Here is a 112,093-nt window from a genome sequence, read left to right as displayed (position 1 = left end):
GTGCTGAGAAGGTTGGTTTCATCTCCAGGGTATGAAGAGTAAGTATTCGTATTGGAACATTACATAATCAGAGTGAATATAAATTAAGAGTTAGAATCTTAATTTCTCCATGAACCATAAGGAAAAGGGGATAATAAAACTATGACAGGCATGTATTTCATAGTAAGTAGGAGCTGATTGAGACGCACAGGTAATAAAATAGAAATTTTATTTCACAAATGCAGAAATTAAATGAATTGCAGCAATAAGTAAAGTTCATTTACAGTAATTATAATGTACATAGTAATAAAGACTTGCTCTTGAATCTGAAAAGGAATTTCAAGTTTATTAGTAGGCACTCGTTCTCGAGGAACGTTAGTCTTTGATTAAAACACATCATGCTCAGGGCATGCGGCACTTATGTGACAACTATGACATTTCACCTGGGATAAGAACAGTTATAAAAGCACTAAGTGTTTTCGACATCACTATGTATCACTCGAGGGTCAACATAGGCACCCGAAGAGTTAGAGTCCCAAGTAACTCACTGTTCTATGCAGAGTTAGGTGCAGGTTTCATAACACTACCTGCGGCTACCACAAAATGTTTGACTTCGTGCACTTGTTTCGCATAATGTTTAAAGAAAACGCGCGAGGACTTCCAGCCTGTGAAGCTTTTAAGGCTTTCAAAGTCCATACTCTGAAAGAAATTCAGAGATGATGCAACTTTCCTAGGATCATGACCGGCGGGTGTACTGTCAGGATCCGCTCTGCGAATGAAGTAGGTGATTTTCGCTCTTAATTGTTTCAGTGACAGGTCGCTGCCCGATGTTTCTCCTTTGAAGAGTTGGCCTCCAACAAAGTTCGAAGTTCTGCGAAGATAGACCTTGAGGCTCTCTACTGGGCATAAAGAGACATCTTCCTTCAGGGGGCATATTCTCCAGGGGCCCCATCTTTTGGTGGGTAATTCGTTTTTGGCGAGAAACGTCGGATCAGGGGAGAGGGTAATGTCTCCTGTATCAGTAAACAGGATGTGACCCTCTTCTCTTGATAATGCCACTATTTCGCTGACTCGGGCTCCCGAAGCAAGAGCAAAGAGAAATATAACTTTCTGAGTCAGATCCTTGAGAGGGCATGAATCATTATCCAAGTTGGAGGCGAAATGGAGCACCTTGTCTAGTGACCAGGAGATCGGTTTCGGTGGGGGTGCTGGGCGTAGACGAGCACATGCTTTCGGTAGTTTATTGAAGATGTCGCTGGACAGATCAATTTGGAAGGCATACAGAATTGGTCTGGTCAAGGCCGATTTGCAGGTTGAAATCGTATTGGCTGCTAATCCTTGTCCATGAAGGTGAATGAAGAAGGACATGCAGAAATCAATTGTGATTTCTTTAGGATTTTTTGTCTTGACGAAAGAGACCCATTTCCTCCAGGATGATTCGTATTGCCGTCTTGTGGATTCGGTCTTGTATTCCTCGAGGAAGTCTAGACTTTTCTTCGAGATCCCAAACCTCTTCTTTGCGGCTAGGGAGAGAAAATCATGAGATGAAGGGCCTTGATTTTCGATGATGAAGCGAAGACAGTCGACTTCTGTACTTGTTGGGAGAGAACTGGGCCCGGGAGAGGGATCAGCTTGGGCTGCAGCTCCAGGACCAGGGGGGTACCAGTTGCTCCGGGGCCACTTGGGAGCCACTAGGGCCGCTGTCCCTTTGAAGGTTCTCAGTTTGGAGAGGACTTTCAGCAGAAGGTTGGTGGGAGGGAACAGGTAGATCTTGGACCATCTGTTCCAGTCCAGTGACATGGCATCCACTGCTTCTGCCTTGGGGTCCTCGTACGGGGCCACATACCGAGGAAGTTGATTGTTGTCGCTCGTTGCGAAGAGATCTATCTGAAGTTCTGGGACTTGGTGAGATATGAAGGAGAATGATCTTGCGTCTAGAGACCATTCCGACTCTATCGGGTTTGTTCGAGATAGAGCATCCGCTGTCACGTTGCGGAATCCTTGTAGGTGAACTGCAGACAGGTGCCACTTCTTCTTCTCTGCCAGACGGAAGATTGGGAGAAGCACCTGATTTATCTGGGGCGATCTTGAGCCTTGGCGATTGAGACATCGAACTACCACCGAGTTGTCTAGGGTTAGACGAATGTGGATCGAGGGAGGCGGGGATAGTTTCTTCAGAGTTAGAAGGACCGCCATGGCCTCCAAGATGTTGATGTGGAACGTCTTGAACAGGGGAGACCAGGTGCCTTAAGCCTGTTTTTGGTGGGAGTGACCTCCCCAACCCTCCAGCGAAGCGTCCGTGTGGATGTTGAGTGATGGAGGTGGGTGTTGAAGAGGAATGGACCTTTTCAGGGCCTTTGCTTCCGACCATGGCTTGAGGAGAAGTCGAAGTCTGTTTGGGAGCCGTCTCTTGAGGTCTCTTCGAGCGATGGATGCAGAACGTCTCCAGACTCCCGCGGCATCCTTTAGCTGTGCACGAAGCACTGGGTTTGTTACTGAGGCGAACTGTAGAGAGCCTAGAACTCGTTCCTGCTGGCGTCTTGAAATCCGTTTGGATTTTAGTAGTCGCTAGACAGACCCTGCTATTTCCTTCCTTTTCTTCTGGGGGATGGAAAGGCGATGTGACTGAAGGTTCCATTGGATTCCTAACCACTGGAACTTCTGAGCTGGAGAGAGGCGAGATTTCTTCTCGTTTATCTTGAATCCCAGGTGTTCTAGGTACTGGGTGACTTTGTTGCAGGATTTTACACAATCCTCGGGCGATGGAGCCCAAACTAGCCAGTCGTCGAGGTAAGCCATCACCTGGATGTTTCGGAGGCGGAGCTGTTGTACTATGGCGTCCGCCAGCTTTGTGAAGATCCGAGGGGCCACATTGAGGCCGAAGGGCATGGCCCTGAAGGCGTAGCTTTTCCTTTGGAGTCGAAATCCTAGGTAGGAGGAAGCGTGATGGTTCATTGGAACGTGCCAGTAGGCATCCGCCAGGTCTATGGAGACCGTGTAGGAACCTCGAGGCAGAAGGGTCCTTATTTGTTGAAGAGTCAGCATCTTGAATTTGTCGTTCGCTATGAACTTGTTGAGGGGGGATAAGTCCAGAATGACTCTGAGTTTGTCGGAGTCTTTCTTGGGGACACAAAACAGTCTTCCTTGGAACCTGGTGGACTTTACCTTCCTTATCACCTTCTTGTTCAAGAGATCTAGGACATATTCTTCCAGAAGGGGGGTTGATTGTTGGAAGAACTGCTGGAATGTTGGGGGTGGTTGAGTCCAACTCCAGCCTAGACCCTTCTTGACGATGCTGTGTGCCCAGGGATCGAAGGTCCAACGATCCTGGAATTGGCGGAGTCTTCCTCCCACCGGAAGCACTTCATTGCTTCTGGTGTCCCGAGGGCTTGCTGCCTCGGCCGCTAGCTCCCTTTCCTCCTCTGCCTCTGGAGGGACGGCGAGACGCGTCTCTGCCTGCACCTCTGTTTGAGCCTCTACCTTTGGGACGAAAGGTAGTCGTCTGTTGCTCGAAAGCAGGGGTGAAGACCGGTGACTGGGACAACACCGGTTGGGTGACCAGTTGAAAGGTCTGTTGTGGCTGAGCTGCCACTTGGGAGGTAGCGGGTCCCGGAAACTGACGTCTTGGTTGACGTTGCTGGGGTTTCTGTTTTGAGGCTTTCCTCTTAGGTTGAGGTCCGTCGTCCTGAGAGGGTTTTCTCTTCTTTGACATGCCCCATTTGTGGAGAAGGTTCCTATTCTCCGTGGCGGCTTTGTCAGTGATCTCCTTCACAAGGTCAGAAGGAAAGAGGTGTTTGCCCCAGATGTTGGAGGAAATCAGCCTCCGGGGTTCGTGTTTCACAGTGGCACCTGCGAACACGAATTCACGACAGGCTCTCCGAGCCTTCATGAAGTGGTACAAGTCCTTCATCAGGGTTGCCATATGGGATTTGGCAAGTACCATGTAGTGGTCTGGTACTCTGGTGTCACAGGCCATAATTTCAAGTTGGACTTGGTGGGACATGGATGCTGCGAGCCTCTCCTTCGTATCTTGTTCCCGACGAAGGAGGTGATCGTTGAGCTTCGGGAGGTCTTCATTAAACTGACGTCCGGCGACGTCAGGATCTAGCTTACCCACGACGAAAGTATGCTGGATGTCCTTCCAGTGTCGAGCGTCAGGGGCAGTAACTATGGAGAAGGGTCTGCACTCCTCCAGTGCAGGGCAGGCTTTCCCTTCTTCCACAGCTTTAAGGCACGCAGCGAAGGCCTTTTCCATGAATGGAAGTACCGCATCTTCAGGTGCGACGTAGGTAGGGTGCTTCTTGCTCAGGGCCGGAAGCTTAGAGCAGGTAAAACCCCTACTCTTGAACGTGTTGGCTAGCATAGCCTGGGCCTTCGCGAGATCGAACACTATCTCTTCTTTCGGTTCGGTCTCTTCTTTAGAGGCAGGTTCAGAGCGAAGTCGGACGTAACATTCCGGGTAGGCCTCAAAATTGGGGAAGAATTCCACATCTTCCAGGGGGACCGAGCCGATCTTGTCGCTGACAAAGATTCTGCCGGTAGCTATCACCATATGCTCAGCATACCTCCATGGGTTGGCATGAGAGCAAGCGGGGAGATCCTTAACCGAGATCTTCTTCGGTTCTTTGGATCCTATCATGGACCTGATGAACTCCTGATTCTCCTTTAACTTGTCGTCCATGACGGCTTTAATCAACCGAAGCATTTCCTGAGTGGATGATGAGGGTTCCGGGGTCGTGGAGGTAGACGGGAGAGACACTTCCGTCGGTGTAGGAGTAGGGGCGGAGATGGAAGGAGGAGCGACCTCTTGCTCCGACTCGGCGTATTCCACCTGGTCTTCTTCTTTTTCAGCTCCTTGAGCCATGAGGGTCTTCTCTGTACCCTCCGAGACATCCGACATGTGTTCGTCATCATCGGAATCTAGGCGGCAATCGTGCATGGACTGGGCCATGACTACATCAGGTTCCACCGTAATTTGGACAGTGGGGATCAAATCCTTGGGCACCACAGAATCAGGGGAGGCCTTTGGGAACAGCAGTGACCTCAATTCTTCAGTGGCCAGGTACGGTCCGGTGGCATTCTTCTGGAAGCCACGCACCCATTTGCGTAGCTTCTCTCGAGCAATGTCCCTGATCTCCGCTGAGGGAGAGTTATGGAAGCCATCAGCTATGTGAGCCTGGCAGACCGTACAGTTCAGCGGGTCCCAGAATTTCAAATCCCCTTTCTTGTTAGCACAAGGGGCGTGAGTCCTGCAAGCCGTATGCCCGTAGAAGTGCGGGCGTTTCACAGCGCAGAAGTCGAAGTCACACTTCATCTGCTCCTCCTGTGGAAGAAAGAGAAAATGAGTATGGGGGGAGTCATAAGAATGGCTCTTAATCTAAGTTAATATTAATCATTAATTTTTAACTTAATGAAGGGTGTGATGCATAGAGATTGAAGTAGTAAAGAACGGATTTTGAGCGAAGCGAAAAATCTATTTTTGGGTGAGATAGCCATGACGTCCTGATGGAAGGTTCCTTTTTGGTAGCTTCCTTGGGTAAATAACTACTAAGATATTCCCAGAGAATTTAACCACAGGTTATCACAGAATTCTAACTTCTGGAGCGAGTATCCTAAAGATTTCCCTTTCAAGACATCGTATATCAACAGGGGACGCATGTATTAACGCGCCACATAGCTATCTACACCCCGAACAGAGTTAATGCTTCGGTGTGTAAGGGCTGAGAATAGCTGGGAGCCGTTCCATAGCTAATCTCATCCGTGGCTACTTCTGGTACTCGAGACGTAAACAAACGGGCGCCATTGCTTAAATGACGTCACGACCGTCTTCATCCTGAAGCCAGTTGCTTGCCTATCACCATGATACAGCAGAGCAGGGTGGGACCTAAAAACTGGACGAAGTAGCAGGGAGGGTCCATCAGGACGCCATGGCTATCTCACCCAAAAATAGATTTTTCGCTTCGCTCAAAATCCGTTTTTTGGGCTCAAGCCATGGCGTCCTGATGGAAGAATACCAGAGAATCAATGTATCGTGGTAGATTTTCCCCTATTAGTAAGTGCCAAGGGCATTGACAAAATAGCATAGTAATCTTAGTAAAGAACCGTAGGGAAGAATCTTCCTGCTCCCCTTGGCAGTGAAGTTCCCACGGGCCATGCCGACGTCAAAGTGGTATTGAAGGGCTATTCACCCTGATAGAAGAACTTGAAGAACTTGGAGACGAAGCTGAATGTTTGGCATTCGTATAGGAACATTCTGAAAGCAGACCAGTGGTGGTTGGACACTGTGTGCTGAGAAGGTTGGTTTCATCTCCAGGGTATGAAGAGTAAGTATTCGTATTGGAACATTACATAATCAGAGTGAATATAAATTAAGAGTTAGTATCTTAATTTCTCCATGAACCATAAGGAAAGGGGATAATAAAACTATGACAGGCATGTATTTCATAGTAAGTAGGAGCTGATTGAGACGCACAGGTAATAAAATAGAAATTTTATTTCACAAATGCAGAAATTAAATGAATTGCAGCAATAAGTAAAGTTCATTTACAGTAATTATAATGTACATAGTAATAAAGACTTGCTCTTGAATCTGAAAAGGAATTTCAAATTAATTAGTAGGCACTCGTTCTCGAGGAACGTTAGTCTTTGATTAAAACACATCATGCTCAGGGCATGCGGCACTTGTGTGACAACTATGACATTTCACCTGGGATAAGAACAGTTATAAAAGCACTAAGTGTTTTCGACATCACTATGTATCGCTCGAGGGTCAACATAGGCACCCGAAGAGTTAGAGTCCCAAGTAACTCACTGTTCTATGCAGAGTTAGGTGCAGGTTTCATAACACTACCTGCGGCTACCACAAAATGTTTGACTTCGTGCACTTGTTTCGCATAATGTTTAAAGAAAACGCGCGAGGACTTCCAGCCTGTGAAGCTTTTAAGGCTTTCAAAGTCCATACTCTGAAAGAAATTCAGAGATGATGCAACTTTCCTAGGATCATGACCGGCGGGTGTACTGTCAGGATCCGCTCTGCGAATGAAGTAGGTGATTTTCGCTCTTAATTGTTTCAGTGACAGGTCGCTGCCCGATGTTTCTCCTTTGAAGAGTTGGCCTCCACCAAAGTTCGAAGTTCTGCGAAGATAGACCTTGAGGCTCTCTACTGGGCATAAAGAGACATCTTCCTTCAGGGGGCATATTCTCCAGGGGCCCCATCTTTTGGTGGGTAATTCGTTTTTGGCGAGAAACGTCGGATCAGGGGAGAGGGTAATGTCTCCTGTATCAGTAAACAGGATGTGACCCTCTTCTCTTGATAATGCCCCTATTTCGCTGACTCGGGCTCCCGAAGCAAGAGCAAAGAGAAATATAACTTTCTGAGTCAGATCCTTGAGAGGGCATGAATCATTATCCAAGTTGGAGACGAAATGGAGCACCTTGTCTAATGACCAGGAGATCGGTTTCGGTGGGGGTGCTGGGCGTAGACGAGCACATGCTTTCGGTAGTTTATTGAAGATGTCGCTGGACAGATCAATTTGGAAGGCATACAGAATTGGTCTGGTCAAGGCCGATTTGCAGGTTGAAATCGTATTGGCTGCTAATCCTTGTCCATGAAGGTGAATGAAGAAGGACATGCAGAAATCAATTGTGATTTCTTTAGGATTTTTTGTCTTGACGAAAGAGACCCATTTCCTCCAGGATGATTCGTATTGCCGTCTTGTGGATTCGGTCTTGTATTCCTCGAGGAAGTCTAGACTTTTCTTCGAGATCCCAAACCTCTTCTTTGCGGCTAGGGAGAGAAAATCATGAGATGAAGGACCTTGATTTTCGATGATGAAGCGAAGACAGTCGACTTCTGTACTTGTTGGGAGAGAACTGGGCCCGGGAGAGGGATCAGCTTGGGCTGCAGCTCCAGGACCAGGGGGGTACCAGTTGCTCCGGGGCCACTTGGGAGCCACTAGGGCCGCTGTCCCTTTGAAGGTTCTCAGTTTGGAGAGGACTTTCAGCAGAAGGTTGGTGGGAGGGAACAGGTAGATCTTGGACCATCTGTTCCAGTCCAGTGACATGGCATCCACTGCTTCTGCCTTGGGGTCCTCGTACGGGGCCACATACCGAGGAAGTTGATTGTTGTCGCTCGTTGCGAAGAGATCTATCTGAAGTTCTGGGACTTGGTGAGAGATGAAGGAGAATGATCTTGCGTCTAGAGACCATTCCGACTCTATCGGGTTTGTTCGAGATAGAGCATCCGCTGTCACGTTGCGGAATCCTTGTAGGTGAACTGCAGACAGGTGCCACTTCTTCTTCTCTGCCAGACGGAAGATTGGGAGAAGCACCTGATTTATCTGGGGCGATCTTGAGCCTTGGCGATTGAGACATCGGACTACCACCGAGTTGTCTAGGGTTAGACGAATGTGGATCGAGGGAGGCGGGGATAGTTTCTTCAGAGTTAGAAGGACTGCCATGGCCTCCAAGATGTTGATGTGGAACGTCTTGAACAGGGGAGACCAGGTGCCTTGAGCCTGTTTTTGGTGGGAGTGACCTCCCCAACCCTCCAGCGAAGCGTCCGTGTGGATGTTGAGTGATGGAGGTGGGTGTTGAAGAGGAATGGACCTTTTCAGGGCCTTTGCTTCCGACCACGGCTTGAGGAGAAGTCGAAGTCTGTTTGGGAGCCGTCTCTTGAGGTCTCTTCGAGCGATGGATGCAGAACGTCTCCAGACTCCCGCGGCATCTTTTAGCTGTGCACGAAGCACTGGGTTTGTTACTGAGGCGAACTGTAGAGAGCCTAGAACTCGTTCCTGCTGGCGTCTTGAAATCCGTTTGGATTTTAGTAGTCGCTTGACAGACCCTGCTATTTCCTTCCTTTTCTTCTGGGGGATGGAAAGGCGGTGTGACTGAAGGTTCCATTGGATTCCTAACCACTGGAACTTCTGAGCTGGAGAGAGGCGAGATTTCTTCTTGTTTATCTTGAATCCCAGGTGTTCTAGGTACTTGGTGACTTTGTTGCAGGATTTTACACAATCCTCGGGCGATGGAGCCCAAACTAGCCAGTCGTCGAGGTAGGCCATCACCTGGACGTTTCGGAGGCGGAGCTGTTGTACTATGGCGTCCGCCAGCTTTGTGAAGATCTGAGGGGCCACATTGAGGCCGAAGGGCATGGCCCTGAAGGCGTAGCTTTTCCTTTGGAGTCGAAATCCTAGGTAGGAGGAAGCGTGATGGTTCATTGGAACGTGCCAGTAGGCATCCGCCAGGTCTATGGAGACCGTGTAGGAACCTCGAGGCAGAAGGGTCCTTATTAGTTGAAGAGTCAGCATCTTGAACTTGTCGTTCGCTATGAACTTGTTGAGGGGGGATAAGTCCAGAATGACTCTGAGTTTGTCGGAGTCTTTCTTGGGGACACAAAACAGTCTTCCTTGGAACCTGGTGGACTTTACCTTCCTTATCACCTTCTTGTTCAAGAGATCTAGGACATATTCTTCCAGAAGGGGGGTTGATTGTTGGAAGAACTGCTGGAATGTTGGGGGTGGTTGAGTCCAACTCCAGCCTAGACCCTTCTTGACGATGCTGTGTGCCCAGGGATCGAAGGTCCAACGATCCTGGAATTGGCGGAGTCTTCCTCCCACCGGAAGCACTTCATTGCTTCTGGTGTCCCGAGGGCTTGCTGCCTCGGCCGCTAGCTCCCTTTCCTCCTCTGCCTCTGGAGGGACGGCGAGACGCGTCTCTGCCTGCACCTCTGTTTGAGCCTCTACCTTTGGGACGAAAGGTAGTCGTCTGTTGCTCGAAAGCAGGGGTGAAGACCGGTGACTGTGACAACACCGGTTGGGTGACCAGTTGAAAGGTCTGTTGTGGCTGAGCTGCCACTTGGGAGGTAGCGGGTCCCGGAAACTGACGTCTTGGTTGACGTTGCTGAGGTTTCTGCTTCGAAGATTTCCTCTTAGGTTGAGGTCCGTCATCCTGAGAGGATTTCCTCTTCTTTGACATGCCCCACTTGTGGAGAAGGTTCCTATTCTCCGTGGCGGCTTTGTCGGTGATCTCCTTCACAAGGTCAGAAGGAAAGAGGTGTTTGCCCCAGATGTTGGAGGAAATCAGCCTCCGGGGTTCGTGTTTCACAATGGCACCTGCGAACACGAATTCACGACAGGCTCTCCGAGCCTTCATGAAGTGGTACATGTCCTTCACCAGGGTTGCCATGTGGGATTTGGCAAGTACCATGTAGTGGTCTGGTACTCTGGTGTCACAGGCCATAATGTCAAGTTGGACCTGGTGGGACATAGATGCTGCGAGCCTCTCCTTCGTATCTTGTTCCCGACGAAGGAGGTGATCGTTAAGTTTCGGGAGGTCTTCATTAAACTGACGTCCGGCGACGTCAGGATCTAGCTTTCCCACGACGAAAGTATGCTGGATGTCCTTCCAGTGTCGAGCATCAGGGGGAGTGACTATGGAGAAGGGTCTGCACTCCTCCAGTGCAGGGCAGGCTTTCCCCTCTTCCACAGCTTTAAGGCACGCAGCGAAGGCCTTTTCCATGAATGGAAGTACCGCATTTTCAGGTGCGACGTAGGTAGGGTGCTTCTTGCTCAGGGCCGGAAGCTTAGAGCAGGTAAAACCCCTACTCTTGAACGTGTTGGCTAGCATAGCCTGGGCCTTCGCGAGATCGAACACTATCTCTTCTTTCGGTTCGGTCTCTTCTTTAGAGGCAGGTTCAGAGCGAAGTCGGACGTAACAGTCCGGGTAGGCCTCAAAATTTGGGAAGAATTCCACATCTTCCAGGGGGACCGAGCCGATCTTGTCGCTGACAAAGATTCTGCCGGTCGCTATCACCATATGCTCAGCATACCTCCATGGGTTGGCATGAGAGCAAGCGGGGAGATCCTTAACCGAGATCTTCTTCGGTTCTTTGGGTCCCATCATGGACCTGATGAACTCCTGATTCTCCTTTAACTTGTCGTCCATGACGGCTCTAATCAACCGGATCATTTCCTGAGTGGATGATGAGGGTTCCGGGGTCGTGGAGGTAGACGGGAGAGACACTTCCGTCGGTGTAGGAGTAGGGGCGGAGATGGAAGGAGGAGCGACCTCTTGCTCCGACTCGGCGTATTCCACCTGGTCTTCGTCATCTTCAGCTCCTTGAGCCATGAGGGTCTTCTCCGTACCCTCCGAGACATCCGACATGTGTTCGTCATCATCGGAATCTAGGCGGCAATCGTGCATGGACTGGGCCATGACTACATCAGGTTCCACCGTAATTTGGACAGTGGGGATCAAATCCTTGGGCACCACAGAATCAGGGGAGGCCTTTGGGAACAGAAGTGACCTCAATTCTTCAGTGGCCAGGTACGGTCCGGTGGCATTCTTCTGGAAGCCACGCACCCATTTGCGTAGCTTCTCTCGAGCAATGTCCCTGATCTCCGCTGAGGGAGAGTTATGGAAGCCATCAGCTATGTGAGCCTGGCAGACCGTACAGTTCAGCGGGTCCCAGAATTTCAAATCCCCTTTCTTGTTAGCACAAGGGGCGTGAGTCCTGCAAGCCGTATGCCCGTAGAAGTGCGGGCGTTTCACAGCGCAGAAGTCGAAGTCACACTTCATCTGCTCCTCCTGTGGAAGAAAGAGAAAATGAGTATGGGGGGAGTCATAAGAATGGCTCTTAATCTAAGTTAATATTAATCAATAATTTTAACTTAATGAAGGGTGTGATGCATAGAGATTGAAGTAGTAAAGAAAACATACTCCATGCATCCCGCCCGGCTGGCTACCGCAAGCTTTATCCTTGGATAATCCGAGATGGCCGAAGGCACAGGATAGTATTTCTTAGAAGTCCATAGGGCAATGGAAGTCCATGGAAAATGCCAAGGATAAGTTTGGGACCGAGGCCACTCATTCCCAAATTAGGGGGCTAACAGGTCCCTTAGGGTAACTGCTTCCGGCAACCAGCCGCGCTAAGATACACGCAGCATGCTGGAATTTTGAAGAATGCAAAGAGACAGCATGATTACTAATAGAACAGTACCAAGGCACTGATCTAATAGCGTAAACAGGCCATCTGTTTGCAGTGTAGGGCTATCAGTATTCATATGATAGCTAGTAGAAGGGGGTGCAAGTAGTCTTGACGCTTCCGGGGGGTTCCAGCAGACCTCCGGCCTGCCGGAGGCCGCTCCAGCAGAGTTTCTGGCATTAGAACAGACAATATATAAGTCAAGAGTAATACCAGGGTGGCGGCCGCCGGCACAACGGCAGAGGAGCGGCGGCTCCGGCAGTCGGAGGATGCCGGATTGGTGACTGGGACAAGGATGGTTATAGCGGAACCAGGTTGCCGGCAATGGATGCCGGCACTCCGGTGGCCGACCGGCAGACGGACGGCGAAGCTAGGAGGAAGGAGGAGAGCCATCGGCAGGAAGCCGGCGGCGGTCGGCAGTCCCCCGGCACGCGGGGGGCTGGCAGCATGAGGGTAAGGGGAGAGTCACCAAGGTAGGAGGCGGGTATCGCCGACAGTGGAGGCGGCAAGGGACCGGCACCCGGATAGTGAGAGAGACAGGGGGAGGGATGTAAGAAGTCCAGTCATGGACTCCCAGACATCCCCCCCTGAGAGGGTGTACCCATGATAGAGGCTGGCTCTATCCCCCAGAAGCAGGGGTCTCAGAGGACCGGGAGCTAGGGTAGCCCAAGGGAGGGCTAGGTGACACCCAAAGAGGGGGAGACCTCTACATACAGAACACATCCAGTGGCTAACCCCATAGGACACTATGCAGGGTATATGTACCAGAGCGGACTGCACATAGAAGCTCAAGGTAGCCCTATCACTCCACCCTATGGAGGAGTTGTAGGACAGGGGCCAGATGGGTATAGACTAACCTAAGTGTAGGCTAGGCTATACAAGAGATAGGTGGGGAGGGGAGAAGAGAAGAGTCTTCCATGGAAGGGGTTCTGTACCAGAGCGGCCACTAGGGAAAGGGAGGACACTCCCTAACCTAAGATAAGGCAGCCTGGCTGAAACGGTGCATGGGTACAGTTTCAGCAGGGGACAGAATAACCTTTCCAAAACCTAACCTAGAGCAGGGCTAAAAGCCCTGAACTAGGAAAGATAGAAAACATATCGCTATCGCAGGACAGTCATAGACTAGTCCTAGCCATAGAGGAAGGGCTAGCCGTTCCTCACTCTCGGACGCAACCCTAAGGGGGGTTCATTCCCTTAGGGAGGACTGAGAGGCGATAATATACTCCGTTAGGCGCTTGATCCCTTTACTTAGTAAGGGAATCAAGGCTAAACAGAGGGAATGCCAAGGGCAGGGGGATGAAGGAAGCATATAGGGGTCCTACAAGTAGGTTAGGTTAGGAAGGGACACTAACTAACCTATCCCCTATATGGTCCCTGAAGGCGAAAAACACTTGCATCACAGTCGAAAGTATTGTAAAATAATGCCACTATCTTCATAACTTAGCCTAGGATCACTAATAAAATCATGCATGAACACTGATATATAGGCGCTCTGGCCTGGGGGCTATAGTAGCCTACTGGTATGAGGTCAATCGATGACCGATAAAAAGCGTCAAAACACGATATAAAAGTTCCTAGCTATGAAGACTAAATAAACTAATGTTATCGATTAGTAAATAAGGCCGGAAGCGTTGTTGTGGCTAACTAAATAAGGCATGCATAACAACAACGACGCCATAAAATGGCGGGTCCGGTAGAGGCACAGCTCTGCCACAAAACACCAAATATTTCGGAAAGTAATATTTACTTTACGGTCAGAGCTTAACTAAACCATACTGGAACCTTGTACTCAACTTTCCAGAAGAAGGCGAGGCCGAAGGTAGCGACATAATGTAGATGCAAAGCGATAAGTAAGGCACAGGGAAAATCCGTCTAAGTAGGGCGAGCTACTGAACAAAGGATGAAGACGGTCTTGACGTCATTTAAGCAATGGCGCCCGTTTGTTTACGTCTCGAGTACCAGAAGTAGCCACGGATGAGATTAGCTATGGAACGGCTCCCAGCTATTCTCAGCCCTTACACACCGAAGCATTAACTCTGTTCGGGGTGTAGATAGCTATGTGGCGCGTTAATACATGCGTCCCCTGTTGATATACGATGTCTTAAAGGGAAACCTTTAGGATACTCGCTCCAGAAGTTAGAATTCTGTGATAACCTGTGGTTAAATTCTCTGGGAATATCTTAGTATTGTAGTTATTTACCCAAGGAAGCTACCAAAAAGGAACCTTCCATCAGGACGCCATGGCTTGAGCCCAAAAAAAACATACTCCATGCATCCCGCCCGGCTGGCTACCGCAAGCTTTATCCTTGGATAATCCGAGATGGCCGAAGGCACCGGATAGTATTCCTTAGAAGTCCATAGGGCAATGGAATTCCATGGAAAATGCCAAGGATAAGTTTGGGACCGAGGCCACTCAGTCCCAAATTAGGGGGCTAACAGGTCCCTTAGGGTAACTGCTTCCGGCAACCAGCCGCGCTAAGATACACGCAGCATGCTGGATTTTGAAGAATGCAAAGAGACAGCATGATTACTAATAGAACAGTACCAAGGCACTGATCTAAGAGCGTAAACAGGCCATCTGTTTGCAGTGTAGGGCTATCAGTATTCATATGATAGCTAGTAGAAGGGGGTGCAAGTAGTCTTGACGCCTCCGGGGGGTTCTGGCAGACCTCCGGCACGCCGGAGGCCGCTCCAGCAGAGTTTCTGGCATTAGAACAGACAATATGTAAGTCAAGAGTAATACCAGGGTGGCGGCCGCCGGCACAACGGCGGCACGCCGACACAACGGCGGCACGCCGGCAGAGGAGCGGCGGGTCCAGCAGTCGGAGGATGCCGGATTGGTGACTGGGACAAGGATAGTTATAGCGGAACCAGGTTGCCGGCAATGGATGCCGGCACTCCGGTGTCCGACCGGCAGGCGGACGGCGAAGCTAGGAGGAAGGAGGAGAGCCATCGGCAGGAGCCGGCGGCGGTCGGCAGTCCCCCGGCACGCGGGGGGCTGGCGGCATGAGGGTAAGGGGAGAGTCACCAAGGTAGGAGGCGGGAATCGCCGACAGTGGAGGCGGCAAGGGACCGGCACCCGGATAGTGAGAGAGACAGGGGGAGGGATGTAAGAAGTCCAGTCATGGACTCCCAGACATCCCCCCCTGAGAGGGTGTACCCATGATAGAGGCAGGCTCTATCACCCAGAAGCAGGGGTCTCAGAGGACCGGGAGCTAGGGTAGCCCAAGGGAGGGCTAGGGGACACCCAAAGAGGGGGAGACCTCTACATGCAGAACACATCCAGTGGCTAACCCCATAGGACACTATGAAGGGTATATGTACCAGAGCGGACTGCACATAGAAGCTCAAGGTAGCCCTATCACTCCACCCTAAGGAGGAGTTGTAGGACAGGGGACAGATGGGTATAGACTAACCTAAGTGTAGGCTAGGCTATACAAGAGATAGGTGGGGAGGGGAGAAGAGAAGAGTCTTCCATGGAAGGGGTTCTGTACCAGAGCGGCCACTAGGGAAAGGGAGGACACTCCCTAACCTAAGATAAGGCAGCCTGGCTGAAACGGTGCATGGGTACAGTTTCAGCAGGGGACAGAATAACCTTTCCAAACCCTAACCTAGAGCAGGGCTAAAAGCCCTGAACTAGGAAAGGTAGAAGACATATCGCTATCGCAGGACAGTCATAGACTAGTCCTAGCCATAGAGGAAGGGCTAGCCGTTCCTCACTCTCGGACGCAACCCTAAGGGGGGTTCATTCCCTTAGGGAGGACTGAGAGGCGATAATATACTCCGTTAGGCGCTTGATCCCTTTACTTAGTAAGGGAATCAAGGCTAAACAGAGGGAATGCCAAGGGCAGGGGAATGAAGGAAGCATATAGGGGTCCTACAAGTAGGTTAGGTTAGGAAGGGACACTAACTAACCTATCCCCTATATGGTCCCTGAAGGCGAAAAACACTTGCATCACAGTCGAAAGTATTGTAAAATAATGCCACTATCTTCATAACTTAGCCTAGGATCACTAATAAAATCATGCATGAACACTGATATATAGGCGCTCTGGCCTGGGGGCTATAGTAGCCGACTGGTATGAGGTCAATCGATGACCGATAAAAAGCGTCAAAACACGATATAAAAGTTCCTAGCTATGAAGACTAAATAAACTAATATTATCGATTAGTAAATGAGGCCGGAAGCGTTGTTGTGGCTAGCTAAATAAGGCATGCATAACAACAACGACGCCATAAAATGGCGGGTCCGGTAGAGGCACAGCTCTGCCACAAAACAACAATTATCTCGGAAAGTAATATTTACTTTACGGTCAGAGCTTTACTAAACAATACTGGAACCTTGTACTCAACTTTCCAGAGGAAGGCGAGGCCGAAGGTAGCGACATAACGTAGATGCAAAGCGATAAGTAAGGCACAGGGAAAATCCGTCTAAGTAGGGCGAGCTACTGAACAAAGGATGAAGATGGTCGTGACGTCATTTAAGCAATGGCGCCCGTTTGTTTACGTCTCGAGTACCAGAAGTAGCCACGGATGAGATTAGCTATGGAACGGCTCCCAGCTATTCTCAGCCCTTACACACCGAAGCATTAACTCTGTTCGGGGTGTAGATAGCTATGTGGCGCGTTAATACATGCGTCCCCTGTTGATATACGATGTCTTAAAAGGGAAACCTTTAGGATACTCGCTCCAGAAGTTAGAATTCTGTGATAACCTGTGGTTAAATTCTCTGGGAATATCTTAGTAGTTATTTACCCAAGGAAGCTACCAAAAAGGAACCTTCCATCAGGACGCCATGGCTTGAGCCCAAAAAAGAAACTAATCTTCACCGTTAGTTGCTGCATGCGCCTATGCAGAATGCCCATCAACTTCTTGTTGAACTCCCTATGCATACAGTACCAAACACCTTCCTCTCCTCCTGCCTTTCACCCATTCTGCTAACATGTCCAAACCACCATACCATACTCTGGCTTATACTTTACCCTGTGCTGATCTTTTTACTGACAAGTATCTCAAATTTCTTATCAGTTTTTACATGTTTATTAATCAACAGGTACATCTAAAGGAGATCCATGCGTTATTTGCTAACCTACTTCCATAAATGAGATTTTGTTAACCCACCCTACTAAATACTTCAAAGCCAATTCAAATACCTTTCCTGGTTTTGGTATACAACTTACTACAATTCTTGCTTCACATGTTTTGCAACTGTCCACTTCCTCAATCTTTCAACATATGTCATATTTACTACCAAACACTCATTAAGTCATTTACAGTACTCCATTCTTCTACCATAATTGTTAACATTCATTATTCCATCTTCCTAGCCTCTAATTACTCTACTCTTAGTTTATATTTACTTTTAAGTATCTAGTATACATTTTCACTCTTACCATCATCGTTGGTCATCCTTTGAACTTTTTTTCTAACATTCCACACACTACATAAAGAGCCCCCACCATCTTTACTCTTTTCACCCCTTTCACATTCAATGTCACTAATCCCATTCATACATTCCCCTAGGCAATTTCAAATCTCCCTAATCCTACACACAGCCACTGCTACTTTATTTGCTCCAATTTATCTGAAATTATTTTCGTCTGGTATTCTGCTGAAGCGTGCTACCCAATTACAAACTTTTACAAATCTATACCTTCCAACCTACCAACATTCGTTGTTCCATGCTCCCTATTTTTGCTTAAAATCAACCTGTATACATACTTTCCCATCATTATGCCCCCTGTGGCCGCGGGGGCATAAAAACAATTTGAATAACGCCAACGTATCCCTGCGTGTCGTAAGAGGCGACTAAAAGGGACGGGACGAGGGGGCTGGGAACCCCCTCTCCTGTATTTACAATCCTGTGAGACATCATCAAAGAAATGGAGCTAGGGGAAGAGTGACTGCTCCCCGCACTTTTGTTTCTTTTGTTTGATGTCGGCTAACCCCCAGAACTGGGGCAAATACCTTGGTATATGATGATGATGATGCTCAATCAGTACTGTACCCTCTTTGTTCGTTGGTCTTAGATTGCCCCGTATCAAGTCGGACCTAAGGCACTTGCATTGGCAGCGAGAAGCTGGTTCATTATCTGTTCAGTTACTGGGCTTGATCGGCACTGGATGATGATTATGATGAGATGAAGCACACTGCGATCGGGAGAGAGTCCGAAGCTGGAGTCGAGGTGGCTGCAAATCAACTTGCTTTCTTTCTAAACCCATTCCTTCCTCGGTCCTGGATAAATTCATTTTTTCGTACTTTAGGTCTATATTGGACGGCGTCCAATTAAGGAGGTACTCTTTTCAAACAGCAATTCCAAATACTTTTACAACTTTCAATATTGCACCTACATCAAAGTTTATCTCTACAGCCTTTTGCATCTCTTCATCAGTCAATTTTAAACAACCTTAGCTATAAGACAAGCATGTCTCAGACCTAAACTAGTCACCTTCCGGAATATAAAAATTGCGCTTTTATTCAATCACTTACTTTAAAATAGTTTTCAACAAATTATCTCCTGTATGGCGCATCAACACCCTTCAGATTCTCTCAATAGGAAAATCCCATGATTACATCATGAAGTATCAGATAGGTACCGTTAACTCACTGAAAGCACCAACCCCATACAGGAATTACATAAACGAACATACTCACGCTTACATCATAAGCTGTATACTTTCTTTCATTATCTGGCATTTCCTTTCTGGGGTAGAGGTGCCACAAGTGAGGTTAACCTGTATGGTTTCAGCATTTAGCTCCACAGCACTTTATAAGACTCCATGAAATAGTATCCGCACTCATTTACAGTTAGGTACCATATTGGGCAATACTTTCTTATTAAATGAAAGACTGTATCTGCAAAATTTTGAATGAATTTGATGAAAAAATTAGAAAGCAATCCCTCCGTAGGGCAAACTTCACAGGATGGAATTTTTGGATTCTCTGGGAATTTATTGATACTTTGTAAAAGTTAACCACTTGGAGGATGTTTTACGTTGAACAGCGTCAACATTCTAATATACAGATAAAGAGCCCAAAACAACCTTACAAGCAGACTTTTTACTGTTAATCATTCAACATTCATTTCTGAAATTTACCTCAATAAATCAAGTTTAATCTATAATAATTATCTACAAAGATTTGGGACCAAAACTATTTCTGAAAACATAATACCTTAACAACAACCAAGGAATAAAGAATTTATCAATTCACCAACATTACCAGTATTATACTTACATGTAAATAAAGGGATTTTCTGGGGAGAGACCTGTGACGCCCGGTGAAAAGTCCTTCTTTCTACTTTTTCTGATAAAAATCTTCCAAATATACCAGAGAAAATTAAAAGCATGGAATGCAGAGGTTACAACCCTCGCCCGAGCACTTCGTGAGTGTCGTGTATACATCAGGGGCGTGTGAAAACCACTATTCACAGGCTGTCTTCCATTTAGATAACTCCTCCATCAAAGGGAAGGGCCGTAACAAAGACCCCAGAAACCACACTTGGGCCACGCCACGTCACCCACACGAACGCCTTCTAGGTCATCCTTCTGTTTTGGACTTGCCCGCATAGTTGATAAGTAAATAATCAGGATATTGCATACTGTACTACTTACAAGGATACTTCAGCAAGAAATGAAACGCCCACTGTAGAGTGGTAATTCATCCAACAAGGAAATTTTATTTCATGAAAATAAGTACATCACTTCCGCATGACCTGAAATACACGTCGGCAACCAATTATGCACTATCTCTTTGAAAAGACTTTGACAACTTTCAGTGGGATACTGTAGTAATTTTGTCTTCTTTGGCAGAAGAACAGTTTAGGGCCAGTCCAACCAAGTCGTATTGATTTTTAAACATTCGCTATACAAGGTCAGAGACAAAATTTACAGATCATAGGCTACAACACCATCACAGGGGTACGCATGGGTCTTCATATAAGAAGCTATTATAGAAAACTTTACAAGGTTAGGGCAACAAAACAACAAGGCCTCTTTTCATACAAAAACAGAGGCCTTTAAAATAAAAATAAAACATTGATATTTTACATCTGTAACAGTTTAATAGAAAGCATTCTCACTAGAAAACTTTTTGCAAAAAACAAGTCTGAGTAATAAAACATTTCTTAAAACTATATCTGTTCTATGGAAATCATGAAAAACGAATCGACTACGTTACTGACATTAAAAGTTTGCTGACATTTCCAAGGAGTGAAAGTACAGATACCCCACAAAATATTCTCTACTTTAAAAGTCTAACATTGGTTCTTAAATCTGTCTTATTTGAACTATCTAGTCAGGCTTTTTGAGCAATCTTTACTAAGTTTTATTCCATGGTTTCCAAATGCAAGTATTGCAACCTGTGAACAAGGAACCAACTGTTGCTTATCAAATAGCTCAGACAAATGGTTACTCTATGCACCACCATTTCATTAATGAGCACACACAAGCCCTCTAGGAATAAGCTGTAGATAAGGTACCGCTAAAAATTTTGATCTCTGACAAAGTCTGCAAAGAAACCCACCTGCAGTGCACCATAAGTTGAGTAACAACAAACGACAAGTTCTTAGGAATGAAAGGAAGTTCTTGCATCTTCAATGGATAAATGATGAAAGAAATAGGACTTAGGACAAACACCCTTTACAAACACTGCATTTTCAGGGCATCCCTGGTCATTTGCTTAAGATTGGGATATATCAGCACAAGTAAATTATCATTACCTAACTCGCTAACAAATGGAATGATGGATTAAAAAGACTGTAAAACAGTAATGGAATCTTACTGATGTTGTCAAGTGAATATATATATATACATATATGTTACTTAATTACAACTTTTATTGTAATTTGACCACTAGGTTTCCGTATTTTGATACTGGCGTCCGCAAGTACACTTTGGGATGTAGTTTTTGAAACCAAGATGAAGGTTATGCAAAGTGTTTCTGACACAACCTATTAAGTACTGAATTCCTCACCTCATTTGCATTAGTTTTAGTCACTAAATATTTTCAAAATTATGATTAAAAATCACACCAGCCCCTCGAGTTTAACACTAAACTCTTCCAAGGCCAGCCAAAATATAAGGACTAGATTAATATAATCTAAATATCATGACATATTGCACAGTTTCCTAAAAATCTAATTACAGTACTAGAAATACAATGAATACTGATTATAAAAAGCGGGAAGTGACCAACTAAAAAAAAAAAGTGGAAACCTTAAGGAAACAGCAAGATTTTCTCCAAATTTCACAATAGACCAACAACAGCAGTGTAAATATCACTCTTTGATCTAACTCTTCCATCAAGTGCCAACCACATCAGTTTGAAAATTCTCATGCAAGAATTATAAGTATAGTTGTCAAACCTTTACATACAAGAAGGAAACTTTTTTAAAGGCTACTAAAGAACATAGCAACTCTTGACTTATGAGAATGGAGTCTTTTACCGGGACCAATCATAATAAGCATCTATGACCATTCCATCAAATCCTACTAAATACTACAAATTAAAAAATAGATTCGAAAGGTTTCTGAAACTAGCGCAAGTAACATGAACTCGCAAAGCTTTTTTTTCGTGTGAAGAAGGCTTCTAAAAAAGTAAAAATTAGCCAATGTTATACAGTATTCTCTGAATGCAAAAAGAGACGCACCTCAAGTTGCAAAGATAGAAGTACAGAATAGATTAGATGAAAGTGGGAAAAAATTCTATTTTCAAACCACTGCTAAGAACAGTTGCATACTCTGTAAATATTATACTAGGTACAGTGCTGCTATTTCGACATGAAAATTATTGTTTCTCATCATAGATTTACATCAAACTAAGTTGACCAATAAATGGAAATTCAAGTGTAAGTCTTTTCCTATCAATAGAGAAGGCCCTTAACTTTACATTTACCCCAAACTAAATTGATCAATAGCTGGAAATTTAAGTACAAGTCTTTTCCTATTGGAATATCAATGAAGATGGTAAACTTTCAAACTTAATAGGTTATAAGAAACTGTTTGTAAGTTAAATTTTCTTAAATTTTGGCCTACATAGGCCTAATCTAACTCTCATGCCTAGATTTTCAGCTGCAAAAGTCCAGTTCATATGAAATAAACATCAGGTTAATGCGAATGATTTTCCTACTGCATTAAATTTTAAAATATTGTTTTAATATCACAAATTTTAAAGTAATTATGTTATTTTTATAATAAAATAAATTTTTGAATATACTTACCCGGTGATTATATAAGCTGCAGCTCTGCTGCTCGACAGAAAACTCTACGTTCAAAATCCGCCAGCGATCGCTATGCAGGTAGGGGGTGTACTTCAACAGCGCCATCTGTCGTGCAGGTACTCAGTACTCAATGTAAACACAGAACTCAATTTTCTCCTCGGTCCACTGGGTCTCTATTGGGGAGGAAGGGAGGGTCCTTTAATATATAATCAGCGGGTAAGTATATTCAAAAATTTATTTTATTATAAAAATAACATTTTTCAATATTAAACTTAGCCGGTGATTATATAAGCTGATTCACACCCAGGGGGGTGGGTAGAGACCAGCATTAATTGTTTACATTACTATGAGCTAAGGATTTTGTATTTCATTTTAGCAGTTATTCAAAATAACAAACATAAAATAAATAAGTACCTGGTAAGGAAGTCGACTTGAACAATTACTCTGCCTTTTTAAGTACGTCTTCCTTACTGAGCCTCGCGATCCTCTTAGGATGCTGAGCGACTCCTAGGAGCTGAAGTATCAAGGGTTGCAACCCATACTACAGGACCTCATCAAAACCTCTAATCTAGGCGCTTCTCAAGAAAAGAATTTGACCACCCGCCAAATCAACCAGGATGCGAAAGGCTTCTTAGCCTTCCGGACAACCCAAAACAACAATAAAAAACATTTCAAGAGAAAGATTAAAAAAGGTTATGGAATTAGGGGAATGTAGTGGTTGAGCCCTCACCCACTACTGCACTCGCTGCTACGAATGGTCCAAGGGTGTAGCAGTTCTCGTAAAGAGACTGGACATCTTTAAGGTAAAAAGACGCGAACACTGACTTGCTTCTCCAATAGGTTGCGTCCATTATACTCTGCAGAGATCTGTTTTGTTTAAAGGCCACTGAAGTTGCTACAGCTCTAACTTCATGCGTCCTTACCTTCAGCAAAGCTTGGTCTTCCTCACTCAGATGGGAATGAGCTTCTCGTATCAACAGTCTGATATAATAGGATACTGCATTCTTTGACATAGGCAAAGCAGGTTTCTTAATAGAACACCATAAAGCTTCTGACTGTCCTCGTAAAGGTTTAGTTCGTCTTAAATAGAACTTAAGAGCTCTAACAGGGCATAAGACTCTTTCTAGTTCATTTCCAACCATATTAGAAAGGCTTGGAATATCGAACGATTTCGGCCAAGGACGAGAAGGTAGCTCGTTTTTGGCTAGAAAACCAAGCTGTAAAGAACATGTAGCCGTTTCAGATGAAAATCCGATGTTCCTGCTGAAGGCGTGAATCTCACTGACTCTTTTAGCTGTGGCTAAGCAAACCAGGGAAAGAGTCTTTAAAGTAAGATCTTTAAAGGAGGCTGATTGTAGTGGCTCGAACCTTTCTAACATAAGGAATCTTAGTACCACGTCTAAATTCCAACCAGGTGTAGCCAAACGACGCTCCTTCGTGGTCTCAAAAGACTTAAGGAGGTCCTGTAGATCTTTGTTGTTGGAAAGATCTAAGCCTCTGTGACGGAAGACTGATGCCAACATGCTTCTGTAACCTTTTATAGTGGGAGCTGAAAGAGATCTTTCTTTCCTCAGGTATAGTAGGAAGTCAGCTATTTGGGTTACAGAGGTACTGGTCGAGGATACTGATACTGACTTGCACCAGTTTCGGAAGACTTCCCACTTCGACTGGTAGACTCTAAGAGTGGATGTCCTCCTTGCTCTAGCAATCGCCCTGGCTGCCTCCTTCGAAAAGCCTCTAGCTCTAGAGAGTCTTTCGATAGTCTGAAGGCAGTCAGACGAAGAGCGTGGAGGCCTGGGTGTACCTTCTTTACGTGAGGCTGACGTAGAAGGTCCACTCTTAGAGGAAGAGTTCTGGGAACGTCCACCAGCCATTGAAGTACCTCGGTGAACCATTCTCTCGCGGGCCAGAGGGGAGCAACTAACGTCAACCTTGTCCCTTCGTGAGAGGCGAACTTCTGCAGTACCTTGTTGACAATCTTGAACGGGGGTTGATACTGTCCTTCCACCAAGTCAGGCAAGACTTCATCTTCTCGGAAATGGGGATCGAGACCGCTTCTAGCGTCTTGTCCTTTTTCCAGTAAACAGCTAGGTGAAATTGAAGGGGACGGAGGTGTAGTCTCCCTAACGGAACGAACTGTTCCAGGGATGAAAGCGTCCCTATCAGACTCATCCACTGTCTGACTGAACATCGTTCCTTCTTTAGCATGTTCTGGATGCATATCTGGGCTTGACTTGTTCTGGGGGCCGACGGAAAAGCCCGAAAAGCTTGACTGTGAATCTCCATCCCTAAATACACAATAGTTTGGGATGGGACCAGTTGGGACTTTTCCATATTGACCAGGAGACCCAATTCCTTGATCAGATCTAGAGTCCACTTTAGATTCTCCAGACAGCGACGACTGGAAGAAGCTCTTAGAAGCCAGTCGTCCAAATAGAGGGAGGCTCTGATATCCGCTAAATGCAGGAATTTGGCAATATTCCTCATCAGCCTCGTAAACACAAGAGGAGCCGTGCTTAGGCCAAAGCACAGGGCTTGAAATTGGTAGACAACCTTTTCGTAAACGAATCTCAGAAAAGGTTGGGATTCTGGGTGGATGGGGACGTGAAAGTATGCGTCCCTTAGGTCTAAAGAGACCATCCAGTCTTCCTTCCTGACCGCTGCTAGAACGGACTTTGTGGTCTCCATGGCGAACGTCTGCTTTGTGACAAAGACATTCAGCGCACTGACGTCTAGCACCGGCCTCCACCCTCCTGTCTTCTTTACTACTAAGAAGAGACGGTTGTAGAAGCCCGGGGATTGATGGTCCCGGACTTTGACTACCGCTCCCTTTTCTAGTAAGAGAGACACCTCCTGCTTCAAAGCTCGTCTCTTGTCTTCCTCTCTGTACCTGGGAGAGAGATCGATGGGAGACGTTGCTAGAGGGGGTTTGCGTACAAACGGGATCTTGTACCCTTCTCTGAGCAACTTCACAGATTGTGCATCTGCGCCTCGTCTCTCCCAGGTCTGCCAGAAGTTCTTGAGTCTGGCTCCCACTGCTGTCTGAAGAAGGTGGCAGTCAGACCCTGCCTTTAAAGGACTTGGTACCTTTCTTCTTCCCACGTCTCCCTTCGGCACGAGCACCTCCTCTGCTGGAGGCTCTGCCACGAAAGGGCGGAATGAATCTGGACGCTGGAGTGTCCATCCTGGGTCTTGACAAGGTAGGCAAAGGGGTGGCTTTGCGGGCAGAGGACGCAACCAGGTCATGAGTGTCCTTTTGAATCAAGGAGGCAGCAATCTCCTTTATCAAGTCCTCAGGGAAAAGGCACTTTGAGAGAGGAGCAAAAAAAAGTTCCGATCTCTGACACGGTGTAACCCCAGCTGACAGGAAAGAGCAAAGGTTCTCCCGTTTCTTGAGGACCCCGGAAACGAACGAAGCCGCAAGCTCACTGGATCCGTCACGTATGGCCTTGTCCATGCAGGACATTATGAGCAAGGAAGATTCCTTGTCAGACGGGGAACTCTTCCTGCTCAAAGCTCCCAGACACCAGTCCAAAAAGTTAAAGACCTCGAAGGCTCTAAACACTCCTTTCAACAGATGGTCTAGGTCTGAAGGAGACCAACAGATCTTAAAGCGTCTCATGGCTAGCCTGCGGGGAGAGTCTACTAGACTTGAGAAGTCGCCCTGGGCAGAGGCAGGAACTCCCAAGCCGAGAACTTCTCCCGTGGCATACCAGACGCTCGATCTGGACGAGAGTCTCGCAGGGGGAAACGTAAATGCTGTCTTCCCTAGGATCTTTTTGGACTGCATCCAATCTCCTAAAACTCGTAAAGCTCTCTTGGACGAGCGGGCGAGGACGAGTTTCGTAAAGGCAGGCGCGGATGACTGCGTGCCTAAAGCAAACTCTGACGGAGGAGAGCGTGGAGCCGCAGACACAAACTGATCAGGATACAACTCTCTGAACAGAGCAAGAACTTTTCTGAAGTCCAAAGAGGGTTGTGCGGTCTTGGGTTCGTCAATGTCCGTATGCGGGTCGTCAATGTGTGCAGCGTCGTCATCATCATAGAGTCCATCATCTGAGAATTGAGGCGGAAGCGGCAAAGGAGTAGGAATCGGTTGGTCAGCTGAGTCCGGCAGCACGGGTGCACGCGTGACTGAACCGGGCGCAACGTCATGGAACTGTTGCCCAGTCTGAGAACTGGCAACAACCATAGCAGCGCGGGGACGCAAAGCGTCTACTCCAGACTGTCTAGTCTGATGTGGGCGAGTAGAGGTAACCACACCGGGTTGCGGAGGTTGACGCACCGCGTCAAAACAAAACAACTTAGGCTGTTGTTGTACCTCGCGAACGTCAACGGAAGGTTCCGTGCGTCGCTGAACGTCAACATGCGGCTGGCAGGGTACACTGGAACGCACTGGTGGCGGGACTCTCTCAGCTGGAGTGCGGCAGAAGGTAGCCTCAGCGTCCACTGGACGCACAACCGTGGGTGGTTGTAGGCTAGAGGTTGGTGCAGTGTCAACCTTCTCCGCACGAAAGTCCTGCATCAATGACGTTAACTGAGACTGCATGGTCTGCAGCAAAGACCTCTTAGGGTCTACAGGAGCAGGTGCGGCAACAGACGGTGTTACTGCCTGATGCGGTACTGCTTTGCCTCTCTTAGGAGGTGAGCAGTCGTCGGAAGACTGCAGCGAGTCCGAACTGACCCAGTGGCTACAACTGGGCCGTTGGACTTGCGCGGAAGGGACCGACTTGCGCTTAAGAGGCCGCGAGACCTTGGTCCATGGTTTCTTACGAGAAACCTCTTCCGCAGACGAGGAATAAATGGGCTCTCTCGTCTTTGTGTGGGTGGGGCGATCTTGGGTAGATACGCCCGAAACCACGGTGGGAGCGTCTGTTCGCTGATTAAAGCCTCTCGAACCCTTTGGTCGTACGACATTGCTTCTCCCCTGGGCTTGGGAGCTTGCAAGAGGTCCCGGACTGGGAGGACGACAGGCACGAACAGACGAACCCTCAAGCGCAACACTATCCACAACACTTTCCACAACACTACCACTCACTTTGTCACTACCCACTGCACTCTTACACTTCAACTCCTTGACGTCTGCCATGAGTTGGTTACGGTCACTAGCCAATGACTCGACCCTCTCACCCAGAGCCTGGATGGCACGCATCATATCTGCCATCGAAGGTTGTTGAGTGCTAGAAGGGGGATCAGGAGCAACCACTACAGGGGAAAGAGGAAACTTCAACGGAGCGAGATGAACTTCTCCTGACTCTATCTCTCTCTAGCCTACGTGTATATTTCTGGAATTCGATAAAATCGAATTCCGAAAGCCCAACGCATTCCTCACATCGATCTTCCAATTGACAGGTTTTATCCCGACAATTGGAACAAACGGTGTGAGGATCGATAGAGGCCTTCGGAAGACGCCTAGAACAGTCCCTAGCATTACACTTCCTGAATTTAGGGACTTGAGAAGGGTCAGCCATTTTGAATTAGTCAAGGGGAAATTCAAAAACTATCCAAAGTCGTCAACAAATAATCCGATATCAACAAAAGAATGCAAGGATGTATTGAAGATAACGCCTGCAAAGCGAAAGCTCAAAACTAGAAATGTGTACTTCACCAAAAAGATGTGAAAACCAATCCAGTTATCAACAGCGAATTTAGTAGGTCTTGCCGGTGGCACGACAGAGAGAAAATTGAGTTCTGTGTTTACATTGAGTACTGAGTACCTGCACGACAGATGGCGCTGTTGAAGTACACCCCCTACCTGCATAGCGATCGCTGGCGGATTTTGAACGTAGAGTTTTCTGTCGAGCAGCAGAGCTGCAGCTTATATAATCACCGGCTAAGTTTAATATTGAAAATGTATTTTTCCTAACATACTTACCTAGAACTACCTTCTTAGGAGTTACTGGTAACTCTACCTAACCGACCAGCTTTTTGTATAGTTTACCCTCTTTCCGTTTTCTAAGGGGTCAACCTCAGGCGGAGTGATATGTGCCCTGAGGCGACCCGGGGTCGGGAAGCGTGCTAACTCAGGTCGGCGGCTCCTCAGTAAGTTTCTGGTCGCGACGTGATCATCATCTCGCCGCGCTCTCTCTTACCCTGTGCGACCCTTTGTAAAATATTGTTTTGATACAGTATTTCATTATCCTATTACAGTATAAAAACCTGCGATACAATATCTGAGATTTACGATTTCAATTCGATTTATGTTTCTATCTCTGAATGTTTGTAAGTTAAGGACCTTCTGTTTATGATATTTGAACATACAGCATTTTCTTTTAAAGGTCAGATGTGACTAAAAAAACCCACGCAACCTCACTCCCTAGCTTTCCAAGCCTTTCAATACTGCATATCTCTAGGCCCTGGCCCTGGAAGACTTGCCCCTGAACTACACTTTTACCAAGACAGCTTAGGGTGAGAAATAGGAGATTCAACAATGTTCACTTTGATTTCAATGTTAAGTAGCTGTTAAAAAATAACATGGGCAATCTGTTTACAATTTATATCGCTATATACATCACCTACTCACTTAGCACAAGGCACAGATTTGACAGGATAAATCGACATGAAGTGAAGTACAACGATCAATTTACAAAAATATGCTATAGCACCATCCTCAGACAAGGGTGATTAATTGTTTTCGTCAAATAATTTACTACACTCAAGGCAGCGAGAAACGGCCGATGTGGGAAGGCACCTGGTTCTAAACGGATTTCCCGACTGGCGTAAATCTCCACGATCACCGGCTTGCCTTCTTTCTCCAAACGCACTCCAGCTCCTTACACTCTGTCTCTTCTTTCTTTCGGTCTCACTGTTTTTATATAAATTGGTGTATTTCTAAAATTGTATAAAAAAATTATTCTAACTTTTGCTTCGCACCACCATTGCGGTAAAATTCAAGGGGTGTTCTCTACATAAAGGTTTCCTGTCACTATAAGAATGTCATATGAGCTGGGAGTGGTGGGTGGGGTGGTGGTGTGGGGGGTCCATTGCGCATGTGACATATATTGCCGCTACAGATGCATACTGTGACAGCACTTTTTTATAATGGATTAAAGAAAGGGAATGCTTCCAGCCAAGCTAGTATAGTCTGATGGTCGGGTGTGTGTGTGTGTGTGTGTGTGTGTGTGTGTGTGTGTGTGTGTGTGTGTGTGTGTGTGTGTGTGTGTGTTTGCTTTGGCCAGCAAGGTCGATGATCAATGAACAGCATAAGTTTAAGAGATTGAGTGGTAAAGGAGGCAAAAGCCTATGCTGATGTGAAGGGACATCTGATAATGCCTTGATTTCATTAGTAGTGAAGACTCAGCAGCCTGTCCCTGATGTATCATACGCTTGTAAGATTTATATGAAATCTCAAGCAGACTGGAATGGGATTTTGCATGATCTTTTCGGCTTGAATTGGTCACAATTGTATACTAATGTTGATCCTGTAGTCCCTTTGGATGAGAATCTAGTCAACATAATTGATAGTCGTATTCCTTCTCGTGTACTAAGGTACCGAGTGAAGGACAAACCATGGTTCAATGATGATTGTAGACGTGCTTATTTGGAGAAGCAGGAGGTCTATCATCTTTGGAAGGGTAACAGATCAGATTTGACCTGGAATAACTATACTCAGCTTAGAGCTTTTGCTCAAAGAGTTTATGCTTCAACTTAAAAAAAATACAATTTAACCATAAAAGAAACTCTTTCTGGTACAACCCAGGAGCATAAGTTGTGGACTACCCTTAAATCTGCACTCTTTGGTGTAGATGCAACAGTTCCTCCTTTATTTAAACCAGATGGCTCTGTCACTCACTGTCCAAAGGAAAAGGCAACCTTTTTGGCAGACAATCTCATGAAATTAAAGCTCTGCTGATGGACCTTGATGCTTATGGAGGTGTAGACCCAAATGTTTTTCTTTTCTTTGTTTTTTATAAAGCCTGCCGATTTCTTAGCTCCAAAGTTATCTGTTATTATACGCAAGTTAGGAAGAAGCGGAGCTTTTAGCACTTGTTGGAGAATTGGTTATGATACCCAAATAAGTACTGTAAATGTGTTTGTGGTTGCTCAAATCCATCTGATTACCGTCCAATTCCATAACTCCCATATTATCTAAGTTTTTGAACGTCTTTTGGCAAAACTTCTTAATGGGTTTGTTGGAAGTAATCATCTGTTCCCTGGGTTGCAATTTTGGTTTTCGTAAAGGCCTTGGAGCATGTGATGCTCTTCTTACCATTTCGAATGCTGTACAGAAATCCCTTGATTATGGTCAGGAAGTTTGTATGATTGGCCTTGATCTTAGTGCTGCCTTTGACCATGTTAATCATGAGGCCCTTGTTTTCAAACTCAAATAGTTGGGAGTGGGTGAGTCGTTTCTTAGCATCATTATTGAATTTTTAAGTAATAGATTGCAAAGAGGAGTTGTTGATGGACACCATAGTGAGTATAGGAATGTCATATCAGGTGTTCCTTGGGTAATGTTCTTGGCCCATTACTTTTCATACTAAATGCACATGACACGTGGTTTGGTCTAGAAAACAAGCATGTTAGATATACAGATGATGCTACTCTCTTTGCATCAATTCCATCTCCTGAATAAGTGTTTTAATTCTTTCATTTTATCTTCTTTAGAATATTATGCTCCTGTCTGGTCTTCAGCTGTTGATTCTCATCTTGATTTGTTGGACAGGAACCTACGGTCTATTAAATTTCTTATTTCTGATCTAGATATTAATCTCTGGCTCCGTCGTCAATTAGTTCATTATGGATGTTGCATAAGATTTTTTATAATTCTGGCCATCCTTTACATTCAGATCTTCCTGACAGTTCCATCCTGTTCGTATTACTATGTATGCAGTTAATTCTAATAGTCGGGCCTTCTCCATCATGAGGCTCAATACTACAAAGTACTCTAGAAGTTTTATTCCAGCCGTGACCAAATTGTGGAATGATCTTCCTAATCAGGTAGTTGAATCAGAAGTTCAAAAGTTGAAACTCGCAGCAAATGTTTTTATGTTGAACAGGCTTACATAAGTCCTTTTATAGTTTATATATCAAAAATCTGTTTTAATGTTGTTAATGTTTTTAAGATATCTTATTTCAATTTTTCATTACTTCTTATATCATTTATTTATTTCCTTGTTTCCTTTTCTCACTGGGCTATTTTTCCCTGTTGGAGCCCTTGGGCTTATAGCATCTTGCTTTTTCAACTAAGGTTGTACCTTAGCTAGTAATAATAATAATAATAATGATAAAAATAATAATAAAAAAAGATACCATGATAACAGGAAAAAGTGAGCTACCGATTGGAGTCACACAAAGGAAAGTGGATAACAGGTAAGAGAGAGGAGCAACCAGGACAGCAATATGAATAAAAAGTGAATAAAAATGGAATTTGGATCATATTACTTATAGAACAGCATTGTAAAATGAATACGGTATATGAATGTGAGTGTTAAAAGGAATAAGCAGCGAGAATCGGTGATGAATTGGAAAAGGAGAATAAAAGAAGAGCGATCGCTTGTCTGTGGATACGTGGCACCAGTGGGGGAACCTTTTCAAACCAAGCGCCCTCCCCTCTTGATCATTTTTCCCTGCATTGAGTATAATACACAAATACAGAGTGAGGCAAAAGTGTTGTGTCTGCCACTGGCACTGAGCACATGATAAAAACAACCATTTTGGAGTGTTTTGTAGAGTCTTCTTCATTGGAGCTCTATAAACGCGATTCACTGACGGGGGGTAAACAATTACGATGATGAGGCATGCATTGTAACCCTCTTCAGCCCTTGGGCTTATAAAGCTCCTTCTTTTGCACTAAAACTAAGTACCGTTACTCAATGCCATGGGCAAAAATCATGACTAATCCTGGATCGAGGAGCATGTCGTCGTTCATGTGCCGGTTATCACACGCCATGACCACGACAGCCTGCTTTCCAGGGACTCTCTTGCATACGTAGCTCTCGTAGTGCCGGCGGTTCATCTGCAAAGGGAAAATCTCACTGAGAAATTGTTTGTTTTATAAATTCTGACACACAATTATCAGAAATAAAAATGAAGCATAATTTAGTAAATGAATGTTCTTTATCAAATACAATATATGCAGGTGTGGATTCCTCAAGTACCTAAAAAAGTTTAATATCATGCTGACAAAAGATTCTTTATAGAGTTTATATATGAAAGATCTGTTTCAATGTTGTTACTATTGTTAAAATATTCTATTTCAATTGTTCACTGCTTTTCATGTAGTTTATTTATTTTCTTGTTTACTTTCCTTATTGGACTATTTTCCCCTGTTGGAGCCCTTGGACTTATAGCATCCTGCTTTTCCAACTAGGGTTGAAGCTTGGGTAGTAATAATAATAATAATAATAATAATAATAATAATGGGCTCAGTTTGCTTGGAGGTAGGAATTCAAGGGGTATAGGGTTACCGGGTAACTCTGTATAAATAGCTAAAGGTTTATATCGTTAGTAAAAATAAAAATCACCTCCAAATTTGTCATTTGTTCCGTAAGTGGAATACAAACCTACGTTATCTATTAGGAGTACCTCACCAATTAGGAGGGTGGACGTCCCTGCCAATCTAGCTTTCGGCTTTACCTGAGGGCTCCTTATCTTGAGTATGTTTGTACCAAATATAAGGAGTCCCTAACACCTTGATAAACCTTGCTACGCAAGCTGTGTGTTAAGATAAGCAGTGTGACTGTCAAGGTAAAGGTTATTCAGAGTCTTTGTAGGAAAAATTGTTGTAACTAATACTTTCCCAATACCACCTCGCCAGGGTATGGGGACGCAACAGTAGGTACACAAGGGAGCACGGTTTACCTGCAGTGGTTTGAGGTCAGCTTGTGCAGAGAACCCAGGCTGCTGCTTTCCCCAAGAGAGAGGTGGATGAAGAAAAGAATAAGAGCCAGTCATACCTTTTCATTCAAGCAGACTAAAACCGGGTAAGGGTGCCCTCAACCTTCTGCTACTTGTCCAATACGGAGCTTGAGGTATTAGACCAGCTGTTGTGCAGCCACCACAGGGCCAATAGAAAACGTATCGAGCCTCCTGTGGGTCACGTCTTGCAGTTAATGGGCTGTGAAAGTTATTTGGCGTTTCCACACCCCAGCCCGTAGAACCTGCGTCACAAAATAGTTTCTTTTGAAGGCCAGGGACGTAGCTACGCCCCTGATAACGTGGGCTCTGAGACAACGTGACGAAGGAGGAACTAGATTCAGAGCATGGTCTATGACCCTGCGAATCCAAGCCGAAATAGTGTCCTTGGTGATCCTCCTCGTTCCTCCCTGTGCTGACGAACAGTGCACGCACTGGGGGCGGGCTGCTGCTGTTCTCTTAAGGTAAAGTCTCAAACTCCTCACTGGACAGAGTATGAGATGGTCTGGGTCATCTATTACAAAGCGGAGACTCGTTATCCAGGAGTTGAATCTAGGATCCGCCACCCCTGGATTTTGAGTCTTGGCAACAAAACAGGGACGAAGCTGAACGTTACCTTTCCCCATCACCTTGAATGGGCAACGTCATAAGAGAGACCATGTAGTTCGCTGACTCGTTTGGCCGAAGCTAGAGCGAGCAGGAACACAGTCTTCCAAGTCAGGTGGCGATATGTTGCCTGGCGTAATGGTTTGTAGGGGTGTCTCTTTAGAGACTGTGGAGAACACAAACCACTTTCCCTGGGGGAGGTTTCACTTCCGACTGTGGACAGGTAAGTTCGTATCTCCGTATTAGTAAGGAAAGTTCTAGCGATGAGGAAATATCCATTCCATTCAGTCTGAGGGCGAGGCTTAAGGCAGAGTGATAGCCTTTTACAGCTGCAACTGAAAGGCGAATTTCTTCCCGCAAATACGAGAAGAACTCCGCTATTGCTGGAATAGTGGCATCAAGTGGAGAGATGCCCCTTCCACAATATCAACCACAGAAGACATTCCAATTTGGCTGGTAGACTGTCGTGGAGGGAGTTCTCTCAGAAGCTCCGTCAGGAGTTGCAGAAGGTTCAAAAACCATTCCACATCATGCCATAGCAAAGCTATAAGGGTTATTGAGTGAATGATTGATATTCTGGTCTTGTTGAGTACCCTCCTCATCAGACAGAATGGGGGAAAGGCGTAAATGTCGATGTTGCTCCACCGTAGTTGAAATGCATCTTGCCAGAGAGCCTTGGGGTCTGGGACTGGGGAGCAGTACAGCAGGAGCCTTAAGTTCGTGGTCAGTGCAAAGAGATCCACCGTTGGAGAACTCCACAAAGTCAGGACTTAGTTGACAACTAGATGATCAAAAGACCATGCGGTAATCAACATCTGAATGATCTGATCATATTGTCAGCGAGCACATTCTTTTTGCCTTGCTTGTTGATGTAAGCCACTACAGTGGTGTTGTCGCTCATCACCACCACTGAGTGGCCTGACAGGAACTGATGGAACTGTTGAAGGGCCAGAAAAACAGCCTTCATTATCTCTAAGAGATTTATGTGGAGGTATTTTTTCTGACTGACCAAAGGCCTGAGATCGTGTGGTGCAGCAAGTGGCCCTCCCATTCTTCTTATGAAGCGTCTGAAAACATCATCAAGTCCGGGGGGAGGACGAGAAGATCTACGCCCTTTCGCAGAGTCTCGTCTCCCACCACCACTTGAGATCCATCCATTCCACTGGTCCTATGGGGATCAGAGTGTTCAGGGGATCAAAGGCTTGATTCCACCTGGACTTGAGCTGCCACAGGAGGGATCGAATCCTGAGGCGGCTGTTGGTAACTAGACGGGCCAAGGATGATAGGTGTCCAAGGAGACGTAGCCACTTCTGGGCCGGGAGTTCTTCTCATCTGAGAAAAAGTTTTGCGACCTTTCTCACCCTCATTATCCTGTCGTCTGAAGGGAAAGCTTTATGGAGATTGGTGTATAGGACCATACCTAGGTATACCAGTTTTTGAGTGGGAAGCAGGGAGGACTTCTCGAGGTTTCCCATGATCCCCAGATCTTGGCAAGCCTCAGAAGTTTGTCTCGGTTTTGAAGAAGGGTTGCCACCGAGTCTGCTAGATTAGCCAGTCGTCCAAATAACGGAGGAGACGGATGTCGGTGACACAAGGGTGAACACAAGTGAAGACTTGGGGTGCTGTGGAAAGACCAAAGCACAGTACCCTGAATTGGTATTTCCTGTTGTCTAGACTGAATCTTAGGTACTTCCTAGAAGACGGATGGATTGGGATCTGGAATGACACGTCCTTTAGGTCCAGTGCGCATATGAAGTCCCGTGGTCTTACTGCTTATCTGACCATCTCCATGCTGAACTGAGTTTGCTTGACAAACTTGTTCAGAGCTGAGAGGTCGATGACTGGTCCCCAGCCTCCAGACACCTTTTCACAAGAAAGAGTCGACTGAAGACGCCTGGGGAGTCATCAAGGACCTCTTGGAGGGTGCCCTTCTCCAACATGGTCTGGACTTCTGCCCGAAGGGCTAGCCCCTTTGCTGATCCCATCGCAAAGGAGTCTATCGACACTGGATCCTTGATCAGGGGCGGGAGAAATGACATGAACGGGATGCGATACCCTGAACGAATCATGGAGACTGTCCAGGGATCAGCCCCGAGTTCCTTCCACCTCTTCCAGCAACTTTGTAGGCATCCCCCACTGGTGAACAAGCAGGGGGAGTGCCTACCCTAGCATTTGCGGCCACTCTCTCTAGGATATTTTCCTACCCTGGAGGACTTTGAGCCTTTCTTGTCTTTGGTAGGAAAGGGCTTTCTAGACACCACTTTCTTCGCTGCCGTCTTACTCATCGAAGTTTTGGGCAGGTTAGGATGCGGAGGAGCTGGAGGTCTGTTGGGCCAGGATATCAAGGCCATGTGCAGGAGAGAGTCCTGGTGGGACTTCCTTCACTCTCTGCAGCCTGTTCAATGTCCCTTGGCTCGATCAATGAAGAACCCTCGAGAGAGGAGTTCCTGAGCCTAGTGATCTTGGTGTTAGGGACCTGCTGACAGAACATCTCAGATAACGAATCCCTACATTTAAGGATGGTATTAGCCCACAAGTTCGAAACTTGACGGGCTAGGAACTCGATGGTGCGGGTACCTGAGAGGAGGAAGGTTTCCATAGCCTCCCCGGTACTTTCCTTTGGGAAATCCTCGGTCCGTACCAGGATTCCCAAGGATCCCAATCATAGATCTAGCTACGAAGTAGCCTGCATGGCATACAGTACTTGGCAACTTTTTCTTGATTGAGGATCTCTGTTGCCAAGAACGCGACCTGACGGCTGGAGAGTCTCTCGAGAAAGATCCCCTTTGTCAGCTCTTCCAGAGAGTGGTGGAGTGGAAAAGCTGGTAGAGGCTTGTCTAAGACCTCATAATATGGGAAGAGGTTGGCAGAGGAGCCCGAACGAAGGGAGGAGGAGAATTCGGAGAGCTGTAGGGTGATCTTAGCCCGGGTACTCTTCATCCCCAGAGACCAGGGCAAAGCTGCACTGGACTTTGTGGACTTTTTGAGTGCCAAATGCACAGACTAAGACTGTGTCTTTGGCCTCCTGGGGGGTATCTCTGGGTTGGCAAACCATTGAGAACCCTCATCAGTCTGTACCTCCCAAAATTCATGTTCTGACTCTTTCTGTTCTCCCTCTGAAGTGGGATTGGCAGAGGTCTCCTTCGTCAACCCCTGAGAACTCGTCTTGGGGTGGGTTGCGGTCATCTCTAGAGGGACTGACAATTCCTGTGGGTCTGGTAGCCTCGAGGAATACTTTGGCAACGTCTTGGAATCCTTCGACTCCTTGCGAGGTAGAAGGTACGTTTCCAGCATGGAAGGCCTGGATGGTCTGTTTTTTTGGGTTTCTTCCGGAAGTGGAGTGCTCTCGTCATAAGGGGAGTCTTCTTCCGAAGGTGGAAGGGAGGAGAATGAGACATGTTCCTTGTGAGTTTCCCTTGACTGGGGTGGCAGTGAGCCAGGAAGGAGAACTGGGGAGGCTTGGTTTTGTTATTGGTATCACAGGGGACAGTTTCACCCTAGAGGACGAGATGGTTTATGGGACTCCTATTTTCATCTTCAGGGGAGAGGCAGCCGAGGTTTTTTGCCAGACATCCACTAGTGCAGACGGGTGTTGAAGGCTAGCAAAGTTTTCCGCAAAGCGAGCTGAGAGGCAGGGCCAAAAGCTTGCGGTACTACACTGACGATAGCGCCGAACCAGGAGTACTTGCTGACACTGGTGCTGTCAGAAAGGTCATCTGAAGGGAAGAGAACCAAAGGTTCCTTTTGAGGAGTCTTCTCTGGACTGTTGGATAACGAGCGTCTACCTTAGGCGCCGGAATCTTCGGAATTCTGAATTCCCCAGAACATGGGCCCCTATATCCACAGCGGTCGCGCTGTAATGCGTTTGCGGGGAGGGGAATGGGGCGATGGAAACCCTTTAGGAAAAGACTCTGCCCTTCCTAGGTGAGAGGACTGATGGTCTGCAGCGTGAACACCTACTTTTCCATTCCTGTTCCTTATCCTTGTGGACACCTAACTGTTCCTCCATCTGATGACGAGTATTGACCTCTGTCTGTGCATGCCGAGGTTGTGGTGCATTCCTACGCATTGGCGAGCGCCCACACGTCGGCGAACATAGGTATGGGTCGTTAACCCTCGCTAAATCTTAATGGCTTTGCCGAAAGTAATACCCCTCATAAATAGCGTAGGTTTGTATTGCAGTTACGGAACAAAGATAAATTTAATAGCAGGAGAAGCAACTTTAATGGGATAAATGATAGTTAAATGAACAATGAATTGTCATGTATAGGTAAAGTTTTGTTGCTTACTTCAGTGCAATTGAACCATAGAGGAAAAGGTTGAAATTTTGCTCATTCTCCCTTCATAAAACTCAACTGGTTTGTTCCTGCGATTAAGAATTGACTTTTCTGCAGCTGGATATGGTTGGTATAATACAATAATAAATGACAGTCACAACCAACATAAAATACTTGATGCATAAATAAAACAATCCCGATTCCAGTTACAGATTCGAAATTCAAATTCCTTCCCCAAATGTCCTTCAATTTTACTTTTGTTCAAGTCTGCTCCATTCCCAAATGACCACTCGGCACTATATGATCTTCGATAGATGAATTTATGGAATCTAGTTCATATGGCTCACCCCTAGGACAGGGGAGGTCATTTAATACTGAAGTGCAACTGGGGTTTTGTCTGCATCATTATAAGGTTCAGTACTACACATTATTCAAGAAGTTTTATTCAAGCTGTGACCATGTTATGGAATGACCTTCCTAATCTGGTGGTTAAATTGGTGGAACCTCAAAAGTTCAAACTTGTTGCAAGCTCTTTTCTGTTGAATATTCTGACATGTCTACTGTAATTTCATAGTTTATTTATGACTGATCTATTTGAATGTTGATACCGATTTTAAAATAAATTCAAATGTTTTACCATCATTTCTCACATACAATCTATATGTCATCTTTCTTTCATTTCTGCACTGACCTACTTTCCCTTGGGCTTGTAGCATCCCGCTTTTCCAACTAGGGTTGTAGCTTGGCTAGTAATAATCATAATGGGAGGGAAATTCCAAAAGTTGAAAGAGGGTAGACATCAAGAAGGATGAAATTTAGATGGAACAGAATTTAATCAGAAGTTTAAAAGTTGGATGGTACTATATGACAATATGACTCTACAAAGACATTTCAGTAAAGCATACTTTGCACTGCTTGAGGTTCGTAATCAGAGGGCTAAAAGGTGGGTGGTGCTAGATGCTAATAGGACTCTGCAAAGACCTTTCAATAATGTGTACAGTGCACTGATTGAGGTTCACCGAAGGCACTACTCAACTACCGGGTATACCACCTTTGGCCCCAAATAAATTTCATAAATAACATCTCCTCCTGACCTTTTATGGCTTGCAATGTTTCACTCCCCCAGGCTTTATGGCTCAGGAAAGGGGATATAGTATATGAGCTGAAAAAAAATACATACGTGCTGCTAACATACTATTGTACACTGAAATATACACAGGATTCTGAGAGACCAAATTCAACTTGCCTGTCGAGTTTCTAAAGTGGAAAGACCTGGAGGCCACCTTCTCTCGTGGGCATTCTCCATCAGCTGATCGATAATATGGGGAGGACAACCAGATTCACTTAAAGCGCGTCGAATCACAGCCTGAAAATATCAACAACCATTGGAAAGGTCCAACGACATTGAGTAGATTCTCCAAGTAATAACCCTGAAAATTCTGCAAAATAGAATACACTATACTGTATAGCATGAATCCTCCCTTTTAACCTGTATAGAACATTACCATGGATGGGTATTCATCTTGTGTACCTATTGTCCTATAATGATTTATTAATTAACTGCCTGTATAATTCTAAACAACTTTTTCTCACAAATTTTCTGTGATTTAACAGTCCTAAATCTTGTTAAGTCCTTCATGTGTTTTCCTATCAAATACATAAAATCATGTATTTGTGCCATTTTATTCAATATCTTATATTCATAAACTTGTCCTGTCAAGATAAATTTCGTACTGTATAAGGCTCTAGGTCATAAAACCAAGCAGGATGACAGAAGGTACTGTATATAGTATCTGTATATGTTCCATCTTGTATCCTATAAGTGTCCTTGCTTTTAATCTATTCTCCCACTTTCCCCACCTATTTATGTATTGGATGGAACTAGTGTTAGGATTCTGTTGGAAGGGGGAGGTGAAGTGAGAGAAGCCCTCAAGATGCTACTCGGTCATAAGCAAAGGTCTTCATAATTACATAGCATTTTTGTCAATGGCTCTTTCACCTTGGGCTATTATAATCTTTATACACTGGATATCATTCTTTTTATTATCATACCAACTCTGTGAACATAAGTCTTCCTCATTTTTACCTACATTATACCCTACAGTATTTAAAATTTATTAAGACATGTAGCATCAGAATAAAGTTCTAGAAACTTTTGCAACTGAACACTATACATCTCACGTGAGGCTTTTAAAAATCTACTTGCATGGTCAAACACCTGGAAAATAATACACAAAAAAAAAGGTTATATAAAAAGTTTAAAACACTGCCACAAAAGGAACTATTTTCCTCTCACAGTCCTGAACAGGATTCTTTGTGAGGTGGATTCATTAGTATAACTCCCATAAAATTGTTTAAACCAATGAGTCACATATTTAGCTTATTGCTTTGTATATCAGAAGGACTTTCTCTCGAGTTTAGTAAGAGATAAAGACCAGAAAAATGCAAAGTTATAGATGCATGGCAATAAAGCTTATGCAAACAGATAGAATTTACTTGGGAATTAGTTTGCCCTTGCAAAAAAAAACCTAATTTTGAAAATAAAATTTATTTCAATACTTGCCTTAAGTTCATAAGCCATTCACCCTTCGTGAGAATAACTCTGCTATTGTAAAAAAAAAAAAAAAAAAAAATGAATAAAAATGAAACTTTGTAAAGATAATTGTACAACCATTTGTTTTTGCCGGAAAGATTCAGTGAGATGGGTATCTATTAAGTAAACAATGGGATCACGATTTACCAACGCCATTTGGGTTTCTCATTCACCAGAATTCTAGGTACAGTATTGTTCAGAGAAGTTAGAACAACTGTGGCTTTATTTCAATGAAACTTCCTTGAAGTTCATTTTCTGAATACCCCATTCCCTTGATTCGAGGAACAGTGGTAATCCTTTTAGCATTAGTAGGGCAATCATGTCAAAGTTCTAACCGGAACACCTTAGCCTTAAATCTAATATGAAATACAAACATCTTTGTTCTCTTATTGTAATTCGTATACCATAGTCTTAATTTGCAAATAAGAGTACTAGTAACCTTAAAATATTCCTATACAGTAGTGCTATCAAATGTACAGTACTTTTGTATTTTATTTATGGCTGCAAGTTTGATCTGTTCACTCTAAATTTACTTACAACTGAAACTGTATTTACAATTACCCAACCGCCAATGTATTTATTTTAATAATTACCATTCTGCCATTAGTGAACCCAAACCCAAATACTTACTGAAAATAACTTTAATTCTTTTAAGTAATGTTTACCAAATACCGAAGCTCAAAGCTACAAGATAAATTTCAGGTAGGTGAGTTCTCGTATGTTTAGCTGTATAATGAATCCACCCACTTTTAACCTGTATGAAACATTACCATGGATGGGTATTCATCTCATGAACCTATTATATTTGTGCTATGAATTATTGACTAATTGCCCGAGGAAAGTTCTGCCTATGCTTTGAGCCTTCTTGAAGCATTGTAAACATTGTAGATGCTGCGGCGTGAGTGCAGTATTGTAGAGAGTGTTTTGACCCTTCAAATTTTCTGTAATTTAACACTGTCCTAACTGTTTTTATGCTAATCGTTTGTACCTTTTGTTTAATTCATCAAGTTTCTTCCTACACATTGCAGATAGATCGAATCTCTGGTACTTTTCACTAAAATCCTATTATGCTTTCAATTTGCTTCACATGAAATTCACTACACTTCTTACTACTCCCAGGTCAGTAATTATATTTCTAAGGGAGGATACGAACTTAAGACCGATTCTGTTGACCACTATGCTACGAAGAACCCTCTTCTGATTTTGTGAATGAGTGATAAAAAAGTAGATGGCCAAAGAAACTGACCTTATTTGTCTAACTCTTGAGTAAGTAAATCCCTGTGTTCTAGAATTTTCCTTGATTATCCTTTTTAGAAAAGCTAAAAGTATCTACAATACTTTCTTAATTGACCAAGAAACAAATGTTGTCTTTCAAGACCACAACTAATATGCAACAAAAACTTAAACCTTAACAATACTCCAGAATGTCACCTAATCCTTTGTAACATCTGAATTTATGTTAGATTTCAAGTCTACCAAAGAATCATCTGTAACCTTTATAGTAGAATCGTTTTCCCTTTTTGCAGGCCCGATCTGTAAAAAGAAAAAACATTAAAACTGATACCTTAAAATGTATAAATGTTTCATCTTCAATCAAAATAATCAGGAAACATCTCCATTCATATATTCATATAAAAGGAGATCCTGAACATATAGAACACACTGTTCAACTGATTAACTGTTCACTGCCATTATGAACATTAGCCAATTTTCTTCTTTAGGTTAGGGTCATTAAAATTAAATTTCTTTCTTTAGGCTAGGCAGTTAAAAAGAACATATTCCCCTCTTAAAAGGTTGGGCAGACTAAAATAAATTCCCTTCTTTGGGTTATGTAGACCTTTTAAATTTTTATTCATTACCTTTTGCTTCATAACTAAATTTAGATAGAATATAAAATCTTCAGATAAAGCAACATTTTCTACACCGAACCAATAAAGAATATGTGAATCCTCGATAATCAGCATATAATGAATAAGGATTAATTTCGCCAATACAGTATTAGCTTACAATATTTACTTTACAATCTGCGCAAACTCTTGTTAAAGAAGCCGTAATTCTTATTTAGTTGTACTGTATATACTCGATTATAAAGTAAGAAAGCACAGAAAAAGGACCTAGCTTGCAGCCACCGTGAATCTGTTTGAATGTGACAGGCCTTGGAGCGGCCACTTACACAAATGTGAAACCAAGATGGAAATGGTGTTTTGAGGACTAGATTCTTAACTAGAGCTATCTCCCAGTGTATCTTTCTCTCAGGAAAATGGTAGTATTGTATATACATCTTTACAAAGTTTCATTCTTATTACTATTTTTTCTAGGCTATTCATAAGAAGGATGAATAGCAAATGAACTTCAGGGAAGTTTTATTGAATTTAAAAGAAAAAAATTAAACTATATTCAACACACATGATTCCCCAGCGTTTTTTTACAACAGGAACATCTATTAATTAACCCTTTTACCCCCAAAGGACGTACTGGTACATTTCACAAAACTCATCCCTTTACCCCCATGGACATAACGGTACGTTCTTGCAAAAAACTGCTGTTTAAATTTTTTTTTTTTTGCATATTTTTGATAATTTTTTGAGAAACTTCAGACATTTTCCAAGAGAATGAGACCAACTTGACCTCTCTCTGACAAAAAATGATATTTTAATTATAAAATAAATTTTTGAATATACTTACCCGGTGAATATATAATAGCTGCTGCTCAGCGGCTCGACAGAAAACACACTCAAAAACTCGCGAGCGATCGCTATGAAGGTTGCGGGTGTGCCCACCAGCGCCAACTATCGGCCAGATACCACTCCTGCATGTAAACAAACCTATCAATTCTTCTCATCCCGCTGCGTCTCTATTGGGGAGGAAGGGAGGGCCTTTAATTTATATATTCACCGGGTAAGTATATTCAAAAATTTATTTTATAATTAAAATATCATTTTTAAATATTTAACTTAGCCGGTGAATATATAATAGCTGATTCACACCCAAGGCGGTGGGTAGAGACCAGAGTTAATTAAGTTTACAGTGTATAAGCTAAGAGTTTTTGACAGTTATCAATATAACAAAACCAAAATATATAGGTACCTGGTAAGGAAGTTGACTTAGACGATTACTCTGCCTTGTAAGTCTGTCTTCCTCACGAAGCCCAGCGATCCTCTTAGGATGCTGAAAGACTCCCAGGAGCTGAAGTATGAAGGGTTGCAACCCATACTAACAGGACCTCATCAAACCCCTAATCTGGGCGCTCTCAAGAAATGACTTTGACCACCCGCCAAATCAACCAGGATGCGAAAGGCTTCTTAGCCTTCCGTACAACCCATAAAAAACAATATTAAAAACATTTCAAGAGACAGATTAAAAAGGATATTGGAATTAGGAAAGTGTAGTGGTAGAACCCTCACCCACTACTGCACTCGCTGCAACGAATGGACCTAGTGTGTAGCAGTCCTCGTAAAGAGTCTGGACATCTTTTAAGTAAAATGACGCGAACACTGACTTGCTTCTCCAAAAAGTCGCGTCCATGATACTTTGCAGAGATCTATTTTGCTTGAAGGCCACGGAGGTTGCTATAGCTCTAATTTCGTGCGTCTTAACCTTAAGCAAAGATTGGTCTTCCTCATTCAAGTGGGAATGAGCTTCTCGTATTAAAAATCTGATAAAATATGACAAAGCATTCTTTGACATAGGTAAGGATGGTTTCTTAACCGAACACCATAACGCTTCAGATTTACCTCGTAATGGCTTAGTACGAGCTAAATAGAACTTAAGAGCTCTAACGGGACATAACACTCTTTCCAGTTCGTTGCCTACGATCTCTGATAAGCAAGGAATATCAAAAGATTTAGGCCAAGGACGAGAAGGCAATTCATTTTTGGCCAGGAAACCAAGTTGAAGTGAACAAGTGGCTTTTTCTGTAGAAAAGCCGATGTTCTTACTGAAGGCATGAAGTTCACTGACTCTTTTAGCCGAGGCCAAGCACACCAGGAAAAGAGTCTTAAGAGTGAGATCCTTCAGGGAGGCTGAATGTAATGGCTCAAACCTGTCTGACATCAGGAACCTTAGGACCACGTCTAAGTTCCATCCAGGAGTAGCCAAACGACGTTCCTTAGAGGTTTCAAAAGACTTAAGGAGATCTTGTAGATCTTTATTGTTGGAAAGATCTAAGCCTCTATGCCGAAAGACCGAAGCCAACATGCTCCTGTAGCCCTTGATCGTGGTAGCTGAAAGGGAGCGAACTTTTCTCAGGTGTAAGAGAAAATCAGCGATTTGGGCTACAGAGGTACTGGACGAGGATACAGATGCTGACTTGCACCAGTCTCGGAAGACTTCCCACTTCGACTGGTAAACTCTAATGGTAGAAGCTCTCCTTGCTCTTGCAATCGCACTGGCTGCCTCCTTCGAAAAGCCTCGAGCTCTAGAGAGTCTTTCGATAGTCTGAAGGCAGTCAGACGAAGAGCGGGGAGGCTTTGGTGTACATTCTTTACGTGGGGCTGACGTAACAGATCTACTCTTAGAGGAAGACTCCTTGGAAAGTCTACCAGCCATCGAAGTACCTCGGTGAACCATTCTCTCGCGGGCCAGAGGGGAGCAACTAACGTCAACCTTGTCCCTTCGTGAGAGGCGAACTTCTGCAGTACCTTGTTGACAATCTTGAATGGTGGGAATGCATATAGGTCCAGATGAGACCAATCTAGAAGAAATGCGTCTATGTGTATTGCTGCTGGGTCTGGGACTGGAGAGCAATAGATTGGAAGTCTCTTGGTCATCGAGGTTGCAAAGAGGTCTATGGTGGGTTGACCCCAAGTCGCCCAAAGACTCTTGCACACGTCCTTGTGGAGGGTCCATTCCGTAGGAATTACCTGACCCCTCCGACTGAGGCAGTCTGCTAAGACGTTCAAGTCGCCCTGGATAAACCTCGTTAACAGGGAGATGCCTCGATCTCTTGACCAAATGAGCAGGTCCCTTGCGATCTCGTACAGCGTCAGGGAGTGGGTGCCTCCTTGCTTGGAAATGTATGCCAAGGCTGTGGTATTGTCGGAGTTGATCTCTACCACTTTGTTTTGAAGGAGACTCTCGAAGTTCATCAAGGCCAGGTGGACTGCCAAAAGCTCCTTGCCGTTGATGTGCATGCTCCTCTGACTTGAGGTCCACAGACCTGAGCATTCCCGACCGTCCAGGGTCGCACCCCAACCCAAATCCGACGCGTCTGAGAATAGTACGTGGTTTGGGTTCTGAACTGCTAGGGAAAGTCCCTCTCTCAGACTGATATTGTCGTTCCACCAATTCAGGCATGCCTTTACTGGTTCGGAGATCAGGATTGAGACCGTCTCTAACGTCTTGTCCTTTTTCCAGTGAAAAGCTAGATGGAACTGGAGAGGTCGAAGGTGTAGCCTTCCTAGCGAGACAAACTGCTCCAGGGATGATAAAGTTCCTACTAGACTCATCCAATTCCTGACTGAGCATCGTTCTCTCTTCAACATCAGTTGGACTTTGAGCAGGGCTTGCTCTATTCGGGGGGCAGACGGAAAAGCCCGAAAAACTGGACTGCGAATCTCCATCCCTAAATACAGTATAGTTTGGGATGGAATCAGCTGGGACTTTTCTAGGTTGACCAAAAGTCCCAATTCCTTGGTCAGATCCAATGTCCAATGAAGATCCTGCAGACAGCGATGACTGGACGAGGCTCTGAGAAGCCAGTCGTCCAAGTACAGGGAGGCTCGGATTCCCGATAAATGGAGGAATTTTGCTACATTCCTCATAAGCCTCGTAAACACGAGAGGAGCAGGACTTAGGCCAAAGCACAGGGCCCGAAACTGGTATACCAAATTGTTGAAAACAAACCTCAGAAAAGGTTGGGAATCTGGGTGTATGGGGATGTGGAAGTATGCGTCTCTTAGGTCGAGAGAGACCATCCAGTCTCCCTTTCTGACCGCTGCTAAGACTGATTTCGTGGTCTCCATGGTGAACTTTGTCTTCGTAACAAAGACGTTGAGTGCACTGACGTCTAGCACCGGTCTCCAACCTCCTGTCTTCTTCGGTACTAGGAAGAGACGGTTGTAAAACCCCGGTGATTGAAGGTCCGAGACTTTCACCACCGCTCCCTTCTCTAGCAAAAGACACACTTCTAGGTTCAGGGCTTGTCTCCTTGACTCCTCTCGGTACCTGGGAGAGAGGTCGATGGGGGAAGTCGCTAGAGGAGGTTTGCGTACAAATGGAATTTTGTACCCCTCTCTGAGCAACCTCACAGATTGTTGGTCTGCGCCCCTCTTCTCCCAGGCTTGCCAGAAGTTCTTCAGTCTGGCTCCTACTGCTGTCTGAGGCTGCGGGCAGTCAGACTCTGCCACGTGAGGACTTGGCTCCTCTCTTCTTTCCTCTCTTTCCCTCGGCACGAGTACTTCCCCTGCTGGGAGCTCTGCCACGAAAGGGCGGAATAAATCTGGACGCCGGAGTGTCTATCCTAGGTCTTGCAGAAAAGGATGTCGAAGGAGTCCCTTTGCGAGCAGAGGACGCAACCAAGTCATGGGTGTCCTTCTGCACGAGTGAAGAAGCTATGTCCTTAACCAATTGTTGCGGGAACAAAAACTTTGATAAGGGAGCAAAGAGCAGTTCAGATCTCTGACAGGGAGTAACTCCTGCTGACAGAAAAGAGCAAAGGGACTCTCGCTTCTTTAAGACTCCCGACGTAAAAGAGGAGGAGAGCTCATTGGAACCATCGCGGATGGCTTTATCCATACAGGACATAATCAGTAAGGAGACATCTCTATCAGCCGATGAGATTTTCCTACTTAAGGCTCCCAAACACCAGTCAAGGAAGTTGAAAACTTCAAAGGCTCTGTAAATGCCTTCCAGCAGATGGTCAAGGTCCGAGGAGGACCAACTAATCTTCGAGCGTCTCATGGCTAGGCGGCGGGGAGAGTCTACAAGGCTTGAGAAGTCGCCCTGGGCAGAGGCAGGGACTCCCAAGCCGAGAACTTCTCCCGTGGCATACCAGACGCTCGATCTAGATGAGAGTTTAGACGGAGGGAAGGCAAAGGCTGTCTTCCCCAAACTCCTCTTGGTTTCCAACCAGTCGCCTAAAAGCCGTAAAGCTCTCTTGGAAGAGCGAGAGAGCACAAGTTTTGTAAAGGCTGGCATGTTAGCAGGTACGCCTAGAACAAACTCAGACGGCGGCGAACGAGGAGCAACAGCGACGAAGTGATCGGGAAACAACTCCTTAAAAATTAACATGACTTTCTTAAAGTCCATTGATGGAAGAACTGTTCTGGGTTCGTCTACATCCGAAGGATGATCATCATGCTGAGGGTCAGCAACGTCCTCATCTGAAGGATCCTCATCTGACAACTGCTGAGAAACAAGCAAAGGGGTTGGCAATGCTTGACACGCAGCATCCACACGCACTGGTGCATTAGTAGCGGACCAGGACGCAACGTCGTGTAACTGCTTAACAGTCTGTGAACTGTCAACAACAACAGGTGCGTGAGGACGCTCGGCGTCCACTCGAGACTGTTTTGACTGCCTAGTCTGAGCAGTCAAAACAACTCTAGACTGCGGTGGTTGACGCTCAGCGTCAAAACAAGTCAACTCCGAAGGTTGGCGAACGTCCTGAACGTCAACAGGAGCATTAGTAAGTGGCCTAACGTCCAAATAAATGCGGCTGAAAACCAACACGAGACCGCATCGAGTGAGGCTCTACATATCGTGACTGACGTGACTTAGCTACGCCAACGTCAACAGGACGCACAAAGGTTCGTTTGGGCGGCTGAAGGCCAGGATCTCGATGAGATAAACGGCTAGGCTCAACGTGAACCTTATCGGCAGAATAGTCTTCCATAAGGGAGGCGAGCTTAGTCTGCATGTCCTGCAGTATAACCCATTTAGGGTCCACGGGAATGGGTGCGGTAAACGACGGGGTTAACGTCTGAGACGGCACAACCTTGCCTACACCAAGACTTTCTGAGCCTGTGTAACGTTGCTGCTTAGGCGGCGAGCAGTCATCCGATGACTGCAACGGGTCAGAACTGTCCCAATGACTACATCCAGGACGCTGGACCTGTCCTGAAGGGACCGACTTTCGCTTAAGGGGCCTAGAAACCTTGCTCCACGGTTTCTTATGCGAAAAGCCTTCGGAAGACGAGGAGAAAATGGGCTCTCTCGTCTTATGGTAGGGGCGATCTTGGTGAGATACGCCTGATACCATAGAGGGAACGTCTGTTCGCTGATCAAGGCCTCTCGAACCCATAAGTCGTACGACATTACTTCTCCCCTGGGCTTGGGAGCTTGCAAGAGGTCTCGGACTAGGTGAACGACAGGCACGAACAGACGAACCCTCGGTCGCAACACTGTTCACAACACTTTGCGCACTAATCACTTTCCCACTATTTTCCGCTGTGGCACTCTGACACTTAAGCTCTTCAACGTCAGCCATGAGTTGATTACGATCAGTTGCTAACGCTTCAACTCTTTCCCCCAAGGCATGAATAGCACGTAACATGTCTTGCATAGATGGTTCCTGAGTGCCAGAAGGGGGGTTAGGTACAACCACTACAGGGGAAGGATTAGGTTCAGGGGCATGTGGAGAGGAAAAATCTACTGACCTAGAGGAACTCCTCCTTACCCTATCTCTCTCTAGCCTACGTGCATACTTATCGTATTCGAGCCAATTGAATTCCGAAAGGCCCACGCATTCCTCACACCGATCTCCCAATTGACAGGTTTTACCCCGACAATTGGAACACACAGTATGTGGGTCGAGAGATGCCTTTGGAAGACGCCTATTACAGTCCCTAGCATTACACTTACGAAATCTAGGTACTTGTGAAGGGTCAGCCATTTTGAATTAGTCAAAGGGGAATTCAAAAACTATCCAAGTCATCAACAATTAAATCTGAGAAAACTCCAGGTTATACAGCGAGTATTGATACGTCTTGTCGTCAAGGTCGACAGAGAAGAATTGAAGGGTTTGTTTACATGCAGGAGTGGTATCTGGCCGATAGTTGGCGCTGGTGGGCACACCCGCAACCTTCATAGCGATCGCTCACGAGTTTTTGAGTGTGTTTTCTGTCGAGCCGCTGAGCAGCAGCTATTATATATTCACCGGCTAAGTTAAATATTTAAAATTAAGGCTGTTAGAGCAATTTAAAAAATATATAAATACTGCAAAATGTGCTTTAAAAAAAATAACCCCTGGGGGTTATGGGTTGGAAATTTCCAAATAGCCTGGGGGTAAAAGGGTTAAGAAATACATTTTAATTTAACTGCAAAATAAGACTCCTTGATAACAATATTGATTAAAAGTTTATACAGTCCATAAAATATGATGACCAGCATCCTTTCTTAAATTACATTATTGTACACTTATACATTAATCTTACACTAGCATGAAAAATACCAAGACACAACTTCCAAAAAATTATTAACAAGTCATGTGTGGCTCGTTTGTTTCTGTTTCGTGTCAAAATTTACACAAGTTCGATAAGATATTAAATGAAAACAACCTGCACGCTCACCTGTAGCATGGCATCAGGAGTTGAGATCATACCACCCCAGCGCGTTACTCTAGCTCTTGCCAGGGAACTTGCCCATCGCACCACCTCATCTTGCTCCATTTGATCCGCAATGGCTCGCATCTGAGGATTACTGATTCTCATGGCTCTCATAAAATCCTGAGACAAAAAATAACCATTTGGAAATTACTTGAATAATTGTGATTCAAAAACCAAATATCCTACCCGGCAAGCCCGTGTCTTTCATTGCAAAAATGAGTGGGTTTATTGGAAATACAGTACACCTTAAACTCTTGGATCAAATCTACTATCCATATAACATATAAATCTTTAACTATAGTCCATTTCTTTTAGCGATGCATATTTGCACCGACTCGCGGCGGTGCCCTTTTAGCTCGGAAAAGTTTCCTGATCGCTGATTGGTTAGAATTATCTTGTCCAACCAATCAGCGATCCGGAAACTTTTCCGAGCTAAAAGGGCACCGCTGAGAGTCGGTGCAAATATGCATCGCTAAAAGAAATGGACTATAGTTGTGGAAGAATACTACAAACTAAAAAACAATAAAAAGATAAAATATTTCATTCTTGATAGTGATGAAAGCTAAATCCAGAAAACCAGAAATGTGTAGCGATGACATTTCTTAAAATAAACTAAAATTCTCAATGGTTCTTCCTAACCTTGAGGAGCTGTATTTCCCGTTTTTGTTCATTCAACTGATACTTGTTCTCTGCCAGCTCTTGCTGCAACTCAGCAATCTTGCCAGACTGATTCTGAATTAGACTCCTCATTTCTCGAAGACAATTGTGGTCCTGCAAATTAAGTTTCAATATTTAGCCTATATAGGAAAAAATATTATTCCTAAATACGAACAGTAGAATGAAATAATTATGTATTATCCAAAGACTTCGCTTACACAACATAACTGCTCTCTGAATGTCTTGTCTAAATTAAATAACTTCCCTTAATCTAATATATTTTTGATAACAGAAGCATATGAGACTTGCATAATATTGTAAAAAGCACAAAGCCAGAACTTATCACCTATAACTGTTTCTAATCCATCTATTCACAACAGATAATTTTCCAGATGCTTCAAATTATAAAACTATAAAATCATAATCAATTTGAATGTAATTTTTGCAACAATGGTGCAAACTATAAAGACAAAATCATTTAAGGTCTTGACTATGAAATATAAGCACCAAATCCTATTATTCATCATAGAAATGAAGGAAGTTACAAAGGACTGCAAATAAGTAGGCCACAAGGGATTGTTGCAAGCAGAAGGCAGAATTGGTTAAAGAGGCCTTACAATTTAAAAGGAAGGAAGATTGTAATACAGTGAGAAAGAGTAATCTTGTGATAAATAGAAAGGAACATAAGGAATAGAAGATAGCCCTGTTGATCCTCTGGAAAAGTAAAACGGGATGTTGATGACCAAAATGTATAAGACAAGAGAATAGTGAAGACAAAGCAAAAAGAAGGCCATGTAATTTTGGAACTGGAGACCTTTGCAGAGGTCTCAAGAACACAACTAACTGTGACAGTCCATATAAAGTGGGAGGAGACCGATGGACTACAGGCAAATGAGAGTCTACCAATAATAAAGAGTGCAAAAATATGTTATTTTCATTAGTAAAATAAATTTTTGAATATACTTACCCGATGATCATGTAGCTGTCAACTCTGTTGCCCGACAGAAATCTACGGTCGGGATACGCCAGCGATCGCTATACAGGTGGGGGTGTACACAACAGCGCCATCTGTGGTCAGGTACTCCAGTACTTCTTGTCAACACCACCTCAATTTTTTCCTCGGTCCACTGGTTCTCTATGGGGAGGAAGGGTGGGTCAATTAAATCATGATCATCGGGTAAGTATATTCAAAAATTTATTTTACTAATGAAAATAACATTTTTCAATATTAATCTTACCCGATGATCATGTAGCTGATTCACACCCAGGGTGGTGGGTGGAGACCAGCATACATGTTAACAAAGAAGCTAAGTATCCCGTATTTCATTTTATTAGTTATTCAAAAATAACATAAAATAAATAAGTACCTGGTAAGGAAGACGACTTGAACCATTACTCTGCCTTTATTAAGTACGTCTTCCTTACTGAGCGTAGCGGTCCTCTTAGGATGCTGAACGACTCTTAGGTGCTGAAGTATAAAGGGCTGCAACCCATACTAAAGGACCTCATCACAACCTTTAACCTCGGCGCTTCTCAAGAAAGAATTGACCACCCGCCAAATCAACAAGGATGTGGAAGGCTTCTTAGCCGACCGTACATCCCATAAAAAGTATTCAAGAGAAAGGTTAAAAAGGTTATGGGATTATGGGAATGTAGTGGCTGAGCCCCCGCCTACTACTGCATTCGTTGCTACGAATGGTCCCAGGGTGTAGCAGTTCTCGTAAAGAGACTGGACATCTTTGAGATAGAATGATGCGAACACTGACTTGCTTCTCCAATAGGTTGCATCCATAACACTCTGCAGAGAACGGTTCTGTTTGAAGGCCACTGAAGTAGCCACAGCTCTCACTTCATGTGTCCTTACCTTCAGCAAAGCAAGGTCTTCTTCCTTCAGATGAGAATGTGCTTCCCTAATCAGAAGCCTGATTTAGTAAGAAACTGAGTTCTTAGACCTTGGAAGAGAAGGCTTCTTGATAGCACACCATAAGGCTTCTGATTGTCCTCGTAAAGGTTATGACCTTTTTAGATAGAACCTAAGAGCTCTAACTGGGCAAAGTACTCTCTCCAGTTCGTTCCCTACCAAGTTGGACAGGCTTGGGATCTCGAACGACTTAGGCCAAGGACGTGAAGGAAGCTCGTTTTAGCAAAAAACCGAGCTGCAAGGAACATGTAGCCGTTTCAGATGTGAAAACTATGTTCCTGCTGAAGGCGTGGATCTCACTTACTCTTTTAGCTGTTGTCAAGCACACGAGGAAAAGAGTTTTTAATGTGAGGTCCTTAAAAGAGGCTGATTGGAGAGGTTCAAATCTTGATGACATAAGGAACCTTAGGACCACGTCTAGATTCCAGCCTGGAGTGGACAACCGACGTTCCTTTGAGGTCTCAAAAGACCTAAGGAGGTCCTGTAGATCTTTGTTGGTGGAAAGATCCAAGCCTCTGTGGCGGAAAACCGCTGCCAACATACTTCTGTAACCCTTGATCGTAGGAGCTGAAAGGGATCTTACGTTCCTTAGATGTAACAGGAAGTCAGCAATCTGGGTTACAGTGGTACTGGTTGAGGAAACTGCATTGGCCTTGTACCAGCTTCGGAAGACTTCCCCTTTAGACTGATAGACTCTGAGAGTGGATGTCCTCCTTGTTCTGGCAATCGCTCTGGCTGCCTCCTTCGAAAAGCCCCTAGCTCTTGAGAGTCTTTCGAAAGTCTGAAGGCCGTCAGACGAAGAGCGTGGAGGTTTGGGTGTACCTTCTTTACGTGAGGTTGACGTAGAAGGTCCACTCCTAGAGGAAGAGTCCTGGGAATGTCGACCAGCCATTGCAGTACCTCTATGAACCATTCTCTCGCGGGCCAGAGCGGAGCCAACCAACGTCAGCCGTGTCCCTTTGCGAGAGGCGAACTTCTGAAGTACCCTGTTGACAATCTTGAACGGCGGGAATGCATACAGGTCGAGATGGGACCAATCCAGCAGAAAAGCATCCACGTGAACTGCTGCTGGGTCTGGAATCGGAGAACAATACAACGGGAGCCTCTAGGTTATCGAGGTAGCGAACAGATCTATGGTTGGCTGACCCCACAGGGCCCAAAGTCTGCTGCAAACATTCTTGTGAAGGGTCCACTCTGTGGGGATGACCTGACCCTTCCGGCTGAGGCGATCTGCCATGACATTCATATCGCCCTGAATGAACCTCGTTACCAGCGTGAGCTTTCGATCTTTTGACCAGATGAGGAGGTCCCTTGCGATCTAGAACAACTTCCACGAATGAGTCCCTCCCTGCTTGGAGATGTAAGCCAAGGCTGTGGTGTTGTCAGAGTCCACCTCCACCACCTTGTTAAGCTGGAGGGACTCGAAGTTTATCAAGGCCAGATGAACCGCCAACAGCTCCTTGCAATTGATGTGAAGTGTCCTTTGCTCCTGATTCCATGTTCCCGAGCATTCCTGTCCGTCCAAAGTCGCACCCCAGCCCGTGTCTGATGCTTCCGAGAAGAGACGGCGGTCGGGTTTCTGAACAGCCAAAGGTAGACTTCCTTGAGAAGAAAGCTGTTCTTTCACCACGTTAGAGTAGACCTCCTCTCTTCGGAAACAGGAACTGAGATCGTCTCTAGCGTCATGTCCTTTATCCAGTGAGCAGCTAGATGATACTGAAGGGGGCGGAGGTGGAGTCTCCCTAACTCGATGAACAGGGCCAGCGATGAAAGTGTCCCTGTTAGACTCATCCACTACCTGACTGAGCATCGGTTCCTTCTCAGCATGCTCTGGATGCATTCTAGGGCTTGGTAGATCCTTGGGGACGACGGAAAAGCCCGAAAAGCTCGACTCTGAAGCTCCATACCCAGGTAGACAATGGTCTGGGATGGGACGAGCTGGGACTCCTCAAAATTGACCAGGAGGCCCAGTTCCTTGGTCAGATCCATAGTCCATCTGAGAATCTCCAGACAGCGACGACTTGTGGGAGCTCTTAAAAGCCAGTCGTCTGACGGAGCCGGACACAAGATCATGGTACTGCTGCACAGTCTGTGAACTGTCAACCATGGGGAAGCGAGGAAATACAGCGACAACCCGAAACTGTCTAGACTGTCTGGGTCGTACAGACAACTCCTTATCGGGTTGCTGAGGTTGCCGCACTGCGTCACAACAAGTCACTTCTGCTGGTTGTTGAACGTCTTCCCAGTGACACACTGACTCCGTAAACAAAAAATCCTCTAACAAGGACTAAGCTTGGACTGCATGTCTTGCAACAAAGCTCAAGGTCTATGGGAGCAGGTGTGGCAACAGACGGGGTTAGCGACTGAAGCGGAACCATTACCCTCCCTGGAAGCATGTTATGCTTAAATAAAAGTCCATAGGAGGCTAAGCAGCTTAAGGCTCCTCTCCAAATGACAGAGTCCTCAAGGGAATATCAGAAGGAGGGAGAATAGCACTTTCTCATCTACAGGAACCATATCCGAGAAAAGCTAAGTTCTCTCAGTGAGGGTTTCACTGGTGCAAAAGCAGCAGACCAGAAGGCAACGTTATGAAACTGCTTGACAGTCTTGTGAGTTGGCAACAACCAAAGATGTGTGACTGAGGAGCATGCGGTAAGGTATGCAGAGCATGCTGTAAGGTTTGCAGAGCATGCTGTATGTAGAGCATGCTGTAAGGTATGCAGAGCATGTTGCATGGCATGCGGCTTATGCTGCATGGGATGAGGCTCATGCTGCATGGGATGAGGCTCATGCTGCATGGTATGAGGCTCATGCTGCATGGGATGAGGCTCATGCTGCAAGGGATGAGGCTCATGCCGCATGGGTTGAGGAGGATGCCGCATAGTATGAGGCTCCTGCCTCATGGGTTGAGGAGGTTGCCGCATAGCATGAGGCTCCTGCCTCATGGTTTGAGGAGGATGCCGCATAGCATGAGGCTCCTCATAGCATGAGGCTCCTCATAGCATGAGGCTCCTGCCTCATGGGTTGAGGAGGATGCCGCATAGCATGAGGCTCCTGCCTCATGGGTTGAGGAGGATGCCGCATAGCATGAGGCTCCTGCCTCATGGGTAGAGGAGGTTGCCGCATAGCATGAGGCTCCTGCCTCATGGGTTGAGGAGGATGCCGCATAGCATGAGGCTCCTCATAGCATGAGGCTCCTGCCTCATGGGTTGAGGAGGATGCCGCATAGCATGAGGCTCCTGCCTCATGGGTTGAGGAGGATGCCGCATAGCATGAGGCTCCTGCCTCAAGGGTAGAGGAGGTTGCCGCATAGCATGAGGCTCCTGCCTCATGGGTTGAGGAGGATGCCGCATAGCATGAGGCTCCTCATAGCATGAGGCTCCTGCCTCATGGGTAGAGGAGGTTGCCGCATAGCATGAAGCTCCTGCCTCATGGGTTGAGGAGGTTGCCTCATAGTGCTGGAACCCGGCAACTCCCGATGCGGCAACTCACGCATGAAAGCAGGAGGCGCAGCAAGAACATGCGTCTGGCAGGGTGGACTGCGCATCGGAGGTGGAGCTCTCACAGGTGGAGGGTGGGAGCAGGCAGCCGCAGTATCTGCTGAGCGCACAACCTCGGCGGGTTGTAGGTTAACAGGCTACATTGTCAACCTTCCAGCATGATACTCCTGTATGAAGGAGCAAGCTGAGACTGTATAGTCTGCAGCATGGACCACTAGGGTCTATGAAAGACAACAACAAACGGAGCTACTGTCCGTTGAGACTGAGGGTCTAAAACAGCTGGTGCGGCAACAGACGGAGTTACTGCCTGTTGCGGTACCACCTTGCCTCTCTGGGAGGTGTGCAGTTGTCGTACTGCAGCAAGTCCGAACTGACCCAGTGCCAATGGCTACACCTAGGAGTTGGACTTGCGCGGAAGGGACCGACTTGCACTTAAAAGCTGCAAGATTTGGTCCATGGTTTCTGCGAGAAACCTCTTCCGCAGACGAGGAATAAATGGGCTCTCTCGTCTTTGTGTGGGTGGGGTGATCACGTCGGCTACGTGAGTGGGTACACCCGAAACCACGGAGGGAAACGTCTGTTCGTCGATCAAGGCCTGATGAACCCATAAGTCCTTCGACGTTACTTCTCCCCTGGGCTTGGGAGCTTGTAAGAGGTCCCAGACTAGGCGAACAACTGGCACGAACAGACGAACCCTCGAACGCAACACTGTAACACTTTGCGCTTATCACTTTATCACTTTTGAATTTCTGTTTGCACTTATTTCACTGAACTCGAAACTTTAAGTGGTTTGTACCTGAAACACGCAATTCTATCCTTCATTAAAAGTTAGTAATTGCGAAAACAGTATTACAATGTAACAGAAAAACATAATGAAAGATAAAAAATTCAGTGGCTGGAAAAGAGACTAAACACTAGATCAAATAAACTACGTTTAAAATCTCTCACCGCATAAAGCCTGGGAACAAGAATAAAACTCTAGAAACGTTTACCTTCTTCCCCTAAAGAGACTAGGGAGAAGAGCAAAAACGATAACAACGTTACCCGCTTGAACGAAACGTTTATCCTCCTCTCTCTCCCTCCGTCTCTATCTCTCTCTCTCTCTCTCTTGACTTAGAACCTGAGAGATGAGCCCAATTATATATATCGTTAAAACATATTATTGTTAAAGGAAAAAAACTGAAAGATTTCCCAAATAAAAAGTTCCTTTATTAGAATTAAAACCATTTAAGCTAAGAAAGAATGAACAAAACGCTAGAATCGGTTTACTCTTACTGCAACGTGAAACCGTGAATACTCTCTCTCTATCGTAACGATAGAGCGCAAGTTGAACGTTCTGAACGTCAACAACTGCGGAGACAAAACAAAACGTAAGTTCAACTTTGAAAACAGTACGAGACTATCAAAGAAATTCTTTCAAAAACATTAAAATAGCATAAAATGTTAACAGGTAAAAACGAAATGACGGGCTCAATGTTAATTAACTTCGGTTCCAAGAAAAGACCGCCTACTATTAGGAAAGGTCGCATATAAACAAACATAAAAATTAATTTTAATAAGTTTATAATAAAAGGAAGTTAATCGAAGAGGCCTATAAAAGGCGGAGAGATATAAAATAAATCTATAACTTTGTTAAGCAAAATTAAGAAAGAGAGTCTATACTCTCTTCGACACCAACACTTCCGTCTAAGGGAAGGGTCGGCCATTTAAAAGTGAAAGAGAGTTCATACTCTCTTCGTCACCAAAATTAAATCAAATTAATTCCAAAAACTTGCTAAGCTAATGATAAAGCTTCCTGAATAGCGAAGGCTAAACTCTAGAGCAAATACATCACCAAATCGTGAACAATAACTCCAGAATCAACAGCGTATCCAAGTAGGTCTAGCCGGTGGCACGACAGAGGAAAAATTGAGGTGGTGTTGACAAGAAGTACTGGAGTACCTGACCACAGATGGCGCTGTTGTGTACACCCCCACCTGTATAGCGATCGCTGGCGTATCCCGACCGTAGATTTCTGTCGGGCAACAGAGTTGACAGCTACATGATCATCGGGTAAGATTAATATTGAAAACTATGAGGTACTGATAGCTTTTACTTTGCTACACAGCAGACATATGGGTACTTCTATCTTCCAAAGTTTCAGAGTCCTGTTTTCTTGTTCTCTTGTACCATACACAGGCTGAAAGCCTAACTATGGAAGCTTATAAGCTGTAGAGTGTATACTAAGTGTTTTTGTCAAAACCTTCAATAAAGTTTAAAAGTAGTACCTTGTTAAATGCAGTTTTACACCTCAGGTACTCCTATGAATTACATGAACAAATAAAAGAAATTTACAGAATGAACTAAAAATGTCTACCCAATAAATACCATCTCATTAAAACAGAAGGGGACCAAATATGATCATACACATCTGTTAAATATAGATGAACATAAATTCAAATCAACTCTCTAACCTTGAGCTCATCCTTGGGGACAACCAATCCACAACCTTGCTCGCATGGCACAGGACGTTTGGGGTTGAATTCACACTCTTCCAAGTGCGAACTCAAGAGATCTAGTTTTAAGACGGCTGTGCAGCCATGGGGTTTGTTATCACACGAGATGTATAACCTGTAAATTAAATTATCAATTGTTATCACACGATGATGTATAATCTGTAAATTAAATCATCAATTGTTATCACACGAGATGTATAACCTGTATATTAAATTATCAATTGTTATCACACGAGATGTATAACCTGTAAATTAAATTATCAATTGTTATCACACGAGATGTATAACCTGTAAATTAAATTATCAATTGTTATCACACAAGATGTATATCCTGTAAACTGAATTATCAATTGTTATCACACGAGATGTATAACCTGTAAATTATCAAATCTGTTTAATGAGGAAATGTTATTCTGGAATTACTAAACAGGGACATTAAAATTATTAGTAAATCTCAAATTTCCTACAACAAAGTTGTTTAATTACTATAAAAAATAATACAAAGTATTTGAATAACATGCTATTTGCCCTTCTGTTGACATATAAAAATAATCATTGGCATTAGGAGGAAGAATTCAAAACAGAATGCATACACCAAAAGGCATAATTTTGGAGAAATTAAAATTGCCTTGAAAATTTCATATATATAAGAATCACTCTTTCAGCTCGTAAGAACCTTCAATGCCAGAATAGAAATGAATATGTACTGTGCTTACAATGAAAAGAGTGGTATAAATAGTTTGGCATACGTACTCAGTTGAGAGTCAATGTAGTGTGCTTACAATGAAAAGAGTGGTGATAGTTTGGCATACGTACTCAGTTGAGAGTCAATGTACTGTGCTTACAATGAAAAGAGTGGTGATAGTTTGGCATACGTACTCAGTTGAGAGTCAATGTACTGTGCTTACAATGAAAAGAGTGGTGATAGTTTGGCATACGTACTCAGTAGAGAGTCAATGTACTGTGCTTACAATGAAAAGAGTGGTGATAGTTTGGCATACGTACTCAGTTGAGAGTCAATGTACTGTGCTTACAATGAAAAGAGTGGTGATAGTTTGGCATACGTACTCAGTTGAGAGTCAATGTACTGTGCTTACAATGAAAAGTGGTGATAGTTTGGCATACGTACTCAGTTGAGAGTCAATGTACTGTGCTTACAATGAAAAGAGTGGTGATAGTTTGGCATACGTACTCAGTTGAGAGTCAATGTACTGTGCTTACAATGAAAAGAGTGGTGATAGTTTGGCATACGTACTCAGTTGAGAGTCAATGTACTGTGCTTACAATGAAAAGAGTGGTGATAGTTTGGCATACGTACTCAGTTGAGAGTCAAGAGTTATACGAAGTTGAGCATGTAATACACTACTTCTTCAGAGTAAAAGTAAATTGTATGTAGCTAGGACTCAAAATAATCAATCCATGCTGGAAAATTTCTACTGGTACTAAATGAAAACAGGGCAACATCCGTCAACACATGTACCGTAAATTCTACCTCAACTTTAACCTTGAGAGAAATTGCTTATTTAAAAAAAAAAAAATTGAACAAATTAAAATTAGAATCTATTTCTGTATTTCCATACTTATCTCTTTGTAGGTTGGCCAAGGCACCACCCACCTGGTGAGATACACTACTACCACTAGAGATTTATTAGAATTTTTGACAGGCCAGATAGTACTAAATTGGATCCGTTTTTGGTTACAGTTCATTTTTCCTTCGCCTACAAATAAACCGAGTAGTCTGGCTTATTCTTTACACATCTTTCTCTTTCTTCATACACTTGACAATAAGATATCTGAAAAATTTTTCTTCACTCAAGGGGTTAACTACTACACTGTAATTATTCAGTGGCTATTTTTCTTTTGGTAATGGCAGACTCTTTAGCTATGGTAAGCAGCTCTTCTAGGAGGACAGTCCAAAATCATACAGCTGTTTAAAGAACAGCCTCTGTACCATGGTCTTTCACTGTCTTGGGTTAAATATCTCTTGCTTGACGGTACACTCAGGCACACTATTTTATGTTTTTTTTTATTTCCTTTCATCACTGGGCTATTTTAACTGTTGGAGCCCTTGGGCTTATAGCACCCTATTTCTTCAACTATGAGTGTAGCTTAGCTAGTAATAGTAACAATAATAGAAAAAGCTACAGTATTAAGTAGTACCAACTTGCCAACCTCTAAAATAATATAGAGGATTTTTCAGCCCACATAATCACACCCTTCCTCCTTTAAATCACTACCTATCCGCAAAGAAGAGACCGACAACCAGAACACAGCAGGATAGACTCCGCTGGTAAAGAAGGTAAAAAACTCTTTAGATTTAAGTAGTCGTTCCCACTATGATCCCTTTAGTTTTTATTTTCTGTGTTTAGTGATTTAATTCACAGTACAAAAGTTTTGGAGGTGTAAAGATGTCTGCCAATATTAAAATTGGAGTAAAAGTTAGGGAACAGAGGGGTTTAAATCAGTCAGAAGAATCATAACAAACTCTTTACTTCATTTATTTTATGTTTATTTAGTTTCGTTTCATTAGAACCGTAGTTTTTTACGAGTTCCTGGTTTTGGTGCCTTTTTTTGGCTAAATGCTTTGTCTATGTCTATCATTTAATGCCAGTACATCACTTTGTTTTAGCATTATAAGGAAAGAGATTAAGCTAAAATAGCAATGATAAACAAAACAAAAAAGGGGACCTCTACTCTCTACGTTCCTCCAGAGTCCCTGTTTAGGCTGGAGGAACGTAGAGAGTAGAGGTCCCCTTTTTTGTTTTGTTTCATTGTTGATGTCAGCTACCCCCCAAAATCGGGGGAAGTGCCTTTGGTATATGTATGTATGTAGCAATGATATTTATTTTCTGTTGAGGACGTCACCTTGAGATGACATCACAGTCTCTGATAGCTTTTGCATTATGATGCAGTCTTTCACATTATGGACAGCCAATCATCTAGCTTTTATTATTATTTTGCTTTATGCTAGGACATGAACACTTTTTCATAGTAATCTAAATTGCCAATATTATTCATATATCCTTCAATATCATGTATAATTTGGGATTATTAATAATTGCCATTAAGAGATACAATACACATTTATCTGGCAATTTATTCTTCAGCTTACTATGTTCCTTTGGGCAGCTTTGGTCGTCGGTTCAGTTCAAGGCACCATGTTCTTTTTTCATATAGTTTACTACGTTTTGAACGGCCATTGGAATTAAATGGCCTGTTGATCGCCAGACTAGGATAAGAGTCCTGCTCAAACTCGGTAGTTCCTTTGGTCGCCGCAACCTCACCGTCCTTGTGAGCTAAGGATGGGGGTTTTTGGAGAGCCTATAGATCTATCTGGTGAGTCATCAGCAGCCATTGCCCAGTCCTTCCTGGTCCTAGCTTGGGTGGAAAGGAGGCTTGGGCACTGATCAATTGTATGTATATATGGTCAGCCTCCAGGGCATTGTCCTGCTGGCTAGGATAATGGCACTTTTCCTTGCCTCTGCCATTCATGAATGGCCTTTAAATCTTAAACTCTTATTGATCTGTTTTTGGACTCCTTCGTCCAAAAGGATGTCAATGGATTCTCTGAAGGCAACAAATATAAACAAAAAGTGTCGGGTTCCATTATAGTGCACGCGCAGCATGAAGTCTATTACAGACGTGGCAAATTCTGGAATTTTCGTGAGTGCAGTGCTACCAGTCTGACAGCAAATTATCAGACTAACGGCTTTGGAAGATCGGCCACACATTGAACTGACCTCATGCTATATTCACACTTTAGTAAGTAGATAAGTAAGGGAAAAGCTTCCAAGCTTGTGTTCATCAGTCTCTCCTAAATTATGATCATAATATTTGCAAATCTAATAAGTACCAATAAGAGTCCACAAAGGGTTTACCCAATGGAATTTCTCCCATTTGGAGAGAAATCCACAGTAATTTAAAACTCAAGACATTGGACAGCCAATGCAAGGGCAAAAAGCATCTGGAGTGATAAGGTCAATCGCGACTAGAACGCAAATGTGAAAATCGCCTGAAGCGTAACGGCGAAGTGTGGTTAGAGTGCAAGGAAGAGGATCTCCTGGAGCGCCTCGGAGAGGAATGTCTGGAGCGAATTGGAGAAGATCGCCTGGAGCGTGAAGGGGAAGACTGCCTGGAGAGCAAGAGCAATCGATGGCTAGAAGCAGATAAGGAGAGTCTGTAAGCATGCAGACGGGAAGAATTGACATCCTTCCGACAAGACGATTGCCTGGAGAGCAAGAGCAATCGACAGCTAGAAGCAGATAAGGAGTGTCTGTAAGCACGCCGACGGGAAGAATTGACATCCTTCCGACAAGACGATCTGGAATGCCCGCGTGACCTGCGAGGCAAAATGTTATTTTCATTAGTAAAATAAATTTTTGAATATACTTACCCGATAATCATGTAGCTGTCAACTCTGTTGCCGACAGAAATCTACGGTCGGGATACGCCAGCGATCGCTATACAGGTGGGGGTGAACACAACAGCGCCATCTGTGGTCAGGTACTCCCGTACTTCTTGTCAACACCACCTCAATTTTTTCCTCGGTCCACTGGTTCTCTATGGGCAGGAAGGGTGGGTCAATTAAATCATGATTATCGGGTAAGTATATTCAAAAATTTATTTTACTAATGAAAATAACATTTTTCAATATTAATCTTACCCGATAATCATGTAGCTGATTCACACCCAGGGTGGTGGGTGGAGACCAGCATACATGTTAACAAAGAAGCTAAGTATCCCGTATTTCATTTTATTAGTTATTCAAAAATAACATAAAATAAATAAGTACCTGGTAAGGAAGACGACTTGAACCATTACTCTGCCTTTATTAAGTACGTCTTCCTTACTGAGCGTAGCGGTCCTCTTAGGATGCTGAACGACTCTTAGGTGCTGAAGTATAAAGGGCTGCAACCCATACTAAAGGACCTCATCACAACCTTTAACCTCGGCGCTTCTCAAGAAAGAATTGACCACCCGCCAAATCAACAAGGATGTGGAAGGCTTCTTAGCCGACCGTACAACCCATAAAAAGTATTCAAGAGAAAGGTTAAAAGGGTTATGGGATTATGGGAATGTAGTGGCTGAGCCCCCGCCTACTACTGCATTCGTTGCTACGAATGGTCCCAGGGTGTAGCAGTTCTCGTAAAGAGACTGGACATCTTTGAGATAGAATGATGCGAACACTGACTTGCTTCTCCAATAGGTTGCATCCATAACACTCTGCAGAGAACGGTTCTGTTTGAAGGCCACTGAAGTAGCCACAGCTCTCACTTCATGTGTCCTTACCTTCAGCAAAGCAAGGTCTTCTTGCTTCAGATGAGAATGTGCTTCCCTAATCAGGAGCCTGAATAGGTAAGAAACTGAGTTCTTAGACCTTGGAAGAGAAGGCTTCTTGATATCACACCATAAGGCTTCTGATTGTCCTCGTAAAGGTTATGACCTTTTTAGATAGTACCTATGAGCTCTAACTGGGCAAAGTACTCTCTCCAGTTCGTCCCCCACCAAGTTGGACAGGCTTGGGATCTCGAACGACTTAGGCCAAGGACGTGAAGGAAGCTCGTTTAGCAAAAAACCGAGCTGCAAGGAACATGTAGCCGTTTCAGATGTGAAAACTATGTTCCTGCTGAAGGCGTGGATCTCACTTACTCTTTTAGCTGTTGTCAAGCACACGAGGAAAAGAGTTTTTAATGTGAGGTCCTTAAAAGAGGCTGATTGGAGAGGTTCAAATCTTGATGACATAAGGAACCTTAGGACCACGTCTAGATTCCAGCCTGGAGTGGACAACCGACGTTCCTTTGAGGTCTCAAAAGACCTAAGGAGGTCCTGTAGATCTTTGTTGGTGGAAAGATCCAAGCCTGTGTGGCGGAAAACCGCTGCCAACATACTTCTGTAACCCTTAATCGTAGGAGCTGAAAGGGATCTTACGTTCCTTAGATGTAACAGGAAGTCAGCAACTTGGGTTACAGAGGTATTGGTAGAGGAAACTGCATTGGCTCTGCACCAGCTTCGGAAGACTTCCCCTTTAGACTGATAGACTCTGAGAGTGGATGTCCTCCTTGCTCTGGCAATCGCTCTGGCTGCCTCCTTCGAAAAGCCCCTAGCCCTTGAGAGTCTTTCGAAAGTCTGAAGGCAGTCAGACGAAGAGCGTGGAGGTTTGGGTGTACCTTCTTTACGTGAGGTAGACGTAGAAGGTCCACTCCTAGAGGAAGAGTCCTGGGAATGTCGACCAGCCATTGCAGTACCTCTATGAACCATTCTCTCGCGGGCCAGAGCGGAGCCAACCAACGTCAGCTGTGTCCCTTTGCGAGAGGCGAACTTCTGAAGTACCCTGTTGACAATCTTGAACGGCGGGAATGCATACAGGTCGAGATGGGACCAATCCAGCAGAAAAGCATCCACGTGAACTGCTGCTGGGTCTGGAATCGGAGAACAATACAACGGGAGCCTCTAGGTTATCGAGGTAGCGAACAGATCTATGGTTGGCTGACCCCACAGGGCCCAAAGTCTGCTGCAAACATTCTTGTGAAGGGTCCACTCTGTGGGGATGACCTGACCCTTCCGGCTAAGGCGATCTGCCATGACATTCATATCGCCCTGAATGAACCTCGTTACCAGCGTGAGCTTTCGATCTTTTGACCAGATGAGGAGGTCCCTTGCGATCTAGAACAACTTCCACGAATGAGTCCCTCCCTGCTTGGAGATGTAAGCCAAGGCTGTGGTGTTGTCAGAGTCCACCTCCACCACCTTGTAAAGCTGGAGGGACTTGAAGTTTATCAAGGCCAGATGAACCGCCAACAGCTCCTTGCAATAGATGTGAAGTGTCCTTAGCTCCTGATTCCATGTTCCCGAGCATTCCTGTCCGTCCAAAGTCGCACCCCAGCCCGTGTCTGATGCGTCAGAGAAGAGACGGCGTTCGGGTTACTGAACAGCCAAAGGTAGACTTCCTTGAGAAGAAAGCTGTTCTTTCACCACGTGAGAGTAGACCTCCTCTCTTCGGAAACAGGAACTGAGACCGTCTCTAGCGTCATGTCCTTTATCCAGTGAGCCGCTAGATGATACTGAAGGGGGAGGAGGTGGAGTCTCCCTAACTCGATGAACAGGGCCAGCGATGAAAGTGTCCCTGTTAGACTCATCCACTACCTGACTGAGCATCGGTTCCTTCTCAGCATGCTCTGGATGCATTCTAGGGCTTAGTAGATCCTTGGGGCCGACGGAAAAGCCCGAAAAGCTCGACTCTGAAGATCCATACCCAGGTAGACAATGGTCTGGGATGGGACGAGCTGGGACTCCTCAAAATTGACCAGGAGGCCCAGTTCCTTGGTCAGATCCATAGTCCATCTGAGAATCTCCAGACAGCGACGACTTGTGGGAGCTCTTAAAAGCTAGTCGTCTGACGGAGCCGGACACAAGATCATGGTACTGCTGCACAGTCTGTGAACTGTCAACCATGGGGAAGCGAGGAAGTACAGCGACAACCCGAAGCTGTCTAGACTGTCTGGGTCGTACAGACAACTCCTTATCGGGTTGCTGAGGTTGCCGCACTGCGTCACAACAAGTCACTTCTGCTGGTTGTTGAACGTCTTCCCAGTGACACACTGACTCCGTAAACAAAAAAAAAATCCTCTAACAAGGACTAAGCTTGGACTGCATGTCTTGCAACAAAGCTCAAGGTCTATGGGAGCAGGTGTGGTAACAGACGGGGTTAGCGACTGAAGTGGAACCATTACCCTCCCTGGAAGCATGTTATGCTTAAATAAAAGTCCATAGGAGGCTAAGCAGCTAAAGGCTCCTCTCCAAATGACAGAGTCCTCAAGGGAATATCAGAAGGAGGGAGAATAGCACTTTCTCATCTACAGGAACCATATCCGAGAAAAGCTAAGTTCTCTCAGTGAGGGTTTCACTGGTGCAAAAGCAGCAGACTAGAAGGCAACGTTATGAAACTGCTTGACAGTCTAGTGAGTTGGCAACAACCAAAGATGTGTGACTGAGGAGCATGCGGTAAGGTATGCAGAGCATGCTGTATGCAGAGCATGCTGTATGTAGAGCATGCTGTAAGGTAAGCAGAGCATGTTGCATGGCGTGCGGCTTATGCTGCATGGGATGAGGCTCATGCTGCATGGGATGAGGCTCATGCTGCATGGTATGAGGCTCATGCTGCAAGGGATGAGGCTCATGCCGCATGCGTTGAGGAGGATGCCGCATAGTATGAGGCTCCTGCCTCATGGGTTGAGGCGGTTGCCGCATAGCATGAGGCTCCTGCCTCATGGTTTGAGGAGGATGCCGCATAGCATGAGGCTCCTCATAGCATGAGACTCCTGCCTCATGGGTTGAGGAGGATGCCGCATAGCATGAGGCTCCTGCCTCATGGGTTGAGGAGGATGCCGCATAGCATGAGGCTCCTGCCTCATGGGTAGAGGAGGTTGCCGCATAGCATGAGGCTCCTGCCTCATGGGTTGAGGAGGATGCCGCATAGCATGAGGCTCCTCATAGCATGAGGTCCCTGCCTCATGGGTTGAGGAGGATGCCGCATAGCATGAGGCTCCTGCCTCATGGTTTGAGGAGGATGCCGCATAGCATGAGGCTCCTCATAGCATGAGGCTCCTGCCTCATGGTTAGAGGAGGTTGCCGCATAGCATGAGGTTCCTGCCTCAAGAGTTGCGTCTGCCTCAAGGGTTGAGGAGGTAGCTGCGCAGAGAGAGGCTCTTGCCTCAAGAGTTGAGGCTCTTGCCTCAAGAGTTGAGGTTCTTGCCTCAAGAGTTGAGGCTCTTGCCTCAAGAGTTGAGGCTCTTGCCTCAAGAGTTGAGGTTCTTGCCTCAAGAGTTGAGGCTCTTGCCTCAAGAGTTGAGGCGGTTGCCGCATAGCCTGAGGCTGCTGCCTCAAGGATGGTGGAGGTTGCTGCAACGCATGAGGCTGCTGCCTCAAGGATGGAGGAGGTTGCCGCAACGCATGAGGCTCCTGCCTCAAGGGAAGAGGAGGTTGCTGCAAAGCATGAGGCTCCTGCCTCAAGGGTTGAGGAGGTTGCCGCATAGCAAGAGGCTCCTGCCTCAAGGAAAGTGGAGGTTGCTGCATAGCGCTGGTACCTGGCAACTCCCAATGCGGCAGCTCACGCATGGAGGCAGGAGGAGCCTCAACATCATACGTCTGGCAGGGTGGACTGTGCAGAGGTGGAGGAGCGCTCGCAGGAGGAGGTGTGCTAACCTTCTCTGCCTGAAACTCCTGCATCAACACCGCAAGCTGAGACTGCATTGTCTGCAGCATAGACCACTAGAGTCTAAGAAAGACAACAACAAACGGAGCTACTGTCCGTTGAGATTGAGGGTCTAAAACAGCTGGTGCGGCAACAGACGGAGTTACTGCCTGTTGCGGTACCACCTTGCCTCTCTGGGAGGTGTGCAGTTGTCGTACTGCAGCAAGTCCGAACTGACCCAGTGCTAATGGCTCCACCTAGGAGTTGGACTTGCGCGGAAGGGACCGACTTGCACTTAAAAGCTGCAAGATTTGGTCCATGGTTTCTGCGAGAAACCTCTTCCGCAGACGAGGAATAAATGGGCTCTCTCGTCTTTGTGTGGGTGGGGTGATCACGTCGGCTACGTGAGTTGGTTACACCCGAAACCACGGAGGGAAACGTCTGTTCGTCGATCAAGGCCTGATGAACCCATAAGTCCTTCGACGTTACTTCTCCCCTGGGCTTGGGAGCTTGTAAGAGGTCCCAGACTAGGCGAACAACTGGCACGAACAGACGAACCCTCGAACGCAACACTGTAACACTTTGCGCTTATCACTTTATCACTTTTGATTTTCTGTTTGCACTTATTTCACTGAACTCGAAACTTTAAGTGGTTTGTACCTGAAACACGCAATTCTATCCTTCATTAAAAGTTAGTAATTGCGAAAACAGTATTACAATGTAACAGAAAAACATAATGAAAGATAAATAATTCAGTGGCTGGAAAAGAGACTAAACACTAGATCAAATAAACTACGTTTAAAATCTCTCACCGCATAAAGCCTGGGAACAAGAATAAAACTCTAGAAACATTTACCTTCTTCCCCTAAAGAGACTAGGGAGAAGAGCAAAAACGATAACAACGTTACCCGCTTGAACGAAACGTTTATCCTCCTCTCTCTCCCTCCGTCTCTATCTCTCTCTCTCTCTCTCTTGACTTAGAACCTGAGAGATGAGCCCAATTAAATATATCGTTAAAACATATTATTGTTAAAGGAAAAAAAAACTGAAAGATTTCCCAAATAAAAAGTTCCTTTATTAGAATTAAAACCATTTAAGCTAAGAAAGAATGAACAAAACGCTAGAATCGGTTTACTCTTACTGCAACGTGACACCGTGAATACTCTCTCTCTATCGTAACGATAGAGCGCAAGTTGAACGTTCTGAACGTCAACAACTGCAGAGACAAAACAAAACGTTAGTTCAACTTTGAAAACAGTACGAGACTATCAAAGAAATTCTTTCAAAAACATTAAAATAGCATAATATGTAAACAGGTAAAAACGAAATGACGGGCTCAATGTTAATTAACTTCGGTTCCAAGAAAAGACCGCCTACTATTAGGAAAGGTCGAATATAAACAAATATAAAAATTAATTTTAATAAGTTTATAATAAAAGGAAGTTAATCGAAGAGGCCTATAAAAGGCGGAGAGATATAAAATAAATCTATAACTTTTGTTAAGCAAAATTAAGAAAGAGAGTCTATACTCTTTTCGACACCAACACTTCCGTCTAAGGGAAGGGTCGGCCATTAAAAGTGAAAGAGAGTTCATACTCTCTTCGTCACCAAAATTAAATCAAAAATTAAATCAAATTAATTCCAAAAACTTGCTAAGCTAATGATAAAGCTTCCTGAATAGCGAAGGCTAAACTCTAGAGCAAATACATCACCAAATCGTGAGCAATAACTCCAGAATCAACAGCGTATCCATGTAGGTCTAGCCGGAGGCACGACAGAGGAAAAATTGAGGTGGTGTTGACAAGAAGTACTGGAGTACCTGACCAGAGATGGCGCTGTTGTGTTCACCCCCACCTGTATAGCGATCGCTGGCGTATCCCGACCGTAGATTTCTGTCGGCAACAGAGTTGACAGCTACATGATTATCGGGTAAGATTAATATTGAAAAACTAATGTTGAAGGTGAAGGATGTGTGGTATACCTCAGACGAGGTGATGGCGAAGCAGGAGCGTGACGAGAGCATGACTCAGTTCCCTTAGAAGCCCTTGTAGGACTCCTAGAGAAATAGAGTGCTTTTTGTGTAAACCCCCAACAGAAGCTCTTTGTTCAGAAGGTCTCAAAGGCGACAGTCTAGAAGCAGAATGTTAACTGAGAAGGTCCAGGAAGCAGTGGTACAGCATCAGGCAAAGCAGGAGGTTAGTCTACAATCTCCCTCCACAGAGGAGAGATCACACTGAAGCCAAGGAACAGCTTGGCGGGAGGACTCCTTAGAGCCCCGAGGTTCCACAGAGGAAGACCAACAAAGGATGAAGAGCAGCTACGTCAGGGAATTTCCTATGAACAGGATCCTACAGCAGGAAAGGCCAATGGGATGCCCAAGCAAGGCTACAACAACAGCAGGGCATCATATCTCTGATAGAAAAGAGAAGAAGGGAAACCACACAGGGAAGGGGGCGCCAACGTTCTACTAGGAGGGAACGACAGGGTCTAACTGACCCTGGGGCTGTCCCGGCATTAACTGACTACCATTCTTAACTGAATGCCCTCTGGAAGTGGTCGCTAGGGAAGTCTGAAGGGAGAGTTCTGAGGGAAGAAAAGGGAGGCTGGGAATTCTTAGACTTCAAGGAAGACCTCAAAGGTGAAAATCCCTTTACGCCTTCTTAATCCTTCTGCCAAACAACACCCACTGGGGAGATGGCCACTCCCTACATTCACTACACGGCAATGTCTCAGTATGCACATGTACTTGGCACGACTAGTACAGCCCGTGAAGATTCACCTCAACACTATTTATAAAGGTGTTGCAGACCTTAAATGGCACTCCAGGGCATGTCTGAAGATAAGTAGTCACACAAACACACACTCGAGGCTGGAAAGACAAAGAAAATGTTTAAAGAAATTTTCGAAGAGAATTTTCAAAACAAACACTGCCAAAGTTTCCAGGAGAGAGGATAAGGTGTACTCTCTGATGGCTGAAATCCAACTGAGCCAGGAGAGAGAACAAGGTGTACTCTCTGATGGCTGAAATCCAACTGAGCCAGGAGAGAGGACAAGGTGTACTCTCTGATGGCTGAAATCCAACTGAGCCAGGAGAGAGGACAAGGTGTACTCTCTGATGGCTGAAATCCAACTGAGCCAGGAGAGAGGACAAGGTGTACTCTCTGGTGGCTCAGATCCAATTGAGGTTACAGTGAGCTACAGCGGAGGTGGTAGCCACCCTACTGCTGACGGGTTAATTACCTGCCAAGTGTTTACACTTTACTAAAAGCTTTAACGACCAAGTTCCAGCATTTCTGTTACTCTTCTCCTACAGCAAAGAAGAATGATTTGCATCTGAGTAGGAAAAAAAGTTCATATAAAACCTAAAGAAATTAAAAAAATAGTAATGTTGCCTAAATTAATCAGATTCTGTAGTCAAACATCTAAAAATTCTTCAAAGCATCATAAATTGAATAATTTACTCATGCCATAATTCTACCTTAAAATATAATTCTATCATCATCTTGAACAATATTTAAAGCTTGCATTTACTAATACTAATTGACATCATATAGTATCATTTCTTGGAACAATAAGGAAAAAAGAGTTTTAATTACTTTGACAGTAAACTACGCAGTATGCGAGGCACAGACTTGAGCTGCGAGGACGTGATAGTTTGACGGTCGACAGGACATGTCTGTTGCCTGGATAACCACTCGTTGATACAGCCACTGCAGAAAGCATGTTCACAAGATGGAGCCTGAAACGAATGTAAAATGTACATAACATGAAAAGCCATCATGAAAAATGTATCGTCTGCATACAAAAGGATGTTAACCCTTTTACCCCCAGGCTCTTTGGAAATTTCCAACCCTAACCCCCAAGGGGTTATTTTTTTCCCAGCACATTTTGCAGTATATTTTTTTTTAAATTGCTCTAACAGCCTTAATTTTTGTCATAGAGAGGTCAGGTTGGTCTCATTCTCTTGGAAAATGCCTGAATTTTTTCAAAAAATTATCAAAAATATGAAAAAAAAAATTTTATAGCATTTTTTTGCAAGGACGTACGGGTACGTCCATGGGGGTAAACGGATAGGTTTTGTAAAACGTACCAGTATGTCCTTTGGGGGTAAAAGGGTTAAATTCAAGAAACAAAGAAAGGTAAAGGGAAAGGTTGCTTACAGCATTTTAGATAGCACAAATTACCACAAATACTTTAGAGAACTTGAAAATGCAAAATATAAAGTACTGTAAGTACTGGAGTGAATTTCTTCTGTAGGTAAACTATAAAAACCTTTTGAAAAATCATGTTTCTAATACAGTACATAATCTCAACAATTACTTTACATACTGTACGGGGAGACACAGGATAGGAAGTAAACTGAAAAATGTTGGGCAGACAAAAGTTGGTGGGATGGTGCAGAAAACCTTTCGTACCCAACAAAGTGGCTTGTTTGTGTTTGCAAAAGTAAAGGGAAAATGTTATTTTCATTAGTAAAATAAATTTTTGAATATACTTACCCGATAATCATGTAGCTGTCAACTCCGTTGCCCGACAGAATTCTACGGAAGGGATACGCCAGCGATCGCTATACAAGAGGGGGGTGTACTCACCAGCGCCACCTGTGGCCAGGTACTGCAGTACTTCTTGTTGACACCACCTCAATTTTTCCTCGGTCCACTGGTTCTCTATGGGGAGGAAGGGTGGGTCAATTAAATCATGATTATCGGGTAAGTATATTCAAAAATTTATTTTACTAATGAAAATAACATTTTTCAATATTAATCTTACCCGATAATCATGTAGCTGATTCACACCCAGGGAGGTGGGTGAAAACCAGTGTACATGTATATCAAGAAGCTAAGTATCCCGTATTTCATATTATCAGTTATTCAAAATAACAATGAAATTATAAGTACCTGGTAAGGAAGTCGACTTGAACCATTACTCTGCCTTTAATAAGTTCGTCTTCCTTACTGAGCGCAGCGTTCCTCTTAGGAGGCTGAACAACTCTAAGGTGCTGAAGTATCAAGGGCTGCAACCCATACTAAAGGACCTCTACACAACCTCTAACCTAGGCGCTTCTCAAGAACGAATTGACCACCCGCCAAATCAACTAGGATGCGGAAGGCTTCTTAGCCTACCGTAACAACCCAAAAACAACAATAAAAGCATTCAAGAGAAAGGTTAAAAAAGGTTATGGGATTAAGGGAATGTAGTGGCTGAGCCCTCACCTACTACTGCACTCGCTGCTACGAATGGTCCCAGGGTGTAGCAGTTCTCGTAAAGAGACTGGACATCTTTGAGATAAAATGATGCAAACACTGACTTGCTCCTCCAATAGGTTGCATCCATAATACTCTGCAGAGAACGGTTCTGTTTGAAGGCCATCGAAGTAGCTACAGCTCTCACTTCGTGGGTCCTTACCTTCAGCAAAGCAAGGTCTTCATCCTTCATGTGAGAATGAGCTTCTCTAATCAGAAGCCTTATGTAATACGAAACTGCGTTTTTGGACATAGGCATCGAAGGTTTCTTGATGGCACACCATAAGGCTTCTGATTGTCCTCGTATAGGTTTTGACCTTTTAAGATAATACTTTAGAGCTCTGACAGGGCAAAGAACTCTCTCTAGCTCGTTACCCACCATGTTGGAAAGGCTAGGAATTTCGAACGATCTAGGCCAAGGACGTGAAGGAAGTTCATTTTTTGCCAAAAACCCGAGCTGTAAGGAACATGTTGCTGTTTCGGATGTGAATCCTATGTTCCTGCTGAAGGCGTGAACCTCACTAACTCTTTTGGCTGTTGCAAGGCAGACGAGGAAAAGAGTTTTGAGAGTAAGGTCTTTGAAAGAGGCTGACTGGAGAGGTTCAAATCTAGGAGACATCAGGAACCTTAAGACTACGTCTAGATTCCAGCCTGGAGTGGACAAGCGACGTTCTTTAGAGGTCTCGAAAGACTTAAGGATGTCCTGTAGATCCTTGTTGGAAGAAAGATCCAAGCCTCTGTGGCGGAAAACTGATGCCAACATACTTCTGTACCCTTTGATCGTAGGAGCCGAAAGAGATCTAACATTCCTAAGATGTAACAGGAAGTCAGCAACTTGGGTTACAGAGGTATTGGTAGAGGAAACTGCATTGGCTCTGCACCAGCTTCGGAAGACTTCCCACTTGGATTGATAGACTCTACGAGTGGAAATCCTCCTTGCTCTGGCAATCGCTCTGGCTGCCTCCTTCGAAAAGCCTCTAGCTCTAGAGAGTCTTTCGATAGTCTGAAGGCAGTCAGACGAAGAGCGTGGAGGCTTGGGTGTACCTTCTTTACGTGAGGTTGACGTAGAAGGTCCACTCTTAGAGGGAGAGTCCTGGGAACGTCGACCAGCCATTGCAGTACCTCTGTGAACCATTCTCTTGCAGGCCAAAGGGGAGCAACCAACGTCAGCCGTGTCCCTTCGTGGGAGACGAACTTCTGGATAACTCTGTTGATGATCTTGAACGGCGGGAATGCATAAAGATCGAGATGGGACCAATCCAGCAGAAAAGCATCCACGTGAACTGCTGCCGGGTCTGGAATTGGGGAACAGTACAATGGGAGCCTCTTGGTCATGGAGGTGGCGAACAGATCTATCGTTGGCTGACCCCACAAGGTCCAAAGTTTGTTGCACACGTCCTTGTGAAGGGTCCATTCTGTGGGGATGACCTGACCCTTCCTGCTGAGGCGATCTGCCGAGACATTCATATTGCCCTGAATGAATCTTGTTACCAGCTTGAGGTTTAGACTTTTTGACCAAATGAGGAGGTCCCTTGCGATCTCGTATAGCTTCTTCGAATGAGTCCCTCCCTGCTTGGAGATGTATGCCAAGGCTGTGGTGTTGTCGGAGTTCACCTCCACCACCTTGTTTAGCAGGAGGGACTTGAAGTTCATTAAGGCCAGATGTACTGCCAACAACTCCTTGCAATTGATGTGAAGCGTTTCCTGTTCCTTGTTCCATGTCCCCGAGCATTCCTGTCCGTCCAAGGTCGCGCCCCAGCCCGAGTCTGATGCGTCCGAATAGAGATGAAGATTGGGGGTCTGAACAGCTAACGAGAGACCCTCCTTGAGAAGGATGTTGCTCTTCCACCACATGAGAGTAGTCTTCATCTCTTTGGTAACAGGAATAGAGACCGCTTCGAGCGTCAAATCCTTGTCCCAGTGAGCTGCTAGATGGAATTGAAGGGGGCGGAGGTGGAGTCTCCCTAACTCGGTGAACAGGGCTAACGATGACAGGGTCCCTGTTAGACTCATCCACTGTCTCACCGAGCATCTGTTCCTCTTCAGCATGCTCAGAATGCACTCTAGGGCTTGGTTGATTCTTGGGGCCGACGGAAAAGCCCGAAAAGCTTGACTCCGAATCTCCATTCCAAGGTAAACGATGATTTGGGAAGGAATAAGCTGGGACTTTTCTAAGTTGACCAAAAGACCCAGTTCCTTGGTCAAGTCCAAAGTCCAATTGAGACTCTCCAGACAGCGACGACTTGTGGGGGCTCTTAACAGCCAGTCGTCTAAATAAAGGGAGGCTCTGATGTCCGCCAAGTGGAGGAATTTCGCAAGATTCCTCATCAGTCGCGTGAACACCATAGGTGCCGTGCTTAGGCCAAAACACAGGGCTTGGAATTGGTACACAACCTTTCCAAAAACGAATCTCAGAAAAGGTTGGGAGTCTGGATGAATGGGGACGTGAAAGTAAGCGTCTTTCAGATCCAGCGAGACCATCCAGTCCTCCTGCCTGACCGCTGCTAGGACCGACTTCGTCGTCTCCATAGTGAACGTCTGCTTGGTGACATAAGCATTGAGCGCACTGACGTCCAGCACCGGTCTCCAACCTCCTGTCTTCTTGGCCACCAGAAAGAGACGGTTGTAGAAGCCCGGGGATTGATGATCCCGGACTATCACCACTGCCTCCTTCTGTAACAGAAGCGACACCTCTTGATGTAACGCTAGCCTCTTGTCCTTTTCCTTGTAGTTGGGAGAGAGGTTGATGGGAGAAGTGGTCAGAGGGGGATTGCGGCAGAATGGTATCTTGTAACCCTCCCTTAGCCACTTGACAGACTGGGCGTCTGCACCTCTTCTTTCCCAAGCTTGCCAGAAGATCTTGAGTCTGGCTCCTACAGCTGTCTGGAGAGGAGGAGAGTCAGTGTTTGCCTTTCGAAGACTTGATACCTTTCTTGGACCTGCCCCTGTGACCGTCTGGACGGGTACCTCCTCGGCTGGGGGCTCTGCCACGAAAGGGCTGAATAAATCTAGTAGCAGGAGTATCAGCCACTGGGGTGCGGTAAGTTCTAGGAACTGAAGGAGCAATCTTAGCCTTCCGTGCTGAAGAGGCCACAAGATCATGCGTGTCCTTCTGAATGAGAGCCGCAGACAATTCCTTGATAAGATCCTCAGGAAACAGGAACTTAGAAAGAGGAGCAAAAAGTAACTGCGACCTTTGGCAAGAGGTGATACCAGTGGAAAGGAAGGAGCAAAGCTGTTCCCTTTTCTTGAGGACTCCCGATACAAACATAGAGGCAAGTTCGCCGGAACCATCGCGAATTGCTTTGTCCATACAGGACATGATCAACATGGCCGAGTCTTTGTCAGATGGGGCAGTCTTCTTGCTCAAGGCCCCCAGGCACCAATCGAGAAAATTAAAAATTTCAAAGGCGCGAAAGACTCCCTTCAAGAAGTGGTCCAGGTCAGAAAAGGTCCAGCAGACCTTAGAGCGTCTCATAGCTGACCTTCGTGGAGAGTCAACCAAACTTGAGAAGTCAGCCTGGGCAGAGGCAGGGACCCCCAAGCCTGGTTCCTCTCCTGTGGCATACCAGACGCCCGCCTTAGACGTCAGCTTAGGAGGTGGAAACATAAAAGACGTCTTTCCCAGTTGCTGCTTGGACTGCAACCAATCCCCTAACATTCTCAAAGCTCTCTTTGAAGATCTAGCGAAGACGAGCTTAGTGTAGGCAGACTTAACAGGTTGCATGCCTAGAGAGAACTCGGATGGAGGAGAGCGAGGGGTAGCAGACACAAAGTGATCCGGGTAAAGTTCTCTGAACAGAGCCAGAACCTTGCGAAAGTCGATGGAGGGTGGCAATGACTTGGGTTCCTCCACGTCAGATGAAGGATCATCCAGGTGAGCAGCTTCATCCTCAGAAACCTCATCACCTGAGGGTTGAGAAGCGAGAGGTAAAGTTAAAGCGGTCTGCTGAATGGCTGAATCCTGAAGAGCGGGTGCATGCGCACTTGCGGATTCATCCTCAAGTCTCTGTTGAAGAGGATGAGGGCTGGTAATGACAAAGTCCTGAGGCTGGGATGAAGGAGGTTCTGCGGAGGTCTGAGGAGCAAGCGTGGTGAGAGGCGACTGTAGTAAAGCATGAGGCTCATGCTGCATAGACTGCGGTTCAAGTTGAATGGGAAGAGGCTCAAGCTGAGGAGAAAGTGGCAGATGCATGCGTTGAGGTGGCTGACTCATAGCATGAGGTTCCTGCCTCAAGAGTTGCGCTTGCTTCAAGGGTTGAGGTGGCTGCGCAGAGAGAGGCTCTTGTCTCACGAGTTGAGGTTCTTGAGGTGCTTGCCTCGAGAGTTGAGGTTCTCGCCTCGAGGAAAGTGGAGGTGGCTGCTGCGAGAGTTGAGGTGGCTGCCTCAAGGATGGTAGAGGTTGTCGTACCTCAAGAGGTTGCTACCTCGAGGATGGAGGCTGCGTGGTAAGAGGCTCCTGCCTCAAAGAAAGTGGAGGTTGCTGCACAGCGCTGGTATCTGGCAACTCCCAACGCGGCAGCTCACGCATGGAGGTAGCTTGAGGAACCTCAACCTCATACGTCTGGCAGATTGTACTGCGCTGAGGAGGAGGAGCGCTCGCAGGAGGAGGTGTATTAACCTTCTCTGCCTGAAACTCCCGCATCAACACCGCAAGCTGCGACTGCATAGTCTGCAGCAAAGCCATCTTAGGATCAACAGAAGTTGAGGTCTGTTGAGGCATAGCTTTAACAGAAGTTGAGGTCTGTTGAGGCAGCACCTTGCCTCTCTTAGGAGGCGTGCAGTCACCTGATGACTGCGGCGAGTCCGAGCTAGCCCAATGGCTACACCCTGGCTGTTGGACTCGCGCGGTCTGGACTTTACGCTTAAGAGGTCTTGAGGCCTGAGTCCAGCGTTTTCTCCCCGAAAAATCTTCTGCAGACGAGGATCTTAAGGGCTCAATCGTCTGAGAGTGGAAGTGACGATCTCTATAAGATACGCCCGCAACCACTGAGGATACTACTGTGCGCCGATCAAGGCCTGCCGAACCCTTTTGCCCTTCGACATTGCTTCTCCCCTGGGCTTGGGAGCTTGCAAGAGGTCCCGGACTGGGAGGACGACTGGCACGCACAGAAGTATCCTCACGCGCAACACTGACACTGACACTAGCACTAGGCACAGCACTGGCACTACCACTTCCCACTGCACTTTTCACTTTAAGTTCCTTGACGTCTGCCAAAAGGAACTTGTGGTCACTCACTACCGACTCCACTTTATCACCTAAAGCCTGAATAGCACGTAAAACATCTGACATATCAGGCTGAGCACTAATAGTAGGTTCGGGGGTAGCCACTACAGGGTGAGGAAAAGGTTGAGGATCATGGGGGGAGGAATAAAGTAAAGAGCGAGCCGAACTCCTCCTAACTCTCTCTCTCTCTAACTTAGTGGTATACTTAAGGAATCGAATAAAATCAAGTTCCGAAAGTCCGGCACATTTCTCACATCGATCTTCCAACTGACAGGATTTTCCCCTACAGTCGGAACAAACGGTGTGAGGATCAACCGAGGCCTTCGGAAGCCGCCTAATACAAGTCCTACATCGTCTTTGGGGAGGAGCTTGAGAATGGTCGGACATCTTGAATCAGAGAACAGTCAAGGGGGATTCCAATTTAAAGCTAAAGATCGTTAAACCATAAATCAAAATTAATCCAAAAGCTATCTAAGCTAAGGGAAAAGCTTCCTGTATAGCGAAAGCTGAAATCTCAGAGCAATACTTCACCAAAACCGTGAACAAAGACTCCAAAATTATAAGCGTATCCATGTAGGTCTTGCCGGAAGCACGACAGAGGAAAAATTGAGGTGGTGTCAACAAGAAGTACTGCAGTACCTGGCCACAGGTGGCGCTGGTGAGTACACCCCCCTCTTGTATAGCGATCGCTGGCGTATCCCTTCCGTAGAATTCTGTCGGGCAACGGAGTTGACAGCTACATGATTATCGGGTAAGATTAATATTGAAAATAAAGTGTTATATAGACAAGAAAGTGAAAGTACAGATAAGGTAGTCTATGCACTCACATATGTATAATGCATGGCACTCAATCTTTAGTGTCCAGATAGTTGTAGCCTTTCCAAAAGGGAGTGATTGTTAATGGTTGTTCTACAAATTACAAAACATGAGGTATAAAGAAATAAAAGATCCTGGAAATTGAATACAACACAACGATACATTAACCCTTTTACCCCCAAAGGACGTACTGGTACGTTTCACAAAACCAATCCGTTTACCCCCATGGACGTACCCGTACGTCCTTGCAAAAAAAATGCTATAAAAAAATGTTTTCATATTTTTTATAATTTTTTGAAAAAATTCAGGCATTTTCCAAGAGAATGAGACCAACCTGACCTCTCTATGACAAAAATTAAGGCTGTTAGAGTAATTTTAAAAAAATATACTGCAAAATGTGCTGGGAAAAAAATAACCCCTTGGGGGTTAAGGGTTGGAAATTTCCAAAGAGCCTGGGGGTAAAAGGGTTAAGTACTGTATACCAAATTATAATAAGGTATGAATAATTTCTTTTATTTTAATATTTTCTGCCTTTTCCTCATTCCATACAGTACCTGAAGAGGGTCTTCTAAGACCTCCGAGCAGATGGGACAGAGCAGTTCCTCGTCCACTTCGCCCTGGAATCTTGTCACGTCGAAACCCATACCATCGATCTCTGGAATAACATGAAGTAGTTTAGTCATTTTAATTCAAGTCCAAAGAAACAGGAAAGCTATTGTAGGTGAACATGTTGAAAGGGAACTATGTGAAAGGAAAAAGCCAAAAGTAGAACATAAACTAGCTACATAAAAGGAAAAACAGAAAATATAGAGAATACAATAGAATAGTGAGCAGATGCAGTAAAGTTGATGATATGAAATTCTGAACAATGAAATAAAACCAAAAAACATTGAACCTGGTTGTTAATAACATAACGGAACTGGGAATTATCATCAAGTCTGAAAATTGATACTATACATACTATGATGAAAGTACCACAATCATTTATGACAAAATAAAAAATTCTTTCCTATCTATACGAATACAACAAATTCAGAGTTAATTTGTATTTTTCCCTAACTGATACAAACCTGGAATTATTTATTGGATTATCTTCTTGCAAAGCTGGAAGGTAGCCATTACACTTGAAGTGCGAGGTGGCAACCCTGCCTAACCGCTTGAGTGGGTTGGCTGGGGGTGGCTGAGGGGTACCCAGCTGCCTCTATGTATACTGGCTGGACTTTTGGGGGACAGGTATGGTGGGCCAGTTTATATAAATAACTCCAGGTTTGTATTAGGGAAAAACACAAATTATCTCAAAATTTGTCATTTGCTCCCATACTAATAAACCTTCAGTTATTTATTGGATAACTCACTCTTAGGTGGGTGAAAGGCCTAAGTCTGACATGCAAATTGACCTGGTTTTACATAGTACAGTATATGACTTTGCTCTAGGGAAAATTTTGACACCTTGGTAAAATATACAGTACAAAGTGAGTATAATACCGGCCTATGCAATACAGCGTAATAGAGTTTGTTGTCTTGTATGAACACCTTCTGAGTTTATATACAAAAACAAGACGTATCCCATTGCTTACCTCGCAGAAAACAATGGGGACATGGACAGTACATAAATTTATGACTTACACTAGGCTACACAAGTGAAGTGATAATTACCTGCAGAGGTTGAAGCCAGCTTGCAGAGGGACTCATGGTGCTGAACCCCAAGGGAGGGGAAGATGAAGAAAGGAAAGCCAGACATTCTCTCATTCATCCCAGTCTTAACCTGGGTAACCAATGCCCTCAACTAACTGCTACTTGTCCATCAAGGAGCCTGAGGTATCTTACACCACATGTTGAGCAGCCACAACAGGACTGATAGTGAACGCATCGAGTCTCCTGTGAGTTACGTCTTTCAAGTAATGGGCTGTGAAGGTGGTCTGTCTCTTCCACACACACGCTTTAAGTAGTGTATTTGCAACATTGAGAAGTTGCGTTTGAATGCTAGGGAAGTGCTGATTCCTTTGACATCATGGGCTCTAGGTCGGCGAGCCTGGGTTCTTTCGATCACTTGGCGGATCCAAGAGGAAACTGTGTTCTTAGTGATCCTCCTCTTCACTCTTCCTGAGCTAACGAACAGAGGTGTTAGTCGGGGTTGTGTTGGTGCAGTGCGTTTAAGATAGTATCTCAAACTCCTCACTGGGCATAGTAACAACTGATCTGGTCATTAGTAACAGAACGAAGACTCGCAATCTGAAAAAGCCCAAATCTATGGTCCAGTACCCCCGGATTTTGAGTCTTAGCAATGATCTCAGGGACGAAGATGAGTGTCACTTCCCCCATCCCTTTGAACGGGCAATCTCATACAAAAGGCCATGAAGTTCACTGACTCTTTGCCGAGGCTAAAGATAGCAAGAACACCATCTTCAAAGTGAGGTTTCGGTCAGCTGCATGGCGTAACCACGTTCCAAGGAGGAAGCCTAATCTCTGACTGTGGGCAAGTGATCTCATAACTCCGTATGAGTAAAGAAAGCTCCATTAAAGAGGAAATATCAACTAGCTCTCGTTCGAGAACGGCCAGAACGTCGCATATGCCTAGCTCACGAACATGAGTGTAGGCCTCGCGAATGTGGGCATCGTTCTTGTGATCTTGATCGCAGAGACCTAGAACGCGAGCTTCTGGACCTGGGTCTAGACTGTGCTCATGATCGTGCAGAACGCGATCGCGAGACTTCTCCTCGTGAAGAGGAATGCCTCCGAGGAGAGCGTTGAGACCGGGAGTCTCTTGAGCGTGAATGCCTTATAGAAGAAGAGCGTTCGGATCGTGAACGGGGATCAGGGGAAGAATATCCAGAAGGGCGAGGCGATGGCGATGCTCGTCCTTTAGTGCTGCTGGTGGTAGGAGTGCTGGTCCCCGGAAGATCAACACCTCCAACTGGCGGGTTCTGTGGGGAGAAAAAGGGTTGAGGGTTACAGGACGACGAGGTCCCAGGATGGCGAGGGTTCGTCGTCAGCAGGAGGCTGTTGGAGAGGCGAATGCGAGCGGTCACCTCGTTCGTAAGTGGAAGGGCCAGCAGAGGGCGAAAGATGGACTTTGCACAGTTCCAGAGCGTGAGATGTTAAACGCTCTGGAGAAGAGTCCTTCCTGGCACTGCACTGAAGGAGACGCAGCAGATCTTCTTTCAAAGGGGGTCCCGAAATCCCTAAGGTCGGCCACACCTACGAAAGATCTGAAAGGGAAAATGGGCCCCCAGCAGCTGGAGGTGAAGTTTTTCCTTTAGGGGAAGCAACAACCCCGTAAGTATTGCGGGGTTGCCAAGGAGTTAGTCGGTCTGTGCTCCTACTCGATCGGCCCTTGGAAGAGCACAAGCGAGAAGGAACTTTTGAGAGAGATTTGAGGGTGCGAGACAAAAATAACGAGCTTTCCTCACCCCAGAGAGAGAAAGATAGCGCTTGGCCTTCTTCCTGCGCCGTCCAAATTTCTCCCATTGGGAGGTAGGCCACTCCCTACACTCTGCGCAGGGCGACCCCTGCTCGCATCGATGCCCTCTGCAAGGACACAAAGAGTGTGGGTCAGTTTCCAGCAAAGACATAAAGGTACCGCACTAAGCACATTCGCGCCCTGGACAGGTTTGCATGAGGGCGATCGTACAGAAACACGCACACCTGAAAAGAAAAACCACAGTCAAAAAGTCCAATGACAGTCTAGGGAGAGAAAGGACACGTCCGATCTCTACCTAGCCAAAAGAAAAAGTGACGTATTTCACTGCTGTGAGAGTATATATATATAGGCGGCTGGTTACCCCCCAGCCTACCCGCTCAAGCGGTTAGGCAGGGTTGCCACTTCACACTTTAAATCTAATGGCTACCTTCCAGCTTTCCCGAAAGATAATCCAATAAACAACGGAAGGTTTGTTAGTATGGGAAAAAATGGGTCCTTTAATAGAAGTACTGTACAACATAGCTGCAAATTGGCTATTATATTCTATAATGAGGTGTTGATAGTTACTTGCAGGTGGCAGGGAAGCCTACCCCTTCAACAGCACACAGAGTAGCCACTTCAATCTTCAGGTGGGAGGTAAAACATAAAGGACTTAAGTTTATATAGTTTGGAAAAACACAAATTATTTTTAAATTTTTTGATCTGTTCCTACAAAATATACAAACCTTTGTCCTTCAATAGGAGACTTATTCTAGAGGGAGAACTTGAGTTCATTTCGGGTAGTGTAGGCTATAAGCGCCATCACAGGCCAAAGAAGCAAATGTTCTGGAATATTAGTTGCATACCTATGGGAGAAGATGTAAAAAGCCCAAGACCTAAGGTTGACAATGGCAGAGTTCTGAATATTCCCCATTAACTTGGGAACAAAGGTAAAAGACTTTCCTCCATGTTCAAAATTGCTAATAATGTGTTAGGCAAGGAGAAAGGCTGTCTTGAGCAGATCCTTGTCTGTTGATTGTCATAAAGGTATGTAAGGAACCCTTCTGAATGTAATTTTGTACTGCCAACCGGGTCGATTCTGATGGGCTTATGCAATTGAACATAGCTGCCGAATAGAAAAGGGAGTCCTGACTAGTCTTTCTCTACTTTTCCACTATCTTGTCAACATCACAAGATGGGAAGAGGGTTGGTTTTTGTTGGACTGTTGAGTTCCAGAGAGCTACTGCCTCCCATTGTCTGATTAACTACTGAATCCCTTTGCTTAAGCACCCAGTTGGCCAACTGGTTGCCAGACAGATGGGGAAGAAAAGTGAACATCTTCACTCTTGAGGGAACTAGGTCTGCAAATTTCTTCATATTCTTTGGATTAGCTAGATCCCAAGAAGATGCGAAGTAGGCCACAGCTCAAGGCCTGTGGTTGAATCAGGTCGATTAAGACTCGCCAAAGGGATGGCTTTCACGGAAGCAGATTTGGGCGCAGAAAAGACCGTAGTCTTAGCGAGAGTCTCCCAATCAAAGTTCCTAATGTTAAGAGTTGTTATGGCTATATCGATTGGAAGAAGAGCAGGGCTGATATCTTTCGTGATGTAAAATTTCCTCTGTTGGACGAGCGCTGGAGACAAGATAATGTTAAGAGCTGGAGATAGGATAATGTTAAGAGCTGGAGACAGGATAATGTTAAGAGCTGGAGATAGGATAATGTTAAGAGCTGGAGATAGGATAATGTTAAGAGCTGGAGACAGGATAATGTTAGAGCAACTTGTTTGTAATGAGCTTCTTAGCCCCGAGATCTGATTGTAAAAGCTGTCTATTGCATCTTTTTGAGGAAATCAGAAATGTTACTAGTATATTTACAGGTATTTTGAACAGTTTTGATGTCGTTAATTGTAGGAAATTCTGTACAGTACAGTATGTGTTTTTTTTAGTTTTATTGATGGGTTAACCTAAGAGAGACGCATGGAAAAGCCGATTTCAAAAGTGAAACAGACTTTTTCAGGCATGTCTCCTAGGTTAAACCCATGGTTTGGAAGCAAACACAGGGTTGAAACTTAGTCATAGAGTAAGCTAAAGATACACATAGCTCCTATGTTAGGTTAGGTTGGGAACCTTAGATTAGCTATAAATAACGTGGTTTGTATTCCACTTACGGAACAAGTGGTTCTTCAGTTATAACTTTTGGAATTTCAAAATGCCTAAAATGTTAAAAAATGTTATTTTTATTAGTAAAATAAATTTTTGAATATACTTACCCGATAATCATGTAGCTGTCAACTCCGTTGCCCGACAGAATTCTATGGAGGGATACGCCAGCTATCACAATACTAGAAGGGGGTGTACTTACCAGCGCCACCTGTGGCCAGGTACTATAGTACTTCTTGTTGACACCTCCTCAATTTTTCCTCGGTCCACTGGTTCTCTATGGGGAGGAAGGGAGGGTCGATTAAATCATGATTATCGGGTAAGTATATTCAAAAATTTATTTTACTAATAAAAATAACATTTTTCAATATTAAACTTACCCGATAATCATGTAGCTGATTCACACCCAGGGGGGTGGGTGAAAAACCAGTGTACAAGACTAAAGGATAGCTAAGTATCCCGTATTTCATATAATCAGTTATCTCAAAATAACAATGAAATAATAAGTACCTGGTAAGGAAGTCGACTTGAACCGTTACTCTGCCTTTAATAAGATCGTCTTCCTTACTGAGCGCAGCGTTCCTCTTGGGAGGCTGAATCAACTCAAAGGTGCTAAAGTATACAGGGCTGCAACCCATACTAAAGGACCTCATCACAACCTTTAACCTCGGCGCTTCTCAAGAAAGAATTGACCACCCGCCAAATCAACAAGGATGTGGAAGGCTTCTTAGCTGACCGTACAACCCATAAAAAGTATTCAAGAGAAAGGTTAAAAGGTTATGGGATTATGGGAATGTAGTGGCTGAGCCCTCGCCTACTACTGCATTCGTTGCTACGAATGGTCCCAGGGTGTAGCAGTACTCGTAAAGAGACTGGACATCTTTGAGATAGAATGATGCGAACACTGACTTGCTTCTCCAATAGGTTGCATCCATAACACTCTGCAGAGAATGGCTCTGTTTGAAGGCCACTGAAGTAGCCACAGCTCCCACTTCATGTGTCCTTACCTTCAGCAAAGCAAGGTCTTCTTCCTTCAGATGAGAATGTGTTTCTCTAATCAGAAGCCTGAATAGTAAGAAACTGAGTTCTTAGAACTTGGAAAAGAAGGTTTCTTGATAGCACACTATATGGCTTCTGATTGTCCTTGTAAAGGTTAAGACCTTTTTAGATAGTACCTAAGAGCTCTAACTGGGCAAAGTACTCTCTTCAGATCATTCCCCACCAAGTTGGACAGGCTTGGGATCTCGAACGACTTAGGCCAAGGACGTGAAGGAAGCTCGTTTAGCAAAAACCGAGCTGCAAGGAACATGTAGCCGTTTCAGATGTGAAAACAATGATCCTGCTGAAGGCGTGGATCTCACTTACTCTTTTAGCTGTTGTCAAGCACACGAGGAAAAGAGTTTTTAATGTGAGGTCCTAAAAAGAGGCTGATTGGAGAGGTTCAAATCTTGATGACATAAGGAACCTTAGGACCACGTCTAGATTCCAGCCTGGAGTGGACAACCGACATTCCTTTGAGGTCTCAAAAGACCTAGGGAGGTCCTGTAGATCTTTGTTGGTGGAAAGATCCAAGCCTCTGTGGCGGAAAACCGCTGCCAACATACTTCTGTAACCCTTGATCGTAGGAGCTGAAAGGGATCTTACTTTCCTTAGATATAACAGGAAGTCAGCAATCTGGGTTACAGTGGTACTGGTTGAGGAAACTGCATTGGTCTTGTACCAGCTACGGAAGACTTCCCCTTGAGACTGATAGATTCTGAGAGTGGATGTTCTCCTTGCTTTGGCAATCGCTCTGGCTGCCTCCTTCGAAAAGCCCCTAGCTCTTGAGAGTCTTTCGAAAGTCTGAAGGCAGTCAGACGAAGAGCGTGGAGGATTGGGTGTACCTTCTTTACGTGAGGTAGACTTAGAAGGTTCACTCCTAGAGGAAGAGTCCTGGGAATGTCGACCAGCCATTGCAGTACCTCTAAGAACCATTCTCTCGCGGGCCAGAGCGGAGCCAACCAACGTCAGCCGTGTCCCTTTGTGAGAGGAGAACTTCTGAAGTACCCTGTTGACAATCTTGAACGGCGGGAATGCATACAGGTCGAGATGGAACCAATCCAGCAGAAAAGCATCCACGTGAACTGCTGCTGGGTCTGGAATCGGAGAACAATACAACAGGAGTCTCTAGGTTATCGAGGTAGTGAACAGATCTATGGTTGGCTGACCCCACAGGGCCCAAAGTCTGCTGCAAACATTCTTGAGAAGGGTCCACTCTGTGGGGATGACCTGACCCTTCCGTCTGAGGTGATCTGCCATGACATTCATACCGCCCTGAATGAACCTCGTTACCAGTAGCTTTCGATCTTTAGACCAGATGAGTAGGTCCCTTGCGATCTAGAACAACTTCCACGAAAGAGTCCCTCCCTGCTTGAAGATGTAAGCCAGGGCTGTGGTGTTGTCAGAGTCCACCTCCACCACTTTGTTAAGCTGGAGGGACTTGAAGTTTATCAAGGCCAGAATAACCGCCAACAACTCCTTGCAATTGATGTGAAGTGTCCTTTGCTCCTGATTCCATGTTCCCGAGCATTCTTGTCCGTCCAAAGTCGCACCCCAGCCCGTGTCTGATGCGTCCGAGAGGAGACGGCGGTCGTGTTTCTGAACAGCCAAAGGTAGACTTCCTTGAGAAGAAAGCTGTTCTTACACCACGCGAGAGAAGACCTCCTCTCTTCGGAAACAGGAACTGAGACCGTCTCTAGCGTCATGTCCTTTATCCAGTGAGCAGCTAGATGATACTGAAGGGGGGGGAGGTGGAGTCTCCCTAACACGATGAACAGGGGCAGCGATGAAAGTGTCCCTGTTAGACTCATCCACTACCTGACTGAGCATCGTTTCCTTCTCAGCATGCTCTGGATGCATTCTAGGGCTTGGAAGATCCTTGGGGCCGACGGAAAAGTCCGAAAAGCTCGACTCTGAAGATCCATACCCAAGGAGACAATGGTCTGGGATGGAACGAGCTGAGACTCCTCAAAATTGACCAGGAGGCCCAGTTCCTTGGTCAGATCCATAGTCCATTTGAAAATCTCCAGACAGCGACGACTTGTGGGAGCTCTTAAAAGCCAGTCGTCTGACGGAGCCGGACACAAGATCATGGTACTGCTGCACAGTCTGTGAACTGTCAATCATGGGCAAGCGAGGAAGTACAGTGACAACCCGAATCTGTCTAGACTGTCTGGGTCGTACAGACAACTCCTTATCGGGTTGCTGAGGTTGCCGCACTGCGTCACAACAAGTCACTTCTGTTGGTTGTTGAACGTCTTCCCCGTGACACATTGACTCCGTAAACAAAAAATCCTCTAACAAGGACTAAGCTTGGACTGCATGTCTTGCAACACAGCTCAAGGTCTATGGGAGCAGGTGTGGTAACAGACGGGATTAGCGACTGAAGTGGAACCATTACCTTCCCTGGAAGCATGTTATGCTTAAATAAAAGTCCATAGGAGGCTATGCAGCTAAAGGCTCCCTCCAAATGACAGAGTCCTCAAGGGAATATCAGAAGGAGGGAGAAAAGAACTTTCTCATCTACAGGGACCATATCCTAGAAAAGCTAAGTTCTCTCAGTGAGGGTTCATTGGTGCAAAAGCAGCAGACTAGAAGGCAACGTTATGAAACTGCTTGACAGTCTAGTGAGTTGGCAACAACCAAAGATGTGTGACTGAGAAGCATGCGGTAAGGTATGCAGAGCATGTTGTATGCAGAGTATGCTGTATGCAGAGCATGCTGTATGTAGAGCATGTTGTATGCAGAGCATGCTGAATGCAGAGCATGCTGTATGCAGAGCATGTTGTATGCAGAGCATGCTGAATGCAGAGCATGCTGTATGCAGAGCATGTTGTATGCAGAGCATGCTGTATGCAGAGCATGCTGTATGTAGAGCATGTTGTATGCAGAGCATGCTGAATGCAGAGCATGCTGTATGCAGAGCATGTAGTATGCAGAGCATGCTGTAAGCAGAGCATGCTGTATGTAGAGCATGCTGTAAGGTAAGCAGAGCGTGTGCATGGCGTTTAACATTTCTCAGAAATTCCATGACCAGTGCTAGAGTGCTTTATGCATGCTTGCATGGGGTTTTAATATCAACATAATATTTACCTTACATTCATAACTCATGATTCAAATTTTTGCCATATTTGCGATATTGTTAAAAATATATTGCAAGGAATACAAATATATTTTTATAAGTAATACAAATAACCTCCATTATCATAAGGTTTGAAAATGGAGGTAAGGTATGCTGAACAGCAGAGTCAGAACGAGCTGGAACAACAATAGTTGTGGTTTCCTCTTCAAGACTCTGTTGAGGGAACACCTGAGGCTCAGTCTGCAAAGGCTGATCAAAGGAAGTAGCAGAAGGTAGGCGCATGGGTGGAGGAGGTTGACTCCTGGCATGAGTGGCTGAACTCAAGGGTTGCGCTTGCTGAGTGGTTGGCGGATGCGCAGTAGCAAGTTCCTGAGGAACGAGTTGAGGTTCCTGCGGTGTGAGCTGAGAGCGAAAAGGTAGTGGCTGCGCAGAACGCAGTAAAAATCTCGCAAGTTGAGGCTCCTGAGGCGCAAGGCTAAGGTGTTAAGGTGCTTGCCTTGAGGAGGGTTGAGCTCGCTGCAGCGAGAGCTGAGGAGACTGACTCATGGATGGGAGAGGTTGTACCTCAAGCGAGTGTTGCCTCACTGGTGGAACAGCAAGTGGAAGCGGAGGAAGAGAGGTATAAGCCTCCTGTTCCCATTGCTGAGGTTGCCTTAAGGAAGGCGGAGGGAGCTGCACACCACTGGGATCAGTAAACTCATAACGTGGCTCAACATCGTACGCCTGGCAGGTGGTACTGCGGTCAGGCGGAGCGAGCGCAGGCGGAGCGAGCGCAGGCGGAGCGAGCGCAGGCGGAGCGAGCGCAGGCGGAGCGAGCGCAGGCGGAGGCGCAACCTTCTCAGCCCGACACTCACGCATCAAGACCGTAAGTTGTGACTGCATGGACTGCAGTAGAGTCAACTTGGGGTCGGCAGACACTAAGGTCTGCTGAGGTAAAGCCTTAACAGCAGAGATCTGTTGCGGCAGAACCTTACTCCTCTTAGGCGGAGTGCATTCAACTGATGACTGAGGAGAGTCAGAGCTAACCCAATGACTGCATCCGGGTTGTTGAACTCTAACTTCGTACGTCTGGCATAGGTCTGGACTTTACGTTTAAGAGGTCTTGAGACCTGAGACCAGCGTTTTCTCCCCTAAATTTCTTCTGCAGACGAGCAAAATAAGGGCTCAATCGTCTACGGGTGGGAGTGACGGTCTCGGTAAGACACGCCCACAACCACCGAGGATACTTCTGTGCGCCGATCAAGGCCTGCTGAACCCTTTTGTCCTTCGACATTGCTTCTCCCCTGGGCTTGGGAGCTTGCAAGAGGTCCCGGACTGGGAGGACGACTGGCGCGCACAGAAGTACCCTCACGCACAACACTGACACACTTTGCGCTAATCACTTATAACTTTTGATTTTCTGTTTGCACTTATTTCACTGAACTCGAAACTTTAAGTGGTTTGTACCTGAAACACGCAATTCTATCCTTTCTCAAAAGTTAGTAATTGCGAAAACAGAATTACAATGTAACAGAAAAATCTAATGAAAGATAAATAATTCAGTGGCTGGAAAGAGACTAAACACTAGATCACTCTAGAAACGTTTACCTACTTCCCCTAAAGAGACTAGGGAGAAGAGCAAAAACGATAACAACGTTACTCGCTTGAATGAAACGTTTATCCTCCTCTTTCTCCCTCCGTCTCTATCTCTCTCTCTCTCTCTCTCTCTCTTGACTTAGAACCTGAGAGAAGAGCCCAATCATATATATCGTTAAAACATATTATTGTTAAAGGAAAAAACTGAAATATTTCCCAAAATGAAAAGTTCCTTTATTAGGATTAAAACCATTAAGTTAAGAAAGAATGAACAAAACGCTAGACACGGTTACTCTTACTGCAACGTGAAACCGTGAAAATTCTTTCTCTATCGTAACGATAGAGCGCAAGTTGAACGTTCTGAACGTCAACAACTGCAGAGACAAAACAAAACGTTAGTTCAACTTTGAAAACAGTACTAGACTATCAAAGAAATTCTTTCAAAGACATTAAAATAGCATAATATGTTAACAGGTAAAACCGAAATGACGGGCTCAATGTTAATTAACTTCGGTACCAAGAAAAGACCGCCTACTATTAGGAAGGTCGAATATAAACAAATATAAAAATTAATTTTAATAAGTTTATAATAAAAGGAAGTTAATCGAAGAGGCCTATAAGAGGCGGAGAGATATAAAATAAATCTATAACTTTTGTTAAGCAAAATTAAGAAAGAGAGTCTATACTCTCTTAGACACCAACACTTCCGTCTAAGGGAAGGGTCGGCCATTTAAAGGTGAAAGAGAGTTCATACTCTCTTCGTCACCATAATTAATCAAATTAATTCCAAAAGCTAATCTAAGCTAATATAGAAGTTTCCAGTAAAGCGACAGCCGAAATCAAAGAGAAATACTTCACCAAAGTCGTGAAAATACTCCAAGAACATAAGCATATCCCAGAACGTCTTGCCGGAAGCACGACAGAGGAAAAATTGAGGAGGTGTCAACAAGAAGTACTATAGTACCTGGCCACAGGTGGCGCTGGTAAGTACACCCCCTTCTAGTATTGTGATAGCTGGCGTATCCCTCCATAGAATTCTGTCGGGCAACGGAGTTGACAGCTACATGATTATCGGGTAAGTTTAATATTGAAAATATGAGTTTTCTCAAATTATTTGTATCAGAACAGTTCTAACTACCTAAAAAAACACCAGAAACACTCATTATTTTCTTCTTTAATATTGTGCTACAGAAAATATTTACCGATCAAGGCATCCTAAGTCCGTTTAATTTAGTGAGGGGGCAAGGCATTGAATCTTAGGTAAGCTCAAGTGGGGACACAAGGTTTCATAATTCAGTGATGGTGTATGGACAAATATCTACCCACAATGCTAAGACATTGCTCTTTGCATACCTTAGTAGGTATATATTATTCACATGGGCTTTAACAAGGTAGGATAGAAGTCTGTAAAGGAAATCCGGGCTGTTAAGGATACTACCTTCAATAAATCCTTACCTGGGAGCCCCTTTCCTGACTTCAAAAAATGTGACACCACTAACCTATGGTTAGCTGTTACTGAACTATGGGTAGGTAACAGGTGAGGAAAAGCCCTATGATAGTCTATTTCTGACCATTATAAATTGACCTACACATCTTAATTCAAATACTAACCATGAATTGTACCATTTAATCAAGTTACCAAAATAAAATGAACCAAGGTTGTTCTGACAACTAGAATGTGGAGCCTTTATAGTTAGTCAGGACGGAAAATGTGTAAAATTTTAAAAAAGACTTGAAAACCACATTTCAAAAAGAAAACAAATATAAGAGCACCACCTAACCTAAAGTTAAGAGCCGTATCCTTACCTATTTACCTACAGGAAAGGCTACGGCCCTCTGAGACGACCCTCATAGCTTACCCTGACACGAAGCCTTAACCCTGTGTTGTCTTCCCAACCGGTTTCACTTCTGACAAGGTGACACTAAATCATATTTTGTATATAATAAAACTAGCTTAATATTGTATTTCAGATAAAAGTAAACAATATTTTCCCCATAAAGAAAATTGATTTGATAAAAAAGTTTACTCCTATCCCAACCAACTACATATAACCCAGAGGTGTGACAATGCCACAAGGGTTTGTTATATATTGTCTATCTTTTAATGTTAAAATGAAAATATCATAATGATTTGTAAATCAAAGGTACTGTTGTATTCTAGAACAAGAACTTCTGGTAATTTCTGGAAATTTGTCGTCTCCATCTTTGCTTATTGCATTATATAGAATCCCAGGAACTTTCCAATTCTCAGAGAAAACGTCTGTCACGTAAATAAAAGAAACGATCAATGCGTTCGAGACAGAGACTTGCTTCGCCCATCGCTGAGTGCATTTGTGAAGACAATTTTTTTGTGACACTTGTTGTGACGCTGCTTATTTTACTATAATTTTTACAATGCTGCCGACTTTTCGAGGAAAACAAGGAAATCTTGAAAGATCCGAGAGATATGCATGATAGAGGCCACTTGTATGTATGATGACACCCATGCCCCATAACTCTCTTCCCTTGCTGGTAGTGAAATGGGTTGCGGATCAAACGCAGGGTAAGTTAAAAATACGGCAGTGTAAGGGGGTCGAATGGGGAGTTAGCCCCCGTTAGGTAAGTAGGTAAGAACATGGCTTGTAGGTTAGGTTAGGTGCAATGGTCTTCCAGAATGGACAGTTTTTTGTAGTACAGGGGCATCTCATGAACAACTAGAAAATGATAAAAATTCCCATTTTTTATGCACGAGGGAGGACCTGGCCGATGTTATTCAAATGCTCAAGATCGGATTTCATCAGAATTATCTTGAATTATCTCGCCGACCTTTGGAATTCGTCGCACTTATCATACAAGTCTCAAACCACTGGCCTGTATTATATTGAAAATGTGTAAATTATATTTAATTGGTTAACTGTGAGTATTTTATAAATGTAAAATATTGCAAAAAAAAATTCCTCTTATATTCAGCAGCTTTTTTATGTTAGCTGGCTGTTACTTTCTTTTGTTGTTACATTTTTTGCCATTTTCTACACAAAATTATGGTAATACAACATATAAAACTATATTTTCTATAATCTAAATTTTGATGTTTTGTTCTACATTAACACGATTTTCCCAAAACAGCTTTAATCAGCATTTCTCAATAAAACGTTACTGGTGCAGCATCTATACATTTGTTTAAACCCCTAATCATAATTGGCTGGGTAATAATTGAATTCCATTATGTATATTAGATAATTAACACCGAAATATTAGCCCACACGGCTAAAGCACATAGCAAAACATGATCCGCTTGGCAGAACACGGGAGCAACGAGATAATGTTTTATCACGAGCGAAGTGAACATAGAGAAGAACAATAACTGATGAATATTTGGTAAAGTTGCGACGGGACCGAGTGTCATTTTTGAAGAGAGCGTAATTTTTTCTATAAGAAAAAGTAGTTTTTTTCCAAGGTTACATTGCCCTGTAATACACTACAATAATACCAAATATTTAGCTCAATTAAGTGAAAAGGAAGTAATACCATGAACACTGTTACGAACGACTTCATAGAATATGGGACTGAAAGTCCCGTTTTCTATGCGTCCAGAAGTCCTGGCTATCAAAAACTCCAGCGTTCAGCCCGTTTCATTAATATTACTCGGTGGTGGACCCACCATAACTCAAAATCTATAGATTTCCGTCAGAAATCATTCTTCAAAGGTTCAAAATACTTAAAAATACAAATTATTTTCGTTTAGTTGAGCTGTAGATAATATTGTTTTATCAAATAAATTTACCACCGATACAGACGACCGTAATAGGGGCTAACACAGGATTAGCCTTTGACGAGCTGAGGGTACGTAGGATAGTCAATTTCTGAGATATAATAATTAAATTTTCCATTTTAATTAAAATATTTACAATGAATTGTACAATATAACCAAATTCCAGGAAGACTCCCACCCCAGGTGAACCCAAGGTTCGGTAAACCCCCTTTCATCCACGGTAAGCAAAAACTATCCACAATTATATCAAACACCGGCCATAATTAGAGAATATCTCACCGCAGAGGACGAGAAGATGTCAAGAGAAAGGCAGGGACATTTTGTTCCTCCTTTTCTGAAAGAAGAACCCCGTGTTAAAGGCGGTCTGGAACTCTGGAATGACTTGTGTTTACTAACAGGTTCAAGTCCCAGGTTCAGGGTCGAGGCATAGTCCTTACAACGGCGCCTCTTGTAATCTTGCGATGTCTTTTAAGATTTGGGTTTTATCTTTCTTTTTAGTTTATTTTCTCTTTATAATACAATAGGTATAAACTATATTTCTTCTTTTCTATATTCCATTCAATATATAAAACTAATTACAAACTCTCTTTGGCTTCCCGTCGCTGACCCTTAGACAGTGTTGCCACCAGGGTTGCCAGGTTGGCCTTTTTCGGTCCATAAAACTCCAAATTTGTCCTTTTTTCGTGCTAGATATCTAAATTTGGCCTTTTTGAAATAGGCTAGCCTTAAATGCTATATTTTCTGCCTTTTTCTACTATTAAGTTGACCTTTTGAAGCTGCAGTTCATCAGAAGTTGCCCTTTTCTCATTTGGAAAATCTGGCAACCCTGGTTGCCACAACCAAGGACTGCTTGATATGCTAACGTCGTTAATAGGAGCAGGAATCTTTAAATATTTTCCTATTATCTCAACGTTTAGAATTAATTTCACATTGATCTTTGAGATCTAATAGGACCTGATTGCCGAACTCTTTTTTTCTTTTTTTCAACTCAACAATTTGTCTTAATTTTACATTTACAATTATCATATATGACAGGATCAATACACAGTGTGTAGTATATTAAGGAAGCATGTTAACTGCGTTAAGAGATATTTGAAAAAAAAAAAAAACTATAATGAAAATAAAATGTACGGAAGAATAAATTTGTAAGCGATTTTGGTGAAAATGGTGTCTTATGCCTTCCTGGTTTCAGTCTCCTCAGATTAGATACTCACCAGAACGTCAGCCGGGCAAGCCCAACACCCCACTATGGTGCTAAACCACAGCAATTTGCCTCCCTAGTAAACAGCATAAACTCATGACTCCTGGCTGGGATCGATCTGCTGCCATGTAAATGCTAAGCGAACATTTTTCCACTGTACTAGTCAGGGTGTTTGAAATTTATTAAAAAGTGGGATTCTATGAAAAGGAAAAGAGATGGGGATGTAGGTGCAAAGATAAGATATTAAAAAGTGGGATGAGAAAGAAATGTGGAAAGGCTAGTGAAGAGAAACTGCAAATATTGGTGAAAATAATTTCCCACTCTATGATAACCTTATAATGTTAGGTCTGTGTCTTCTTCAATTGCACAAAAATTGGCTTATTGAGAAAGTCTTTCAAGATTTTCGGTGATTAATCCATTCTGAAGAAGTTTTTTAATTCTTTCATTCTACCTTGTTTCGAATATTGTTCTCCTGTCTGGTCTTCAGCTGCTGATTCTCATCTTAATTTGTTGGACAGAAACTTACGGTCTATTAAATTTCTCATTTCTGATCTAGATATTAATCTATGACACTGTCGTTCAATTAGTTCATTATGCTGAATGTTGCATAAGATTTTTCACAACTCTGACCATCCTTTACATTCAGATCTCCCTGGTCAATTCTATCCTGTTCGTAATACTAGGCAGGCAGTTAATTCTAATAGCCAGGCCTTCTCCATCATGAGGCTCAATACTACACAGTATTCTAGAAGTTTTATTCCAGCTGTTACCAAGTTGTGGAATGATCTTCCTAATCCAGTAGTTGAATCAGTAGAACTTCAAAAGTTCAAAGTTACAGCAAATGTTTTCATGTTGAACAGGCTGACATAAGTATTTTATAGTTTATATACGACATATCTGTTTTGATATTACTGTTTTTAAAATATTTTATAGTTAATTTTTTTCATATTGTTTATTTACTTCCTTATTTCCTTTCTTCGCTTGGTTATTTTTCCCTATTGGAGCCCTTGGTCTAATAGCATCTTGCTTTTCCAACTAGGGTTGTAGCTTAGCTAATAATAATAATAATAATAATAATAATAATAATAATAATAATAATAATAATAATAATAATAATAATAATAATAATAATAATAATAATAATGTAAATTGTAAGACCAATTCTTTCACCCTTGTTGCTAAACTGCAGCAACCTTGCTACACACGAAATCAATCTCTCTCTCTCTCTCTCTCTCTCTCTCTCTCTCTCTCTCTCTCTCTCTCTCTCTCTCTCTCTCTCTCTCTCTCTCTCTCTCAGCATACATTATTTCCCAGTAAATCTTGTGTCTTTCCCACTCTCTCTCTCTTCATCACGTGAATGTCACCTGAGCCCATGGACTCAGGTGAGAAACCATGAGATTCACCATGTCATGACATAGGAAGTGGAATCGAGTAAAATTGGCGCTAAGGGGATTACTCACTTGAAAGGTCTCTTTCCCGCTTTTAACATGCGTTCCCCGATTTTAATCACTGTGCACTGAACAGCAGTGCCCAGGTGGCTGGAAATTCTCGTAGAAAATAGCAGGATGATATATATAGCTCCACTGTTCACCTCCAGTACTTTTCTCGTATTTTATTTCCTGATTTCGTTTCCTCACTGGGCTATTTTCCATGTTCGAGACCTTGTTCATATTATATAGTACTTTTCCAACTAGGGTTGTAGCTTAGCAAGTAATAATAATACTAATAATAATGATAATAATAATAATAATAATAATATGGCGCCAGCGATTTTTAATTTCTTCTTTCTCCCCTGTACTAAGAAGCTGTCTTGGTTGTCTTAAGTATCATTAAGAGGCCTTCACCTAATTAAATCATTATGAACAGAAAATACTACTTTATAAGTAATTCCCGTTAAATTTAATATAATGAAGACTGACAATTGTATTACGGAAGCTTTAAATGTAACGTCAAGAACTCCTTTGCCTTAATCCAGTTTTTCCTGCTCACTGTATTATTAATATTATTATTATTATTATTATTATTATTATTATTATTATTATTATTATTATTATTATTATTATTATTATTGAAGAAGTCAGTTTCATTAGTACCGTTCACTTCAAAAGTAAGTTTATTGCCCCCAATGTATTCTCGCTTCTACTACTTTCCACGAACGCCAAAATTAACACATCAGTTAATCAGATTCATATGGAATATCATTATCCTTTCTCTGTACTATAATATATAAACAACCATAGGACACTAAGTGGTCAACAAATCCTTAATCTCGCTAAAAGGATTTAATTTAGCTGACAGTTTGGGACCAAAGGCCTTGTCTGGGTCGAAACCAGCTGACAGTCTGGGACCAAAGGCCTTGTCTGGGTCGAAACCAGCTGACAGTCTGGGACCAAAGGCCTTGTCTGGGTCGAAACCAGCTGACAGTCTGGGACCAAAGGCCTTGTCTGGGTCGAAACCAGCTGACAGTCTGGGACCAAAGGCCTTGTCTGGGTCGAAACCAGCTGACAGTCTGGGACCAAAGGCCTTGTCTGGGTCGAAACCAGCTGACAGTCTGGGACCAAAGGCCTTGTCTGGGTCGAAACCAGCTGACAGTCTGGGACCAAAGGCCTTGTCTGGGTCGAAACCAGCTGACAGTCTGGGACCAAAGGCCTTGTCTGGGTCGAAACCAGCTGACAGCATCGGCAGTGAGTTTAATTAATAATTCCGGCTTTGGATATCAAGAACGAAAAAGTCTTATTAAAAAAACGTTTGGTATAACTTTCGTTTATTTTATGATACAACGAAGATTGTGTGGGATTAAGAGAATAAGATGAAAGGTGGAAGAAAAGCTTCTTAAGAGAACAGGAAAGAAATATATATATATTTGTATATTCATATATAGCTAGCCAAAATAACATCCAATTTTTATAATGTTGCAGGGATCGAAAATTCTTCAGATTTCATGTCATTCTAAAACATACTTCTGTTCATGTTATGGCCCAGACAGTCTAGAATTTCTATCTAAACAAGACTATTTCACGAGAGAAGATTGTCTGTAATAAATAATTAGTTTACAGGAAATTATTTCTTAGCAATAAAGAATTATGATAAAGAAAAAATGAAAGAAAGAAAGAAATGTCACATGTTTAGATTATTCTACCTGACTGAACGGAATAGACTAAAAATCTTTATAGATATTTGTTTGAAACTCTCAAAACAAATCTGAATTAATTGAATAAGTAAAGAAAATTAATACAATAAAAGAAAACAGAGATATTTATTTGATAAGATAAAATTATTAAAACTGTTTTATATCACGTGATATAAGGCATCTTTTGTAAAACTGTCCGCAACCAGTATAGGCTATCAAACAGATTATATATTTCAAATGTAAGCTTTCTAATTTAGTTAAAAAGATTTAATTATGGTTATTGAATAGCAACTTTATGAATAAATCAATAAAGAAATAATATTTTCATACATTTCAACGAATTGGAGAAGACGCCGAATTATTTAGTTTAGACACAGGGGTGTCATTCGTACGATAATTATCATACATGTACAATTACTTTCGGTCCATTACGATGTACGATACATACCTTAGGTATATACATATGTGTGGTGTGTGTGTTTAATTAAAAAATTATACTCAAATATTTAGAAATAAGTCAATCATAAACTCCTTAATAATTATATTGAAACTGTGTACGATAATTTTGGTTGAAAAACGACAATTTTAAGGCTCATGTACGATAATCCAGTCGAAATAATCTGGCAACCCTGTTTCAGGGATGCCATTCGTACGATAATTATCGTACATGTACGATTATTTTAGGTCCAGTACGATGTACGATACATACCTTAGGTATATAAATATGTATGTTTAATTAAACAATTATACTAAAATATTTTGAAATAAGTCAATCATAAACTCCTTAATAATTATTTTGAAACTGTGTACGATAATTTTGGTTGAAAAACGACAGTTTTAAGGCTCATGTACGATAATCTGGCAACCCTGTTTAGACAACTCCATTGCTCTCAACTCGACGACACTTCAAGTTATCGCAATTTTCTTTTCTCTTAAATGGCTGCCAAAGGCTACGTTTCGTCTATTCCAGGTGGAGATAGTTTCCTCGGAGACCAGGTAACTATTAATTGTCCTATTTATTCCATGAGAATTTTATCTAAATGAATTAATCGTGTCTTTAAGTGAGTCGAAGACGTGGATTTGACAGGTCGAGTACATTTTGTTTACATATTGTTTTGTTCATTAGAAATTCATACAATTAGGAGGAGATGTTTTGGGGTTATATTTGTAGGTAAAATGTAAGATAGCGGTATTAAATCAACTTTGTATAATTAAAACAGACCGATTAGCATACCGGTGATATTTGGTAAAACGTCAACCCATCGCTGACGATATTGAAGAAAACGCCGGTAAATTTTGGTAAAATTATAGAATATTACAAACGGTTTGGAGCAAATAAATTTACCTATTGTATTTTGAATGATTTTTATGATGATTGACGGAAATCCAATGATTTTAGCTATGGTGGTTCAATTACCATCACTAAAAAGCTATGGAGTCCTGTATGTATGATGGCGGACGTACCCCATAACTCCTCTATTTTCAACGCTAAACCCAAGAATTCAAGTCTTTCGGGAGTCGCAGGGGTTGTTCCCCCCCCCTCCCGTAAGTTAAGTAGGTAATGAAACTGCTTATAGGTTAGGTTAGGTTAGGTTATGTGTTTTTTTTTTTTTTTTTTTTTTTTTGCATGTGTTACTGTCCGTCATTATACAAAGGCTCCCAAAATATTCCTTTCTAATTGAGTCTGTCTTCAACCACATTAATAATCGTATCAAAGAATATTTTGATCAACATATAAACCCCAATTATTCGTCTAACTGGTCTTTGCTCTACCGTGGCTCACTTTGCCCGCGATTAAACATTATTTGGTTGTTTTTTATTTAAGGCATCTGTTTAAAACTCTCAACAACTGGTATAGGCTATTTTAACCGTGTATATGAGCTAGCTAATATAGGGGTGTATGTATGATAGCGGCCAGCTGTATGTTTGATTACGGTTAACTGAGAATACGGCAGTGTAAAGGGGGCGTAGGGGGGCGTCAGCCCGCCCATCAGGTAAGTAGGTAAGGACACGTCTTGTAGGTTAGGTTATGGGGGAAAGTTTAGGTTAGTTGATGTCCATTTTTAATCCACAAGGGAGGAACTGGCTGCTGATGTACAAAGGCTCCCTAATTTATTTTAAAAGAGTAAGTTATAGGAATTGAATGGCAATTTTTTATTAAACCAATAAAAAATTAGTCGAGTGGACGAGTATTTAGACTAGCAAAAAATGGGGACCCCAACTACCTACACGCTACCCTTAGAAATTTAATTATTATGGGAAAACAGCAGCCACATCAATTCAAACTCTAATTCTACGTTTACAAAGAGCCGACACTCTTCAGTTGATAGACCTTATAATGTGACTTAAAAATCAGAACACTATTATACAGAAAATTCTAAACTTTACATGAAACATAACTATTTTTATTGGTAGTCTTTGAGGAGCGTTTGAAAATTGGCAGGTACTCGTAAAATCTAATTCATGACAAATTAATTTGAACCAGTGTAGTAATTATGAAGCCGGTGTGATTAAAGTTGGTAAACTGACATCTCAAGGAATTGCTTTGGGCAACATTCTAATTTTCATTGCATTATTATTAGATTACTTGCTAAGCTACAACCCTAGTTGGAAAAGCAGGATGCTATAAGCCCAAGGGAAAATAGCCCAATAAGGAAAGGAAATAAGTAAAATACAAGAGAAGTTTAAGAACAATAAATATTATGAAATAAGTCGTATATAAACTATAAAAACTTCAAAAATAACAAGAGTATAAAAACTTCAAAAATAACAAGAGGATAAAAACTTAAAAAAATAACAAGAGGATTAAAACTTCAAAAATAACAAGAGGATTAAAAATTGAAAATAACAAGAGGATAGAAAATTAAGAAATAACAAGAGGGAGAGGAACAGGATAGAATAGTATGCCCAAGGTCTTTAACATAAAAACATTGGACTTGCAAACATTCACACACACTAACACAAATATAATGGAAAATATCAAAGGTGATATAAAGAAATGTAATAAACCACATATTTAATACTGTAAGCTAAGCAAAATTTATAAAAACCTGATATCCATTTCATATGAAACCAGGCTATTTGTTGAATTTAGCAGCTGAAAATCATAGGCATGGTATTCAGGTTAGGCCTACAATAGGCCATAATTTAAAAAAAAAATTGACTTGTAAGCAGCTTCTGGGAAGGAATGAAGTTTGTAAGCGAGCTTCTTGGAAGGAGTTAAGTTTGTAAGCGAGCTTCTTGGAAGGAATTAAGTTTGTAAGCGAGCTTCTTGGAAGGAATTAAGTTTGTAAGCGAGCTTCTTGGAAGGAATTAAGTTTGTAAGCGAGCTTCTTGGAAGGAATGAAGTTTGTAAGCGAGCTTCTTGGAAGGAGTTAAGTTTGTAAGCGAGCTTCTTGGAAGGAATTAAGTTTGTAAGCGAGCTTCTTGGAAGGAATTAAGTTTGTAAGCGAGCTTCTTGGAAGGAATTAAGTTTGTAAGCGAGCTTCTTGGAAGGAATTAAGTTTGTAAGCGAGCTTCTTGGAAGGAATTAAGTTTGTAAGCGAGCTTCTTGGAAGGAATTAAGTTTGTAAGCAAGCTTCTTGGAAGGAATTAAGTTTGTAAGTTAAGGACCTTCTGTACCAGAAATGAATCGTCTCTCATGTATTTAAATTTGTTCAAGAACAATTAGCTCTATACAGCTATTGGTGAGACAAGTACAGAACTGTGTGCTAATCTTATCAGTGAAGAGGCCATTATCAGTACAGTACAAGCATAGCACACCTCATTGTTTAGTGAAGGGGCGAGGTATCATCCCCAGCATTCAGGTGAGATAGCTTGACGCACATGGCCGGCTGAGTTGGCGGGTGAAAGCTTTAAACTTGTCAGCATTTGATTTGAATGTTCAGATTTCACCTTGTTTATTTATTCCTAAAATTTATCCTTGTGGCTTAGAATTACAGCCACTCTTGGCTCGAACTTTGTCTATCCCACCTTGTTTATTTATATAAAAAATTTATCCTTGTGTTTTAGAATTACAGCCACTCTTGGCTCGAACTTTGTCTATCCACCAGAAAACAATACTCAGGGTTGTATCCTATTAGTAAAGTCTCTGCCTGGTGATCCCCAGACTGGGGTTCGAGTCCCGCTCAGACTCGTTAGTTCCTTTAATGGCTGCAACCTCGCTATCCTTCTGAGCTAAGGGTGGGAGGGTTTGGGGGAGCCTATAGGTCTGCCCTCTGAGTCATCATCAGCTGTTGCCTGGCCCTCCCTGGTCCTAGCTTGGGTGGAGAGTTGGGTTGAGCACTGATCATATGTATGTATATATGGTCAGTCTCTAGAGCATTGTCCTGCTTGCTAGAGCAATGTCACTGTCCCTTGCCTCTACCATTCATTAGTAGCCTTTAAACCTTTAAACTGTGTCTCTAATGTCTGATAGCTGTAGTACTGTACTTAGTATTGATTCCATTAGGTTTTAGACTTGAGAATCAGGAAAGTCAATCTCATTGCAAGATTTTCTTATTGTCTTCTTTTCTTGTGTTTGGAAACTTCTGGTTATTATAGTACTGTATTATCAAATTTAAAGCCATAGAGTAAGGCAATACTATACTTATATTACAGTATTACTGTATTGTTATAATTAGAACTATCTAAGGTACAGAACAAGTTGGAAAAGCAGAATGCTACAAGCCCAAGGACTTCAACAGGAAAGGCAGGCCCATGTGGAAGGAAATGGAGATTTTAAGAATGAAATGCTAAAGAAAAAAAGAAATAATACTGTATTGGAAAATGAATAGTGTTATTCGGATAAGTAACTTTTAACTGTAAAATAAGACTTATGTTTACCTGCTCAACAGAAAAGCATTTCCAATGAGTTTGAACAATTAAATTCCATCAATTCAATGTAAGAGCTTTGCACTTTGTAGCCAGAGTAAAAAGTTTAGAATATTTTGCAGTATTGAACCTTCTGGTAGAATAGGAAAGTTTTTTGGAATCAAATGTATTCTTGTATTACCTAGTGGATGGTATAGTCTAGATGGATCTGAATGTAAAGAATGGAGAGTATTTTGAAAAAAGGATTGACTTGGTTACATCGCTATTCAGTCGTACCCTACTATTCAGCGGATTTAGGTATCGAAGATATGCACAAATATCATGAATCTCCCCACTGTTGATGCTCCCTCCTACCCAGTGCCTTTACCAAGTCAACACTGTCTATTTGTGAGGATGACTCGCGCTGCCCCGTAGCAGACTTGTAAACAGCGGTGAGTTGCTATAAAGAGATTTACCAAAGCTGGAAGATTTATGGTGGTTTGGCAAATCTTTCCTGGCTAACTGTGCCATTTTTAAGCCTACTATTGGGCAGTGAGCTGACCACACTTTATCAAAACCTGGTATGTAATACAGTACAGTTCGTTACTGTATTTGTGTATTATATATCTATCAAACACTAGAAAAAAAATGAGCAAAGGGTTGCAGTATTATGGAACCACTATGGTTGGTATGTTAAAGGCCTACTGTAATACGGTAGTATTTAAAACACCCAAAATAAACCATTAGTAACATATGGGTGTTTTATCATTTAACTTGTAAATAGGTTCCCATCATTTTAAATAATGGAATTGAAGTTTACTGTATGAGGTGTGTGCTGTTACTAATGACTGCTTCGTGACGTGTGTGCAACTGCAGACAGAGCATCATGAATTTAAGCAAGACTTGTCATCACTGCTGTGATAAGGGAAAAGCAATTCCTTCCAGCAAATTAGGTTAGTTATTTTTCATCTAGTTTATGAACCATGGTATATTGTACAAATTATAATTGACATCTCTAGAGATGTGTAATTACTTGAAAATAACTGTTCTTGCTATGGAAGGAGGTTTGTCTGCATCATCATGAATGCTTAGTGGGTTTCCACAGGGGGTCGGAGAAGGGTTCGTAAGTTGAGTGGGTTATGTCTCTGGAGTGGGAGGTTTCCTCCTCAGGCTGAAGAGAATCGGAATGGGGCGCAGTTTTTGCGGCCGTTTCGTTTATTCTATTATGTTTTTGTATACTGCATAGGAAACATTTCATCGACTAAACCCATGAACTTGAGGGTACACACCTGTGTACATAGCAAGGGTTTCATTTGTACTCGGTCAAGATTCATCCATTTATATCTATAGCGGACTTGAAATGTTGGAAGAGAGACTTAACATTCACCATTCTCTATCTTGATCATTGCCTTGTCCCTCACCATTGCTACATGCTTAGCACTAAATAGTGGCATAATTTTTCTTGATGTACTCTTCATATTTTTATATCATCTTGCTTTTTGGCTTCTGTTCATCAGTTCACTAGTTTTATTCAATCTTCTACTGCTACTAATCACTTTGTATGTGAATCTGCTCCGTATGCATCAGCGACAGAGAGTTCGCACGTATCCCCTTCCCTTGTATTAGCCAACTGGACTATAAAAAGACAGTCTTTGAATTATTACCCATACTTCTTTTTGTCTAATTTTTCTTAACCTATTAATATTCAGTGTATGCGCAAGAAAGAGCCACGCTCTCCACCAGTAGCCTTGGTCTCTTCCCAATGCATTTTGTCTGCAGGCAATGGTTCAGGTCACATGGTTTAGTCTTCTACTTTAACCCCTCTTACGACAGGTTGTGGTCTGACACAGCATTGAATATGTTCTTGAACTGAAATAAAACTGGAGTTTAGGCCTGTGGATACCGCCTCCCTAGAGCTTAGTTTTTCAGGCATTAAGCTAATGCCAGAGGTGTTCTTTAATTTGCCTGGGTTAATGGTTTTAGGTACTGTGGTATACCTGATGCCTCTGCTTCTCAGCTTTTATAGGATGTTCTATCTTCTAGTGAGAAAATGGAGAAAAGTCTTATCTATTTACTAAGGCACTTCCACCAATTTTGAAGAGTAGCCGATAAGTAAAAGCAACCAATGTATCTCTGCATATCGTAAGAGGTGACTAAAAGGGACAGGACGGGGGACTGGAAATCCCCCCTCCTGTATACTGTAGTTACTTCATGTGAAATATCAAAGAAGAGTTGAGAAAAGTGCCTTGAATAAACTTTTTGAAATCGGTTTAAATTGGTTTTGCTTTGTCCTCTTAGGCAAGTGATATGTAATTTAAAGGGCAATTTTGTTAACTAAAATTAATTACATCATATGACACTCATTTTTTTGGCATGGTATCATAAATAATATACATACCATAGGCATTTTGACTCATAAAATTTGGCAGATTCAAACCAATATTTTGAGTTTATCAGAAATTTTTGAGGGATCATTGCATAAATTTGGCTGAAGTTTTATAGTTTATATATGAAAAAAATTATTTTGATATTGTTACTGTTCTTAAAGTATTTTATTAAAGTTCTTTACTTCTCATAGTTTTTTCTTATTACCTTTCCTCACTAGGCTGTTTATCCCTGTTGGAGTCCTTGGGCTTATAGCATCCTGCTTTTCCAACTAGGGTTGTTGCTTAGCAGTTAATGACCAGTAATGAAAATAACAAGGAAATTTTATTCCTTGTACTGTTTTGGTAACACTTTTAATCTAGTTACGGTATCTTGTTACTTGGGGAAATGGCTGAGTTTGAGGAAGTTAACCCTTTTACCCCCGGGCTCTTTGGAAATTTCCAACCCTTAACCCCCAGGGGGTTATTTTTTTCCCAGCACATTTTGCAGTATGTTTTTTTTAAATTGCTCTAACAGCCTTAATTTTTGTCATAGATAGGTCAGGTTGGTCTCATTCTCTTGGAAAATGCCTGAATTTTTTCATAAAATTATAAAAAATCTGAAAAATAAATTGTAAATAGCAGTTTTTTTGCAAGGACGTACCGGTACGTCCATAGGGGTAAAGAGATGGGTTTTGTGAAACGTACCAGTACGTCCTTTGGGGGTAAAAGGGTTAAGATATGCTATAATATATGATAAACTATTGTATGCCTTTATTATTTAATTATCTCTTTCAGGGTCCAACAGAGGGCCTGTTGCTGACAGCAGTCTTGCCATATGTGATTATGATCGTTTTGCTGCCAATTGCCAGCTTCTTCTTTTCCAAGAACTTTATTTTTCAAGGTGAGAATATTTTTTATTACCCGGAGGATATATTTTTCGTTGTTGAATTACTTTTAGATACTTCACCAAATTTTCTTGAACACAGGTTTCGAGGCTTCAAATTTTGAGTTTGTATAATGCAAAAATAAACCATTCATCCTTGAAAATAGTATGTATTTCATTGTGAGCTGGAATGGTTGAATCACTAACAAGGTACAGTATTTATGTAAGACATGTGGTAGGTTTTTGTGTAATATAATGTGTGTAGAACCCCATGTTTTCTGTCTAGTGTTCTGCCTTATTTAAGGGGGATGACTTTGCAGTTGTCCTACTCTGACAAGTTTAGGTTGTGGTCTTCCGATCTGTGGGTGAAGTTCAGAAAGAAGAAACCCAAGAAGACCTACCCAGCATCGTTTGAAAGTAATACTGTGCGCCAAAATTGATGCCGAAGGACATTTTTGGTTCTTCTCTCCTCCTATCTCAAGCTGGACTCTTTGTGACTATTGTGAGTATTTCATGAGCATGGTCCTCAGTAAATAACCACTTCTTGGAGCCTGGCTTGACCTAGAAGTGGTATTTTTTTTCCCAGGTGAGGGATTACCCTGTTTTGGCCTGGAGACACTAATGTTCATATACTATGATGGACTCACTAATGTCCATTCACTTTGATGTTGTTCTTGTGTCAGTGTGTTGAACATGAACATCCAAGCTCATCGTTCCTTTTATAACAGGGTAACACTGCCCCTCTTTTGTTCCGTCTTTATTTTCCTTCATCTCGCCCTCCCCACAATCTCTTACCTATGTCGGTCCTGACCAGCCTCCTGATATCGCCCAATATATGCCAGATATCGTTCCCAGTGGCAAAAATGGAACCGATAGACGAAGGACACACTCAAAGTTGTCTGAAACGGTTCTCTGAACTGCAGTCAGCTCTTCCTGATGGAGAAGTCAGTGGGGAACTGAAGACAGGTTATTCATATGTTCTTTGAACAAGTTGTTCCTGTGGACCCAAAAAAGTAGAGAAGTAGTATCCTCAGATCTAATTCATCTGTTCTAATAGGCAGTTTTCTCGGCTGCATCATCAGGAAAATTGTGTATTAATTCAAAGCTCTGTGCTTGGTCTTGCTTCCACCCTGTAAGTGTTCATAGCAGTGTCTTAATAGAGTACTTGTTGGCATTTGTCTATCGAAGGATGGTGACAATTGCTGCATTCAGCCATCCTATAGGGTTGTTGCTTTAACCTCAAACTTTCTTACTTTTCCTCCCATTTGCCATGACCTAGGGATAATGTTATATCGGGGAAAATTTCATCGGACTCCCAAGCAGAGGATGGAGTCTCTTGGAATAACAGTTAATATGACAACAGTAAGACTTTTCTCATCTGATGGTTGAAGCAACAGAGGCAAAGCATATCTTTCTGTAGAAACAATCTTGCGGGCGGAAAGTGACACCATCTTGAAAGACTTCTTTTGCTGATGGAACTATTGTAATTTTGATGACAGAGTAGCTGGTTCCTCTAGGACAGCTTCTCCAGCAATCGCTCCATTAGTTTTTGAAGCGTCGGCAATGGGCGTTCCCTTTATTTTTTTTTTTTTTTTTTTTATTGGAACAGGAATAGAGAGCAATCTCTGTGGTAGCTTCATGAGGAACCTCATTGTGGGAACTCCTCTGCCGACCTTCTTGGCTCTGCATGAGACCTGAAGGAAGTGTTGCCATGTAGTAGCTGTTTCATCTAATTTCCATGCCAGTTAAATTTTATTAGTGTTATTTCCATTTTTCATGTTAGTCTGATGTTATGGGTTATCAAATGTTCAATAATTACTGTTGTTTAAGCCTTTGAAAATTAGTACATGTGTGCTGTATTTATGGATGTGTGGAATGCTCCAAGTGTACTTAGATATCTAAATAGACATGACAAAATTGCAAGTAATTTGTATTTTACTAACTATACAAACCTGAATTCGTTGATTAGGAGATTGATTAGCGACACCAGCTCGCGCTGATAAATCTCTTAAGGATGAGTGTTTATATTCGGGCCGACCAATTATCACTTGGTGCTGTAGCTTAAAATTTTATTTTGATTATAAGTATAAAATAATTGAACTGCGTGTTTCCAGCTTGAGGCTGACTGAAAATTTGGGATAGAGATCGTCTCATTTTTCTTGGTTTAGCTTTTCAAGCTAAGACATTTTATTTTGAAGTGATGAAAGGTCACACATACTAGATGCTATATGAGTAAAAAATAGCAAGATATTTTCTTTGGGAATTTTGGGAAAATTTATATATATAGTATGCAAAAGAAATTTTTTCAATTAATCTCCACAAAATTGGAAACTAGTGTTGCAGCAGTAATTGAAAAAACCACAAATCTTCCTTGGTTTTTTAATTATAAAAAGTTTTAATTTATTTTTGTAAGTGTTTTAGAAATAACAATTGAGTATTGCGGCAGTAATTAAAAATAAAGTTTTATCATAAAGAAATATGGTAGCCCCTTCATCATCTTAACATAATGGCCAATAGCGACAACGTTTCGGTATTCACAATGTTTCTCTTAAAGCATCTGCGGTTATGGATTTTTTTTTCAGAAAGTAAAGATTTGCTATTTAGATTTTAGTTTTAAGCTCTTTAATGTACAGTATATATGTAGTAGTTTTCCAAAATTTAAAGGTCCTAAAAAATGCTTGCATAAATTGCAATCACGTAGCTGAATATTTGGTTTTCTGGCTTATGTTATTAAACATAAGGTGATACTGTATACATGAAATTAATCTTGATTATTATTATTATTATTATTATTATTATTATTATTATTATTATTATTATTATTATTATTATTACTTGTTAAGCTACAAATTTAGTTGGAAAAGCAGGATGCTGTAAGCCCAGGGGCTCCAACAGGGAAAATAGTCCAGTGAGGAGAGGAAAAAGTGAAAAAGATATATTTTAAGAATAACATCATTAAAATGAGTATCTCCTATATAAACTATATAAACTTTTTAACAAAACAAGAGCAATATAGATTAGATAGAATGGTATGCCCGAGTATACCCTCAAGCAAGAGAACTCTTACCCAAGACAGTGGAAGACCATGGTACAGAGGCAGTGGCAAATTAATCCTAAGTTTTCAATATAATATTACAGGTGGTTCTCAATTTACAAACTAAATAGGTTCCAAGAAACTGCATGTAAGTCAAATTTTATTAAATTTTGACCTAGGGTAGGCATAACCTAAATCCCATGCCTATGATTTCTAGGTACAAAAGTCAACAAATAATTGGGTTTCATATGTAGTGGATATCAGGTTATTTTAAATGTCGTTATGCTCACTGTATTAACCCTTTTACCTCCAGGCTATTTGGAAATTTCCAGCCTTTAATCCCCAAGGGTTATTTTTTATTCAAGCACATTTTGCAGTATATATTTTTCAAATTGCTCTAACAGCCTTAATTTTTGTCATAGAGAGGTCAGGTTGGTCTCATTCTCTTGGAAAATGCCTGAATTTTCTCAAAAAATTATCAAAAAAATAAAGAAAAAATTGTAAATAGCATTTTTTTGCAGGGACGACCGGTACGTCCATGGGGGTAAAGGGATGTGTTTTTTTAAACGTACCAGTACGTCCTTTGGGGGTCCATCCATATACCAAAGGCACTTCCCCCAATTTTGGGGGGTAGCCGACAACAACAAGAAACAAAACAAAAAGGGGACCTCTACTCTCTACGTTCCTCCAGCCTAACCAGGGACTCAGCCGAGTTCAGCTGGAAGTGATACCTCGGTACTCGACCATAATCCGTTCGAGATCCGTGTTCGACCTCCGATTTGTTCGAGTACCGAATTTTTTTTCCCCATAAGAAATAATGGTATATATTCTATTCCGTTCCCAAGCACTCGAACAGGCCCAAAATATTAATAAAACGTGTACCTAAACAACAATAATTATCTAAATGTGTATGAAATTGGTCAGAAAATCCTATAAAACAATTTTAAACCATTTACTGTACTAAAATAAAACAATTTTAAACCATTTTCTGTACTGTAGTGAACATACCTTTGAGCAGCGGTTCGATGGCATACAGGGATGGATGTGGAGAGGATGGAAGGGGGAGGTTACTGCTTGGAAGGAGAGTCCCCTTCCATGATGTGGCGGGGTAGTTCTCCTTCAGGAGTTGTTTCTCTCTCCAATGAAAGGGTGGGCAGATCTATTTCAGGGGTTTCTTCTCTTCTTTGTCTCTTCTTTGGAGGAGAAACAGGCTTTGATGTAGCAGCTTTCTTTTCTTTTGTGAAAAACTGGTCTATTGTTAATTGTTTCTTCCTCCTCTGCAGTATTCTTCGAAAATGATGAATACCTGTTCTATTACGAATACCTGTTCTATTACGAAACTTTTCAAACCAACCCCTGCTCGCTTTAAATGTAAATGAATCACTTTCACTGGTACTCGGACTTTTCTTCACTAATTCTTCATAGATATGCAACGCTTTTTCACAAATGAACGCTTCACTAACACTTTCCCCGGCCAACTGTTTTTCTTTAATAAATATTAAAAGCAACTTTTCCATCTCCTCAATCACTTGTGGCCTTTGCTTAGTTACCGCCGTAACTCCCGTTGCAACATTCGCCTTCTTAATCATTTCTTTATGCTTTAAAAACGTAGAAATGGTCGACTTCGCCATTCCGTATTCTACCGCTAAATCGGACACTCGTACACCATTCTCATATTTCGCTATAATTTCCTTCTTCAACTCGATCGTTGTTCGCACTGTTTTCCTCTTCTCCTTCCCCTTAACACTCATTACTTTCTTGGGACTCATTATGAAAGCTAAAAAAGCAATTAAAAGCACTGAAAATCACTAAATCACAACGAATGCTGATCGCGCGTTGTCTGAGTGACGCTCTCGAGAGAACTGATGCTTCCCGAACAAGCGAGAGTGGCCGAGATGGCGCGATCATCACAAAGCCCATGCGGTCGTCACGTGTTCGGCTGGTCGAGTACCGAATTTTTGGTCGAGCACCGCAGCAAAAATTTCTCGAAAATTTTGGTCGAACTCCGAATTGTTCGAGTATAGAGTCGTTCGACTACCGAGGTATCACTGTACTGCTAGGGTGCCACAGCCCAACCTCCCACATTTCCACCACAGATGAAGCTTCATACTGCTGAGTCCCCTACTGCTGCTACCTCCGTGGTCATCTAAGGCACCGGAGGAAGCAGCAGGGCCTACCGGAACTGCGTCACAATCGCTCGCCATTCATTCCTATTTCTAGCACGCTCTCTTGCCTCTCTCACATCTATCCTCCTATCACCCAGAGCTTTCTTCACACCATCCATCCACCCAAACCTTGGCCTTCCTCTTGTACTTCTCCCATCAACTCTTGCATTCATCACCTTCTTTAGCAGACAGCCATTTTCCATTCTCTCAACATGGCCAAACCACCTCAACACATTCATATCCACTCTAGCCGCTAACTCATTTCTTACACCCGTTCTCACCCTCACCACTTCGTTCCTAACCCTATCTACTCGAGATACACCAGCCATACTCCTCAGACACTTCATCTCAAACACATTCAATTTCTGTCTCTCCATCACTTTCATTCCCCACAACTCCGATCCATACA

General features: G+C 43.5%; 2 protein-coding genes across 3 annotated transcripts; both read right to left on the bottom strand.

Annotated features, from left to right (window-relative positions):
* Nucleotides 1-31,352: 31,352 nt before the first annotated feature.
* Nucleotides 31,353-94,532, bottom strand: LOC137622242 (E3 ubiquitin-protein ligase NRDP1-like). 2 transcript variants are annotated; one of them, XM_068352746.1, is made up of 9 exons: nt 94,394-94,532; nt 79,663-79,763; nt 71,419-71,561; nt 58,591-58,747; nt 50,699-50,830; nt 50,024-50,179; nt 42,009-42,047; nt 39,168-39,287; nt 31,353-32,139 (listed from the first exon to the last, which is right to left on the bottom strand). In XM_068352746.1, exons 2-9 carry the CDS (start codon nt 79,750-79,752, stop codon nt 31,990-31,992), a joined length of 987 nt encoding a protein of 328 aa, XP_068208847.1. In that variant the 5' UTR covers nt 79,753-79,763; nt 94,394-94,532; the 3' UTR covers nt 31,353-31,989. The 2 variants fall into 2 exon arrangements, with proteins under 2 accessions (XP_068208847.1, XP_068208848.1); XM_068352747.1 differs by lacking the exon at nt 42,009-42,047.
* Nucleotides 94,533-97,559: 3,027 nt separating this feature from the next.
* Nucleotides 97,560-97,994, bottom strand: LOC137622662 (uncharacterized). The gene has a single exon (XM_068353262.1). It carries the CDS (start codon nt 97,992-97,994, stop codon nt 97,560-97,562), a length of 435 nt encoding a protein of 144 aa, XP_068209363.1.
* Between the last annotated feature and the right edge of the window lie 14,099 nt (nt 97,995-112,093).

Source organism: Palaemon carinicauda, chromosome 29 (genome assembly GCF_036898095.1).
Source record: "Palaemon carinicauda isolate YSFRI2023 chromosome 29, ASM3689809v2, whole genome shotgun sequence".
Lineage (NCBI taxonomy): Eukaryota > Metazoa > Arthropoda > Malacostraca > Decapoda > Palaemonidae > Palaemon > Palaemon carinicauda.
This window is presented reverse-complemented; position numbering and strand designations above follow the sequence as displayed.

Excerpts from the sequence above, each read along its gene's own strand:
- LOC137622242 (XM_068352746.1), bottom strand. The coding sequence starts at position 79,752 with ATGGGTTTCGACGTGACAAGATTCCAGGGCGAAGTGGACGAGGAACTG. Across the intron at positions 58,748-71,418 it reads CTGCGTAGTTTACTGTCAAA|GTTATACATCTCGTGTGATA; the intron begins GTAATTAAAACT and ends TTTAATTTACAG. Across the intron at positions 50,180-50,698 it reads GGGAAATACAGCTCCTCAAG|GATTTTATGAGAGCCATGAG; the intron begins GTTAGGAAGAAC and ends TTTTTGTCTCAG.
- LOC137622662 (XM_068353262.1), bottom strand. The coding sequence starts at position 97,994 with ATGCTGTCAGCTGGTTTCGACCCAGACAAGGCCTTTGGTCCCAGACTG.